We start from the raw sequence: 144,179 nt of genomic DNA, 5'->3' as shown, positions 1-144,179 counted from the left end.
AATTTTGGCTTCCTTGGAGACATGTTATTTGCACTGAACCTTGAATTAATGAAAAAGATCATATACAAAAATAATGATCAATTATCTATTTGTCTTTTTTTTTAATTGATCAAAGTCATTCTTTGTTGCAACTCAGAGCACCATGGAGTTTTGACAGATTCACAACAAAAATTTGGATTCATGAGGCTTTCATAAAGTCTGCTGGACATGACCTACTGAAACAATCTTTTTTAACTACTCAAATGTGCAAAAAAAAAGGATATTTGCTTATTTAAACAGTTTCAGTTTAAATAAGATGGATCCAAACCAAATATCTAAGATCTAAAACCAAATAGGAACTAAGTAGTACAGCTTAATTCATGGAAGTATTTACCCTGAAAGATCCATGCTTTCCCTTAAATTTGTAGAGAATTCTAATTTCACCTCTTGAGCATAATGCAGATCACTCTTTGTGGGACCAGAATCACCAAACACAGACACTATTTCTAGCAGAAATTTGGTAACACTGGTTCCTTAGTTCTAGCTGCAATTATTTAATGTTTTTGAATAGAATATCCTTGGTTCAGTCTCTGGGAATGTCAATGCATATCATGGCAGTCAGTGTCATGGAAAATTAAGTTAGGGCCAAAGAGAATAGGCCTCTAGTAGCTGTTTAATTAACTCAGAGAAGACAAGTTAAGAAGGGCCCAAGTGTTAACAGCTAACCTCTCAAAGCATGTCTGCTTATTCATTTTTGTTTTGACAGTGATTTATGGCTGTGATTCTTGCATAGCAAGAAACAGCAATGCTGCCTCAGGCCACGTGTTATAAGACATAAAAAAACCAAGCCTGTCCAGTAGTTGCATTCCACTATGTTCCATCAGAGATGTGAATTCTATAGCAAAAATACCCCACAGATTAAGACAAACATACTTAGCTACATCACTCTCCTTTCAGGCAGCTTCTCTTGTTTCTACTCTGACACTCTTCTCTGCTCCTTTAAAATAGGAAGACGCTCAGCACTGAGAACAGACAAGGGTCAAACCCAGCAGAAGTGATATCTCTTTCATTCTTGAATTCCTCACACACTTGCAAGTGAGAAACTCACTCTCCATGCCATGGGAAAAAGGTGATGCCCAGCTTGAATCAAACCGAGGAGGCCAGCTCCTCAGTCTAGAAGACTCTGGAGGGGATATGAGAATTTAAGTGAGTTGCGAAGGCTCTGAAAGTCCTCAAGCAGAGCAGGTTTCCCATTGTGGTATGTGCCCTTCTCATGGCAAACAGGTCTCTGCTGGAAAAAGCCCACAGTGTTAAAGCAATCTGTGGCAGATAAACTGTTCACATCTGCCTTTCCTCCTCTGTGACCTCAAGATGGTAGAGTGGGGAAAACCCAGGAATTTTCAAGGCAACTATAAGCATTTTGGTCAGCAGTTGTAAACTTTTTTTCTTTACCATGATTTTTAAATGGATAGAATTTATGTTGAGTACTGGGATGTGCAAAGTTCAGGCCTCTTCACACTGTACAAATAGAGATTCCAAACAAACATACTTTAAGGTTTTTCATTTAAAACAAGCAGGAATGTGTTAGACTGATCTCATGCAGTCCCTTTTTCATATGGGACACGGAGCCTTAGCTCAGCAATTACAGTGTGGAGGCACAAGGGATACTGGAAAGAGTTATGAGATTTGTGATGTTTAATTTTGTTCCATCTCTACTGTGGAGGAACTTACAATTAACTTATTTGGTTTTCTCAGTTAGTTAAGCTGCCAAAAAAAAGCAGTGACATCAAAGTCGTTCAGCACCTTGCTTAAATATGACCTAATGGCTGAGGAATGATACCAGAATGTTCAGCAGACTACTGGCAACAGAGGGTACATTCTTATTTAAATGGATTTCTATTACCTTATCTAAGTTTACTCAAGAGCCTTATTCTTCTCTCCCTATATACAAATACATTTATACAGACAGATAATTTCTACAATGTTTATCCATACACAGGCAGGTTAGAAATCTCTAGAATTACTGGGAAGCATGCTTGTTTGCGTTATACACATGTTGCAAAAATTAATACCACACATGGGATGTGTTAGGCATTTTCAAAGTGCTCCATAAGATCTCTTCAAAAAAACATCCTGTCAAAAAATTATAATAATAAGAAAACTGTCACTGCTCCCTATGGATCAAGAACACACCTGAGGCCATGAGACAGGATAACCTGAAAAGATCCCATCAGTGTGTAATAATTGGGCTGAATGTGCAAGAACTATACATCTTTATCCAATAGTATGATGTGGTCCTGATTTGACTTCCTTACAAATTTCTCTCATTATGAAATATAATAATGACTGGACTATTGTACACTCCCCTGCCCTTTGCAGAAGGGTCACTGCGTTACACTGTCATAAATCAAGGGCACAGTTTAAGGGGTAAATCAGAGGAAAACACAGCAGGTGCAGAAAACAGCAAAAAAGCGATCTAGGACTAAAGAAAGCTGTCCTTGTCCAGAGAAAGGAGGCAATTATCTTCAGCATTCAGCAGACAGACAAAGCACTGTTACAGTGTTGGTAAAGCTCATTTCCAGTTCCCTGGAGATCAACATTCATTGCTCAGTAGAGACATGCCTATTGAAACTGGTTTGTGCGTAAAAGCAATACTTTTACCACTGGAAACAGTAGAAAGAGTTAGGTAGCTAAAATACACCCAACATAATAAAAAACACATGTCTTCTATTACAAGTCCGAGCTGTAAGATCAGGGGACATCACCTACAGTCAGCATTGCCAAGTTCATGTAGCTGCATCTATTGTCTTTAAATTGAATAGTGATCCAGCTATTTCTATTAAGCCTAGCTTCTTAAAATTATAATTTGGTAAATATTACTTTTTATTATAATAATTCACCTTGGAACTGTTTGCGTGTCCACAACATGGAGTTGAAACAACTACAATGAAGGCAAATACCAAGAGATGCTGTTCTGTATTTTATTCTTATTGCTGGACTCCCTCCAGCAAAGGAGGGAGATTCAATGAGTGCCTTCCAGGTGTCCAAGCTCCACAATCTCAGCCACTTTCAAGTACAAAGTTGTTAGTTTGTTTTCCTCTAGTTCATTGTCCTCATATTCCAATAATTTATGAGAAGAGTAATCCATAGTTATCTTCAGAAACCAGAAAGTTGGAGGAAAGCTGTGGCTCCATTTCTTTTAATGAGCATTCATTTCAAACCAATAATTCCTCACTCTCCAGTTTAGCTGTCTTAGAAGGAAAAGAAACTTCACCCATCCCTTTAGCTCCTCTTTAACCTAACTTTACTTCCACTTAGTCTCTGTCCTAAGCACAGTCACCCCTGGCAGCTGTTACCCTCTGAAGAGGGTGAGGAGGTGCTTCATACAAAACCTCAGCCATCAGAAGCACATCTAGCAATGGAAGTGTGGCTGCTAGAGGAGAAAGCAGGGAACTTTACCATGTCTTGTCCTTTGTCACACACAGATGGTTTCTTGTATCATTTTTCCAAGAATATCACCCAACCAAGGAGAATAAGAGTCTAAATATCCCAAACAGTAAAATCAGCCCCTAAAAGAGAAAAGCTGGCATTCGAGAGCATATGTTATAACCTGAACTTCAGAGCTAAATCTAGCATCCAGAAATTCAGTAGCTCTCCAGTTTTTCTTATTAATTCAAGCTTTCTAATAAGTAAATATTTAAATCAAAGAGCGGTCCTTGGGATGCTTTTCAGACTGGGGAACTGTTGAGATAAATGAAGTAAATAAAACTAATTCTCTCTTTTTTGTCAGATATTGGAATAGTCTAGGTTTGCACCAGGGACTAATTCCACAGTAGTTAACATACAACCATGCCAAAAGTGTTCTCAAACTCTGCCAAGAAATTTCAGAAATTACTGACATTCAATTATTTCTATCTTATTTAGCAATGGATCAGTTTTAACCTTGCTTTGTTGTATAAATGTTCTTTTCCTGGTTTAAGGGTTATAAAAATATTTTGATTTTACCTTTGGATGACAACACAGCTAGTAGAAGATTACCAAACTGAAGCAGTAAAATATATCTGAGTTAGCTCCAAAAAATGCAATGGGGGGGAAAGTGATTTTAAAAAAGCATATATTTACATTTAAACATCTAAGCTACTTTGAGCATGTTTTTGAGATTTAATCTATAAACATGAGGTACAGTCACTTTTTCTTTTTTTTTAATTGAAAGATACATTAGAATTGAAATTTTTTACCCTGAGCAAATTTATATTTGTTTAATCAAATTCAACAGCTGACAAAAGGGTTAGTATCAAATTCCATGTAGACTTTCCATGGCCAACCATTTCTACCATCACAGACCATTTAAGTCTTAATATATTTATCCTCACATAGTTATCCCTTTGAGGCAGGACAGTGATTACATCTGAGTTTCCCAATGTCTCACAACAAGTCTAGGAACAGAACTCTGGCATTGCTTGCTCTGTCATAGTAACTATTTTTGCAAGACAAGTTTTTCACATTAGACAGCTATTTTGTTTTCAGCCCCACAGCACCGATTGAGCCAGACCTTGTTTACAGTTTATTCATCAGAACTGTTGAAACCGACACACCAAGGTTCACACAAAACTGAAGTAGTACAACAGTCAGAACTACATCTCAGGAATCTTGCCTTCCATACATACATTTTATCTTCAACTCAAGCATCCTGCTTGCCATGAGACGTAACAGAAATCATCCTAAGCAAGACATGCCCTACTAACATGCCTGCTCATGAATGATATCACTGAATAATGAGTTGATTTCCAGCTGAAGAACCTTTTAATATTACTATGTATAGAAAGAATTGAAAGAATTGGGGATATTTAGGGAGATGAGTGGATATCTAAGAGATATTGGCTTCAGTCCTATGTCCTGTACTGTGTAGCAAGGCATGCTGTCTGCTTGGTTTTTTAATTGTCTCTCCCAAAACAACAGGAATTGTGAAACTTGTCTGGCATTGAAGTTCTTTGGAAGCTGAAATTAAAAAATGTCATACAAATAAGACCAATGTTTTCAGTTAGGAAGCATTTCCAAGAAATAAATGCACTCTCTTTGTAGATGGGAAATACATATTTTAAATCAGACAATGCACTTATACAGTCCTGGATTTCCACACAACTCAGACAACTTTTCTAATCTCCAGATGAACAGCTTTTCTCATAGTATTATTATTTAAATTTAGTTCTAGAAATTGGTAAAGTGAGTTTCATTGAAACTATTATTTCAGGAAAGATACTGGTTTCAGAAAACAAATATTTTTCACTCCACGCCTTTTTTACTCTTTCATTACCTTTACACTCGAAACAAGTAAAGAAATCCCAACAAACCTTACCCCATTCTATAGCAAGAGCAAGAGAGCAATTTCTAACAATGACAAGGGAAAATGGCTATTCTGAGAAGGCCACTCAGGCAGATAGCAATAAGTACTTATTGCCTTAAGTAAAACAGTACTAACAATAACACTCAAAGCAGTCAAAGACACCTGGAAGGGTTTGATTCCATTCTGAAGCAGTTTTTTAACAACCACTTTTCTGAGAATATTTAAGTAGAGTGTTTAGAGCTGTACTTCAAAAGCTAAAGCCAAAAAAAAGTTTCAATGAAAGCAGCCGCTTTTCAAGAGCAAGGTATGAAATTTATCAGTAAGAGAACTTCCAAATCACACCTACACACCTTGAAATCCTTTCATGTCCACTTCAATAACTCAGACACACACACACAAGAACCAAAGCAGAGATAGCCCCAGACTGCTGCCCAGATTTCAAAGCATACATATGTTCAGAAGAGATGTGCAGGGAATGTGTCCCCAGCTTCTGCTGAACCAGAGCATGCCATGATTGTCTGTGTGCTTTCCCCTCAGAAACACCTACACAATACTAGGAACTATTGGCTTTGCTGAACTCTTAATATGTGTTTTCTTCAGCTCAGAAAGACTGTAGCATCTCAAATCAGATGTTTTGCCCTCTGGAGAAGAGAGTTAAGACTGAAGAAACAATGTGCTTGCGTGTGTGCGCTTAGGTTTTGTTTTCAAACTTGGGTATCCATTCTCTTACTCTGAATCACTAAGCACATCATCAAATAGAGAAGAAAAGCACAACAGCAAAGTAAAAATTAATTAATGACTGCCGCAGTATTTTATGTAAAAGAGACATAAATCTCAGCAGAGGTCTGGAGAACTCTAAAGTATTGTTTTCTGTTCTGCAACCTTCCTTGCCACTGAAATAACAAACCTACATAGGAAAAAGTATTTCAGGACAGTAGAGTAGATAGTGATTGGGTTGTCCCAAAGAAATGCAAAGAAATTATGAATAACTACTTACGAAAAAGGAGTAATTAAAATAAATCTCTTGCTTTTCAAAACAGATAGGTCAGTAATGAGGAAATATATCTAGATTATTCTTGACTGAGGAGCCACATAAAGCAGAACACAACTGCTGAGTTTTTAAAGAGAAAGGAATATAGCCAGAAGAGCTAATGAAAAACCATTAGTTCCTAGAATTATTAAATCCTCGGGAAAACAAAGAAGAAATTCAATGATAGTAATATATTTCAATGAACCATAAAGTCTAATATTAGACAAAAAATAGGTCAATGTTAAAAGAAAACTGAAAAAAAAAATCAGAAAAAATTTGGCTAAAAGAAATCTAGTTGCAGTCACTAGCAGCTTCTTGGGGATAAAAACTATATTGTTGGAAAAAAATCTAGAAGGAATGCTCTCATGCAAAAGGCAGATGAGTGGCCTATCCCTAGCAAAGAACATAGTAATATCAGAAAGGATAAAGATAAAAAGAAATCAAGCAGAAATTGAACAAACACACTTCTTGGGAATGAACTAAAAATATAAAAATGAACCCAGAGGAAAGAGATGAAAACAATCTTACAAGGATGCCTTTACATATGCACATGCATTGCTCTCAGCAAAATTCACAGGACAACTCTCCTGCTAATATTCCATTGTGAAGAGATAAACACAAGTCAAGTATCCCAGCTTAGATATATAACCCAGTAGAGCAAATTTCTTCAGAGCAATCGAAGTACACAGGAACCAGAGTTACGAACAGCCTCAAAACAAAGGCATGCTTATCCACAGCTGGTCTTACTCAAGACAGAAAAAGCACTACCAACAACAGTGCAATTCATCTGCTCCAAAAGTCAATAGTGCTCACATTTATCTTCCCACATACAAGCTGCCCAGCTCTTCTGTGCTACAAAGTGAGGTGCATGGGGTGGAATGCAGAAAAGAATACTGCCCAATTTCACCAAAGACGTGTCTCTAGATGGGGATTTAACTGTGGTGAACACAAATACATCTCTATGATTGCTGTGAAGCTTCTTTCTCAGAGGAGTAGGATATAGCAGGGATCCTGCACGTAGCATCCTAGTTTAAGAGCTTGGTGGCTGATGGGGAATAAGTGATAGCCCTGGCTGAGGGACAGTCTGATTGACAGACTATTTTATTGCAGAATGTGAAACTCAGCCTGGAAACAGATTACAGGACTCAGACACATTATCATTAACAAAAAAAATCCCATCTATGGCCCTAACCATGCCAAAACAACTGGAGATGATAGGAAAAAAAGTACCTAAATGGGGACATACATTATATCCACTGGAGAGCATTTCTAGGCTTAGTCTTGACTTAAACCAAGTTCTTTGTCTAAAATATGCCAAACAATAGCTCAGAGATTTTTTGTAACACATTGTTTCAGTGTGCCCTTTGTCTATTATTAAGAATTAAAGCCTACTCTTTTGTCAAGGTCAATGCTGGCATATGTATCTAGATACGTCAGCTTTTTCTAAAGCTATTAACCACAGGCATTCAGCACTACAGACATCCAAATTCTTCTCTCTCTTTTCATGTAAAAAGGGCTTTTGATATAATTGATACCAATTCTAGGAAGCAGAGAAGAAAAACAAATATTTTCATTGTGGTATTTGTGAATTCATTTGCAGTAGGTGCATCATGTTGCTGTGAAGATGTCCATAAGGACTTTGAGAGTATTTTAGATTGATTGTTTGGGAGGAATATCTTTAACAACACTGATCTGAGAGTGCCTTAAATGAGGCAGAAACTATACATCTCATATTAGGTTCTGTATGTGAAGCAACAATGTCAAGCACTGCTGTGCAGTCAATACTCACTGCAGAGTTGAAAGGCTTAATTACACAGAAGCCAATTGTATTTTGTGTTTCAACTGAAGGAAAAACATCTATCAGAGTTGTTCCAACCACACCATTACAGACTGGACTAATAGAAAGACAGTATCAACAAAATGTTCTTACAGATGCACAATGAGGAGCAGGACTAGGCTGAGGATTTCTTTCCCTGTTAACCCAGATGACCAACAAGGAGATGCCTGTGTCAACAGTGACTAACCTGCTGGCCAAATGCAGCTTATATTTACACCAGATTTCTGCCAGCAAAAGAAGATATTATAGCTTATATTTCCATAGAACTTGTATTTCAATAGGGCTTATATATCCAAGTAATACTCACAGCCCCTAAGTTGGTACCGGTCTCACGGATGCAGCTCTCACTGCAGTTAATGGAAACCTCATCTGTATAATTGTACCAGCGTAACCAATTATAGAATTTGATTTCCAATACAAGATTTCATTGGATTGTTTTGGCAGTGCTTAGTTGATAAGACTGTGTTACCTCTGGTAGCTCTGTGTGTTTGAACAGACCTATTAAGAGAAATAGGAAGGATACCACAGTAAGCTCTATAATAAACAGACTGATAAAATTTTGTTTCAATATTAAGAAGCAGCACATCCCTTCATACAGCTACTTTGTGTTCTACTAATCTAGAAGATTCATAGATTTTTATTAGGCAAATCAAATTAAATCAGAGTCAGTCTACAGATGAACAAGCAAAAATGAATTTCATTGTGTTCCCATCAAATCTCTGGATCTGAATCTCCAGATCTCTGAATAAAGCCTTTACATCATGATAAACACAAGAGAAGGCAAGGAAAGAAAAAAATTGGATGAGCCACATATCCGTGATTAAAAAATCAATCTTGTATGCAAATTTTAGATTTTTTCAGCTGTTGTCAAAGAAAGGACAATGTAATACGGTTTTGGATGATTTTTTAGATTGCCTGCCACAGGATGTTTTAGTAGTCTCCATTCTCAGCAGATGTTGAGGCTATAACATCTTCTATCAGACCTCACAGCAGATTTTTTTTCCACACTTGCAGGAATGCACATCCCACTGGAGCCAGACAGCTCCCTCATGACAATTCCAGGGCCTTGCAGCTCCCACTGCTCTCCTCACTGATTTGCAGACCAAGAAGACATTGTACTGCCTGGGTCTGAGGTGGCAGCCACATGAGCAATGGCAAGAAAGTTCCCTTCTGTAATGATACATGAGAGAGAACATCAGCTATGGGACCTAGGGAGTTAAGAAGCAATTAACTGATGAACAAAATTCATATTTGAGAAGACATTATGCTGAGAACAGAACTGATCTGGGGATCTTCACTCAACCCTCCATTCTGCACCACAAAGTTTGGAAATTTAAGGTGCCTCAGATTGCCAGCAGTGGAATCATCTGTGCATATCCCAGTGAAGCATGGGATTTAGCAGCAATGCTGTTTTGCCTTTAACAATATTGTGTAGGACAAGGCAGTATCATATCACTCAATCAAAGTACTGCACTGCAGATAAATTTTGTCCCAGCTTGGCATTCTGCTATCTGATCTTCCAAAAACATAACCTTCTAAATTCCTGCACTATGAAATTTTACAATCAAGAGATTAACAGCTTGTAACTGTATTTCCAGAAGTAATAAATTAATGAAAGCAAACTCGTGCATCTAATTTCTGGGGGTATTGGTTGCTTTTTGTTTTTTCCTTTTGTAGGGGGTGGGGTTTTTTTTGTTTACTTGCTTGCCTTTGTTTGTTTTTTTAACATTTGTGCAGGGGAAATACTTTGGTTAGACAGAAAACAGCCATTGAAATTTCTGGATTATCTGAAAGTTAGGAATTCCAACAGTAGCAAATAAACTCATTCACTTATAGTCCTTTTCCTTCAACAGCTAGTAGTAGACTGATTTACTGACAAAAGAAGCTATTTTTCCTCACAGCCTGATAAAAAATAAATCAGTTCCCTTTACAATGCAGTACACAGAATTTAATATAATGCTGCTGGGACAGAGGTCACCTGCAAATGAACCAGATGTTGTTAGATCATGAAGATGACTGAGCAATATACTTTTGCACAGTTCTCATTTAACTGTGAGCAGTCTGACAGAACATCTGGTGCTGGGAATTCAGCAGCTATTCTTCACCAATATGCTTTCTAACAGACTGATCTAGGGGTGACGATGAATGCTGATCATATTTCCTTAAATTCCAGGGAAATCACAATATGTAAGCAGAATATAAAGGAGGAGAAATAAGGCATGGATGTGAACAACATAAAATGAACATAAACAAACAGGAAAACAGAAAAACAATTGTTAGAAACATGGAAGAGGCAGGTAAAAACAAAAATAAATTTAATGAATTTTAACATCAACTGTGAACTGATATGAAAATATGCAAAGTCATTATATATCTATAATATTATATATATTTTGGCAAATAAAGTTCCACAAACAGCATTATAGAAGCATCTATATTATCACAGATTTGGGATATACATGTACTTTATTGCTGCAGTCTATTCTGACACCCTTGCAATTAGGCCAGCACCTCTTCCACCTCTGCAAAGTATGGGCAAAAAACCATGAGACAAATCTCAAGTAGAGTATGATCATGTGTTTGAACAATTAATTCCTTTCTTTTCTACTTAATCCTTAAAGGCATAATAGTTACAACATTTGTGCCTACACTTGCTTTTCACTGAAAGAGAAGCTTTACAGTTTCTTCAATCATTTGGGGCATTGCTCTGGAAAATTCTAAGGCTTTGCTACAGGGACCTCACTCACAAGGCTCTTCCTGTACAACTGAAGACTGAAGAGTTAATTTTTAATTGTAAATTCTCTCCAGGAATTCATCACTCTGGTTCAATTTTCCCTCTCAAAGGAATTTAGACTTTCAATGCTGCAAGTAATTTATATTCCTCCATCAAGACTTGCCCCCCAAATTAACCACACTTGCACTGACTAACAAGAAAATGTTTTTAAAACACAGGTAGCCGGGAACAGAAACAGTGGGCACAGACCTCAAACCTCAAAATGCTATATAACATCATGTCACTTGCTGCAGTGATTTGTCTAGTCCACGTGCCGGTAGGAAAAACAATAAAACTGACAAAAAAAACCCTCAACCCCAAAAACAAACCATGAAAATGTCTAAATCTCCTTGATAGGAGAGTGGTGGAATTCCAATATTGTAAGCTTATGGAAAGCTGTACACCATGCACCGTTAAAGCTCTTTGTTACTAAAAGTATCTTCCTTCTTCCTCCTGCCTCTGGATCCAATTGTATCTTTTTCGTATTCTAGTTCCAGGTCACTTCTTTTCTTTTTCTTTCTTTTGTTGTTGTTGTTGTTGTTGTTGTTCCCAAAAGTTTGAAGTTGGACATTTCTAGGATAAGTGTCTTGGGGAAATATGGCACATGAATTAACTTTTCCACTTTTACTAGTGAAGTACCGGCTTCAGTGATCTCTGCTGTGTGAGTCAAAGGGCATTCCACTGTCTTCTGAAGGGCTTGTAATAAAATTGTGAATGCACAGGAGATTAAGTCAGACCTGCAAGTGTTGGTAGATCTGGCCAACAGCCCACTGCAGGTTGATCTTACTAAACATCAGCTGTGACAGGAGTACAGCTCCAAACTGATCCTGAGATTGTCTGCTGTGAAAACAATTGTCCAACGAATTTGACAACTTCTTATACTTCCTCATGTTCAATTTTAGCAGTGACTGTCAGATGCCACAACCTGGTACATCTCTCAGGGTATAATCTATTTTACTGTCAAGTGTTTAAAATTACTTCATCTAATTGTCAGCAGAGTCTGGTGCTTCTTTCATTTTTCTTTAACCAAAACTACTGACATTCTTGCCAATTTCATCATGTTTGAATAGTTCAATAATGGTATGACCTGGGATAAAAATCTATTCTTCCCTGGACATAATGCTATACATGGATTATACATGGATCAGCTTTTACTTTCTGTCCTTCTCATGTTTGGCACCATGGTAAATTACGTACTTTCTGCATGCCATAGAATCACAGACTGAGTGAAGTTGGAAGGGACCTCTGGAGATCACCTGGCCCAAGAGATCCTGATACAAACTAAAATATAGGAGGTTCCCTCTGAACATCAGGAACCACATTTTTTCTGTGAGGGGGACTCAGCACTGAAACAGTTTGTGCACTGAGGTTATGGAGTCTCCTTGGAGGCATTCAAAAACTCTTTGGTCTTGGTCCTGGGTAACCAGGTCTAGGTGACCCTGCTAGTTCACTGTTTAGGTGACCTAAGCTAGTCCTCTTTCTACTGCATGCCAGGACTTGCATAATTTCTTGACCATTTCTAGACCAGTCTAAGAGCAATTTCCTCAGCTTTATTAGGCTTGGATGGCTTTCTTTAGTCATTAATATATGCCTTCACACCTTGTCATTTATTTGTGCTACAATGATGAACTAAGAAAATAAGCTGTCCTTATGCATTTTTATGTAAATTGGGATGTTCTGACATCCGGCCAAATGAAAATCTATCTAAGCTTTCTTAATATTACAGAAAAGACTTTTGTAACACTGTGTTTCAGCCCGCCCAGACCTTTTGCTTTTATTGTTCTAACAAAATTATTCAACTATATGACTTTTTTTTTAATTTCTCTTTATGGTAATAAAAATTACAAGAATATTTGGATTGTATGAAGCTCTTCCACTATTTGTTCTGTATTATTATAGATGGGTACCAGCTCACAGTATATCTTCTTGATTCTTCAGGTTACTATTCTGACTAGAAAAAAAAGCTAAATTGCCTTTTTAAAACCAGGTAGAATCAAATTATGAAGAAGCTAAGAGACAGTATATGTTTGATGCTGATGATGGTTCATAAGCATCCAAATTACACTGAACGTAAGAGAAGAAGATGGCTTCCTGGCCTACAGCAAGCATCTTTCCAGCAGTCTTCTAACTCATTCTCCATATTTCTAAATTTAGACTACTTCTATCTTCCAGCCTCAGCTCCAATCTGTCCTTTCCCCACTCAGTGTGTATCACACATACCAAATATCCTTCACAATGATTATGCTAACTGCTGAATGCCATTACACCTTCTACTCCTTTGGGCAAAGTATGTGGTGAACTTTCTTCCATAGTAATTTTACATGAAAAGTAATGGTTTAGTAACGTGTGTCTTAGTCTTATTATCTTATGCACTTCATTGTTCATACAGCAAAACACCAATGCAGAAAATTTAACAGACACAGTTCTAATTCCTTTGCCTTTTCAAATAAGCATTGTTTATTGACTGAATGATATTTCTCAAGCACTGAAATCCTTTTTACCCCATAAACTTACAAGCAAAATGCCAGGTGTTCCCAAGAGGTATCAAACGAAGCTTTCACTTTGCAGCAGAAGCCTGTGCTGTTGAACTAAATAGGTGTTGTACTTCACACAAAATATCAAATATGAGAGAAGCAATGACTGTGAGGAGCCCAGTGATAAAATTGGCATATTATCAGTCATTCCACCTAGGGTATTTGTCTGTTAGAATGACTACTTCAATCAAGCAGCCCAAAGTGCAATAATCCAGTTGATTGATGCTAACAGCCTGTTCAAAAGAAATGATAGCTACTTCACACTTCATACCTTCTAAAGCACAGAGGTCTCAGCTTCACAAGGGTGTGGTGCAGCAGAACCTGACTATGAATACATTGAATTCATAGTGCGAGTGATATATCATCTGAGAATGTCTGTCAGCTTTATCTGGAGCTTCAGATTTTGATGAAGTTCAATGATAGTTGGTTTGGCTGAGCAAGCTCAGCTTCACCTATGCCTGCATTCCAGCTTGTCATATGCATGAATCTGGGAACATTCCATTCTTGGAATAAAAACTACCATCTATCCTCTGTATCTCTTGGAAGATACCTCTTTATATATTTGGTATGTATAGCCACTGAATTTTTCACAGGGCAATCTAGAGAGGATGTGGATTAGCTGGAGAAGGTTAAGAGAACAAAGCTAGTAAAAGACTATCAACATTTCCTAGAAGAAAGAAAAATTGGAATTGTTTTCTTTAGAGAATGAGGACTAGTGAGATGTTTATTGCTCTTTTCAAATATTTAACAGGTAGCCATGTGATGATGAAGGTGATAAACATCGTCTATGCCTATCATGAGTAACAACAATATTAGTGTTTTCAATTATAGCAGTAGAGCTTTGTTACCTCTAGTAAGAACATTGTCCAGGATTGGAAAATAAAAGTTTTCTTGTAACAAGAACAATGAAGAACAGGAATGTTTTCAACCAAAGTCAGAACCTCCATCCAAGAAGATTTAAGCATTTGTTGAATAGGTACCTTTCAGTCAGAAATCATTTCATGTATACCTACTTTATGTTTTCATGTACATATTCATGCATGCTGTCCTTGATCTGTGTTCTGTTGCACTGTATTTTCTATGATCAAATCCTCCCTGTAAGTCAGGTTCTGAGAATTTTTTCAGGGAGCCCAATCTACTCCAGAAGGCACTTAGATATCTGTCTGTGACTTTTGATGTACTTCCAACTTTAAAATTTTCAGATAATGCAAAGAACCATTTCAGTTGAAAATTCACTGTTTGATGTTTAAGTTATGGATTTTTCTATGGCTCTGAAATGCAATTGCAGCCTCTTCAATATATGCCATTTATTCTCTCTCGACATTTCCATTGATTGTGTAGAAAAAGATAGCTTTAGAGTTGCAGCTAATGACTCTATTTGCTACATAGATACAAAATCTAGGAGGGATTATGTGATAAGTGGATTTTAGCACTCTTTATTAGTGTCAGGCCACAGAGTTTTGATTATGCCTGTATCTTTCCTGCCAGATTTTTTGCTGCACAAGATTCAAATATATCTCCACTGAAAGTCTTATGAGAGAGAATACTGATAGAAAATTAAATAACAGTTCATGGACTTTTCTGATATGAAAATCCCAAGCTACCAAGATTCATTTGAATCAGTTCTGGGAAAAGGGCAAGGCTGCAATAATATAATATTTTTCTAGTTCACTTGATCATTTATCTCATTAACAAAACAATTTGCTCTAGACCCTGGAATGATGATTGCAAAGTACAATCAGCCACTGTCATGGTTTAACACCAGTCAGCAACCAAGTCCCAAGCTGCTCCTTCACCTGCCTCATGTGAGATGGAGGAGAAAATCCAGAGAGACAAAGTGAAAAAACTCATGGGTTGAGATAAAGATTGTTTAACAGGTGAAGTAAAAGCACACAAAAGCAAAGCAAAACAAGAATTCATTCCCCACTTCCTATGGGCAGGCAGGTGTTCAGCCATCTCCAGGACAGCAGGGCTCCATCACAGTAACAGCAACTTGGGAAGACAAACACCATCATTCCTTCTTCTCTCCCCAGCTTTATCTGTGAGCATGACACCTTCTGGTATGGAACATCCATTGGGTTAGTTGGAGTCACCTGTCCCAGCTGGCTCCTTGGGTACATCATGTGGGGTGGGCCGAGGAGCAGAAAAGACTTTAAAGTGCTGCTCAGCAAACTAAAACTAAAACACTCCTGTGTTATCAATACTGTTTCCAGCACAACTCCAAAACACAAGCTTCATACCAACTACTATGAAGAAAATCAACCCTATTCCAGCCAAAATCAGCACAACCACCAGCTCTGTCTCTCTTTGCTAATTTAAGTTAAACTGTAATTTTGATGAAGGGCAGAAGAATGCTCCATTTCAGAAGAGAAAGTTTTCTGCAGTACCTTACATAACTTTTTTAAATCTTTCAGTCTATATACCTTTCAAAATCTTTTCTTATGCTTAGCCTCTTTTTTTTACCACTGGAAGCCATGTACAATTCTCTGCTCTTCATGGTATGGTGGAAGCACGGAGAAATTTTAACCTACTTAACCTCAATTCTTTTCCCACCTCTTCAGAATATTTGAGAAACTTAGAAGATGTAAGAAAAGGGCATTAGCACAATTTTTAACACTAAACAGTGAACTTGGAATAGACATCTAAGAGTCCCACATTATAAAAAAAACACACCACACCCAGCTCCAACTACATAACATTATATGCAAGTAATTTAAGAGTTATTGTATATTCTTCTGCTAAAAGAATGCCTAGATTAGCCAAGGATTGATTTTCCAGGGCAAGCAGCTCTACAGGACACATTTCCTGAATGATCAATATATTATTGTTTATTCAGTAAGTGATGAACCTTGGCTGCTTCATGGAGCATTATCTTCCCTGCTTCCTAATACAGAGAAGGGCCATAGGCACTGGATATTTGTGACCCAAATGCAATCCACAGTGGCAATGCCATCATCATATTCTCCCTGGTGGCTGGAATATTCCTGTATGTCACTGTCACAAAGGGATTGAAAAGATACTTCAGGATATGCTCTTTACTAAGAGTGCTCTCTTCTTCCCTTCTCCTTGCACATTTCCCTGACTTCTGACATTGCAATCATGAAGTAGAACTGAAGGAAAAGCTCATGTCTCTACCTAGTAATTTTCTTTCTACTCAGAAGCCACATAAAGTCAGGTTGGCTGCCCTTAAAAGCCCACAAAGAAGGAGATGATGCTTAGTGTGAGGAGTCTATTCCTGTTTTTCATGCAGGAGTGAGCTAATTAGGCTAAGAACAACTATTTTAGGTCAACTCAAAGGTCCTTTTAGTCCAGAATTTTATCTCCAACAGCTATAAACACTAGAGTGTAATAATAAGACAAACACACTGTAGTACTAAAGTACTTCTTTAGACTACACTCACTGGCTGTAAAGAATTTTGGCTTAGGAAATCACTGAGCCAGAGCTGCTTAATGGTTTGGAGTTTTTTTTTTGGTAATATACAACCTACGACTCAGTTGCAGGAGTGTAGATTCTGTGCAGAAAACCAAAAGCCTACTGAACTTATTGAAACAGCGTCAGAGCTAATTCAAGATGCAATGTCGCAGTTTATGTTGTAATGATTATCACTTGAAATGCTTCAAAGGTGTTCAATTAAGGTTCAGATTTTGTATCCCATTGCACCTGTCTCCACTACTATCACTTTGCTGCTGTGGCTCTTAATAAACTTCAGTATGCTCTGAATTAGGCTCGGGAAAACTTTCAAGTTGTAACTTTTGGGAATTGCTGACCGGAGTAAATCAAAGATTAATTAAGAGTATTTTAGAGTAGGATTTCCTTCCTTCCACTACTTAAAAAAGCATGCATTCTTCTCTTTTCCAAAATGCTTGTCTAAAATTGGTGACTTTGCTTTAGGTATGTTTTCATTTTCAATTGGACAAAAACTATTTTGTAAAAAAAATAAAAATTGGAAAATCATTATTTCTAAAAACAAACTCTTGCAAAAATTATGTATTCTTTTTCTATCTCTTGAAAGAAAAACATTTTAAAATATTTTCTTCTTTCTGTCCAGCTTTCTTTCATATATTGCTTTCTAATTCAAACAATACACAAAGATAAAAAGCCAACATTGTTTTCCATATGTAAGATGACAAGAATTTTTAATGAAATAATTATACACAAATATAACAGGTGTTAAAAGTAAGAAAAAACATATTATACTTTTTAAAATTACTGCTCATCTGCTTCTAAAAAATCATTCTTTAATTAACACTGACCTGACTCCTTCATTTTGCAGATGCATATTGGCCATTTCCTTCTTTATTTTGATTTGCCTGATTAGTCTCTGCCTCATGTAAAAATTGACCACATTAGATGGCTGTGTTCTCCCATGAATAAGAAGCTAGGAATATATGCAATGGATTAGGTGATGCAGCACACTAATACTTTCTGTACCTTCAATATAAAGATTTTGGAGCATCTCTACACCATCCTCTGAAGATATTAAAATGATATCACAGAGTTTTGCTTGTTAGCTAGTGGATAGACAGCTGAAGCAACTAAGGAGACAATAACATGGAATAATCAATTTAGTACAATTGGCCTGTTGTTAAAGTATTTGGCGTATTTCCTTGATGCAAAAAATTTTAGATGCAGTGGAGATAACATAGATATTCATTCATTTTCAGATATTCATTTAGGATGTCTGAAGACCTCTGAATGGAGACATAGTTCAGAGAAGCCACTGCATAAATTACCAGTTTACTTAGGCTGCCAAAAGACAAGTTAAAAAAAAAAGTACTAAAGTTACCCACTTTGTAAAATATCCAAGTGAATGAAGCACCTGAGTAAATTTTGAAATGCTCTGGGCTGAGAGCTGGTAACCAAGCCAAGTTATGAGGCAGTTTCAGCAGTTTTTCTGTGTCTTCTGTTTCTTACTCTCCTAGCATGGCTCCCCTTGGATGACTTCAGTTAACAAGCTGTGATTTTAGACTTTCAGGAAAAAAAGATAAAATATCAAAAAATAAGGAAATTTTAATTTTAGTTTCTAAAAAGGACTGAGATACTATGTTTACCTAGAGCTATAAGGAGCAGCTTTAGAATACAAATCTTCTTCATTTTCCAGTCCTGGAATACCCAAGAACTTATTTAACCTTAAGGTGGTATGTCAAGAGGAAAAAAATGTACATTTTTAGGGCACTAGAGAGGAAATAAAAGTCACATGTCTTTGCAAAGCTTCAGCTGTTTTGATTAGAGGAAGGTTTCTTTCTAAGGAAGCTATTAACTACAGGAGTTTAAAATTCTATTTTAAGATACAGAAATAAAGTAGTTGCACCTCAGTGAGCTTTGACACATGGTTTCTGGCTGCTTTTAAAGGGGTGCAGAGGGGTTAATTGGCTTTCTGCAAAAATGCAGAAGGATATGCTGACAAATCCAAGTTTTATTTTGAAAACCAGATAAGGAAATACACAGTTTGCACACACACAGTTTGTGGAAGCACTGTCAGCTAAACCAACAAGCATTTTAAGTTGTGCACTCACAAGATGCCTAAAACCCTGTGAAAACACCATACAAACCTTAGAGGACAAAAAGACAGTCTAATGACAGTGGTGTGCTCATTTTATGGGTACACTGAAGGGAAAACTGGGATCCTCCTCCAAAGAAAGCTTGGAAGAGTATGAAAGGTTTCTAAGAGATTCTAAGAGAAATGTAAATAGAAAAACATCTACTTCATGCATTTTTTGTAAGTTTGCCATTTTGCAGCAGATACCTGGGATGAGAACCTGCAAGCCTCAGTGACTGTGGAGCTGTTTGAAGGCTTTGGAGTACAAGAGGTAGGAAATTTGTCAGCGCTGTTTTCAGTTACAGATCATGTCAGTCCTAGACCAATCATGGGATGAGGTCCAGTACAGTGAATGTGTAGCAAGTCTGGTGACTTTCTGTTCATGCAAGATTTCTGCACCAGACTCCAAAAGCACCACGATCCTCCCTGACACTGTTGGCCCCACCACCAGTTTGTCATTGCAGAGGTAGATTCCCGCAGATATATATGCACTAAGGATATGATATCTGCTACTTTTGCCACATTCAGAGGAAAAAAAGGGCAATGTCAATGCTGGCTTATCTCTCCCACAAGAACAGAGACCGAGACAGCATCCTTGGCATTCCAGCAACAGAAAGAGCACACAGTGTATCACTCTGACGCTCAAGTCCAATAAGCATATCTTTCTTGGGTTTATCTAAGTTCATCACCAGTTCTGCTCTCTGCACTTCTATAAGCTCGTCACTTCGTACTGGCACTGTTTTCCTATCCACTCTGTCTGATGCCATCCATCAAACGGACAACAGAGACAAGTCTTTCCTTTACACTCATTTTAAACACAGCAAGGGACTGCCAGGCCTCAGGATTCTGCTTCAAATTATACAGTTTACTTCAAATAAGCTGGCAGTAAAGTTCTGAACATGCCCTTCAGCGACAGACACTGCTGCAGAAAGGACTGCGCCCATTTCAAACTGTGAGTGAAAACAGATTTCAGATGCTTGGTCTCTCATGAACAAAATCATCACCATTTATAGTCCCCTAGCACAGCTGAGTCAATGTGCATAGTTGTGCTAGAGATGCACGAGGCCAGATTATGGCACTTGATCAGGGTTAGAGAAATGTAACCCAACCATCTAATACTAAGGCAGGCTTAAAAAAGTTGTAACCAGAAAATAATACATTTAATTAGACCACTCAGAATGAAAACCTACAGAGTGAAGACACTCTGGTAGAAATTACCTAAGATTAAAACACTGAGTCAACACTTCATTTCTATTTAATTTTTATGGAAATTTTACTGAATAGTGAACCTACTTCAAGAGAGACATAAAAAGAAAGGGATATAACAGAAGAAAGCAGAACTATAGACAACAGGTAAATCCAAAGTCTGGTCCTCTTAGGGAATCTCATGGATATTTTTCATCCTTCTTTTGGCAAGAAAACATTTCTCTCATTATGCAGGGCAACATTGACACTCTACTGTCCCTAATTTCTTACCAGTTAGTGTGCCTGACTGCTCAGAGAAGAAAACATGTTAATTAAAAAACTAAGTCAGGGCAATAACAATTTCCTTCTGCTTCTGCTACCCTTTGTAAAAAGAGGGATATACCACATTTTGCAAATTTCACAAAGAACTGGTATCACTACTGCTATTAATTTCAGACAGCTACTATAATGACAAGTACAAATGTCCTGTGAGAAAAGGATGTTGGCAGCCCAAAATATTATATTTGAAAATCTTTTTGAAATTGACCTGGCTTTCAGTTAGTGACAGCTTTAATCACAATGGAAGTTTTGTGACAGAGTCTTCAAACTTTAACTGCTCATGAGACACACACATTAATCCTGGAGAATAAAGGCTATTAGTCCTGCTTTACAAAAAAGCTTTCAAATCTGACCAAACTCTTATCTAGCTTAGAAAAAAGCATTCTAGTGAACCCTAACAATAGGAAGGATTACTCAGACCATGATTTACAGGAAAATGTGAATTTCCTAACATAGAGTTCTAATCCCACAAAAAATTTCCAGTTTCTCTGTAAAGAGCAGTGATTTCACTCCTATTATGCAATTCTACATTTGAAGCAATATTGCTGTTACAAATTAATTGCTTATTTCTTCCTTAGAGGTTTCACCTTTTGGCCCTCATCCTAAAACAGAATTGCAATTTGCAAGTTACATAAAATACTGTGGGATATTTAAATTCTAAATGAAATTAAGAATTTAAAAATTCTTAAAAAATCTTAAAAATTGTCCAAGAAAATGTATGCATGTCACATACATAACAAAATTTAAAACCTGAATAAACCATCTTGAAATTTCTTCATATCATCTAAGGGATTTTGCAGCTACCTTAAAATAAGTCCTAAACAAAGAGAAGTAGCTTTACTTTCAATACAGTTTGAGATTTGTCAATGACTTTAATAAAAGCAGGACTCAAATCTATAAACCGTATTCAAACACAATGAGAGAAGGCAGACATCTAACCATGCAGCTGACTCATCTCAAATAAATGGTATATGATTTAGAAAGTAATCATCATCTGTCTTCACACCCTTTCTTGAAAATAATGCAGTTTGAAGGAGTTTTATCCAAATATCACTACTCTAGAAATCATAATGAAAAATATTCTGAAAGCATGACATCAGAATACATGTCTGAAAGTCCACAGAAATTTTCTCTGGAAGATATACTGAGCAGCAGGTTTAAGGACAGGTTTAACATTTAATAACTGTCTATTAAACATAAAGGAATACAGACAAGAATGCTAGCAAAAATCCCAAAAATTTAAAAAAAATGCAACAATACTACAATATTACTACACATTAACAAAGCAGTGTGCAAAGAAAGAATAAATTCAGCAATAGTATTGCTGCCCTAATGGTTCGGTGGGTAGGATACAAAACTGGAAATTCCTGCATGGAGAGAAAATGGAGTTTTGTTGACTCACAAAGGAGTTCACACTATCAGGACAAGGAAGGCACATGAATATACAGAGAATTAAAACTCAAATGTTGTCAAGATTTTTCCTGAATAATTTGAAAAATGAATAAGAATTTTCAAAACTTTCATAGGATTTATGACACAAATTTTGGCCAGGAAGGAAGTAATTTCTCATCTCCTGATACAGTTTTATGGCAGTGACTTTTACAGGAGCACAGAGCAATCAAAAGCAATTGTCACAACCTAGGCAGATGTGCTGACCTAAAATAGAAAGGGATGTCATTTATAAATTAAAATGCTGTCTGAGTAGCTGTCAGCAATCTGCAGAGACAACTAAGTTACACTGATGTGTGTTGCTGAATGATGGCTAGAAAGAGAATAAATAGGATATAGATAGGGGGAGCTTTGTTGCCTGAGGCAGGGATGGAGATGGGATATGGTGGCCCATGGTGCACTACAAGGAAAAGACGCAATGCCACAGCATAGTAGATTATATCCTGTTTTGAGAACTCTTTGCCTTCCACTTAATTCTCTTTTATTTTGTACACAGAGGAATCTCTGGATCATAGTACCCTAGGGTATGTTCAAGAACCCGATGGTGTGAGAAGACAGACATACACAACAGCACGACATCCCTAAAGCACTGATCTGTAACTTCATAGCCCCATTCACACCCTTCAGATCACTGGTCTGTTTAGGGTTTCTGACCATCATGAGTATTTAAGTCCATGCCAGGTACTCAACAGGGACATACAGAATGGCACAGAATCCATTGGTCTGAAACACTGCAGTGCTTTCTTTGAGATATCACACAGAGAGAATACTGCAATCTTTTAACAAAAATACCTTCCAAATTATTCTGGGGAGAAATTCAAGGCAGTGAATCTGACTACCTAACCTCATGTTGATCTAGGCTGTTCAACAGCCTCTCGATTCTTTCAGCTATGCCCATCTCATTTTCTGCCTCCTCCCTTTGTTCCAAGTAGTCTGTTTTTTTCTAGCTTGATCACTTTCTCTCTTTGCTTTACTGTCTCCTACATAATAGTAGGAGTACAAATGAAGGAAAAAGAAGACCTGTTTCGCTGTAATATTTTTCATTTAAGGACTGCTTTATATGTTTATGTGAATGAAATTGAAATCTGAATAAAATTGAGTGTGTTCTGTTTATTTTATAGAAAATAAAAATAACAGAAGGGATCATTTTCCAGTTGACATAGCAAGTCAGAGCCAGAGATCTCAGGCTCTCAGGTGTGAACCTTCACACACCTCAGAAAGAACAATTTTTCAAAAGTAGACTCCAATGCCTGTCTACAAAATCAAATGAACAACAGCAAGGTAAGGTGATTTGATTTCCCTCAAATTAAAATATTGCAATAACTGGGCATTTTAAAAAGTCTTAATATAGATTTCTATTGCAGTTGTTAAATAACACTTCCCCAGCATGCATTCCAGTGTGGCATATGAGAAACAGGCAAAGACAAAGGCGTATATTGTAACAGATACAGTGGATGGGGCTGTAAAGACACAGGTATTTTCATCCTATCTCAGGAGCAGTACCAACATTGCTCACTGCAATATAAACACATAACTTCTGTAATAATAATAAAATTTCAAGATGTTTCTATTCTAAAAAAAACAAATATGCAAGATGGAATTTCCTCATGTGTAACATCTGTTAGAAATAATCACCCAGCTCTTCTGTAGCCATGCAGCATGAACTTGTCAAAAAGGTCCAAGAGCTGAGTCTCCTGTACAACCAGTTCCTGAGGCAGCAGGATCAAGACAAGGGCCAACAGTCAGACTGAGCTTCACAAACATTTTTGCTGTTAAAAGTGACTGGCTGGCAAAGCACCATAGCGTAATTCTTTACTGATGACTCAATTTACAAATGGAGGAAGTATCCCAACATCCCAGTAAAATACAGATAAAGAAGTTTGTAAGGGTACTTTATCTAACAAAACAAAACAAAACAAAAAATCTTCCTCCCCCAGCCAAAGCAGTTGGTAACTTCAAGGATTTTTATAATATAAGTATTCCACAGTATTCCATAATTTCAAATACATTTTAAAAAATAACATTACTCTGGTTTTGTAGCAAGAGGACTTACTGGCAAGTAATTTAAAGTTTCTGCAGTGCCCTACAGTCTGTGTTGTTCTTAAGTAATAGGAATATAATGTGTTTGGTTTTTTTCTGTGTATCTGTGTTCTAAAAGTGAAGAAATCTGTAATATAGCAGCTATTAGAGATCTATAAATTATACAGTATATATTCTAGGATGGCAGATTTTGCCATTACTCTAGTCCAATACTAAGTTAAATAAAACCAATTTTTAATTAAGAATAATTATATTGTTTCACAGCAACAAGTATCAGTTTTATACTTTTAGCTGAATGAAATTGATTTTGTGTTTGTTGATTTCTTTTTTCTTTTTTAAAGGAAGTCTCAAAAGTTCTAAGAGAAATGTACAGTAGCTTAGCTATGTAAGACCCATTACCTGACCTCCAAGACTGGAAGCAAAAAGGCACCAGCAGGTTGGGGTGTCCCTGCTGGTCTCACAACACCCTGAAGATGGATGTGTCATCTTTTGCTTTAGTGAAGAACTGGCAGTTAATATCCAAAGCAAAAGCTCTAAAAGGCATGTTCTTTCACATTACTTAAACTGAAGGCAAATTATGACCTTGCCTTAGGGTATGAGTAACATTCTTTTTTCCTAAGATGAAAATAAAAATAGTATTGCCAGCTTTACTTTCCAGAAGAGGATGATCAGTAGCTGCTGAAAATCTTCCTGGTCTACACGTGTGAAATAAAGTAGGTCAGGAAGCAGTCAATGGGCAAAGCCTTTCAGAAAAGCTACCAGCAAATTAAATGTGTGGGAAGAAAAGAAGGGGGCTTGTGATTTCTCATCCGTTCAGCCTTTCAAATGTGTAGGCTGCTGTTTAAGGTAGAACTGAGACAAACAGCAAGTTAGAGATCAACTTCATAGCTATGTTGCTTTTGAAGACCAGTCCTCAGATCAAAACCAAGGATAAGAAAACTGGAGTAGCTGCTCACAGAGCCAAGACACACCCTGCCCCAGCCTTCTGTCTTTCAGTCACCATGAGAGAGAGAGAGGGTACAAGGGACCCATGCCAGTGGCCCTCACTTTGTGCTCCCTCCCAGGTGCATCAGGGTGTGGCATCACAGCTTCCTTCCTGCTCATGGACTGAATGTGTTGGCTGCAGCTGGCTGGCCTGAGCTGCATCCCACCACCGTGCTGCTCCTCTCTATCAACAGAGCAAGAGAAGAGCCTGTGGCATTGCACTTCACCCACAGATTACAGTCCAACAGGATCCTGTTAAAAAGCACACTGGCCTACTATGAGACATTTTGATCTCAATATTCTAATACACTTTTCTGTTTGAGCTTGTAAATGCCTTGATTTCCATCAGCCTGGAGTTGCGCTAGAGCCTGCTGAGCCAGGAGCTTGCTGGGGACCAGGATGTGATGCCGGAGAGTGATTAGGTTTTTCTGTGAAAAAGTAGTTCTGCAGAAGGGAGGAAACCTTCCCTTTATTCATCCACATAACTTGGGGACTGAAGAAACAAAAATTATTTTACTTGGCTTCTTACTTCCTCAGCCTACACAAGCACAAGATTCCCCAGTTCTTATCACATCCCAACCATGCAAAAAGTTTCAATTTTTCTTTTCCATAGATAAAAGACATACACCTCCTATCCTGCACCATTCTAGATTAAAAGGCAGTTTTGGGGAACTAACATTATTGTCATCCACTCAGCTATGCAATTTTTCCTTTTGGATTTAAGCTTTGTTTGAGGGTTGGCTTCTTTTTTTTTCTTTTAAGGATAAAAGGCATTCAAAGATAAATAAAAATACAAAATTCCTCTCAGAAAACAACTGTCAAGACTGGCCAAAGTCCAATTAGATAGAGAGCCATTTACTGCCCTTCATTGAATCCAGAGAAACTATACTAATATGGAGAGATTTTCTCTGGAAAGACACACATGTCATTTAGCCACCAGGCTTCATTTTGTTTAGTGCTCATCTCTGTTCTGTATGATCCCTCCCTGGCTGCTCACTTAAATTATCCAGTGGAGCAGCTTATCCAGTGGAGCAGGAAGAGTATTAAAATTCTGGGGTTTTCTATGTCCCCCAAGCCCTGCCAGCTCAGAAAACCTCTCTGCACACAGGCAAAATAAAAGCCAAATACAAAGCACACATCTGTCAGCTCTCAGGAAAAATCATTTTCCCCTGTTTCTATTCTTGTGTCCTCCTTGGATAGTAATTTCTAAGTAACCACTACGTAAAATTAAAAACAGTTCTAAGAGCTACAGAAAACAATAGGCTTAAGTGATATTGCTTATAGAGTGAAGGCTATAGCGCTAGGGACCCAGAGTACCTGGGATCTCTCTGTCTAGATCAACTCTGTGAGCTTGGACATGTCCCTACTCATTCTGGTGATAGCTATTCCACACTATTTAGCCAGCAATCCTTCTAACAAAGTCCCATCCCATGACAAGTTTGTACAGGGTCCAGTCCAGCAGAATTACATCTCTGCAAAATGCTGGCAATCATCTCTGAAAAAATTAGGCATCTGCTTTCAAAGCACCGAAGTCAGACTTCAACTTTTTTGCCCCTGATGATGTGGGAGTGGGAAAACTAAGGTATTTTTTAACAGTGGTATAAAGGAGTGGAAGACTGGGCTGAAACAAGGAGAAGAGATCCTAGCAGGTTCCTCACTGCCATATCTCCCACACAGTAGTCATGGCAGGGAATGAAAGAAGGCATAAAAAGCAGGAAAGAATGCATGAGTATCAAAAAGTCTGATCAGAGCCTCTCACATTGAATGCATGAGATTTATCAAGTGTCAGTGCAGTCAGTGGGCTGCATGTCACCAGATGCTGTCAAACTGGAGCTATTGTTTTCATGAGCTTAGGCCAGTGTAAATAGATTGAATGTGTATCATTGTCTCTCTCCATAAGCTGAGGACCTGACCTGACCTGACCAGACCAGAAAAAGAACCGTAAGGAGAATGTAACCCTCAAAGAATTAATTTATTCCATTGATTTAAATGCATTACGTAGGCACACCTTTGCACACATATAAGGCCAGATTCCTCACTTTCCCAAATGGTAAATGCTGTAGCTGCAATTATATAAAGCAAGCATAACTGGAAATCTGAAGAAGGCAACAGCTCAATTTAGGGTTGTATTTATTTTTGCTGACTTCCTTGAAAGCAAAGCAGTTCTTGTCAGACTATGGTCTCGGATCAGTGATGCTACATGAACAAGAGGCAAGTATGCGCCAATCAGTGGGCAGTCTGTGGCTGCCATCTGGTGGGGAAATGTAAAAATTACATAAGGAAAATATTTCCATCTCTCGATCATGCTTTTTAAAACTGCATTTTAAAAGAACATGTGTGTATTATCAGTTTCTTTTATTTAGGAATTAGTAACATTAGGGGTTAGTAACATTCAGAGGTTAGTACGAGATATTCCAAGAATCATTACTTACATATGCAAGTTGTCAGGAGTTTAATTCTCCTATTTTACCTTTTGCTTCCAGAAATCATCAATTATTGGATTCTCCCTCCCTATCCCTCATGTAACTTATGCTCTGAAGTCTAGCTCTAAAAAGACTTGCTATAAAAAGCTCTAAAAAGTAGTTGCATATAGAAGAGTAAGAGATTCTCATATGGTCCTCATCCTTTGTCTAGCAGAACACCAGCTCTGCAGGCACATCCCTAGATAGTATAGAATCTAAACAGTATTGTCAGACAATAACAGATGGTGTTGATTGGTTGTGATGTCCAGGAGGCTCATATTGAGGAGGCCAAGAGCACCAGAAGAGGGGAAGATATGCACATTGTGAGGAAGTCTTATGACTGAGGCTTAATATAGGATGCAATTCTATAAAACTCAGTATGCAATTCTATAAAACTTATGTAGGATAGATTGCTCGCTTTCACTTCCCCCATCAAAACCCTTTCAATTTAGGGCTGTTCCATTTATGTTTTCAAAATAGCATTCATTCTCCCCAGCTTCCCTATTTCTATGCTGTCTTTTCAATAACTCTGGCTTGCTCCAACAGAAGAATAAGTTGCTATTGGAAACATTTCTTTTTAACCCCCTTCTGTAGGACTGTCTGAAGGATTCACCCTGGGATTCAGAATGTAGAACACAATTTCTCCAAGGAATCAGTGAAATATTGTAAGTCTGACTGTCTTTATTTAAACTCTTCAGGTGAGGGAGAAATGGTTACACATTTTGATAAAATACTCATGTAAAACCTTCAGTCAAATATGTATGGTTACAGTGCCATTTTTCACAGGCATTCCTACATATGCATAGCACCAGTCCCACCTGAGGATGCAGGGGTCCCCCTATAACACAAATTAATAATACAGCACATTTCATGTGTTTCATATGTTCCACATAGGAAAACTAATGCAATTTTATTCCAATGATCACATTTATGGAATGGAATGCTAAATGTAGCGAACCTTCACAGCTCCTTCTCAGCATCCAGAAATATCCAGTAAGTTCTCATCAACTTGCATCTTTTTAGTAGTTTTTTAGCAACAAAACCTAAGGTCTCCATCAATTTCACTGACCATAATCAGCTTCTGATGGGACATACTGAACTGATCACCATATGTACCTACTGCCATACATCTTTTCACTTCAGTCTTCCATGGAGGTGCCAGAAATGTTCTTGGTTTGCATTTCTCACATCTGTGAAGAGATCTTTTTTCGTGATAATGATATTCAGCAACTAAAACAGACTAAGACATGAATAGGACCTGATCTCTAGTGCCTGCCATTCACACCGAAAGAAACAAAAAGATAGACATGGCAGGTCTCCTCAGAGTCACTGTTTTCATTTAGCTCATACTTGCAGGTTTAGAGGTAGATCTAATTTTAACTGAACCACAAAGGTGTAGGAATTATTAAGTTATCTCTTAACAAGACAAGAAGAAAAGGTATTTACAACTGAAGTAAGTAATCTTGTAGTGAATGAGGGATGGAGTGAACCCCATAGAACCAATTTCATTCACCCTGAAAACTGCCAGAATCTCATTTCAGTCAATTTAGTTAAATGCTTGTTTCAAGCTCTACTGGATGCATTTTCAACATAAAAAGGCTGAGCAGAAGAGGGTTTTCCTTACACTGCTGTGTAGGACAGCCGACGTGACTGAATTCTTAAAGTGAATTTCTTTCTTCAAACAATATCAAATTCACTGACTGAACATGGAAAAACAGATGTTAGCACTTCCTTTTCACATAGAGTTTCAGAGAACTGATGACTTCTCTTTAGAGGTCAGGGCAGGAGAATGCATTTTTCCCCTTACACTGCAGGACTTTCACAAGAGGATTTTTAAAAAGTTGTTTATTTCTTGCCTTGTCTTTCTTCAGCTTCTGTCTTTAATCTGAACTCTGTCCTTTGCTCACATTTTTTTCTACAGCTGCATATCCTTTTATTGCTCTCCTAATTGCTTTTTTTATCAGGAGGTTGAGTGCACTTCAATTTGTCCTTTGCATGGTGATCACAAAAAGTTCAGGAGTCTGACTTTCCTGAGTTTCATTCCAATTTCACGCTGGCGCAGTATCTTTTTAAAAATACTAGCGAGTAAAACTGCTGTGGTTCAGGCCAACACTACAGATTTGTATGCAGTACTGAAAATCTTTCAAGTATCTAGGTGTCTGTTTGGGGGACAGTTCTCAGGCCACTGGGATATTCCTCAAGGAAAGACATTGCTTGAAATATACAGACAAATGGAGGGAAAGAAAGTCCTCCCCAATTTTTACTGACAGTGGAAATTATGATATAGTAAGTGGAACTTTCTCTAGTAGAATTTAGTTTTTCTACATGCACACAGTGAATCACTATCTTTGTCAAAACAATTTGCCTTTGCAATAGCAGCAGTTGCCCATACAAAGAATTAGTTATCTCATCATCTGAAAGAAGAATGTAGACATTAGGAATACTACAGTCTGGATTTGGAATAATTTAGTCTTGTGGCCAGGACACAGGGCTGAGAAATCAGAGAACTTTGTATCTACTACAATGACCTCAGATATGTCAGAAAGACTCTGCACTTCAGGCTCCGTAAGGATTAAAAGAAGTATCGTGCATAAAGTTTTTCAAACAATCCAGGAAAAATGGTACTAAGGCCAAGAATTCTAATTTCTCTGTATAATAAAAGGAATAAAAATAAATAAAGGAGCATGAAACCTTAAACCACAGAATTATCCCAAATAGGACAAAAATTGAAATAGACCCTGTAAATTTCTTGAGCAAGTACTTATTTCTTACATCTGGCCACAAAAATCCCACTGAGAATTATTAGCCTCTCATTTCTGAGAAAATAAAATTCACAACAGGAAACTGTTAAAAAAATAAGCTTCATATTTTGCATTACGATGTAATCACACAACAAACACAAATGTCCATAACAGCCGTGCCTATTTTTAACTTGTTTTTAAAAGTTGAAATCACTATGTCTTGTTCACCAACAGAACTGAAATGGTTTCCTGCTTCTGTCTACATATACTAAATCTCTTCCAGCTGCAATAGAAAATCTTAAAGAATAAGCAGCTAGAAGCAGAAAGCAGACATAAAGCCAAAATGCATACAACAGTGATAATCACAGCAACAAAACTATTCTGTAAAATTCCAAGGATACATGCTGGCTAACCATGGCTCACCATCAGTAAGTAGGGTTATTTAACAGGCACTACAATTTAAGTACAATTTAAGTTTGTACAAATAAGCAGAAACGGAAAAAAACAAACAAACAAACAAAAAAAAGAACCCTCTTTTCTTTTGCTCCTGTAGCATGAAAAAGCTGGAGTATTTGTAGGCTTCAGAGCATTCTAGTGCAGCTTTTAGGAAAGCAAAAATGGTCAGGATGCTCATCTTAAGGCAGATGCAACATGGCTAAACTGCAGTTTATTGATTTCTCAGAGAGGCATATATTTTGATTTTGGCTATGCTCTAACATCTGAGAGAATTTCCATACATACATTATTCTGCTTCATCCTCCTTGTTTTCCACATTGGCACCCCAGTCTTCAGCACAAGAACAGCAAGAAAATGTACTTGCCATACTTCCAATATGGGAAAGATCCTGGGAAGGCAAAAGCTGAACACACTCAGAAGAATTTCTGTATATTTCTGTAAAAACTTGTTCTGAAGCTGTAAAAGGATTCAAGGCAATTCAGCCATGGTGGAATCAACTCTGCAGTAACAACAGGCCATTTCTGTTCTCATGATGTCATTAACACAGGGCACCTTGAGCTGATTTAACATTCTGATGCCAGAAAAAGGGCAGATACTCCTTGGTTCACATTCTGTCTGACTTGTCCACATACCAAATCAACACCCAAATCCAGCAGTAAAGGGAAGTTGATAAAATAAATACTCTTCTGTGCCATAGTGATGAAACCTAAAGAATTCATTTAAAAGCAGTCTAGTGAGTACAACAATTGGAAGAGAACTGAGTTGTGAAGCCAAGAGCAGTAGTAACAGCAAAAGCTCTTCATTCAATATGAAAACTTTTAAATCAGCACGGCACCTTCCCTTAGCTTTATATCCCCGCATCTTGCAGCACTGGGGTTCCTGTTACAACTGGTTACAATTGTGAATTTCCTCCCCTCTTTCCGTGTGTGGCACAGATCCTTATGGGCCTTTACCCTAGCTCACACTACATTCATCATCCTCCTTTCACAGTCTACTACCCCAAAATATTGTACTATTTGAAAAACCAAACTCCCTTCTGCAAATAGATGGATATTTACTTCTATGACCTCTGTAGAAGTTAGTGTTCCAGCATTTCATTAGGAAGCCCCAGAAGACGGAGCACAATTATTTCAGACACAGTAACAAGTATCACCATTCAAGACGGAAGGGAGTCAACAAAAGAGGGCACCTGGATAGTTAGTTACTATGGCAAATTAATTACCCTTTCCCTTAGGTTGAAAAACTGATTCCCTTGGAGACCTTTAAGAGCTGGGAGAGGCGGAAAGAGGATACAAAAGGAACCCAGGAGAGGAAAGGAGGACAAAACTAGTGAGCCATGACAGTAGAAAAGCAGCCCTGCCCTGCTGCTTTTTTTGACAGTCACCAGAGTCACAGCAGTAGGAATCTTATCACAACAAATACTCCACCGATCTCCAAGCTCATAGCATAGGGTCAGGGTACAAACCCAACACAGCAGGTAATAAACTTGACTACCAAGAATTCAAATCAAGGAGGTAAGAGAAATAAGGACAGACTTTTTTAGTAGGGTCTTTTTTGATAGGACAAAAGGTAATTATTTAAAACTAAACAAGGGTAGATTCAGACTAGATATAAGGAAGAATTTCTTTATAATGAAGATGGTAAAATACTGCAACAGGTTGCTTAGGAAGGTTGTGGATGTCCCATGCCTGAATAAAGACAGGTTGGAAAGTGCTCTGAGCAACCTGGTTTAGTTGAAGATGTCACTGCCCATGGCAGGGGGGGGTTGGATGAGGTGCACTTCAAAGGTCTCCTCCAGATCAGACTATTCTGTGAACCTATGATTCTAGGATCACTTCGTGCTTTAAGTAGGCACAGAAGCAGCATTCTGACTTCTTTATACAAGGACCTGTAGGGAGAAAAATACTACACAAGCTTACGTTGTCTTTCTAGTACGTAGCCATATGTGGCACCTTGCAGAATGGGATGTTTCAGAAGCACTGTAGTCACTTGTAAAAATCAAGAGCAGCACGGTTTCTAGGCACTTCCAAAGTTTTATCTGTTTACTTTCTAATGCAAATACAATGAGAAGAGTATATAGTATGGGAAACGAAAACATGAGTTATAAACCTACTTATTATTTGTATGCCCTATGTGAATAAAAAGTGTGAAAATAATATTTTGAATTGTTTGAAAATACGAAGCTAGAATAAAGTGTAAGAAAAGGTTTCTAGGTGAAAAGTCTTCTAGGTTTCATTTCATGCTCTTCTATTGACACTTTACAACAATATATGCAATTTATTTCACTCATGAAGCATATAACAATAACTTCTATCCAAACCACTTGAAATTTAATTAGTGATTGTTCCTATAGGGACTTGAAACTCATTAATTCTGGGTTTTTTTTTTTTTTTTTTTTTTTTTTGAGGAAATTATTTAATCCTATACAACCCCTGGGAAAGAGGCAAGTGTTTTACTATCTGTTCCTCAAATTTTTAACAGAGAAACAAACAGAGGAACACAGAATTTAACATTTACAAAACAGACCACATATTAATTTACAAGCAAGTCTCTATTAGAAATACAGAGTCATAGGAAAACATTAGAAGGGAACCCAGAAGGTTTAATTCAGCAATTCAGAGCAACTCCTGCTCAAAACAGAGCTATGATCCAAGTTAGATCAGGTGGTACAGGACTTTGTTCAGGTGTTTGGAGAAGTTCCAAGAGTTTTTTATGCCACATTTGTGGGCAGCCTGTTTGAGAGCTCCCATGCTGAGGGCCCTGTAATCATGAAACTTCTTCTAGCTGTTTAAAAAAGGTTTGACCCATTTCTCAGCTTTATAGAGCAGTCAGTAGCAAGTGACCCCATGATGTCTCCTTGCTGGCCTCCTCTTGAGCCCTGACGTAATTCCACAGCAGAATTCCATGCATTTAAGCATCTTCTTTTCATCCACTCTCTCACAGTTAAAACTATAACAAAGACTGGCAGCTACAAGCAAACACACCTTTATTTGCCAAGTTATAAAGGCTGGCCTCAGACACCACGGTAGTGTTACCTCCACACCAAACTGGCTCGTCCTCCAGTGGTTTGTAAATGACACTGCCACTTCCACCTTTTTTGTTGTCTGCTCTAAACAAAAGAATTTGGAACCTCCTAACTCAATCATCTGTCAAAATATCTTTGTGACTCAGAGTAATGAAAGGCTACTGCAAAAACCGTCACAGGGACAACTTGTCCCTACCCTTTCCAAAGTCCCAAATCTGAGTGAACTCAAAGCATACACTTAGTAGGTATATGAAGAACCCTCCCCACAAATGTTTCCAAGTGTTATGTGCAGTAAATTAGTGTGACAACGTTTTCACATGCTGAAGGGCTAGCAAAGAATAGTTATTTGGTAGGAATATAAAAGGAAAGTAACACAGAAGTTGAACTTATTGTACCTGTGTTTGAACAACACCTCTCATTCAAGTAGGTTCCTTAACACCTTCGAGTAAAGATTCTACCACTGGTTGCAACTGTTCCTAAAGAAAACTGTGTCATGATAAAGAAGTGGATAAATCTAACCCAAACATTGCCTAAAATTTCGCATCACAAAACCCAGTTTGTTTCTTCAGGCAGATGTATTCAAACACAAAAAATTTTCATACATTCCTTGAACCTCAGAGATAAGAAAAATTGTTTCTAGTACTTTCATTAGTAGAAGATTTTTCACAGAAACAGGAGAAACATTAAATTTTCCTAATTTTGGTTTAGTGAAATAGCTTTGCCTACGAAGTGACCTATATGATCCTGTATAGAACAAGCATAACATTTATCACAATTGCCATTTCCTCTTGAACAATTTTTTCTATGACCTTTGGCTGCTGCTATTGTATATTCAAAGTCCATAATGTGCTGCCCAAGCTGCAGGCACACTGAAAAAACTATATATAAAACATGTCAAAGCAGTAATTCAGAACTTCTAAGTGGTGTGGGCAGGTCAGTTAATTTTGGAGTACTAAACACCACCAAACTTTCAACAATATTCTCATGTTGAATTTCCTCACTGCATCTTTCTGTCTTCTTTCATTTGAAAAAGCGTGGCCATAAACCACTGGGATTGATTAAATCCCTCTATAATATTAATCAAGAGTTAAGGTATGTTTTTGTTCAGTGCCTAGTCCCATGGTGCTTCATTAACCTAATTTCCAAGTGCTTCAAAAACCAATTAACTGATCCAGGGGCTCTCCCAAAGCTGCCTTATGCCCAAAGATGCCTTGGCCAAATTAATCTTTCTAAGAATACCAGAAGACATGTTCATTCTTCAGCCTACTTAACACTGCCTTGGTTTCATCATCCACCAGTGAATAGTGGAGGAGTAACAAATACAGGCACAGTGCTCAGGTACCAGATGGGGAAGGGAAGTAAACTGAAGGGCAGAAGTAAAACCTTCTATCAGGTGCATTTCCAAATTTATGTTCTCTATATATTATAGAGGAAAGCTGGGGATTCCAGAATGGTTTATACAACTGTCAATAAGCTGATGGCAACTTGTCATGCATCTGAGTTTGACTTGACCATGTGATGGAGTCACATTGCTCAGAGTATCATAAGCAGGGCTTCTGCACAGCAGGGTCAGACTGCATACAGTAATATAAAGTAGGAGACAGGACCAATATCACAAATATAGGCTTTTTTTTTTCTTCCAGCTGGTGATTTGCAGGTTTTTTTTGTCTCTTAGAAAATGTCAAAGTTGTATTATTGGTGTATTGCTTTTTGAAGGCAACACTCCTGCTTTCCACAGTAGCCCTCTAGTGTTCTTGTATCAAGATTTCCTGGCAGGATAGGTTCTGCAGATGAGGCAAGAGAAAGTCCAATGTCTGGAATTCACCCTAGGTTCAGGTTTTATCTGCATCAGCAAGTAGCATGGCTCAATAGGTGCAGTCCTGTAGAGTGCACAGTCCTTGTGCTGCTGCTGAGTACAGACTGCTTGTACTGTATGTGGACATGGGTGCAACACAACTTCAGACTTGTATGTATGTGGACATGGGTGCAACACAACTTCAGACTTCTTGTGTTAAACATCAGCTGTGTCCCTAGCAGGCACATGAGTAAGGGTGCTGAGGATGTAAATTCATGCAGAGCTGGTGAGGTCACCTCTGCAGGCAAAGTTCCACTCTGTTCACAGCCCTAAAGGTACACTCATCCCAAATGTAATGACTGAACTGAATGAAGAGGTTTTTCCAAAATCATACAGTGCTAATTTTAAGAGGTAGAAGAAAAGACACCAACAAAATCAAAAGTAGACAAAGTCTCAGCCTTGTCCTCAGAATGGCAGCAGGGTTCACCCACTCTCTTCGAGGCTGTGCCTCCCTAGAATGACAGGAAACGCAGGGCATGGAGATACATAGTAATCAACCCATCTTCACAGGGGCAGGTATCTCTCTGAAGAGGCTTTATAGACTGTCAGAGTGTGTTAGGTATTGGAGTAAAATGTTTCTTAAAATGTATCTTTTAAAACATTTGCTTTTACATTTCTTCCCCCTCAGCTTTGCCCTGCTGGTGTTGCCAGCTCTGGTGCGTGGATTGTGGAGGATGGCATGGCACGGCATAGAGTGAGAAATCCATGGCAAACTGATTGTGGAAGCCATCGCTCTGCGTTCTCACTGCCCTTTGTAGTAAATTAAAAGAACTGTGTGCCCAGGTGGCTAAAAAAGCCAATGGCATCCTGGCCTGTATCAGTAATAGTGTGGCCAGCAGGAAAGGGAAGTGATCATCTCTGTGTACTCAAACCTTGAAGATCAAACCTTGAATCCTGTATCCACTTCTGTGCCACTCAACTGAAGAAGGACATTCCAGTATCCAGAGCAGGGCAATGAAGTTGGTGAAGTCTCTGGAGTGCATGTCCTATGAGGAACAGCTGAGGGAGCTGGGGGTCAGCCTGGAGAAAAGGAGGCTCAGGGGTGACCTTATCACTCTCTACAATTCCCTGAAAGGAGGCTGCAGCCAGGTGGGGATCAGCCTCTTCTCCCGGGCTATCAAGAACAGAACAAGAGGACATAACCTCAAGCTGTGCCAGGGGAAGTTCAGTCAGGACATTAAAAAAAGGTTCTTTACAGTAAGGGTGATTAGACATTGGAATGGGCCCAAGGAGGCGGTGCAGTCACCATCCTTGGAGGTGTTAAAGGAAGGACTGGATGTGACACTTGGTGCCTGGTCCTGTTGATGTGCTGATGTTAGATCGTAGGTTGGACTCGATGACCTCAGAGGTCTTTTCCAACCCATTTGATTCTGTGGCTCTGTGAAACACGGGGCAGCCGGATATGGCAGGGCTCTGGCAGAGGGGAGGTGGGCAGCCCGGAGCGGCTGCCAGAGCTCAGGCACAGCTCACCCAGCGGCCGCCACAGCACAGCCACAGCTCACCCCGCGGCCGCCCGCCGGGAGGGCCCTACCCCGGGCGGGGCGGGATGGGGCGGGGCGGGAGAGCGGGGCCCTCCCGGCCTGGCTCAGGCCGGGGTACTGCGGGCGGCGAGGCGGCCGGGCCGGCAGCCATGTGCACGTCGCTCGGTGCCCGCTCGGAGTCGGCCGGCCCCAGGGCAGCCAGGGGCCGCCTCTGGGCTGTCGTCCTGGGAGCGGCGGCGGGCTTCTTCCTCCTCGGGTTCCTCATCGGTAGAGTGCAGACTAACCCTCCTTCGCATCGGGGACTCGTCCAGCCGGGGGACGGGGCTCGGAGCCGGGGTGGGGGCAGGAGCGGGCGGGGGTTTGTGCCAAGGAGGGCCGAGGTGAGTCCGTGCTCAGCCGGCCGATGCCACCCTCCGCGGATCCCGCCCTTCACAGCGGGAAGGGCAGTCGCTGAGCCTCTCTGGGATGTCCCGCTCCTCCGCAGGAGAACGGGTTTTGTGTCTTTGGCTTGATTTTCTATTTACTTTTTGTTCAAGTAAATAGGAGTAAAATAGTGCTGTGGGCAAGAAAAAGGGGCGCAGGGTTTCTGAGGAGGGGACAAAAGACGTACCCCTCGACCCTGCTGCTTTGAAACAGCACCAGCTGCAGCCAGAGAGGCAGGAAGGTAAACATGGGGCTGGAGGGGCACGGACAGGAAGGGAGAAATAGTCTCTCAGTGTCTCACCTGCTCCTCGTCCCAAGCGGGCAGGACTGAGGGTTGCTGCTGCAAGAGATTGCCCATCCCTATCTTCCTTTTGGTTTCACATATGAATCATGATGAGTTTACAGAAGGAAAGAAAACAGAGGAGCCACTTGTATTTTGCAATGCCATTTGGTATGTACTTGGGATTGCTGCCATTGGGAAGCCCCGACTGAATTCCTCTCTCATGTGGAGCCTTTCACTGTGCCAGTAACCAGTGCCTCACTGGTGCCAGCTTGTTACCCTCTTGAACCCACTGGTTCTGTCATTCACAGTACCCATGTAGCTGCTGCTGCACATGCACTGAATGTGTCCAGTCTGACTTTAAAACAGATGTCAGGAACACTTCTCTTTCTAGCCAGCTGTTCCTCTCATCACTTACTCTGGCAGTGCTTGCTCAGAAAGGGAAGGATTCCAGAAAGAAGCCAGACATTCCAGAGAGTGAGAAAGGAATTACAAGACATCTGTTCCTTACATAGTGTACCTGTGTTTTTGTGCATTTTTTGTTAAAGCTGCTGCCTTATTATTGAGGTAACTATATGACTGATGTTCTGGTGCTCAAGGATGATAGATATGTCTCCTTAGCATCTACAGGAAAATAACTGATGAATAAATGTAAGATAGTATTTTATATCAGTTGACGTCTACCTAGACAAATAAGTTCTCTTACCATTTGTGGGACTAACACTGCCATCACTTTGCAGCCTGCGTCAGGTTGTAGCTGCTTGTATGTGCTGAAATGAAAACAGTTCTGAAATATAAAACAGTGAAAATCTTGTGGTGACACCAAAGAGAAGCGGTGTGTGTCATGGGAATATTGCTCTGATGTTTTTACTTTGGTATTTTCATGTGTTGTACAGGCTGGTTTGCAAAACCTACAGATATGAAGACATCTCTGAGTACTCATGAGGACATGAGGACAGCATTTATGGCTGAAATGAAAGCGGAAAACATCAAGCAGTTTCTTTAGTAAGCAGTGTGTAGACTAATCAGTTCAGACAAGGAAAAAAAAATCAAGTGGGAGCCAGACCAGTGATCACAGAATCATAGAATTGGTTGGAAGGGACATTAAAGCTCCTCTGGTTCTAAACACCTTTCATTAGACCAGGTTGCTCAGAGCTCTGTCCAGCCTGGCCTTGAGCACTTCCAGGGATGAGCCATCCACAGCTTCTCTGGGCAACCTGTGTCAGTGCCTCATCACCCTCACAGTAAAGAATTACTTCCTAATATCCAATCTAAAGCTGACCTCCTTCAGTTTAAAGCCATTATCCTTTCTTATGTCACTACATGCCCTTGAAAAAGGTCCTTCTCCAGCCTTCTTGTAAACCCCCTTCAGATACTGGAAAATGCTATAGGGTCTTGGAGCCTTCTCCAGGCTGAATGACCCCAAATCTCTCAGCCTTTCTTCTCAGGAGAGATGCTCCAGCCCTCTGATCATTTTCATGGCCTCCTCTGAGACTTGTTTCAACAAGTCCTTGTCCTTCTTCTTCTTGTGTTGCGTCTCAGAGCTGAGCACAGCACTGCAGCTGGGGTCTCATGAAGCAGAGTAGAGGGGCAGAAACACCTCTCTGACTTGTTTGCCATGCTAAAACAATTCAAAATAATGGAACACTACAGTATCAGTGTTTTAAAGTTATTAAAATTTAATCTATGTAATAAATATTTCTGTTTTAGTAACTTAAAAGCTTTAACTGCAAGTAGTTGTACCTGATTTGTTTTAGAGATCTTGTAAATGGATTATTTTTCTCTTTAGAGAGTGTAGTATTTGTTAAAATCTTTTATTTATTCCAGTCAGTAATAGGCCACAAGTCATAGTTTATTGATAGGAATTTACTTTCAGTGTAAAGAAAGAGCATCAGCTATTGTAGGAATAATCAACAAATTTGGATTTGCCTCATAGTCCCAGTCTGATTACATAGCATGGAGTTGTGCAAAACTAAATTATAAAAGACTGTTTTCAGTTTATAGGACTGTAGCAATCCTGCTGCTTCCAATTTAGGTGTATTTGCCATGAGCAAATAATTGCAGATAAATTAGCTCAAAAGTATGGTCTCTACTATGTAGCAGTCATGTACTGGACTATAACATACACATTCAAAACCAAAGATTTAGGAGTTTTTAGAGTCTTAACCTGTGTTTTGGCTTTTGTAAAGTCAACTGTTGTTAAACAGCTCTGTGAAAGGGCCTTCCTGCCCTTTAAACTCCGTCTCTATGTAAGCAGAAGGCATTGTACCTCATTTATTGTCATGTGGCCAGTCCTGCAGTGAAATACAGCAGATGCTTTGTCACTTCTCAGAACTACCAGTACAGGCAGTCAGATGAGAAGAGAAAATGAAGAAAACCACAATGTTCAGTTAAATGGGAGTGTAGTACAGGAAAATGTTATTGAATAAATCAACTCCTAATGAAAATGTGATACTTAAACACTTGTAACTCCTTTAGAAAACAAAAATTCTCACTCACAATAGCATGTAAGGGTGCTCTTGGTTCAGTATATGTCATCCAGAAGATGATACTGTCACTATAACAGTGACTTTTAGTACAGTATTAAGATTTTGGCATGATCAGAGGAACATGGTTTTATCCAGCAACATTTGGCTGCTAAGGATTTTGTCTAGTTTGGAGAAAAGGAGGTTGAGGGGCAGCCTCATTTCTTTCTACAGCTTCCTAAGGAGGGGACATGGCAAAAGAGGTGAGCATATTTTCTCCCTAGGATCCAGTGATAGGATGCATAGGAATAGTTCAAAGCTGCACCAGAGAAAGTTCAGACTGGACATGAGGAAGAATTTCTTTACCAAGAGGATGTTCAGACTTGAGACAGACATTCTAGAGAGGTGGTCAGTGACCCAAGCTTGTCAGTGTTCAGGAGACATTTGGACAATGCCCTTAATAACATGCTTTAACTTGGTCAGCCCTGAATTGGTCAGGCAGTGGGGCTAGATGATTGTTGTAGATCTCTTATAAGCAAACCTATTTCTATTTATTTCTGTTTCTATTCTATATGTATAGTTCTTTCAAAGTAGATTTCTTTGATGGATTTGGTCTTATTTGAACTCCAGAATTTAAGTTTTTCCTAATCTCTTCACCCCTTCATAATGAATTTCCTTCATTAACACCAGCTGCTGCCACACATGTTTCTTTGGCATGTTAATGGCATGGTCATATGATAGAATGAGGACATCATGATGACAGCCTCATTCAACTGAGGGTTTTTTCAGCTGGCTTCACAACTGGGCTTTCACAATGGTCTGGACTGGACAATTTTATTTTTTTTTTCCCAGACAATGGGCTGTTCATTATTTATGCTCTTTTCACTGTTTGTTATTCATGCTGGCATGACTTTTAAGTCACAAACTGTTGAGTTTTTCTGTTCCTTGTTTATACAGTACTCAAAACTCACTCTTTTTTACTTGCCAACAAGACACAGTAGGAGTGAACTTTCAGATAAACCAGTATTCGTGCCAAAATTAATTAAAATTGTGTGATTCAAGGAGAACATCTAGTTAATTACAAGTAAGGACCAGAGAAATTATGCACGTTTCTAAATTGAATACACAAAAATAATTGTACTCAGTTCTTTTATCTCTTCACAGTGATAAGGTCTTACTGTGCATAGGAAGGAATGGGCCTACTGTAGCTTAGAAGACAAGGAGTAAAGAAAGGACAAGACCCCAAAGCTGGTGTCATCACACCATTCTTGCTAAACCATACTGCAAGCAAGATCTAAATACCTGTGCTAAATCAGGACAGCCTGAAACCCTTCATCTCAGTTTATGTGTACAACGTAACAATACATAGATGCAGAAAAGTCTTGGTCCTAATTTAGCCTGAGTATATCTGATCATCTCTATGAGGTTCATTTCCAGCTAGGCTAAGAGGAGTTCTGATTATGACCTTCAGTGCCTGACCCTGCTTATTTCTCCCTTTTCTCTAGCAATTTTACACGGCTTCCTCACCTAGCAGGAACAAAGGAAAATATGCATCTGGCACAGCAAATCCAAGCTGAGTGGAAGAAATTTGGTTTGGATTCGGTTCAGTTGGTTCATTATGATGTCTTGCTCTCTTACCCTGATGACACTAAGCCCAACTACATCTCAATAATTGATGAGCATGGCAATGAGGTACATGAACAACCAGTTTTTCCAACTAGGGAACAAAATAATTTTCATACACCTGGGAAGACTGTGAGGGAGAACTGTCCTCTGTTCACTTAATGGTATTGGGCCTGGTACAAAGCTCATGGAAATCAGGGATTCCAGTTTGCTTTTATATTTTGCATCTTCGTTTCATAATAAGTGAATTTCATGTGTTAGGAATACTAATATTTCCCCTGATTCATACAGCATCCTGACATATGGATTAAAAAAAATTAGGTAAGAGAATTAATTGATGTTAGTCAATTGTTTGAAAATTACTGTATTATTTAAAAAGAGGAAAGAAACCCTGGTCAGCACCATTCTTTGCATTGATTCATTATACAGTACCAATGATTCAGCTAAATTCAGTTTCTAGAAAATTAGAATTTAGGTCTCAAGATGTGCTATCACAAAGGGAATGTGTTCATTACATACTGGCTGAAGTGTGCATAGAAGCTTCAGGGATTAATAGAATGTGAGCATTTTTACTACTGTGATCTAACCTGGTTTTATCTGCTGTACCCAGACCACTTTAGGGAACCCTGTATTCATTTATGCAGGATTCTCTGTGAAGAGTGAAGATGGGATTTGTAAGTTCACACCTTGAGAATGCCTACCGAAAAGGATGCCCAGTGCCTGCTAAAATTTTGGCCACTTCTTAGGTAGAATTCTAGAATTCTTCTTAGGTAGAAATCTAAAGGATTCTTAGGTAGAATCCTTTAGATTGCAAATGCTTATGGAATGTTCTTGTAAATAGAAAGTATTTCTTTTCCACATTGCCTTGTTTACGTTATTCCTTTTCCTATTAGGTTTTCAACACATCATTGTCTGAGCCTCCTCCTCCAGGATATGAGGCTGTTAGAGATGTGGTGCCACCCTACAGTGCCTTTTCAGCCCAAGGAGTGCCCGAGGTAAGATAGTAGAACGCTACATAGTAAAAGAAATAAAGGTAGGAAAAGAAGCAGAGACAGAAATAGAAATCATAGAAATGGAAAAGATGGAATACCACAGTGTACTGTACCATAGCAGAGAATATCAGAGAGCAATACAGAATAATTTGAAATTCCTTAGGCTTTAGTTCAAAACCCACCTTATCACTAGTAGGAAAGGTGACCTAGCTCCAGTGTTCTTGGGATTATTGTGATGAAGCAGTGTTCAAATTGAGCAGTCATATATATGTTTAATATTTTCCTCTAGTTTGAGTCAGAGCTGGATTTTTTTTTCTTTTCCTTAAAAACTGTGGTAATAAATCTTTAATATCAGCTGCTGCTGTAAACCCCCCCAGACAGTTCTGTAACTATGCGCCATTGCTTCCCATGTTGGTGAACAAATAGACTTATATTTACCCAGCCAAATGGACAATCTCACTTTTCAAAATGCTGCTTGTCCAAGGCTCACACTGACAGGTATAGCTGCACAGTGTTGAGTATGCTTGAAAAGCTTTTGCTGACATTTCTAGCTGGGGATAAAGGTGTTGCTGTGATCTGAATTTAACACTAATCCTTCTTGTCTTGTTATACAGATGGTATCAGCTGATGGGCTTTCTTTGAAAAAGCTGGCCTGTGTAGCAGGAGTTTTCTGTTCTATGATCATTAGGTTTTCAATTAATAGTTTGTAAGATTAGAATTTCTTGGTGTTGTTCTCAATATCTTTCCTTTCTATATATAGAATAGTTTAGGTTGACAGAACCCTGGTCCAGGCTCTGCTTTAAAGTTCCATCTAGCAAGATGCTAATGCTTCTACTCACACAGCTCAGTATCATATCAATCATGTACTTTGTGATGTTTGTTATAAAGCTGTTCAAATCCAGAAAACAAAAGGAATACTGTGTGTATTTGCCTCAGACACTCAAAGAAAGCTGGAGAACCAGGCAGATAATCTGTACCTTAGGACATAAGAGCTTTGAGTGTTCCAAGAATTGCAGTGGGAATTTTGGAACATAGTGTAAGATAAAATTAATGGGTTTTGACCTTTTATCATAGTATATCACCCAAGAAAGATAGAATAACATCACTGCTTTGTTTGGTTTGATGAGATGTGAGAAATGATGAAAAGTTTAAAAAGCTTCTTCTTCCTTCTTTAGGAAATTGTTGTGTTTTAATTAAATTTAAAAACTTTGTTTCCAATGAAAACAATACCTAAAGACAAGATTGTCATTTCAAAATCTCATGCTTATTTTCACCTTATTACATAACAGTTTGACAAGACCTCCAGATACTTATCTAGTGCTTTTAGCAGTAGCATTCTCCAGTGAGCTGTTGTCTGCATCGGTACTGCAAAAAGCACAGGAAGGGAGCATGTATAAATCTCCTCAGTGGGAATACTCAGTGGGGCCAAAGCTCTTCTGAGTTCTTGCTGGCCAAGAATTTTATGTTAAAAGCCATTATTATCTTATTAGTTCACACACTCCTTTCAACATGCTCTTTGACATTATTGTTTCAAATCCTGCCTCTTTCTCTCAGGGTGAGTTGGTGTATGTGAATTATGGCCGCACCGAGGACTTCTTCACGTTAGAACGTGACATGGGAATTAACTGTACAGGAAAGATTGTTATTGCCAGATACGGGAAGATCTTCAGAGGAAATAAGGTAATCCCTGTGTATAAAAGCATTGCTGCCCTTCTCAGTGTTACTCCCACTTCAACTGCCCTTCAGTGTTCTGCCCTTCAGTGTTCTCAGGAGACTGAAACATTTCCCTAAGGTGTTCTGGAGATTTTAGAGTAATGGAGTTTCCATAGACCTGTGCTCAAAGATGATTCTTTAGTATTTCTAGGATAAAAGTAAATCAGTTGGAAAATGTTCCATATTTTAATAAATTGTTCCAAAATATCACTAATAGAGTGTCATGCACTCTTATTCTGAACTAGATTGTTCTTCCCTGTTGGTTCAGTTGTTATTTACCATGTGTATATTCTGTTTCTTTTTAATGGTTTCTGTACACCAGAGAGAGTCTATAGCTATAAGAAAGTTATTTTAAATTCCGTATTTGGTTATTCAATGTCTCTGTCATATAAATTTATTTCTAAACTACAGTTTTCACAGATTTCCATGACCTAACAGGAAAGGAAATAATCCTGTACATACTTCAGGCATACTCTTTAAGTTATTTTCTCAAAAGAGATGTAAGAAGACAGTCTATTTTAAGAGTGTTCGGCTCTCGTTCAACAACTATTTTGACCCTAATTTGAGCAGGACTATAATTTGCATTTGTCAGTAACCTAAGGGTGTCAAGCACTGAATTCACTGGATGCCAGTTTTTATTATATGCTGTTGATTAATCTTGTGTGAAGCTTTTAAGTAGATAACTCATTGGTTTACATACATATAATTTTCACCGGTGAGAAGTGGTATATAACTCATATTCTGGGTCAAATTATATTTTCACTAAATTGTTTACCACTCTTCAAGATACTATCTGAATGGAAAAGACTTAAAAATTGAAGCAAGTATTACTGTGTATGAATCTTTCCTTAAAATGAAACACAAGTATCTTAGAGTTACTAATATCTACAGAGGCAGTTTTCCTGTGGTTTGGAAATTATATGCCCTCCCCTCATTACACAAAGGGATGTCCTCAGTCTTACAGTATTATTTCTAATGACTGCTTATATACTGAAGAATTTGGTAGCCTATATAAAATCTGGAGAACTGTACTGAAACTTTTTAAACTTCCTAATGGTGTGCAAAAATAGTGTAGAGGATGAAGGGAAGTACTGTATTTCCTTAAAAAAAAAAAAAAAATGGAAAAAAAAGCTATGATATTTCTCAGTTAAAATGCCCAAATTTAAAACTGTTGAGGATTAGTTGTCACTCTGTCACTATCCATCACTGTCATATCTAGTAGCAAACCAGATTGGGATGTCAGAATGATGTACATTATGCAATAATAAAGTCACACAAGAACACTTTTAAAACAGCATGCAGGTCAGTCCTTCTGCCGTAATGAGCCTAAAATGTGGGCTCCCTGGAGTTAGTGTTGTTCACAGCCAAATGCAGTTTCAAACTCTCCAATTATAATTTTCCTGTATAGACCAGATCCTGAGATCCATTCAGAGATCATTTAGGTAAATAAGGTAAGTACAGGACTGTCTGAAAGATACTGTTGCATTAATGTGATACAGTTTTTTCTGTTCATGCTGTGTACATTTCAATAGTCAGCTGATTGTATTGATCTGGATGACAGAATGCAAACTCAGGTTATGTAGCAGTACTGTGGAGGATGTTTTCCATGTTGCTGGGGTTATCTGCTAACTAAAAGTCAAAGCAAGAGCAAACCTTTTATTCTCATATGAAATCTGATATCTGTATATATAAGTTTCAGAAAATGATGAGACAGTTATGGGCCCTTGACTTATCCCAAGCACTGTAAAAGATCCTGAGGAAAAATCGCTGTAATTTGTACTTTGTTTTGCCCCTTGAACTCTGGAGTCAACCTATAAAGGACTGGATAGGGACTGGAGATGTGCTTTACAGGTGAAGAATGCTGAATTGGCAGGTGCCAAGGGAATTATTCTGTACTCTGACCCTGCTGACTACTGTGCACCTGGAGTAGATCCTTATCCAAATGGCTGGGACCTTCCAGGTGGAGGAGCCCAGCGTGGGAATGTATTAAACCTGAATGGAGCAGGGGATCCTCTGACTCCAGGTTATCCTGCAAAAGGTGAGTGACTCTAGAGAAGGCATTCTCTGAGGGTCTGGTACCAAGAAAGGACAGAGGATGTTTTCTCCCTTATAACAAACAGCACACTTCCTTTCTTAGTCTTTGTTGCTAAAAGGCAGCTTTGGGTTTCACTGCAGTAGGCCACTTATGTAAATGGCACATGAGGGAAAGTGAGAGGATATTAGGGGAGCCCTAGAGTACTGATCTGTATTAATCACCTTCACCTTAGGCTTCTTCAGCTGCTTGAGTTGTGCCCAAGCTGTTTCATTTAGCAGCTAAACCAGATCATTTTCATGGAAACTCATTAAGAACTATTTATGCCCGGACTTGGGCCAGCGCATCTGAGAGAGGCAATCATCTCAAGAAAGGTAGTCCCTAAATGGTGGGCTGTGTTGCCTCTAGGCAGCAGAACTTGGAGCTGGAAGGGGATACATGTTCAAAACAGCAGCACGGCAGAGCGGACCATGAAGAAAATTTCTGGTTCCTCATTCTAGAGTCAGTGATCACACAGATGAATCCCTGTCTCCCTCAATCACAAAGGGTTCCCACGAATATTGCATTAAGGAGGAAACTATTCTGTATATGCTTTTGTTCATGAAGATTAAGATTTGCAAACAAAAATTATTTGTATTTGAGCTTTGTCAGAACAAAACCTAGATTTTGTTCTGTACACAAAAACCGCAATCAGAATATTCAGTAGTCCAGTGTGTAAGATTTTATCTGCATCTCTTTATCAGCTGGCAATTTTTTTAGTTCCCAGCTGAATGTTCCGAGCATCACACTGTGGGCTTCTTCTTTGCTGTGTTCTTTATCTGTAGCTTAATCTGGACTTCTTTCCCATGAAGAGAAATATTTCTATGTAAAAGTATTTCAACTCAAAAAAAAAAAGTTCAAAAAAAATGAACAAATAATTTAAAAATTTCCAGCCATCTTCATATGAATGCCTGCAGACACTATGGGGGAACCTTGATTAGTGTCTCTGAAAGTATGTTGGTAAAGCGCAAATGAAATTACTGGGAAGATGTCAGCTCAGCTTCTGGGAAAGTGAAATTATTATTCCTGACTCCAGCGTTAAGGCTGTGCTAAGATTTGTACAGCTTCCTTCTGAGACTTGTAAATATGAAAGTACCTGCCTTTTGCTTTCAGAATACACGTACCGATTAGACAAAAGCAGTGGTGTCGGTCTCCCAAAAATTCCAGTTCATCCTATTGGCTATCATGATGCAGAGGCATTACTGCGGTAAGTGCATGGGAGACATGAGCTATTTTTAGCAGATTGTTTTTTGGAAGTCATGGGAGTATTTGAAAAGAGAGTAAAAAGGCTTTTGCACTCTGCTTCTCCTGTAGCTGTTGAAATAATATGTTTGTTTCTTATTAGGACCTCTATAGGAGGTAAGTGTGGGTTCTGTTATTACATATGAGGTATTTGCAGAGTTATCTGGAAATGGTCATTTAATATGGAATAATATGTCTCCAAGTCTTCTTTTATTTTAAACTTTTATAGTTATCACTGTTATCAGGATAACTGCTCATAACAATATAGGTATAGATTAAAAAACCTATTTTATCCACTGCCAACTAGTAGTGATAGAGCAGACTACTATGTATAAATTTGATGTAGCCAGACATTTCTGTTCAATAAGTATTAAATAGTACTAGAACTTGGTTTTAATAATTATGAATGAAACCTAAATCCTTTAAAAATACTGGGTCCTTGTTTTCACTTTTGTCTCGAGAAGTCATAGCATCTTGTTATTCCTGCTATCATATTTTTATATAAACAATTTACTCAGGGCCCGAACACATGTTGAAGTTGTTCAGTGGACTGAAGTATATATTTACAGTTAAAAACATGCTTTCATTTACAATAAATATATTCTGCTTCCCAAGAACCAGAACATACAGCATACTTTCTTTGTGTCTCAGAGGTTCATGTCAAATATAAAAGTCCTTCAAGGGAATAAGTCTGGTTGATCGCGATCCACTGAATTACTGCATTTCCAGTTGTGTTAACAGGAAAAGCATGGCACTTCTGACAATGGAACAAGAAAGGGTGGCTTGGACTGATCGTATTTCTCTACTTTAGCCATCTTTGACACACATCAACTGCCTATGCTACAAGATTAAACAGTGTGCAGGGACAGGCACCATTAAACTCCTGCCTTTGCTGTTAAGTTAAGAAATGGCCCAAGATGCTCTCTGCTAATTCAAATGCAAATGCAGTTCAAGGCAGTAGAATGTTCCAGGGACCATTTACAAGAGGCAGTTTATATGCAAAGCCTTTCGGCCAACATTTTCTTCCAGGGTAGCTGTAGGCCATTCCAAGCTGATCTCTGTGTTGAGGATTATTGTTCTATGTTAATTTACTAGTATTAGTGTAGCTGTAGCTAAAACTCCAGATTATTCTCCTGCCAAAGCTTGTAGTATAAATTGTCTAAAACAATGACCAACACTGGCTTACATGCATATGGGACCTAGCATAGTGTAGTTTCTGGGTCCTCATTTGTTTGGTGCTGCTGTAAGAGCTCTGTAACTGATAATGATTTTTTTTTCCATAACAGTAATATGGGAGGACATGCACCACCTCATAGTAGCTGGAAAGGAAATTTGAATGTATCTTACAACGTTGGTCCTGGATTTACAGAAGATTACTCTTCAAGGTCAGTTTTGCTTCCTAAGAAGAATGTTCTTGGGATCAGGGAAAAAAACAGGTAGAGGAATAGAGTTTGACCAAAGATAGAGTAGCTAGGTTTATTTACATCATTCCTTTGATTCTGGCTATTTCCTTGGCTGAAATGTGCTCAGTGCAAAGCATTAGTACATTATGTCTCGACTGGATGGATATGACCACCTTGCTTTAGTTTTTAGCTAGTCTTGAACCACTTTCATTTGAAAAGCATCTAGCCTTTGATAAACTATTTGTTGAGAGGGGTTTTTTGAGTTTTTTGGTTTTTTTGTTTTTTTTTTTTTTTTTTAGTACTTTTGTTTCCTTTAAAGTTCATGTGAGTCCAGCTTTTGGTCTTACCTTTTAACTTATATAAAGCAGTATTAAACTGTTTCTTATAAGCACTTTTTTCACTCAGCTTTTCCAGAAAAAGAGGAGCTTAAACTCTGATGTCAGTTTTATTGCTTCAGATTGTTTTTAGCTGAATTAGTAATTACAGTTTAGGACTTAAGTCTATGTGTTTTAATGTTGTCTTGAGTACAATGTACTGACTTCATATTTACTGTTTAACTTCATATAAAGATCATACTGTACTTTATATGAACCCTTGGGGCTGAGTTAGTTGCACCTTCAGCTGTAGTACAGAAAAACAACTCTTGATGTCGTAGAAAAAAATCTCTTGATGCAACTCAGGTTGTATTAATTTCTACTGCCTGAGATGCTGCAGTAGTATGGAGCGTGCTGGAATGTTCTTGTTTTGGCTAAGTTAGAGTTAATTTTCTTCACAGTGGCTGGTGTGAGGCTGTTTTTCATTTCTCATGAACACATCGTTGATAATACAGAAACGTTTTTGTTATTGCTGAGCAGGGCTCACACAGAGCCAAGGTCTTTTCTGCTTTTTGTGCTGCCACACTGGTGAGAGAGTGGGGGGTACATGGGAGGCTGGGAGGAGGAACAGCCAGGACAGGTGACCCCAGCTGACCAAAGGGATATTCCAGACCATATGGCATCATGCTCAGTACATAAAGAGGGGGATGAAGGAGGAAAGGGGAGACATCTGGAGTGATGGTGTTTGTTTTCCTAAGTCACCATTACTTGTGATGGGGCTCTGCTCTTTTGGAGATGGTTGAACAGTTTTTCTCTGCTTGTTTCCATGGATTTTGCTTTGTGTACAAAATTTTCTTTATCTCACCCCATGAGTTTTCTACCTTTTACCCTATAGATTCTCTTTCTGCTAGTGGGGAGTGGCTGTGTGGGGCATGGTTGCTGGCTGGGATTAAACTGTGACATGGAATCAGTTCTGATTTGTACCAAACTGCAGAACATTAGAACTATTTACCTTCTTAACATAAGATGCTTTCCATTTTTCTTTCAATATTTCAAATTAAAAAACGAGCTGCTAGCAATAGGTCTTTGGAGTTCTGGAGTTATACTTTGGAGTCTTATCTGTATAAATCTTATTGACATCAGAAATATTACATAGTTGTCAAGGGCTGAATGCTGTTCTTATTTGTGCAAGTATGAATCCAGAAAAAAATACACTGTAATATTTTCAGATTTACCTTGGTGTAATAGGAGAGAAATTTGATCAAAATGCTTTCTTTTTTATTTATATTGTACACTTTTGAAAGGTGTCAGGATGTTTGATTATCTAATCTGGTGGATTTTCTCTTTTGTGTTTTCTTCCTAATACACAAGAAAGGTGAAAATGCATATTCATAGCAACAATGAAGTAAGAAGGATTTACAATGTGATTGGTACCATCAGAGGCACAGTGGAACCAGGTAAAATCATTTCCCTTCCGCATAATCTGAGAGAGCAGTGACCTCTACATGTACTTCATGGTTACAAGGGGCAGATGAGGAATATAGTTTTCTCTGAAATACTGTATTGCATGATCTTTGAAATGGTGTTTGCACTGGCTTTCATATGGTTCAGGGTATGTCAGCACTTTCACTGTAAATGCTGATTTTCAAGGGAGAGTCATAACCGAGATGGAAATATTTGTCTTCAGGCAAGTAACTTTGCAATTGAAAGAATATTTTGAAGTGGATATTCTCCCCTAAGAAACATGGGAATGGATTTTGTGTTCCATTGGAAGACAGTATATCCACCATTATTGACTTTTTGTATATCTTACAGTCTCTTGTAACCAGTGTGGTTTTATAATCTAAAAAAACTAGATATATAGACATACCTAGAATGATGATAACATCATTTATCTTCTGACTGCAGCACTTTCCTTTTGCCTAAAACACAACTGTTAACCATATTATGGTAGCACAGAGACCTAGTCTGAATTTTATCTCAGTAATCATATCTCTGTCATGATTTGGACAACCCTTTTTGTGATTGATTATATATATCCAGAGAAATACTACGTTCAGCACATGAATTCACAATGTTGTGAATTTCTGTGCTGTACAGATAAAACTAGTGGATGAGCTTCACCATGAAGCACACTATGAAGTACGGAAAAATGCTTCAGTCTTTAGGGGAAACCTGTAATATATTCAACAATAGAACTAACAACATGGAGTTTGAAGTTTTAAGTCTTGTGGGATCCAGTTACTATGTTTGACAAATTATTCAACACTGACTGAAAATACAGAAAAATGTCTTCAGAAATTTAAAACACTTTTTTCCTTTCTATCATGTGTAATATAAACTGTTAATCTCTATTACTTGATACATACTTGGAAAATTAGAAATTACTTCAAGTTAATGTCTCTATGTCAGGAAAAGAAATATTCCTAAGTAAACCACCAAAATTAATTTCTCTAGACAGATATGTCATCCTGGGAGGCCACCGTGACTCATGGGTATTTGGTGGCATTGATCCTCAGAGTGGGGCAGCTGTGGTTCATGAGATTGTGAGGAGCTTTGGAAAACTGAAAAATGAAGGTAATGTAATAAAGGAATAAAACAAATCGAAGTAGCTACTCTCAGCAGTGCCCATTGATTTCTGTGAGATTTAAATGTATGCTTGAAATTAAAAACGTGTATCTCTGATGCAAGAGATGTTGATTCAAGATGTTTATTCAAGACTGATATCTTGAATAAACACGCTGTTGTGCACCTTGGTGTATGTGAAGTACTTCTGCTCAAGAGAAAGTACACCTAGAGGGAAACAACAAAATGGGGGATGGTGAAATAAACACAACATTTAGGTACAATTGACTACTCTGTATTTGAGGTAGGTCAGACTGGATATGTCAGTGGTGTTATAATACTGACACAGTGGTGAACTCATAAAGACTTCTTCAGGGCCACACTGAGAGCCTTCTCAGCACTTGACTGTGGCCTGGAGGCATATTCAAGAATAAGTGAAGGATGTCAGTGTAATGCTGAGAATGAGCTGGGCAAGTGTAGTAGGAGGTAATGGTTAAAAATACCTTATGCCTACTTGCATTAGAATAGGAACAAATGTCAGCTGCACCAGGTTTCTGTTGCTGTCAGAGCAAATGCTGTCTCCCTGTCTGACATCCCATAGAGAGAAGCTGTGACATAAATACCGTGCTAGAGAAGTGTTCTTTGCCTGCTATTACACATAAAACCTATTGACATTTAGTTTTATTTCCATTTTTTCCCAGTAACTGAATATCAGGGGAAGCTGTCTCTGGAATGCAAATGGGAAAAAAAATTAAGTTAAAAAAAAAGGGCGTAAAAGATGAAAAGGTTCCAGTAGCTTCACAGAAAACTTTGGGCTGAGGTACAACATCAGGGCAATAAATCCTGTTTCTGTTTGGCATGCTTTTAAATTGAATGGAGGACTTCAAGTGAAAGATTTTTCTTTTGAGGGTGATCTGTCAAAGTTATGGGGAATTGCTTAAGTTTTGAAATCTGGCATTTGAAAGACAGGTCAAAGACATTCTGTAATAGATATGAAAATATGTCACTTTTCTGTCAGAGTAGACACTGATATACAATGTATACTAGACTGAACAGAGCAAGAAGATTAGAAAAGCTTTCTTTCAAGAATTTGCACACAGCACATTTTTTTCCTTAATCAGAGTTTTAGAGTCTAGAAAATTTTCTTAAAAGGTGACAGACAAAATACATTATTTGGCCCAATATTGAATAGAGTGGAGATTGCTACAACAGCAAATCATTATTAGATGAGGTTACTGAAGTTTGTGTTAAAATTCCTTATGGATATCTCTTTCCCCACAGATCATGGTAAAAGATCAGCCCCCCAGAAATGCCATATGTTTTCACATTAGTCATGTAACAAGCAGCCTTTTATATTTGTAATAAATTTTCATTGTCTTTCATTTCAGGATGGAGACCAAGGAGAACAGTGATATTTGCGAGCTGGGATGCAGAGGAATTTGGCTTGTTAGGATCAACAGAGTGGGCTGAGGTAAACCAAGAGTGATCAAAAAGAGATTTGCATGGTGGCTGCTCTTTGAGAAATCTGCACTAGAAAGAAACACTTCTTTCCTCCCCCCCGCTCTTTTCCTTACACACACAATCTCTCTCTCCCTGGAGTTTACTTTTGAACTACCAAGAATCTCTAGCTCCTTGCACTTTATGATATCCTTCTATGAAACAGCTGTTTCTTTTGTGAATGGGAAGATAGTTCTGAGGGACAAAAAGTTTATCAGCATTTTGTTCCTTTTTTTTTCTTTCTCAAAGGAAAATGCCAAAATATTGCAAGCACGGGGAGTGGCTTATATCAATGCAGATTCTTCTGTTGAAGGTACATGGATATAACTTGTGTTTTGCAGGAATAGTGGTGGTGGTATGACTGGGAGGGATTTTGTCTTGATGATCCATGAGACCTTCAGTGTGATAATTTTTGTTGCATTAATTCAGAAATAATATGGGGAGAAACTGTGGCTTAGAATCATGAAGTATCCTTCAGATATTCGTGTTTTTTCAGGGAAAAAGTCCTTTACAATAGTGACCCACTGTTTAGGAGGTCATAAGAGAGACAAGAAGTGTTGTGCCCTGCGTTCTGTGGCAACTCTTTAGAGTCAGCTTCTTCTCTTATAAATGTGCACATGAATCATGGGGACATAAGAGAAGCTTTTAAGACTTACTTCAAGAGCTGGGCTCTAATTCAACCTAACCGATAAAGTGCACCGGGAAGATCATAGGAAAACTCTTCTCAGCTTGCTCCTCATAAAGAGTGTAGCTGCCTTGTCTCTTTCCTAATAAATAACAGCATGAAGTTTCAGCCGAGGGAACTTCCTTCTTCAAATAGTTTTTCATGTTTTTTCAGGAAACTACACACTGCGAGTGGATTGCACACCACTGATGTACAGCCTGGTTTACAGTCTGACTAAAAAGGTAATACCACTTGAAATTTTTAGCTGGTATGTTCAGTGCTCACTTACTTGATAGGGCTCTGTCTGTAAAAATATGGTGTCAGATCTTTATTTTCTGATTGCAGTACCCCTTCTAGGTCAGTAGCTAAGGAACTGGAGTTTTTTCCCAGGATAGATAAGGGGATTCCAAGCATATACCATTAAATTAGTAACTATTAGGGATTAGGGGATTTTTCCACTCCTCCTGTGAAAGCATGCCTTCTAAGAACAAAAGCATAAAAGCATGCTGTGAACCAGAGGACAGACACAAGCATATACTTGGCTTCACAGATCAACTGCTAGAATGCCCATGGTAGCAGGAGAGTGATCCCTTTAGGCAGGGGAAGAAATTAGGGTGGCTACCATGTTGTTTTTTTATGATGTGACAGGTTTGGTCAATGTGCTCAGCTTCTGTGTACCCTGTTAGTTATTCTTTGTCTCTGACCATGATGCTGTCACACATTTGTGTGGCACACAGAACTGAGAGATAGGGACCTTTCTCAGGAAATAGCCACACCATCTTAAATGTAAGATGTTCCTTGCTTTGGGAGGTGGTCTTAGAGCCTGGCATTTTATTTCTGCTTTTTTTCTGTTAACTGTATTAATCAGTGAACGTCTAATTAGTTTTTGTATATATTTTAGATGCTGATGTGAGGTACATTCAACTACTGTATATATTCTGTGAATTTACTTTATCTGCCTTTATCTGCTTTACATATTCAGTCATTTGATAATTTATTATCTCTTGGAAGCTGGCATTAGACTGGTGCAAAAGTAAAGGAAAAGTAGTAAATCAGTATAATAATTTTCTGGCAATTAAAAGACAGCAAATAAAATGTAGCTCTGTTAAAAGTGGGTACTCAGATAAAGAGACTTCTGTCCCAAACTTCAGAAGGGTTGATCACCTGCAGTTCCCATGGTAACTTGTGGTAAGTGAAGGTGTTCAGAACTGTCAGGAAATCAGGTCAGCAAACTCTCAGTTTGGACAACAGGAGCCATCATTAAAATCTTGACCTAAATACCAGTAAAAATGCTTGTGTAACTATTTCTCAAGTTAAGAAGCAAAGGCAGATGAATGCATGTAACCATGGCTTGTGGGTAGCTGATGTCTGAGGAGAATGCTGATGAAGAAGCATGTCCCGTGTGATCCCATCCACAGTTAATCTGTGGTAAAAAGTTTTCATGCTCATAGTTCTGTTCTATGGGCAATTTTCTTCACAAACAAAACTTCAAATAAATTAGTTTTAATTTGATTCCTATTGTGGAGTAATTCTTAGATAGAAGATAGATAGATTAATAATAGAATATATATTAATAATCTTTAACAGATTTAAAATAATAAAACCTCATCTTTCCACCAATATAAAGGAAAGATGAAGAAACATCCACAGTGTTTAAGCTGCTCAGTTACCTGCAAATTAGTCAGTAGTAGGAATGAACTTTAGAATGATTGTAATTTGTATACCTCTCTAGCAGCTATGATGACATAAACACCAGGTACTGTTCACTTTTCCCTTCTAAGGTTTCTTCTGCATCCATAAGCATATTTTTGTGAACTGAAAGAAGGCAGAAACAGTTTTAAATTAAACTAAGAAGAAATTGAAATTTTCTGCCAAAGTAAAGCAAAATATTTTGGTTTTATGAAGGATTTATCTTTTGAATATTTAAATTAAATGGCTGAAAATCTTGTAAAGAAATGTCATAATTTAAATATTGGCTTGAAATGTTTTGCTTTCTTTGTTTTTTCTTCCATCTAAATTTACCTATTTTTTAGCAAATAAACTAATATTCTGGAAAATGCTATGCATTTGAAGTGTTAAAATGGAAATGCAAAAAGGTTGAGGGACTTAAGATGACTCACTCATAACCCTAAGCCATAGGCTTGGTGTGATGACAGGTTGTTGACTTGTTGTTTGGTAACATTTAAACATTTAACCTTTAAAATTGTACCCTTTGTCTTTTTTCTAGATACCAAGTCCTGATGAGGGCTTTGAAGGAAAATCTCTTTATGAGAGCTGGTATAAAAAAAATCCATCAAGTGAATATAAAGAGGTCCCCAGGTCAGTGACGAAAGAGAATGAGTTACATAGCAAACATTACATCCCAAACCCAAACTTCTAGAGTGTGGGTTTTAAAGAAATACTCCTGAAAAGCTGAGTCCTGAAGAGAAATGGTGTGATTCTTAGCTGGTATAAATTCCAGAGTTGTAATGATTGCAGCTGATACACTACTGTACAACAGGTTTGTGAACCTGTCTTTGTTGATAAGCAATATATTAAACGTGTTCTTTTAGCTTATAGAGGTTTAGACAATAAGGGTAGTATGCACAAGCCAGTGGCAGTTACACAAGATGTTAACTCAACAGCTTTCCCTTGGATTTTTTTCCAGTCTTCTGGAAGCCTCTGAATTTGGGTGACTAGGGAGCAGCACACCAGGCAGGATTTTACAACATTGTCCTACCAGGGGGTTTCTACAGGATCTCAAAAACTGATTTTATTCCATGAGGCCATGCTTCCTGTACTACTGTGATTTCTTCTCTGAGTTGACAGCTTGGGGTAGTTGAAGTTCATTGGAAGGAGGAAGGTCCCTGGTTCTTGTCAGTGATAAAAAGACAGTGAGGTACATTCTCCTCTTGAGAACTGGATATCTCTCACCCTAAAAAGGGTGACTTTGATCCTCAGAGAATGCAATTGATGAGGTGCAGGTAATTCAGGGGTCAGAGGCAGTTCATGGTGTGTTGACAAAGAGCACACTGGGGAAAGACTATGTGGTGTGTAGTGACTGCTGAATAAATAAATAACTGCCATAGTATACTTGGAAGCAAACTAAAATTATGCCTTAAGTATTGTCACTAAAGACACTTTCCTCTTTCTTGTTTATAGAATAAATAAACTGGGTTCTGGCAATGACTTTGAAGCATTTTTTCAACGTCTTGGCATTGCTTCAGGCAGAGCACGTTACAGTAAAAATTGGGTAAGGCTGTGTCTTTGTAGTTTGGTTTTCCTTGTAACTGCCTGAATAACGTCATGTATAAAGGAGCCATTTAGACTTCCAGCTTTTTAGAATAGGACAGTTCAATCTGTCAGAGTGGTGTCTAATTCCTATAGCTCTGTCTGCTCCCTCAAAACAAATATGTAATAAGTAAGAATGATCAACTTGTTATTTAGACAAAAGGACTTTTACTCAGAGTCCATTTGGATGTGCTCAAAATTACCTGTGGCTGATAAGGACTTCTGAGTAGCTTATGGTGACTTTCAAATTATTTTTAACACTTTACGAAGCTTTGAATTGAAAATGGTTTGTGTTTTATTGAAAATATGGGTTGGGCTCTGGAGTATACTGTGAGAGAACATTAATTGAGAAATGTTCAAGGAGAAAACTATTCAATGTGGTCATTTCCTCTGAAAAGGAAGGAATATCCAAGGACACAAACAAATTATTATTGAATCCAAGCAAGAGAAGAAGTCCAAACTCACCTGGATTTAGCCAACTGAAAGTTATGTGTCTGTGCATAGGTACCTTCTTTGGGCTGTGTACATGGTCAGTGGAGAGACATTTCTCCAAATGACCATTCATCTCAGCATAGGTTGATGTCTAAGAGAGCCGCTACTGACCAGTTCTTCTCCTTAGACTGTCTATAGTGGCTGCATAGGATTAGTATGACCAGAACACTTCAACTTTACTAAGCCACACTGAAATAGACATAGCTGAATAATGCTTTTGTTTTGGCTTGGTTTCCTTCATTTCAGAATGTGGAAAAATACAGCAGCTATCCAGTTTACCACAGTGTCTATGAAACCTATGAAATTGTGGAACAGTTTTATGATCCCACTTTCAAGAATCATCTGACAGTAGCTCAGGTACGGGGAGGGCTGGTGTTCGAATTGGCCAACTCTGTTGTGCTTCCCTTTGACTGTAGAGATTATGCATCAGCTGTGAGCAACTATGCTCACATCATCTATAATTTGTCAAGGAATCATGAAGAGGAGCTGGCAACATACAGTGTATCTTTTGGTACGTACAGTCTTTCTTCACATTGCTCCTCTGTTAATGCTAACTGTGCCTTATATTAATGGATGTCTTAGTCATGATCTGGTATCTACCTTGTGCTGTATGAACAGTAAATAAAACAAGAGCAATACCCTCCATGAATTTTAAATGGGAATATTTTGTCACTAACGTGCTTGTGTGGGGACTATGCCACTGCCAAATAGAGCTAACACAGTTGCATTGCTTTGACCTATGTATGATTCGCCAGTATTGATAACAATGTAGCATTGTCATGTTTCCTTAAAAAAAAAATCACGCTGTTTTGCAGCTTATTGTGTTGGATAATGCTGTACCTGAGAAACTTTTTTTAATTAGCAACATTATAGAATATTCAGTTTAGGATTTGGCTTTTAATGGCCAATATCAGATACATGTGTATGTGTGTACACACACACATGCACCCCCACACACACAAACATTCTCACTCTTTCTCAAAACTCTGTGTGGAGGGATATAACAGTAAAATGCATGTTGCCGGGATTTATAAAATCTCAGACCTACCTGAACAGTCTGATTCTGGTTCCATGATCCAGTTTTTGATATTTCTGTACATTCTTCAAGCAGCAAATACTAAACAATATTCACAACAATACTTACTGCTATTGTGTCTAAGAGAGGTTTGCACACAGAATTACATACTTTTTAATGTAGGAATATGGGGTCATCTTCCTTCAGTGAGACTTTTAATAATGCAGGATCATGATCACAGTGGAAGATAAAGCTTTAATTGAAGAATTTGATTTGGTAAATGACATCTGCAGAATTTGAAGTTAAATAATTTGCTCCTGCTCCCTCCAGATGCTCTGTTTTCAGCAGTGAAGAATTTTACAGAAGTTGCTGCTAGCTTTCATGAGAGACTGCAACAAATAAATCTCAATAAGTAAGTTCAACACTTTTTTTCTTCCTGTCAAGTACTCCATGTAGTCCTCTGAGCTCAGGAGGACTTAATCTTCATTTGCTGCCACTTAATGGAAAAAAAGAAATAAACAAGATGTATTTGTGGCGTGCTTTATGATGAACTTCCAAGAAATTCTTTGCACCACCTATGCCAAAAGGCCTAGGTTGCACTTGACTTAATTCTTAATTTATTCTTTGTAGGCCATGCCCAGAATGACAAGCCAAACTTCCTTTTGTATATACATATATGTATGTTCCATTTCTTGGGAAGAATCTAATTTAGCCATATGCTCACCCTTATGGAACACTAACTGAGAATAAAAGCCATCTTTTTAATGGCAGCAACTTTCAGATAAAGAAGCTAACAGTAATCTCTTATGCAGAAGATGACATTTGTGACATATGACATGTATGTGACATTTTCAAAATGGCTTTATTGATGGATGGCCTAAATCTATGCTTTATCTCAACCAACCAGTTTCAGTTTCTGTTTACACCACTGTAAACTTGAAAAAAAATTCCTTAATGGTAGTAGAATTACTCCAGTTTTACCGTGATAGAAAATTTATCATTTTTTATTGGTGAATGCCTTTGAAGGTCTACAAGTTACTTTGGATGTAAACCACCAAGCCCACATATATTCTGTATAACCTCATCACAGTTCTTTTATTTATTAAGCATCAATAGTATGTGCAGGGCTATTAAAAGCACCCAGACACAGATGGTCTCTGCTCCAGGGAATTTAAAATCTACCATCGGAAATACACAATTCTCAGAAGGCTTAAAAGAGGATTTTAACATCAGAGGGTTCCTTTTTCTGATATGTTGTGATTTTATATAAAAACAAATGCAATTTTATTGAAGTAATTTGTGGCTAGCTGGCTTTCTGGAAAAGAAGGTCCTTAGAAAACGGTTGTACAAAAGCAGAAAATGGTCTAAGCATCCTCATGAAAAGGAAATAAAGGAATGAGAGGAAACATGGGAGAAAACACCTGAAGCACTGTATTTTGATGCTGTCAGTTGGACTTTAAAAACAGCTTTAAGAGACTTTCCAGTTATGAACCAGACTCTGTCATGGCACAGATCAGCATAATTCTGTTATGCAGGTTAGCTGATAGCATGGGCTATCTTTTGCGGCCTACACTTAAACTTCAACATCCCAGCTACTGTCCCTTATAAATCCAGATGTGTATGCTGGGATAAGAGTAGGTCAAATACACTGCTAACATATTCAACATATTCCCTTTTGGTTTTTTTCCTTTAGTTTGCTTGCTGTCAGATCACTAAATGATCAGCTCATGTTTCTAGAAAGGGCTTTCATCGACCCTCTTGGATTACCTGGCAGGCCGTTCTATAGGTGAGAAAGGCTTACTTTTCACTTTCCTCATGAAGTACGGTATGAAAATTCCTTTAAGATTTACAAGTCTCTAAATGGAGTTATAATGATTTTATTCAACACAACAAAAGTACATGAGACAGAAGGAATAAGATAAAAAGAGGAAACAACATTGGGGAAAACTTCAGTGTGATACACTATACAGAATGAGGAAGATTCTTGTTGGAAGCCTATTCAGATAATTTCTCTTGGTTTGATTTGGCTTCTAAACAGATGTAAAAGTTTAGCCCTGGAGTAATTTTAAATAATTTTAATTGTAGGAAATTCAGGAAGCTGTTCTTATTATTTGAAAGTGAAATAGTTGAAGAACCTGCAATTTGATCAATTTTAAGATCACAGCCATGCAAGCAAATGTAGTGTGGAGGGCAGTACTGAAACAGCAGGGAGGGAATTCAGTGGTCCTCTCATCCAGGTAAAGAAGTAAGTCTTATTTAAGAGGCAGTGAATCAAGTCTAGTTTTATGATGTTGCTTATGTTATTTTCTTACTTCATGGACTTTAGATACTATTGCTGCAATTATCTTATTTTTTTACATCTTCAGTGTCAAGTGTTTACAGCTGGTTTCTAAAACATAAAATGTATGTTTTATTTTCCTAATGCATAATATTGTTATTTTTCCCCTCAACTTCCCTACAGACATGTTATCTTTGCTCCAAGCAGCCACAACAAATATGCAGGAGAATCCTTCCCAGGAATCTATGATGCCATGTTTGATATTGAAAGCAAAACTGATCAACGTGAAGCCTGGGAAGAAGTGAAGAGGCAAATTTCCATTGCAGCTTTCACTGTGCAGGCAGCAGCAGACACACTGAAGGAAGTAGCATAAATATGAACAATATAGTCGTCAGTGAAGACTAAATGTGACAGTTTGCAGAATCCTTAAAAATGGAGCATTTGAAAACACTAGGACAATCACGACAAAAAACAAAAAATCAAAAAAATCTGGGTCTTTGCAAATAATATAACCAAGTTGAATGCATTTAGTAATGTTAACAAGGTAATGTACTCCATTCTGAGAGGTCAGGATTTAGATGTCTTCTGAACTGAGACTGACAATGTTTCAGGTTTTCTCCCAGCTTTGTATTGTAAGAATTGCTAATCACTGGATTTATTTTCTGAGTTTTGAATTTTTCTAGCTTGATTATTATAGTGATCTCCATAGTTCTTCAGGAAAACAGAATTCATTTCATGTTTCTATCAGTTACTCATTTTGTTGTTGCCTTTTTGTTACTTACCCTGGATTGTATAATTATATCTCAAGACAGACCTCTCAGCCCTCCTTTTCCACAAAGATTGAGATGGACATGGAGATGGGAAAACTGTCACATACCATGTGCAGGATCTATAATAATCATAAGAAGTTTTGGGCAGCCAGCCCAGAATACTCATCCATGACATTCTTTTCCTCACATGCTGAACCTTGCAGCTGTTTGCAAATAAATTTAAACAAGAAGATTTTAGTTACTTGAATAAAAACAAGGCAATACATCTTGTCAGACATATAGTCGTCTCACAAAATGTCTTTCAAGATGAAGACCCTATTATTATTCTTTTAACCAAAATCTACCCTTGCTATGCCTTGTCTCTATAGAGGTGTTTTTAATATGAAGACAGACTCAAAGAAAACTCATCATGTCCTTAGTTTGAAAGGATACCAAATTATTACCATTTTTGTAGAGTCTGTATATCTGATGATCATGTGCTGCTTACTCTTATGAGGGACCACGGGATGACCAAGATCAGACAGAGAAGACTCAGAAAATCAGATCCCTTCATCTGAAATTTTGCCACTCAACTTTCAGTAACCTCTTAAACAGCTAATATTTTGTGTGATTTCATGTGTCATGTTAGCTGAGACCTCTACCATGTCTTAAACTACTGTCCTGTGATCTGATGGTTTTCAGTACTATGGCATATTGATTTCTTTTCCATGAGGCTTCATTTAATTGTAAATATTTCTGCACTTCACATTAAAACCTTTTAGACAAATTACTGTAATTAAGTCATTATTTTGCTTAACTGTTGGTCTTTCTGATAAAATAATCTAGTTTATCAAATAATGGGAAATGCTTTTATACCCATAGTTATTGCCCAGTTATTTTCACATTTTTTACGAAACTGATTGGAATAAAATGATGGAGATGTCTTCCCACAAATCAGTGCTGATGGGAGACATTGTTGACTCTGTTTTTTCACTTCTGGCTGCTCCACTGCTCCACTTTTACCAGTGGAGAATTCATTATGACTGTCTATAATCCACCTCTGAAAAAAAATAGCCAGGTTAGTTTAGTTATCTTACCCTAGACGATTTTGTCTGCAGCAGTCAGGACAATGGTAAGCCAAATCCACCATGCAGAGAGGAGCAGGAATAAACAGCTCCTGTTGACCAGGTGGATCCAGTAACAGTATTTTTCTATTGCTGAGGAGGATGAACTGAACTCCAAAATTGTGGAGATCTTTCCCTATGTGACCTGTATGCTGCTTCAGCAATTTTTTCTTTCAGTCCAGAAGACATAATTTTTTAATCTCTGGCCATAGCATTATTTCATTTAAGTTTAATTAGGGCCCTTTTTAGAAGTAGTTAGCAAATAATATACAACGTCCTGGCCCTGGATCACACAAAATACAGAAGTAGTTACACTCTTTAACTACAGCAACATCCATTAAAAAAAAATCTGTTGCCTGTTCCCTAATCACTGCAGGGAACAGGATACAGGAAAAGAAATTTTCTCTCTCCTAACGTCTAGAATCTGGAGACATAGGCTGCTGTGAACCTCATGAAGTTCAACAGGGCTGAGTGCCAGGTGCTGCCCCTGGGTCAGGGAAATTCCAAGCACAAGTCCAGGCTGGGCAGAGAATAGATGGAGACTAGCTCTAAGGAGATAGACTTGGAGGTGTTGATGGATGAGAAGCTCATCGTGACCTGGCAAAATGCACTTGTGGTCCAGAAAGCCAGTTGCATCCTGGGCTTCACCAAGAGAAGTGTGGCCATCAGGTTGAGGGAGGGGATTCTACCTCTCTGGTCTGCCCCACCTGCAGTGCTGTGTCCAGCTCTGAGGCCCCAGTGTAAGGAAGGCCTGTGTAAGGAATCTAGAGAAGGACCATTAAATCACAGGCCTGCTGCACCTCTGCTGTGGAGACAGACTGAGAGAGCTGGGGCTGTTCAGCCTAAAGAAAAGAAAGCTCCATGGAGACTTCACAGCACCTTCCAGTACCTAAAGCACTTAAAGAAGGCTGGAGCGGGAGTATTTTTAAGGACATGTGTGACAAGACACGGCGGAATGGTCTTAAGGTGAAGTGTACAGTCCCTGTGTTCAGTGCACAGTCCTTTACTCTCTCGGCCTCTCTGGGTACATTCTTCTGTGGAAGAAAGGGTCAAAGTTTGCAAGCTGCACTTGTCAGCTGCCAGCAATGTAAGCTTTTATTTGGAATCTGATAATGGTCCCCTGAAGCTCCAGATAAGAAAGACTCAGACCCAAAGAATCAACATCTACTACCGTTGTAATCTGATAGAAAGACTGCAGAGGCCGTGAGAGAGTTCAGGGGACTGTGCAACTGGCAGAGTCAGAAGGAAACTACTGATGTGAAGTTTCAGTTGAGCATTCCCCTGTTGCCATTCTTCCTGCCAGAGCTGTCTTTCCCACAGATCAGGGTCCCTTGATCTCTCAAGTCACAAGTTCAACCTTTAGCCAGGCAGTAGGTCAAACAAAACAACAGCAGTGTATCTTTGTTGCTGCAGATATTAACCTTTAGGGCCCAGTTACTGAGCAGCTACAACCTACAGTTTACAAGCCCTGGCATTCATTCTGTGTTTCATGTACCATAACTGGCTTTACTAATTGGCTGAATATGCATTCAATACACAAATGCATGCTAGTTTTGCATTTGGCATGTGTATCCTTGCCAAATATTTTTTGAGCTTTTTTGTTTACCAGGGATTTATGTGTTTTAAGTGAGTAGTGTCTATGTAGCTACCTGCAAGTGGTCCTAGCTTCAGTTGAACCTCACTCTTGTTTTCACTATCAGAATGAGCAATTCTCACTACTCCTGAACTCAGCATGAGGCAAATGCAGTAACGAATAATTTTCATGATAATTCTAAAAGTGACAGTAATTAAAAGAGGTACTCTGTGTTCAGGAGTTTATGGTTTGGACCCTTTTCCTCACCTGCACTAAGAAAAGGAGTCCTTTTACCTTGTAATCTTTTCACAATTTGTTTTGCATAATTTATCTGACTACTTTGGGTTGGTCTTATCTCCTTTTAGCCTCAAACTTTTGATTAAACTTAGACTGAAGTGGGTGTTTTCAAAATTGAATAAAATGCTAAGCTATTATCAGCAATGCACTTGTAGAGGTATCTCACACTGGTAATATCTTAGTTCTAGCTGGAAAAGCCCCATGCAAAATAACAGGGTGATGAATGTGGCCTTGATATTGCAAGGAAAGGACTCAAAGGAAGATGAGTGTTTCGGGCTGCTGATCATCTCAAGAGCTCTAAGGTCTCTCCTTGGGTACGAAATGAGATGGTCAGTAACAGGTAAGAGTCAGATGAGGTTTGGGTTGTAGCAGCTTCTTCCACTTTCTCACATATGTGACTTTGCGCTCTTGACAATGCTTTATTTTGGATCTCACATGTCAGGATCATTTTTCTCTGACTCCAGTTATTCTGAGGAGCATTTGTAAGACTTTGTACTACACCTTTGGCAAAACCTCATTCTCGCTTCTGTTTCACCTGGGTGAACGGTAGTTACTCAGCCTTCACAAGCTGATTTTCTTCCAAGGAGTTTGTAAGTAATAACTCAGGGATCCTTTTGCAACCTGTCAGCAAGCCAATGCAAAATGTTTGTATATAAAACAGGTATGATCCCAGGGGGACAACAAAAATTTTTGTGTAGTAATGTCACTCTTTTCACCAGCCTCCACAGCACACCCAGCTGATTTATGGAATACCATACAACAGTTTGGGTTGGAAGGGTCCTCCAAATACCATCTAGTCCTCTCCCCCCTGCAGTTAGCAGGGATATTTTCAACTGGACAGGTGTCCCAGAGCCCTGTCCAACATGGCCATGAATGTTTCCAGGGATGGGACATCCACCACCTCCCTGGGAAACTTGTGCTAGTTACTCACCACCCTCATTGCAAAAAAAATTCTTCATTATATCTAGCCTGAATCTACCCTCCTTAGTTTGAAACCATGACTTGACGTATCGCAAGGCCCTACTAAAAAGTCTGTCCCCGTCTGTATTGTGTTTTCATTGTGGGGGGCTACAGTGGTGGCTTCTGTGAGGAGCCCTGGGAGCTCCCCCTGTGTCTGACAGAGCCAATGTAAACCAGCTCTGAGATGGCTGTGGGCAAGGCTGAGCCCATCAGTGGCAGCATCTCAGGGATAACAGATTTTAGAGGGGGAGAAAAGTTACTGTGCAGAAGCAATTAGAGCCAGACTAGAGAGGAGTGAAAGATGTGTGAGAGGAGCAGCCCTGCAGAAACCAAGGTTAGTGCAGAAGGAGGGGAAGGAGGTGCTCCAAGCATCAGAGCAGAGATTCCCCTGGAGCCCATGGTGCAGGCCATGGTGAGCACCCTGGCTGCACAGAGCAGTATTCAGAAGTCTCACCTGGCCTGTAGCTGTTACCCCAGAGCAGGACACAAATGCTGCCCTGTGTAGGTTTGCTTTGTCTAGAAGTTTAGGACACTGTGAGCTCCCAGATGACACTGGCTGTTTTTCTGTTAGGAAGTGAACAATCTCAGTGCAGAATAATTCAAGTGCCTAAAGTTAGGTGCTTATCACATTTTAGATACCCTAGAATGTCTGGCCTGATCCCGGGATAGCCCTTGTGTTACATGGGGAAACCCTATGGCACAAAGGAGTTGGGAGTAAAGAAGGTTAAGCTGGAAAAAATGGTTGCAGTGTGGGAGAAGATGTCTTAGTTTTTGGCTGTGTTTCTCACTATCAAAGTCTGTTTTAATTTGTAATAAATGACTTTTCCCTGAGTGGATCTGTTTTGCTAATGATGGTAATGAGCAAGTGATTTGTGTTCATTTCAACCTCGGCTTTTTCATCCTATTTCCTGCCTCAGTCTTGTTGAGGAGGACCTGTGATTGAAAACAGATTTACACTGTACATTACACTTGCATTTAATTGTAAACATAATATACTCCACCTGTGGCTAATCCATGGCATGTAAGAACATGTCACAACTAATAATTAATAGCAATAGGGCTGTATTTTAAGTGGTAGAAGCCATTTGGCTGCTGCTTGTTGTTCAACCTCAGCACTGTTAATGCCCTTGTCACTTTAAAAAGACGGTCACATAGAAATAAATGCATTTCATACATTCTCACTGTTGCTATTCTTGCCTTCTTCCTCCACTGATGTTATTATCATGTGAGGTCTAATTTTGATAGCAATCTCCAAAAGCCCTTGTCACTTTACTGTCTATTATGTGCCAGTCCTACACCTGTGGTGCTATATAAATGCTAATAATACATCAATATGCTCATTCTTTGTGAGTTCTGTAGGTGGAGTTCCATCTGGTTTGTATATGTCAATTCAGATGCTGGTGTGAAATGTCATTGCTGTTCAGAATTTGTGGTGGTTTATGAGCAGTTGGGAAATGACAGGAAAAAAATCACAGGACTGGACTTGCTTATCATTTGAACAAAGACATGTGCTTAAGAGGCTGTGACTGGTGTGGAATACCCAAGTGGTGTAATTTTTCTCTGAAAAGCCCTAGTTTAAGTAATTAGGACATTAACCAGTATTTCCTGATTTTTCTGAATATTTTCAGCTCATCATAATGTATTTAAGAAAGTTTTGGTTCTCAAAGTACTGACATTTCTTTCACAAACAGTATTTACTTTGGGCTTTGGGAATGAGTGGTAGGAATTTGGAGCATGCCCAGGATCCCAAAAAAGCTTTCCTGCCTTCAGCCATATAACTGGTCTCAAATGGGCAGGTCCTCAGCTCCAGAAAGATCAGTCTTGGCTTCCATATAGCCGTGAAGGAACTCAGCAGCAGGGAGTAATGTGCGAGGTTAGAGTAAGTTTATACAAAATGTGATGATTCTGTGAACATATCTTTTGACTATTCCCTGGGCTGCAGTTGTTTCCTTCCCCATGAGCTACTGATGGATTTGACTAAATTAGATGAGGAAAACTTGATCTTAAGAACCTTGTAATCTTAAGTGCAAGTAGCTAAAGAATATAGGAAATAAATTTGCAATTTTTCCTAGTTGCAAACTGAATTATGTCTGGCCAATCTAAATTATATTCTCAGCTGCTCTAAGTATACATTCCTTGCTAAGGATTAATGTTACCATGGGTTAAAAAAGGAAGCAATTCAGCATTTTGTTGGTAAAGACGAAATAAGTTTTCCTTTCATTTCATCTCTTGGCCACTTCCACGGGAACAGGTTGTGAACAAGCCTAAATCAGGAACTTTCAAAACCAGAAAGTCCTGATAATTAGTAGAAATTAGGATCTTAAATACTACATGTACATTGCTTGGTGCACAGCCTGGATACATATTTGTTACTGTGATACACACCCAGCTCACAGGGGCTGTCTGGTGGGGTGAGACTAAGAATTGGAAGAGTTTAATTGCATTTGGAAAACCATTTCATCGCCATCACCCAGGGATTAAGGCAGTTTAGGCAGCATCAGAACAGAGAAGCAAAGAAGGCAGGGACAGCCCTGGAGCTGCGGGTGGAAGGAGGAGGAGGAGAAGGAGGAGGAGGAGGAAGGCAGCTGCTTGCCAGCCCCCAGAGCCTGCCAAGCGCCGGCCAGTGCTGACAGTATGGCCGGGAGCAGGAGCAAGGCCTCCCTCCGTGTGTGGCTCGTGTGCCCCGGGCTGCTCGGCTGTTTCCTGCTGGGCTTTCTTACAGGTGAGTGCAGAGACCCAGGGGCTGAGCCCCCAGCGCCCCTCCCCTGCACACACTTGTGTGCAACCCCTGGTGGGATTAACTCACCAGCAGGGAGATTATGCTGCTCTTCAGAGGCGTGATAAAGTATTTGTCCCACTGCTTTTCTAAGCTTTTCTGTCCAGCAGCTTCAGTCTTCAGGGAGTGAGGAACAGAACAGCTCTGTGCTTCAGCTCAGAACAAGCCCTGGTGAGCTGACAGCTTCCCAAAAGAGGCAGCCAGGCATTCAAAGAGAAAAAAATTAGTACAAGAGTTTGAGACTTCAGTGATTGCAAAATCTCCCAGATTTGTTTTTTTTTTTAATTTTTATTTCCTGTTTTTTACTGAAGATATTTTTAAATGCTCAGAATGTAGAGGAGGAGTTTGACTGACAGCCGAGTTACTGAAGTTTTCATTATGCACAATGAACTTTACTAGAGATTCTTTTCTGAAGTCACTTGCAGCATTTGATTTCAAATTAAAATTGCATGTCCTTTTTAAAGACTTGTATTGTAACACAAACCTAACACTAAAGCATGAAAGAAAAATCCATGAGGGCTAATAAATATATAAAATATTATTTTAATATATAAAATATTATTTTAATTTTGGAGATCCCTGAGCTGCTAATTTCTGGCACTTGTGCAATGCTTTTACATGACCCTGAACATAATTTTTTGGCCCAGCTCCAAAACAGGATACTGGGCAAGATAGACTTTTAGTCTGATTGAGCATCGCTGTTCAGTTCAGAGTGTTGCTACAATTGTATTTAAGTGTAACAGGTCATATATACTGTGCATGTGACAGCACATGTATTTATCTTTCTTATGAAAATTTTCCCACTTTGGGGTTGTCTAGTTATAATAATAAAAGGATTTCTTTGTTGTTGTTGTTGTTTTTTCTTAAGACAAACTCATAGAGTTTATTTACCTCTCCTACTACTATTTATGGGTACTGAAGAAACATTTTAAAACTGGCTTGGGTGACAGTTAACTTTATTCTTTTAATTATTAAATAGAATAACCCAAGTCTGTAACTATTACAATGCTAGCAGGGTGGCTGTTGAGTCCTAGACCTTCACTTTACATATGCTTACACATCTATTTCAATATATATGCATAAACTAAATAAAGTAATTTCATCATGAGCATCAGGAGTTCGAACCTCACACTACAAACAGTTAATTGAGAATTTAAACTATAGTTTAAAGTTAATGAGAGATGAGTCTACCTTAAAAAGGGGATTTGCCAGGGATTTGGGGTTTGCTCTTTTCATTATGTCACTTTTAAGCATTTCAGTCAATGAAATATATTTGCTTGAGCCCTCAGACACTGGCAGAGGGTGCTCTAAGCCCTCTTCATCCTTGTTGTTTTAACCCATTAGTACCACAGGCTGCACCTCTGCTCAAACATGTGAGGAAATTCTTGCTGAGTAGGAAACTTTTCAAATGTGTTTCAGGATGGTTTACAAAACTGACTGAGAAAAACCCCAACTCTTCAGATGTGCATCAAAATGTGAGGCAGAAACTTGTGGCTGAAATGAAAGCAGAGAACATCAGGAAATTTCTTCGGTAAGCCTTCTGCATCATTTTTTGAACAATTTTATCAGTCAAAAAAGCCAGAAAGTGATAACATCAGCTCCAAGGAAGGGCCTCTGAAATCAGAGCTTTTAAGATGCTTTAGAATGGTTTAGAGTTGTACAAAATGTCTGAGGGAAGAAGGGAAAGGCTTACAATTCTTCTGTTCCCCCCTCCCCATTTTTGAAGTTCCATTTTTGAGGTGGTTGTGCAGTCAAGTGTGCTTCCCTCAGCTGCGCTACTGCCAGTGCTTACCAGTCTTCATGATTTCCCATCTCCATGATTTAATGAAGTGTGCCTTTTTTTTTCTTCACAAGTATCTGAAGCTTTAACCTCAGATAACTGTTTTCTTTCAGACTGAGATGATTTTACTCTATTTGGGATACAATGATTGACATGAATTACATCTGATTGATCGTCTGTTTAGCGTCTCTTTAAAATTTCAGTTTGAGCAAACTAGTCTAAGTAGAAAATTAATCTGTTAAAAACTAATGCTACAAATTTGCATGGCACTGAGTTGCATGTGTACTTACAATTTATAATTCCTTTAGTGTGGCCATACTGGACAATGTGCTGTTAATTGGGAGCTCTGACATCCCATTATACTCTGTCTTCTGTTTCTGAGATAAAGGGCTCTGTCCATGGTCAGTGTGCGTGTATGGTTGGTTAAGGCTTGCATGATGTTAGTAAATACACTTTTTTGCATTGTAGTGCATCCATGCAGTTCTTTAAAAACATCTAAAATACTGGGGATATAAAAATACCTTTTTTTTAATTCATTCCATGAAAATTAAAAAAACCCACATTATTCAGTATATTTATATTTTCTATAGAGGAACAAATGTATTCACCTGAAAAGTAAATAAATACTCACTCTGGCTAGTAAAATGTTTGTATTCAGCATGTAAGTCAGCAGCTGCATCAAGAACATCAAAGAATTACTGGCAAATTTGATTTCTATACATTTATTCTAAACCCAAAAGGTTTCTTACCTAACATCAATAAGCTTTTCAAGTCTACAGGCCTAATCTTATTTTGTATTAGTTGCTTTCAGTAGATTGGAGAGTTCCTGAAAATTATTTTTGAGTGAGAATCTAGTCAACATAGCATGGCATAGCTCTGTACTTATGCCAAAGTCTCTTGGATATAGGATATTAATGGTTTCTCATTTGTCTGCTGGCTTTGATGATGGGCCAAATGTTTCATGCTCATTGGGGGTTTTTTTGCCTAAATTCAAATTAAAATCAGGAAATGCAGAGAGATTGTATTAACACACTATCCAAAAAGTTTACCAAAAGCATTAAAAAAGAGAACTTGAAAATTTTGATCCATAATCTTTGGTTTTCAGACTACTACATCTGCTTTTATCACATGGGATAAAAAATAGGAGTCTCAGTAAGTGCAGACGATTTGGTCTTAGCATTGTATCATAGCTCCGGAAAGGGTTAAACGGTTTAGAAGGGAAAATTGGAAAAAAAAATCACATGTGTTTTTCCTGATGGCATATGTAGCATTTAGAATACTTAAAGGATTAAAAGGTACTTAAAATAGTAGTGAGAATTAAAGTGCAAGAGGCAAACAAGCAACAGGGTTTGGCAAAGGTTGCTTCCAGACTTTGGTGAACACCCTCACAGTTTAAAGAGCGGGACTGACAACAGCAAAGAGCAAAAGGTTGTGGTCTACTTAGAGAATCTGGATGCATTCCAATCCTGGGGCCAGGTGGGACTCCTGTGAAAGACGTTTATGTTATGATTGCAGTGTTGCTGTAGGTGAGAAGTTCTGATGATTGCAGGAGGCCCCAAGTGGCTGAAAAAGGCTGATAGTGTGCCCATCTTAATAAGGACAACCAGGAGGGACCCTGGGCTGGTCGGCTTCAGGTCTGGAAGGGTGACAAAACATCCTTCTGAAATCTGTTTTCAAACACACGAAGGACAGAAATATAATTTGGAAGAGTCAGCATTTATTTACTATTTGTTTGTATGGTCAGCATGTTGCCTTCTGTAAGGAAATGACTGGCTACATGCATGAGGGGAGACGTTATAGTGGCTGTAACAACCTTGACTTTAACAAGACTTTGGACATCATTCTCCTTTGGAAGCTGAGGGAGTGCACACTGCAGAACAAGGGTTGAAAACAGTCTGAAGTGACAGGCTGAAGTGATATTAATCATGGTATTTGCTACTACTAATTAATGGTAATTGCTGGTATCTGACATCTGTGGGGCAGCCATTGATAAGTAGCCTGTTGGGAATTGGAAGCTGATGCAGAGTACCTGGCTGACTGGTGAGCTTTCACCATCCCTTACTTGTTCACTGGGCCAATCAGATTGTACATAGATTGCTGTAGGGCAGCCCAGAGGGACTGGATTCTGTTTGTGACTGTTTATCAACATTATGTGTTATATCTGATATGGAAGTAAATGTTGTTAAGAAGGTTTTGTTGTTCGGGCTTTTGATTATGAAAAAAGAGCAAACTTGTGCAGATAATTTAATGTAATGATTTTCAAATTAAACTTATTAGGAATTAGGACACACTGTGACAGCAGTACAAATCCATGATCAGATACCAGCATTATCTGGAAGGCTCCTTTCTGTATACTTAGCTTTCCTATATTTATTCCTGCTTTTTGCATACTGCTAATATTCTTTTGCTGAATCTTTGACATTGATTTTCATTGCTTGTGTATTCCTGTTATGCAAAGAGGAACATTCAGTTGACTTATCTTAAGGCCTCGGGAAAGATCCTCTGCTCTGAGTATATGTCCTGATGCAGATTCTGATAAGCAATCATGCTTTACAGCTCACACTTTAAGACCTTACTGTCCATGCAATGTGTATGGAAGATTAGCTTTATAAACACTGATCCTATTTCACTATTATGTATCTCTGCATTTGCTGCTTACCAGTGGTTTTCTGTTTTGTTCTAGTGCATTTACCAAGTTGCCTCACCTCGCAGGAACTGAACAGAATCTTCTTCTTGCCAAAAAAATTCAAGGCCAGTGGAAGGAATTTGGATTGGATTCAGCAGAACTTGTTAATTATGATGTGCTTCTTTCATACCCAAATGAAGAGCAGCCAAACTACATTTCACTAATTGATGATCAAGGGAATGAGGTGATCTTTTCAATGACAAAATTTTGTTAATGTAAAACCTGAAAAACCTCCAGTGATTTCCTGTTAAAAAAGTGTCATCCTCTGTATTCTCACATACTCAGCTCAGCATGTGCTTTATATTGTTAAAAAATAATCCAGTGCAAAGGGAATTCATATTTAGAAATGGTTTTCCAGGCTATGCAGAAAACACAGCAAAGTGGCTGAAATCTCAGTGCCTCGTTCGGAAGAGTGAGGATGTGTGGAGAGGCTGCAGTTAACACCTGTAGACCATAAGGTGTTAGAAGGGTTCAGCTTAAGGGTACATCTAGGCTAATATCCTGTTTCCATAAACAGCTTTAAGTGGATGCACAAGGATGTTTAAGAACAAAGAAATGTATTTCAAGCCTGCAGTTCTTCCAGCGTCTAGCTGTTTTCAGCTCAGGGCTTCTCTGGTTGTGATGAAATTAGTCTCTTGAAAAATCCTTATTAGACCTTTTCCAAGTATTTATTCACTCAGTGACCCTCATGACATCTCTCTTCCAAGTACCTATCCAAACCCTGCTTGAACATCTGTACAATATTTTCTTCCACTACATGCTGAGGTAAGGAATTGTGGAGATACTATCAATTTTATGTAGTATTGCCTTGTTTCCCTTGCTCTGAACCTGATCACACTGGCTTCCTATGGTGTCTCCTAAGTTAGTGTTGGAAGTACTAATGAACTAGTCAGCCTAGAGACATCTCTCTTTCGAAAACCTGGGGAAATAAAGAAGTAGACGTAAATTCTGACAAGGATCCTGGGCAAGGAGAGGAGGTGGGACTGCTAGAGAAGCATCATACCACATGAATAAGGATGAAGAGCCAGGGTAGAAAGTAAGGAATGTGTGCTCACGGATGACACGAGCTTAGAGGTGAAAGAATGAAGAGGTTCTTCCAGAAACCCTGTAACAGTGTCTCAGCTACAGTCTCACAAGGTGACAAAAGGTGGACGTGCACCTTAAAGCAGCGTGAGTGTTACAATGCATAGTGATGAAAGGCAGCATGTTTAACTGGAGCATCAGTAGATAAGAGATAAAGAGAATAATAATGCAGATGAGAGAAACCACAAAAAGACACCTGGGATGGCATGGATAAACCAGATGTTTTCCTGTCAACACCTCTTGGCATTTTAAGGTACTTCTTTCCTTAGGTTCAGGCAGTGACTGATGAGTATCTTCTGACATGTGATCTGTCTCTTTGTATTCATATCTGCATTCTATTACAAAATTTCAGCTCTAGATCCCTACCTGTGTTTTTGTTTGAACTTATGTGTACTAGTTAGAAATGTATTTGTTGCTATTAATTCATGGAAGCTATAATTTAAACTGCTGACAAAGCTAACTAACTTGGCAAAAGCCAAGGCTTTTGATACTTTCATCCATAGGACTGTAGTATTTTGAAACAGTAATTATTTCACAAGGAGTCTGATGCTCAGAAACTGAATAACTGTCTTCTGACTTTAGTTTAAACTATAATTAATGTTTTTTTAGAGTGTGAATTTGTGCCTAGAATGTTTGACCAAAAACTACTGTTATTTTATTTTGTAGATTTTCAATACATCATTGTTTGAACCACCTCCACAGGGGTATGAAAATGTTACTGATATACTACCACCATATAATGCTTTTTCAGCACAAGGAGTGCCAGAGGTAAGAAAAGAAATTATGTAATGGTACTATTATCTATTTTTTGAAACACTTCCTGGGACAGATTGCTCCAACTTCTCAAAAATTTGTTGCAGTAGTTTTAATTACCATTTGTCTTAATTAAAGAACACTTGGGCACAGATAGACATCATATTATACAAAGGTTGAACTTTCTCAAATTGTTCAAACTCTGAATCACATAATAAGTGAAAGATTTTTATCTTGATAGAAAATTTTGGATACATCTCAGATTGTTCCATATTATTCAGTCATATGTAGAGGACTTGCTTAAGGCACAGGTAGAAGTAGCATTTAGTAGAATAACACTAGAATATTTATATCAAGTTGGAAGACATTTTAGATTATATGAATGCCTTCAAAGGCCACAAAAGGTCCTCAGTTAATCTGCTAATTCATTATGGAACAGGTCAGGGACAACATTGCATTGCATAAATGAATGAAATTTTATAATAGTGAGTGTTTGTGTATGTACGTCATGCCGCTGCTTTGTCACAGTCAGAGAAGTTTGTCAGTTTACCAAAGTACTCTGGTTTTATTTTCCAGCCTGTTTTTAGGCCTGTTAAGTGCAGGATAATAGCCAATCGGAATTTTGAGCCAAAGTTTCCTATAGAATATTGTGGATGTCTTTTGTTATTGTTTTTGTGGGCACTGGATCTCAGTTGTAGAAATGAAAAAATAGTTAAAAATCCTCTGTCATACATAGTGAATGGAACTTTATTTCTGATAATGAGTATTTTGTTTGTTGACTGACCAGTTGCCACAACACTACTTTTCTTTTCTGCCCAGGCAGATCTGGTGTATGTGAATTATGGCCGTACAGAAGATTTTTTTAAGCTGGAGCGTGAAATGGGAATTAACTGTACAGGAAAGATTGTCATTGCCAGATATGGGAAGATCTTCAGAGGAAACAAAGTAAGGGTTGAGTTTTAATTTTTCTTCTGTGTGTCAGACACTGTTGATGGTAGATCTTGAGGGAATTAATAAGGGCTATTCATTGGAACATACAAGCAGAAGGAAGCCTGCAATGTATCCATTGTGTCTGCAGTCTAAGAAAAACTTCCAAAACAATAAAACCAGATGAATGTGTTAAAGTCCTGAGACAGAGATGACTGTAAACTCCCTAGGCAGTTCATGCAAGAGAACAGTTCAGGGAACTGAGTAGTTTGTAGAGCCAAGTCTATTGATACATGCCATAGAACTGCAGTACTTTGAAATAGTAGCACTTTGACAAGGAGTCTGATGCACAGAAACTGAGTAACTATCTCTTCTGATTTTAGACAAGAATTCTGGCAAAACTGGTGATAGTGGGGCAGTGGGGATAGTAGTCAGGTTTTGTGCCTCGTTTTTATGTTCTGTTCTTCATTTCATAGCCTTGAGCTATGACTAAAGGTTTGACACAAATAATGAATATACTGCGTTTCACTATGCTTTGTTCTTCTGCTAAATCTGGGGTAATTTTCAACTCTTTCACATATTTGTCTTCTAAAAACATGCCTGCATGGAAGCAAATCTCAACATTCAGATTTATTGCTGCATTAAAAAAAAAAAAGCTGCATCTTAAAACCAAATAATTTCACAGGTTAAAAATGCCGTATTAGCAGGAGCCCAAGGGATCATACTTTACTCAGACCCCGCTGACTACTGTGCACCTGGAGTAGATCCTTATCCAAATGGCTGGAACCTTCCAGGTGGAGGAGTCCAGCGTGGGAACGTTTTAAATCTGAATGGAGCTGGGGACCCTCTGACGCCAGGTTATCCTGCAAAAGGTGAGTGCAAGTTCTGTAGCCATCAAGTACTTTATAAACTGCTGCTGAAAGCGTGGCACTAGCAGTTAATTAATTTTCAGTACAGATGCACAGAAAAAAGCTGCTTGGAATTCTTATTGACAATAGTTAATTTTCTATTGCACACTAAGTTCTGTCTGTGTCATTCTAACTGCTTTCAATTTGGCAGTGGAATAAAGTTTCTAGGAAACGTTTTATATGGTCTCACCCTTGTGACACTTAAAAAAGCAGGATGTAAGTTTACAGACTGTGAAGCAGCAGAAAATGACTGAGAATTTATAGCCATTTTAAAATATCTGTATTTCTCAAGAAGACTGCTTTAAACAAGGTTATACTTTGCCATCAAACAGGACTAATAGCTTTACTTGGAGGTATATTTCCTTGCTAATCATAAGTTCCAGGAAAAAACAGTTTAAAATCCTTTTTAAGGGGAATAAAATTCCTGTAGCAAAAATAAGAGCAGTCTGGCGTCTTTCAAAAGTTGGCACCATGTGCTTCTCTTGTCCTTGTTGGCATCCTAAACTCAGTCTGAACTAAGATACCTGCCAGTGCTGGGTGCTGGTGGGATGGCTGTACAGGGATGCTTCTGGAAATCTCATGGGCTTGTGTGGCCACTGCTGGGGACATAGGACAACCTAAACCAGGAGAGGTTGTGTGTGCCAGGCCCAGCAGACTCAGAGAGACACTGGCGGTCTTCGACCCAGGTAAATGCATCTGTGGATGTTCTCTGCAGCTTGTCAACCAGCTGCACAGGTGCCATCTTCACCTCACATGCCAGCTTGGAGGAAATGTTATAACATGGTTGGACAGCAAATCTCGCCATCAAGCATGGGGACATCTTTTGCACTGCTGTGCAGATGGTTCTGTCATTACAGTTTGGTTTTCTAGAAGCAGTGTGTGAGAAATGATGTAAGAATTAAAAAGAATTATGTATGCTCGTGGCTGCTGTGCTCAAAAGTGTTTCCAGTTTATTTAAAGTTGCTAAGAATGCCATAAACTTTATATTTTGTTCCGTTTTCTCAGAGTACACTTTCAGGCACAAGGTTAATGAAGGTGTAGGGATTCCCAAAATCCCGGTTCATCCCATTGGATATCATGATGCAGAAGTATTACTGCGGTGAGTATACATCAGTCCTCCTCTCCAGAAGTCAGGGTTGACAAATGTGCAGACAAATTTTTCATATTAAGATGGCAAAGTCTATGTTGTTACTTGCATTTGCTACTCTTTTGTAGTAATGAAAGTAATTCAGAAGTAATAATGTAGTAATTTAGTAGTAATGTAGTTATTCCATAAAATGTGGAAAATTTAAAGCATTCTGTTTTTGCAATAATGCTTTTAAGAATTTTGTAAAACCGCCTAGGTTTTGCTGCAATAATTATTAAGAGAATTTAAGGTTTCAGCCTAATGGTCAACTGCATTAGTCTTGGTTTTCACTTCACAGTGCAATGGGAGGACCTGCAGCTCCAGACAGCAGCTGGAAGGGAAGTCTCAATGTGTCTTATAATATAGGGCCAGGATTCACAGGCAACTCTTCTGCAAGGTCTGTTTTAATACTTTTCTGTTCATACAATTTTGCAAAAGAAAAAAAATCCTTCTGAGGAAAAGACTCTGAAGCAATACATCTAGAGATACTCTGGAGATATTTACTTCCTTCTGCTAGGGATACATTTGGAGATAATTATTAGAATTTGAAAATAAATTCCATTAGAAAAAGATAATAAATTAGCAGATCAAGCCACATGACACTGACATTTGACAATAAATTGCAATAAAGGTAAAGCTCATTTTTCTCTGACTTTTCCACATAAATATAGTTTCTGTTTACAGAAGGTATTATTCAGTGAGGACTGTTAGTGGACCCCAATGAACAGTGTGTAAAAATGGTGTATCATTATCACTACTCTATCTCATGGATAACAAGAGTATGTCTGAATATATATATAATTTAATAAAGACTTCATTTATCATTATTCTTTTCTGCTCTGCTTTAACACTAGCTAGCTGCAAATTAATAAAGTAGGAATAACCAAATAAGAAAGCATATTTGACATAATTATAGTGCTGTTTGGAGTATCTTGAAGAGCAACAGTGAGAAAACAATATGATTCAACCACAGAACTTGTATTTTTGAGTAGACTTTTTAACATCTTCTTACTTGATAGAGTAACATTTTTGTTGTAAATATGGATTATTTCTACACATACTTCTTTCTCAGAGCAGTTCCATATCAAAATGAACCTTTTGATTCTAGGCAGAAAGTCACTTGCACATGGGAAGTGTGCACATATATGCACGTTCAAGGCACTGGTGTCTGTTACTTTCTGGGCAAAGATCCAGTGGCTGTCCTGAAGTAGGTTTTGATTTTGACAGCTATGCAGATTTGCTGCTGAAAAGATAACTTCAAATGTGGATCTCCTGAGGTTTTGCCAGACACACAACCCCCACATTGTTTGGTGCTTTGTTTCTTCCACAGCTAAAGGGGGCTGAACATGTGTTAGTTTTATCTCTCCGAATACCTGGATTCCTTTGGGTGTTATAAAATTTCACAAGTGGATTTTACTGGTGGGGGACAGGGAAGAAAAAACTGTGCTTCTAGTAGAAGGTTTTCTGCCTCTAATGGAGGATTCTCTGCCCATGCCAGGGAGGTTGGAACTAGATGACCTTTAAGGTCCCTGCCAACCCAAACCATTCTGTGATTCTGTGGCTGACAAATCTTAATCACTTAGATCTGCTGTCCTAAACATGGATTTCAGTTTATTCCTGGATGAATATTCCTAATCATCTTTTCTTCAAGTTCTGTATTATTGCATGGGCCTGTGCTAGGAAACCAAAGTGTATTCTTTATAAACATCTGCATATCCACAATTATAATTTTGGTCAAAATGTAGATTTTTTTTTTTTAATTACTGTACATGTTTTCCAGTTTATTCGTCTAGTACACAATTATCTGATTGGTTGCCATTAAAATTGTTCCATAAATTCTGTAAATCTTTGCAAATGTATAGACTAGCCCAGTTCATAGGCTTTTTTTCTAAGGCATCAGCAGCAGGCTTAACTGAAATAAAAAATGAGTCTCTGAGACAGCATGACAATGCTGAGCCCACATTGGATCAGTGCTGAAAACTCAAAGCAGGACAGAAGCACAAACTCTCTGGTTTATGTTTTATTAGCATTGGCTTTTTATTGTCTTATTAATAAGAAATTGTTACTCCACACTCCATTTCATTTCAGAAAAGTCAGAATGCACGTTCATACAAGCAATAAAATCACACGAATTTACAATGTCATTGGCATCCTCAGAGGAGCTCTGGAACCAGGTGAGCATCAGGTGCTTGATGATTTTAATTCCTTCTTTCTTTTGTATTTGTTTTGCACTTGTTTTGTATTTCTATTGCACTTATGTTGTAAGAAACTTAAAGTGTTTTAGATAACCATACAATAGAGTCTTGAGAAATTCTTAGTAGTTTTTCTGTCCTTCCCATGACACTATTTGTCATTGGCATTCCCAAGAATAGCATTCCCTATAAAATACAGTGATAGACATTGGAGAATTTTTTTTATAATGCCTGTCACTTTACAGTAGGCTTCCCCTTACATCATTCATACATTTTGCCTTTGCAAAAATTAACATAATTCAAATTACAGAAACCTGGTGATGATTTGGAACATTAACATTATACTATTGATACTATTGATACTATAATATATATTGATACATTATACTATTGTAGCAGGTCATACAGAGCAAAGTCTTTTAGATGGAAAAATATTTATTAAATATTTATTGTCTTTAGTTGCAGACCTCTAGTAGAATAAGTGAATGATTGCAGATTCCCTTAAGAAATAAACTTGTAGCACTGGTATTGGACTTCATATTTGATTTCATACAAGTAAAGATGCAGTCAAAGGAAAACACAGGTAATCCTAGTGTATTTTTAATTATTAATTGATACTGTATGTTTGTTTCCAGACAGATATATTATTTTAGGTGGTCATAGAGACTCTTGGGTGTTTGGTGGTATTGATCCAACCACCGGTGCTGCAGTTCTGCAAGAAATTGTACGGAGTTTCAGTAAAATGAAGATGGAAGGTAACTTACTTACTACAGATGTAAAATGATAGATATGGAAAACAGCAGCTTTGAGGATCAGTGCTTCCATAAGTTGTTCTATTGATTTAACTTTTCACCTCTAGAGAAAGTTTTATTTCTCATTATGAGGGTTGTAGATTTATTGAAGAGATGCATGTGTGGCATTGCATGGTAGTTGGCTGAATTTATTCCCTCGTGAGTGTAATGGTACCCTCTTAGCTGTGCAGATTGAAAATATTGCATAAAGAGGAAATGCCTCTGCAGTAATATGTTCCTCTAAGGATTTTAGAGAGGATTTTTTTACTGTTATATCAGTTAAGTGCTGTTTTTAAAGCAGTTGCAATTAACTGTGGTCAATAGACTTCTAAAGTATAAGTTGAATTTTCAAGTATAATGATGTAATTGCAGGTTGGAGACCTAGGCGAACTATTGTTTTTGCTAGCTGGGATGCAGAAGAATTTGGATTATTGGGTTCCACAGAGTGGGCTGAGGTAAATAAAAAAACTGTGTAAAGCAAAGCAAAACTTGAAAGTGTTGCAGGTGACTGCAGTACCCAGCATCTATTCCTAAACTGCAATCAAAAACTCTGTGGTAAAATTGGAGTACAACAGACTCCTTCAGGTGTTGTGAGACACTCATGTATTTATATAAATTACCTACCTACCTAGCTTCTTACAACATAAGTGCACTGACTCTTCTAAGATTTAAAAATCTGCTTTGATTCAAAGCTAATATCCCACAGTGGTCTCTATGTGGAAATCTATTTTGTCACTTAACAGAATGATAGCATTTAGACCAATCTTTTAGACCCAGATTGGTCTAACTTTCTATTTGAGAAATTCCTTAGTTTCTATAAGTTCAAGTCCAGGTCCTGAATCTCTGATCTGTAAGCCTTTGTATAAAAATCAATCCTACTGAGCAAATGAAAGAATAGATAATTTATGAGTGAATAGAATCAAAATTCCTGTGAATTCCAGCATTGTAGAGTCTCTGGGGCAGGACAGTCAATTAATTCTGTAGGAGGATCCCTGACTATATACCTGCCTGAAAGAAGAATGTTGGCAAATTCCGAAGTGAGGTTCTGGGTATTTCTATTGTCCTTTTCCTATTGGGCATGCTACTTTCATCTTCCTTTTCCTGCCTGAGGGAGGAATGTTGGGAAATTCAGAAGTGAGGTTCTGAATACTTATATCTTCCTTTTCCTATTGGGCATATTCAGTTCTTAGTGGATTTGTTTAACCCCAATAAGAAATATAGGTCTTACAAGAGTTTTCATTGCTCTGTCTGCAAAATCCAAATTAGAAATAGAGCAGGAAGAAAATTGCCTGATAAAACACATTTGTGCTGAACTATGTCAATTTATTAGTACTGAATAGTTTAGCAAAAATGTGTTGTCTTATTCTTCTATTAGAATTTTATTTACAAGTTAATATTTAGCTGTGTGGATAGAGCTTTCAGAATCTATAAAATAAAAAAATTAATTTTTTATTTTAGTTTATTGGCATGCATTTCAGCAAATCACAAAATTACATAGCAAAATGGTACATGTCAGAGGAGATAACAAACCCAGAAAAATGCTTCCAAACACCAAGGGGATTCCATCACTCTTCTGTTAACAAAGCTGAGATTTCTATTCCTTCAGATTTGCACTATTTTTTTCACCCATAAACTGTTTGGCTTCCAGCTTTAACAATGTCTTCATCTTACTGCTGGTTTATGAAACATGAAGAAAAAGTAATTTAAATTATTTTAAATCATTTACTGAGAAATTATAAATAGTTGGCATTAAATTTTCATCTCACCTGAACTCCTGAACTCCACTGGTGGCAAAAATATGCTGTATGTAAAACTTTATTTGTGATTTCTTTGTCTGTGTATCTCTGCATACATATAGGTGCTGTCAAAAAAAACCCCACACAATTGTTTTCATTATGAGGAATATGAATCAGTGATACTTAAGAAATCAATTTCTCTTGAACAAGTCATTAGTAAATTAGGGAGTTTTCTTATGTTCTATTTATTAAATAATGCTACTGCTGTTCTGTAATGGGTTTTGTGTAATCATTTGGTATCTAGTAATCTATCATTCATTGTTTCGTGAAATGGCAGCTGTATAAGGTTAGAAAACTGTAAGCACAGTTCATATTTGAACATGTCTTTTAATATTATTTTTTCCTTGCTTCATTTTGGTGGTGTGCATGACTACTCTTTTAGACCTAAATTAGATTCAGTGTCTCTAGAGACATTCCTCACAGCTTACATTCCTCTTCTCTGCAGCTGCCAGATCTGTCATGTATTAAATCTTGAGGAAAATTAACCCATGATATTCACCATCTTCTGTGTAACAGAAAGAATTCAGCTATGGCAACATTCTTTTGCTACACAAACGATCTCCATAGCTCATAAACAAAGAATTTCATTTATGCTGCAAATATGATTTTGCATATATGCAAGTCCCCATCTAGGCAAATACAGTCTTGCTCCCTCCCATCATATTCTTTTCAGGATCTACTCTCCTGTTTGTTTGGTTTTTTTTTTACATGATGTAGTTATTAATTGCCAATTAAATTTTTAGTTCACATGACTTACGAGTTATTAGTTGGGTTATAAATTGAATGAATCAAGTAACAATTGCTAACATAATTAAAATATCTGTCACAAAGCCAAAATCTCGTAAAATACTACTTACTAATTAGAATATCAATTTCAAACATAATTACCAGTTTGAAAAAAAAAATAAACAACATGTCTGCATATATTTAGCATGAAAGCAATGCTTAGTGAACTCAAAATAGTCAGTCAACTGCATTTAAGAAGAAAATTTCAGTGCTTTGACTTTCCCTTTTAAAAAGGAAGATTGTAGATATGTCAGGAGTTTATCAGTGTTAAAATTGAGTTCAGTGCAGGGAGCACATATGGAAAACTAGGGATTAAAAGCATGGAGGAATTCTGGCTGACCTCACAGCCACATGTTGCATGTTCAGAAGGTCCAGAAGTGCAGAGCTAAAATGCATGTAATAACCTAATTTTACTGTGCTGCAGTTTTATTCAGTAATTTTCCTGCTCCATTTTTCTCTTGTGTGATGCAGAAGGCAGCGCCTATACTTTGTGGATGTTTTCCACAACAAATTAAGTCCCAGAAAGGAGTAATGAATTTCATATGCCCAGAATATTTACCCGTCCTCAAACAATATAATTAGTAAGGTACACCGTAGTAATTATCCTGACTGAGATCTTAATCGTAATACTCTAAAAAAACAGTGCACTTGACATGCTCTTGACTGAATGCCACTAATTGGAAGTAAGAGTTATACATTTACAACCCTAGGAAAATGCCAAAGTCCTTCAGGAACGGGCAGTCGCTTACATCAATGCAGATTCTTCTATAGAAGGTGGGTCTTTTATTTTAAACTTTACATGACTTTACAGATATAATTTTTATTAGTTCTCTGTGAATTATTTACTGCATGAGATAGTATTGTGGTGTACAGAGTAAGTGTAGCAAATATGGAATTAAGAGGAGAGAGAGAACAATTTAAGTTTTCGCGTTGCTTTCTTTTGCAAGTAGTGCCATCCATGAGCTGCAGTCCACATGTCTGAGTCCAGACATGTCTTCTCCTCTGGAGGAGTTTATTATTCTGTGCTAATGAACTGAGCATTCTGTATGTTGAACTGTCTCTTAGCTGCATTAACTTTAATTTACAATTGTAGTTTTAATATATGACAGTCTGCTCCTTGTTCTGGTCACAGCTCCAGCTCCTTTCCCTGTAGAATTATAATATTTTGAGACAATAAATTATTATGATGGTAAGACCTCAGGCTTACACTTTGTGGGGGTGGGAGATGCTTTGGTGCTTTGAGCCAGTCTACTCACCTTTGTTGATTGCCAGGAGCAGGGGGTTATATATTTATTAAAGCAGGACTTTTTAAAAAAATAGACACTGAAAAGTGTTTCACAAAAAAACCTTATCCGCCATTATCCAATTTACTGTGTCCTTCAGATTATGAGAAAAAAGTGCCATTTAGGATTGCTTCTTAGAAACTGGCCTTTTTTTTTTTTTTTTTTGATAGGGCCCAACACTATGATCTGTATTACAAAATCCTTCTGAAATTGTGCTGCACTTTATTACAGAAAGACCTTTTTTTCTGTTTTCTGTGCTGAAATAATAGTCAGAAGAGTCCTGTGAAGCTGCTCTGCATCATAACCTCTGTTACTGAGGGCATTACTTTTCCCATGTCAAATCCAACTTATTTCGGCTTCCTGTGTGTGAATAAAATTGATATCTACAGGCATATTTAGGAACTCTTTTTATTCCTGTCAGCTAAAAATTTTGTCTATCACAAGAGGATTGGAAAGAAAGAAAAGCCAAACCCAGTTTCTAAATGCTCAGTTGGAGCTGGGAAATAAGGAGGCTTAGAGCTGTTCCTTCATTTATGCTGCCTACATGCTGTGTAAAAAGTAGAGCAGAATTTCACACCTAGAAAATCTCACAAATGAAATAATAGTTTACAACTGCTTCATATTCTCACCATGGATTGTAATGCATATTTTTCAGTTGGTTTGCAGCCAACGTGCTGCTGCCATAACAATTTTCTTCCAAATCTTGATTATTCAAACATGTCTCTTGCTTTATGCATTAAAGGAAATATGAAAGCAAAACAACTGGAAAAGAAGTGTGTAATAAGGAAAAGGACACCATATTCAGTGCACTGGCTTAAGTATTTGGACATCTCTCACCTGAGCAGTAAAATCCCCTGTGGACTCATAGCATTCATCTACTCCGAAAATTATTTTGTTTATCATCATATGTTCTCCACAATACTTCTTATACCACTTTTTGGACAGTGAATTATTTCTATTTATTGTCCAATAGCAATGAAAAGAAGCAAAGCAAGTCATTGTTTTAAGCACTTTTGTGGCTTGAATTTCCAGTTTTCACATACGGACTCTCCTTGGAAACATCATTAACATTATCTGGTATTTTTTCCATCATCACTGTCTGCCTTCTGTTCAACAAAATCTTTGGGAAGCGTATGAGTGACAAGGGCTTGTAGCTAATGAGGGATAATTAGGCATACTTTAGAACTATGGGAATGCTTAATTACATTACTGAGGATGTACTATAACCAATACTTTATTGCCTTGTAGTTGCAGTAGCTTACAAAGTGAGACAATGCAGTCTATTGCTGTATATATCTGAGGCAAGATCGAAGTATTTGCCTTAGTCAAAAAGTTTATCTAAGAAAAGACTGCAGGGTTTAATCCATTAAGAAGATAATGCCACTAGTACATGAAGGGAAAATTTCCATGTTTTTGTTTTATTTTCAGGTAACTACACATTAAGAGTTGACTGTACCCCTCTTCTCTACAAACTGGTGTATAATCTGACAAAAGAGGTACAGAATCCATCTACTTTTCTGCCTTTCTAAGAATAAGCAAGACTCCAAGTTTATTTGATAAAATTGGACTATTGAATAATACCAGACTTTTTTGTTGCTTTGCTAGAAGATTCCACCAAAATCAATAGCAAAACATCCCATCAGCAGTACACAGTCCATGCTTACAGTTCCTCAGTATTCTTAAAAGGATGGAAATGTGTCACTGACCTAAGGGGAATCTTATTTGCAATATACAGTAAAAATAATTATAATAAAAGCAAAATGCTTGAGCAAGATCAATTCTCTAAAGTTATAAACATTGAAGGGAAATATTTTTGACATTGGCTGGCTACCATTTTCTCTCTGTCTGTTCCCCTGAATCTCCTCCATATCTCACTCAGCCCCTGAAATATGTGATAAAAAAACCTTCTTAATCCTTCAATATTTAACAGGTCTGATGTGTGGATTTGCTTTGTTTCAAGTGGTCTAACTGTGACTCCTTTACTTTCACCTCTCGGGATACGTTATCATAATGCTGAAAGGTTGTGATCCATTAAAGCATGGAACTTTATTTTCCATATGAGTTAACCAGACTAGGCTCCTGTCCTGAGCCATTGCCACTACCCTCAGCTAACAAAAGACAGAACAACAGCAACACAGGCTCCCTGTAAAGGCATTGGGTAGAAATTGGTGCCTTTAGGATGAAATTTGTTTGACCAAACGTGCTTGCCTACCTTTGTATGTACTGAATTCAACTACCCCCCCCCCCCCCACTAATCATAAGGGAACTCAGATCACTTGGTCCAGTGTAAAAATCTGCCCTGTAATGGCACTTGGTAGGATGACTCCAGCTACCAATCTCCCATCCTGCTAGATGCATTCATCCCAGGTTATTTTCAAACACAGCACACTCCTACCACCTGAAATGCCATGGTTTAGATCTGGGAAAGTTTATCTGTGCTATTCCCATGATTTTCTTTTCTTTTCTACATTTTATTTCCCTGTCAATTCTATCTTAATCTTTCATCCTTGCAGAGGGAAGAAGCTGTGCTGTTCAAGTATTACCTCTGACACTTGGCACACTGAAGAGCATTCTCTTTTGTCTAAAGAAATTTTTGTGTCCTTAGTGCTGCAGGGCCCTTGATAAAATAATTTACTTTCTGTCTGCAGGAAGCCACTAACTCAGGAAGACATTTCACTGTAAAAGATAAACAAAGTTACAAAAAAGTGCTCAATGTTAAAATTAGTATCTAGCTCTGATCTTAAGTCAACGATTCAGCTATTGCTGGTTTGAGTAGAAAACTTCCATTAAAGTACCATGCAAAGTACTTGAGACTGACTTGTAAAAATAAATGTCATGTTCACAGTTATTTTAGCTTTTAACAGTAGAAGCATGATGTAAACAATAGAAAACCTGGCAGCCTGATTATGCCTGTCCAAAGGAAAGTTATTTCTGTTCATATTAACATGTCCAACATCCAGTTATCCAACATCCAAATATTTCTTTGCTCTTCTTGTTTTTTAGTGGGTCAGTTCTCACCAGAAGGAAGTCTAGTGTACACATGAAGTGCTTTCTTTCAGGGAATTCTGCATTTAATTGTGGTCCAGCTACAGATGGGACATTGAGCTGTTGACTGTCTTCTTGGCCCTGCTTTACTGCCAGGGTTTAGACATTTGGTCACCACCAAATTGTGTCTGCAATAGTTCAGCTCCAATCCTCCTGTGATTATCACTGCTTCTTTTGTGTTTATACTTAGAGAGCTCTTCATCTTCTCTTGAGTTAGCAGGAAGCTTATGCTCATCCTAGATTGGATCTAAGTCAGGGCAAATATATTTTACTATGCTCTCAGTGTTGTATGAAAAAGCTGACCAATGTTTTTACATGACCAGAGCTGTTAGAATAACATCTTTGCCAGAGCATAGAGTGCTTTTCCTCCCACATGTCAGAGTTCAGCTTGCTCTTATCAATGTGCAGTTTTTACTGTAGCCCTAGGACTTGACCAGAGTACCCAGAAAATGACAGCAGCCAAGCAGTTATTTCACAAAGTTGTTATTTTCATGCTAGCTGCTGACAGAATCTCAGAGGTCAGAACGCTTTGCAATTTCAATTTGGAGTCTGAATGTTTTTCAAGGTCGAATTTAAGTCTCAACAACAGAGAGGGACCATGTAAGTGTCCATTTATACTTTGTATTTTGGAAAAAAAAAATCCAATCCTCTGCACGTAATAGCCAATCTTATACTTAAAGGACCATGTCTATTAAAGGTTGTTTAAGTGTAGGTGGAGACCAGGGTTGGAGACTTATTTCTACTCTGCCATAGATTTTCTAAGAGCTTTCGTCTACTTATTTTATACTCTTTCATATTTCTGCTGGCAGCATGATGACAAAACTAATACCTTTTCCATCCTGGTTACAGAGCTTTTGGGGTTTTTTTTTTGAGGTGAGAGTGAGACCTACATTTGTACATACAGTGTCTTGCACAATGATTCTCCAGGCTTGGTTGAGTTCCCTTGGAACTGCTATAATTATTTTGTACCTTTCCTGCGGAACAAGCAGTCGAATTTTAGGTTTAGCCTTGTTGAGAGAATATTGCTGCTGTGCAGGGCAAACCTCAGGACAAACAGGCTTGTGATTGTCATCTCCCCATGCCTGCTGAAAGGAAAGCAAGTTCCAGTATACTGAGGAGTTCCACAGTATTATATATGCTGTTGTGTGTGTACATGCACATTCCCCCTGTAGTAGATGAGCTCCAGGTAGCATCCTTTTAACCTGTTCTTTCCTACTGTCTGTGGTTGGTTCCAAGTGCCTGTGAGACGCTTTCCTTGTTTGGGAATGCATAAATGCGAGTAAAAAATGTCAATATTCACTTCCCTGCATGCAGCATCACTGCTGGTTAAGAATGAAGCAGGGAGCTGCAGAGATCTCCTTTGATAATGAATTGAGTTAGAGGTATTTCCAATGAGATTATCATATTTCCCTCTCCAGATTTTAAGCCCTGATGAGGGTTATGAAAATAAATCTCTTTATGAGAGCTGGCTGGAGAAAGATCCCTCATCTGAAAATAATAACTATCCCAGGTAAGTTGTTAATATATTTTGGGGTTTATTACCCCAATATTTTAATCATATCATGGCACGGCTACTCACTCACTTTTGAGATGTGCTATTTATGGTAGCAATAAAAAAACCTTTTAGTGCAAGGTGACCCTCTAGCAATAATATTTTTAATAGTAAAATAAAATAGTATTATTTTTATTTAATGGTGGTGACATTATTCCTGTGATGAAATGAAACCTCGCTCTTTCTAAAGACCTTTATATTAGTAGAAAAGCAATTTGAACAGCATTCAAAAAAAGCTGGGTGGGGAAAGGTTCAAAACATAGTTTAGTCACCTACTAGATACGATAAAATCAAAATTGTTAGGATAAGCAAACATTTGAAAGAAGCTGCCTAGAGCAGTAATTATAAAGCAGTAATTAAAAATATTGAGATAATTATTTCTTGTTTATTCAATGAATGTGAATGTATTACATTAGAAATCTATATATGAGTGTAGTAGCACTTCATATTTCAAGGTATTGCAACTCCAAAACACTCTTTCCACCTGTGACTCGGAAAGGCTCAATCTTATTCCCAGTGTGGCATTACTGACATAAGGTAGATAGAACTGCCCCCTTTTGTGATTTGACAAAAATCTTCTGCATGTTTCTTGCTCTGCTAAGATGAGTTTCTGGATTCATTAGACCCACTGAGATTTCTTCCTTTTGAAAAAGCAGCCACATTTGATCTTTCTATCTTTCTTAGTTGATGCACATCATTCCTTATGTACACTAACTTCAGCTGGAAACAGAAGAAACTTTTTTTTTTTTTAGCTGATAAACACTAATTATTCATCCGGCCAGACATATAAACCTGAAGCTTAACTTCAAATGTAAATATTTGAAAATACTACGGATACTGCGTCTGCCTTCTGCCGCCTCCTTGCCCCTGCCACGCCGCAGCTCCCCATCAGATGGCAGCGGTGGCCCGCGGGTGCCGAATGCCGCCCGTGCCTTCCGCAGCGGGAATTATTTATCGGTCTTGGATTCTGCTGCGGAATGTGCCAACTACACAAACACATCTGTCTTTACACATACTGCTGCCCAATTCGTATTAGTTTGGAAATAGATGATTGATGTTTTAAGACGGCAGAGACATGGCTGATACAATTTTATGGCTCCTGTGCATAAATTGTTTGTATTTTTAATGTCAGCTCTGCCATAATTAGGATTGCTACAGTTAAAAGATCTTCCTAGCAATATTGGATACTGAATCAGAGTGTTGGAATAAAATCAGTTAAGTAATTAAGCTTGCCATTCATCTAGCCTTTGATTTTGCTGCTGTCCCTGATGTGCCCTTCAGAAGAACTGACCTCAATTTCTCTGAAAAATCTGCATTTTGCATAAATTACTACCATACTGTTCAGTAAGTGCCCTTACTAATATGCTGTCTTTTCTGCATGCAGAATAAATAAACTGGGGTCAGGCAGTGATTTTGAAGCTTACTTCCAGCGGCTGGGAATTGCATCAGGCAGAGCTCGTTACACCAAGAACAGGGTAAGTCTGACAGACTGTGTGAAGAAGTTTGATAGTGCTGTGCAGTCATCCTGTTAAAAGCATTTATTCATAATTAATAAAAAAGCTTCAAAGCATCTTTGACTGGTTTGTATACAGTGGTGTTTCTTAATTTAGCAAGAAGCCTAAATGTTTGGAGAATAAAACATGTTACAGTGATGTGTATATTCTATAGGATGTCAAGTTCACAGAGAGGTATTTATAGAGTCTGATTGAAGGTGGACAGTTTGTTCCACCATGCTATTAATAGTCCCCTTAATATACAAATCTTCCATAGCTGTGTTCAGAAACAGCTACACAAGGTAAAAAGGGGCTATGACTGACGACTTTTGCTATCCAAACTCCAAACTGTTTTCACTGTTGGAGAAGGCAACCTCTGTGCAATGGAACTGAAGGCAGGCCTGTGTGGGTAGAGAGAAGGAAGCCTGCTCACTTAATCCTGTGCAACAGTCCATGGATTCAGACTGGTTTAATTTTTTAATACAAACACACACAAATGAAGGACATTAAATTGTGTTTTGTAGCAGATAGTTTTTTTGATTTGGAAACCAAACAAAGCATCAGAGTCATAAAGGGATCAATATATCTTTTAACTCCAGTCAGAATACAGGGCATTGACAAATTTGCTTGCTCTTTTCCAGAAAGCAGACAAATTCAGCAATTATCCTGTTTATCACACTGTGTATGAGACATTTGAGCTAGTGGAAAAATTTTATGACCCCACCTTCAACAAACAGCTAACAATTGCCCAGTTACGAGGAAAACTGGTTTATGAACTGGCAGATTCCCAGGTCATTCCATTCGACTCTAGAGACTATGGAGAAGCCTTAAAAGGATACAGCAACAGAATTTATAAATTAGCCAAGAAGCATGAGGAACAGCTGAAACTTTACAAAGTATCATTTGGTGAGTAACAGCCGCTGGACTGTGCATTATGTGCATTAATTAGAATCGTGCAGGGACATGTTACATCTGTAATAGCTCTGCAAATTAATTCCTTTCTTTCCTGTTTGAAATTTGCCCTCATGGTAAAGAGCCTCATTTTTTTTTTTTTTTCTAAACACAACACAGGTTTAGCTCATTATTGTCCTGATAAGAGGGTGTGGTGGGTTCAGTGCTGGGTTATAAGGGTTATAAGAATTTTCATGAATATTATTAATTGCAGGCCTTATTACAGTGCTGACAGGCAGTCAAGGACCTCAAATGTAGGACGAAGAGGTATCTCAGCCTGGTCCTCATTTCTTTGCTTAGAAAAAGAAGACAAGTCAAGTGCTTATGGCAACTGTTTGAAATTGAGGGACATGGATGTCCATTCCTCTTCATCCAAAACTTCAGCTGACCCCTGGGAGCTCCACCATCTCCCTCAGTGCCTGGCTGCCATTTTTAAGCCACAGGAGCACCTTTCCAGCTCTCCTGCATGAATACATCTATTTGCTGAGCACCTGAGCACATTGTTCTGGAGCCCATAAAACAAGTCTAAAGCAGCCCAGTGCTCAGGATCCCAGGCTGGGATAGCTTCCACAGTCATTTTCAGTCTCCTCTTTTTTTCTTCTATTTTCCTTCTTGCCTTGATCACTTCTTGTGTTTCTGCACCAAGGAGATTTTTCAGTCAGTCCTAATTCACTTGCTATCTGATGAACCCATGATTTAGAGGTACAAATCACCTTTTGGAGATGCAGTCCTCGTTTGGGGCATGGGAAACATTGTAAGAAACTCAAATTGAACCCACATTTGGGGGAAATTAAAAATTATGCTTGAAATGTCATTTAATGGTTTAGGTGAAAAATTGTTGACTATTTTGAAAAGACACCCTTTTTTGTAAAAAGGCCTCTTGAGACAGAGGAAGCATCTTGTTTGATGGATCATCTGGTCTGAGATTCTGTAAAACAACAAGAGTTACTTCATTGTGTTCTAATGTTCACTGCAGCATGTCTTGTAAGATCAAATTGGGTTTTTTTGCAGTAGTAGAACTTCTATCAAAATATCTGCAAAATCATTTATTTTCATTGTTTGAATTTTATCTATTTTCAGATTAAAAATTGCACAAACTACCTCCTGACCAATGCATCTATTCTCATTCCTAGAATTTAGAAGCAATCTTCTACTTTTAGCTTTTTTTTCACCCAAATAACACTGAGACCTCCTTAATAACTTTATAAATTTGTTATTTTGACTGTTTTTTACAAGGCATGTTTTTCAGTCTCATCATTATTTTCATGGCTCTTCTCTGATGCCTGATGAATTTTAAATTATTTCTTGAATGAAGCTAAATTTTCTAATTTTTAATTTATTGTATTGCACCAGAGTACATTAAATAACATAGGTAGGTTTTACAATACTGTGAAAATTAAAGTTTATTTCACTCAGCATTTTCATAGAATTGCTTATTGTCAACACTGAATGTCAGAAAATTGTTGATTAAGCCTAACTAAATCATATAATTGTCCTTTAAAATAAAAGATTAAGGTTCTTATTTGCATTTGGATTCACATTTTAGCTGTTCATCTGCAACAATGAAAGCTGGAATGTTTTTTTCATAAAATTTGTGCATGTAGTCATATGCTATCAGGAAATAATGTTTTCAAGTGGGGAAAAAAGAAATGTGATGTTTTCTAAAATAACCAACATTGACAACACTGAAGAGCTAGTGAACATGAACACAAAGTTTCTTGCATTATTTTTCAGATAGTATTTTTTTTTTTTCTCTTAAATCCCCTCCAACCGCTTCTGAAATATAATCTGTTGTTGTGATATGGCCATGATGTCAGCAGGGCAGGACTCTGCCCCTGGCAAACTTAGAGCTCTTGCCACAGGGTTGTGGACAAGTGTGAATTCTCACCCTCACAAGGTGACGTGTCCCTCTGAGCTGCAGTCTGTAAACAGCTTGCATACATAAAATCTGTGCCTCCAATTGCACCAACTAAACAACAGCAATAAGACAAAAATGAAGCAAGTGTAGGCTTGTGATGAATAAATAAGTTTGCTAGAAATAGGAGAGCAAATGAGTCTGAGGAACAGCTTTCAATAGCAGTGCTGGGAACAGAAAGCCTGTCACGTGAAATTGGATGATAAAGCTATAAACAGTGAAGGGATAATAGTTGCCAACAGAGGACTGGATTTAGGGGATGATCTAATCCTATGTCCCATCTTCCTGCACAATTGAAGAGAGGATACTATGGTTTAGCCAAAGTTTTCTGAAACTTGTGGGCAAAATTTACAAGTTTTAAACTGTCTTTCTTTCTAATTGAGTTGAGTGTTGATGGGGCCAGAATTTGGCATCACAACACCCACCTGTGATTTATTCTACAAAAATAACTTGCATAAATCTATACTTTTCCCAGGTCTGTATTAAATAGAGCCTTCCACATCACAGCTGCTAATGCCATTAAAAGGAAGGCCTGCTGCTTCTCTAAGTTATTCCACATGTCTTGGATGTACTGGGCAGGAAAAAGCAGCAGCCGTTCCTGCCCACCTGCCTGCACACAGTCAGACATTCCCCTGGGGTCTGAGTGGCCGTGCTGGGGGACAGCACGGGGGAAGCTGGCACAAGGACCTCCTGTGCTGCAATTCCAGCATGCAGCAAGCACAGGACTTGGCTGCTGTTACCTGCTGTGTCTGTCCCTGTGTGCCACGACAGCTGTGCCTTCTGTGCCTCACCTCACACTGCTCAGAGCATGTATCACACTCTCCTGTTGTGCTGTGAATGGCACATCTTTCTCCTCAGCAACATCTTGCTGTTCTTCCACAGCCCTCTGGAACAGCTGGGGTTTCTGATGGAAGTCAGGCTTTTCACACCTGAACACAGCAGTGCATTTGTTTAACAGGAAACTGCAGAGCTCTCAGTTTGCAAGGACAGCCAGTTTTTTGCTTGCAAGGCAGAGGGAAGATGTATGGTTGTGAAAGTTTTCCAAGCACTCTGCTTTACTGCTGGTCTCATTGCAAAAGGTATTTGCTAGTAGTGCAGCTCTTTAAAGTCTGCACTAGGGAAACTAATCAATTATGTAAAGATGACAAAATTAATGCTATTATATCAGCAAGACAAATGTAGTTCTTCTCCCACTGGGCAACTGAAAGGTATATTTGGCTTAGTGAATACTTCGAAGTTGTTCATGTAGTCCTTCCATTCCTAGATCCTCTTTTTTCTGCTGTGGTGAACTTCTCAAAGGCTGCTGCTGAATTTCACAGGAGACTTGAACAAGTTGACAAGAAAGAGTAAGTCAGAAAAATTTATATATATGTATTTATATCTATATATATATATAGATATATATGTATATATATGTGTATATATATGTATATGTATATATATGTATATATTTATGTCCTGGTTTGCCTTAGATAGCCATAGTGGCAGTTCTTTATTTCTTCTGCTACACAAGGATTCTCTCTGATGAGTGTAGAACAGAGCTCTGAACCCTGAGACAGGCAGTATCTTTTAAGATGAATTAGCAGATATAGGAATGTTTCCTGTGATTGATAGTATGAGCTGTAGAGCTTATTACTAGTATCAGGTTGTCATTAAAATTACTGTAATATGTGGAAAGGCAGGTAGCAATGAAAGTTAGAGTTGGACTGAGATCTGTTTAGACTACACTTGAGTGTTGTAGGTGATGCCAGAATTTTTACTTTCAGCACACTTCAAAGACAGAGGATGATGATTCAGAATATCTGAGATATCCATATGATGCTTGACAGCCTAAGGCCCCTTGAAGGCCTCCTGTGCCCTCTGAGTGCAGTGACTGCAGGCAAACAACAGTTCTATTTAGGCAGCTGAATCCCATCCTTACTATGTTACTGTATATATTGGAGCAGGACTATGGACATTTGGCTTATGGGTGGACACTAAACTTTAGCTATCTTCATCTGTGTAAATCTTGGTCTTCTCCATTCTCTGAAGTGCCATCTTTCCAGTGCCATTTAATACTAAGCAAGTATCTGACACTCTCAGAAAGTTTCCCATTTTATTTTTGCGTAGTGTGAGATGTTGTTTTCTAACACACAAATATCAATTCATTAATATAACATGGATTCAGAATCTCTATTTGCAAAACCTCACCTTTTTCTGTAAACTGTAGACCACACTTGTCTTTTTTTCTTTTTCTGTCAGAAAAAAAAAAGAGAAGAAAAGTGTTTTAAATGAAATTGGGAGGTCATGTTTCCCTGCTGTGTGACATTTCTCTGTCTCTCTCTCCTGCAGTTCAGTTGCAGTGCGCATCATGAACGATCAGCTGATGTTGGTAGAAAGAGCTTTCACTGATCCTCTGGGCTTGCCAGGAAGGAAGTTTTACAGGTGAGGCTCAAAGTTTCTTGACCTGCTGTCTAAGGCACCCTATTTTTGCAGCTGACGAGTCAGTTGAATTGCTGTGTGGGTCTCACAGCAATTACAGTTCAACGCATTGCTTTAAGTACAATTCAGCAAGTAGTGGACTTTTTTTATAATCCTTAAGGAGAACTCCTTGGCTACATCAGTCTTGTGGAGCCAAATTCCTCTCTTTTGGATCTTTTTATCAGCTGTGGTTAAACCACAACAGCATTATACTCTGACTTCTACTTGTAGATGTGCAGTACTACTACGGTTACAACTTGCTCTTGTGATCATCTGCAAAGTGAGGATTGAATGAAGAATGAATGAACTGTATTGAAAAAAAAAGTGAAAAGAGGGTAGAGTAAATGAGAACAGATGTGTAATGAGGGTCAGTTGAAGAGGGAAGCCAAGAAAGGAGAGCTTGGAGAGTTTGGAGAGGGAGGGACCTTTCAGCACAGGATAAAGGCCTGTGAGCTGTGCTGCAGAGCCCCATCTGTCCCAGTTTTGGCTGCTTCTATAGGTGCTCCAAAAGGTTAAACCATTAACTACTATATCCTTTCTAGAAACACAGTGGTTTTATTAGGAATACCTGTCAAGATGCCAGCTTTCATTGTCAGGCGTGTAAGTACCTCACTTTGCTTTCAGTATCCCCCTTTTCCCAACAACTGGATATGTCTGACTCACTGATGGATGGCTTTCATGCCATGCCAGAAGTCTTTCAGGCAGGTAGAACTGGAATCACACTTCCATCCTCCTAGGATAAACTGTCATTCACACTTTGAGAACAATGAAGTAATTTCTTTCTAGAAATTTTCTGTTGGGTGTTGGATATCATTTGGAGCTCTATGTTTTAGTTTTTTTTATACTTAGTTCTTACTTGCTTGCATTTATTAATGTAATTTTAATGTTTCTTTTCATTTGGGAGGACTTTTTCACATAATGTAAATGTGCTTTGATACTTCATAGTTAAGAAAAATTCAATTGCAGATCTACAGTTATTCATTATTTAGGAAAAAAAAAACTATACCAAAAATAAGATTGATATTTTGTGCAGTTCTGATGCATTATGATCACTTCTCTTCTCAATAATTCATGCTTTTCTCAAGAATTTGCTCACAGATTTTTTTTCTCCCTCCTTTTAAATTCCTTTCCCAGGTAAGTAATCTGCTGACCATCATGCAGCTACTTAGCTGTTTTTGAGGTTTCTACTCCATTTCTCACAACACACCTATAGCTAGTTTTATTCCCTGTTCTTGACTGGCAAATTACTTAGGTTTGTTGAGCTCCCATTTTCAAAAAGCGTAACATGGTTTTGTTCCTAATTAGACAAATGCGTCATCTCTTCCCAAGGAGAAGGTCACCTGACCTAAATCTGTGCCCTTTCCAACAGATTTTAAACTTGGGATTGTTCCTGTCCTTTTAAAGACCAATTTTCCTGTGTGTTTAGCGAGTTCTGATCTTCCTGGGATTCATAGCTGTTTATATAGTACACATACAATGAACACACACCCTATTAATAGTTTCTTTTATTCAGGATAATTGCCTTATTCTTCTTTTCCCACAGACATGTTATCTTTGCTCCAAGCAGCCACAACAAATATGCAGGAGAATCCTTCCCAGGAATCTATGATGCCATGTTTGATATTGAAAGCAAAGCTGATCAACGTGAAGCCTGGAAAGAAGTGAAGAGGCAGATTTCCATTGCAGCCTTCACTGTGCAGGCAGCAGCAGACACACTGAAGGAAGTAGCATAGGATGAGGGCTTTGAAAACTCCCACAGCAGTGTGGCACACAGAGCTGTCAGGCTGCTGCAGTGTCCCAGTGTCCCTGACTGCCTGCCCTGCCTGAGTCTCCAGCCTCCCAAACCACATGGTAGGTGAGCAGAGCTCTGTGTGTCAGAGAACTCCTGAGCTAGGAATTGCTGCATCTCTGCTACCGACAGAACTGTAGCTTCATGAACAACCTTGGGTGGAAGCAAATTTGGGTGTGGGGAGAAGTGGGAAGGGCAGGAAGCAGGAACAATCAGTTTCTGATTAGAATTTTCTGAGAGGTCTACCAGTTTTGAGGATCCAATGTTTTGGATGTACAGTTATGAAAACAATTATTTGTCAAGCTACCAGCAAATTTATTTTGTCTACAGCAGTGATCAACAGCACACATTTTGATGGAAAAAATATAATACTCAGCCTGTGTTTCTTGTTCTGATAATTACTTTTATAATTAAAAGGGATCTCTGCATTTCAGAATCTATTCTGCAGGACTGGTGAATGCTCTTTACACTGATTTGCTTTCTTTTCCTTGAAAAAATAAATAAGTGACTCTCCTACTGGTTGCCAAAGCAGTACTGGCCATTCTTGATAATCAAGGAAAACAGCTGCTTATGTGCAGAAATCCCAAAAGCATGCTTTCAGTGGAGTGCACATCCATCCCTCTGAAAGTCTCTGTGCATCTCCCTCCTTTGGAAAAGTGCAAATCTCTCTCCCTGCTCTTTCTGGCACTTTCTCTAGTTCTGAACCCATGGCAGCTTTTGTTCCTATTTTTCTCCCAGGCAATCTCTTTCATATTTTTTTTCATCTGAAGGAGATGGAGGACACTTACTATTAGCATGGAGCTTGAGATAATTCTGTCTTCAAGTAAGACCTGAACAACATTTCCCAGCAGGAGCTGATTTTACATTCAAAGAGGAACTGAAGTGCTTGAGAAGGCCAGTTGTTCAAAACTGTTTAGTTTGTATAAAAAGAAAAAAAATTAAAATTTCTTGCTTCATTTGCCCTTTAGGTATAATTCTCATCTACATGCTTTAAAACTAATAAAATTGCTAGAATTTTACTGAATCACATTCCAGCTTGTGGAAACTGACATTAGCCAATTTCATCTGTTATGTAAAATATACTACAGTTTTTCTCACTACCATAAATTTCACCATGTTGTAGGAATAAAATCTTCTTTGTTTTATGGGGAATAGAACAGATGTGGCCTTAAAAAGGAGAGAATTAGAAAAGCAGGACAGAGTTGTTGTTCTCATCTCAGGTGCCTTGAATTCAAACAAGGGAACCAGAAATAACTTGTGGGAAGTTGTTTTGGGGGATATATGCCACCAAGAAGAGAGGCTTTTACTGGCATTGCCTCCATGAAAGATGAAGGATTGTGTGCTTGTGGATGTTGTTCTCATAATTTAATGCTCAACTGCTTTTCACAGATCAAACCTTAGGCATGTGAGGAGGAAATTACACTTCCACAGTCCATGCTTTACCTCTTCTGTTCGGAAATGGAGTGGAAAACTGACCTTGCCAGCACACACATAAGAGACAGGAGTAGCCGATGCTGGGGCACAGAACAGGTGATTCTTTCCCCCTGCTCTGGCAAGGCTCCACCTGGAGTGCTGCTTCCAGCCCTGAGGCCCCAACATAACAGCCATGTGGGCCTGTTGGAGCAAGTCCAGAGGAGGCTATGAAGATGATCAAAGGGCTGGAGTATCTCTCTTGTGAGCACAAGACTGAGATGGCTACGGTTGTTCAGCCTAGGAAAGGGCAGGCTGTGGAAAGACATTATTTACATCCTTCGAGTAGCTGAAGAAGGCTGGAGATGGACTATTTACAGGGGTGGGTAGTGATAGGACAAGGGGAGATGGCTTCAAACTGGAAAAAGGTAGGTTTAGAGTAGAAGAAATTCTTTACTGTGAGAGTGATGAGGCACTGGGCTAGGTTGCCCAAAGAAGTTGATGCCCCATCCCTAGAGGTGCTCAAGGCCAGGCTGGATGGAGCTCTGAACAACCTGGTCAGTGGAAGGCACCCCTGGCCATGGCAGGGATGTTGGAACTAGAGGATCTTTAGGGTCCCTTCCAACCTAAACCATTCTATGATCCTATGAACAGCAAATACATTTTTGTTGTTCTCTTTACTTTTACCTAACTGGGGACACTCACAGTTTTCATCTCCTCATCTGTAGCTGAACTTACTGCTGAAGAATATCTTGTAATGATGTGACTGGAACTTAACTGCACTGTTTTGTTTTTTTTTTTTCCCTTTCTCTGAATCATGTGCCTTTCCTGCTCCACCATAACTTTACATTAACTGCAATGGGCAGTACTGAATGTGCCCCCAAGGAAGGGTTAAGATATCTAGATGGTGGAAAAAAGCCATTAGTGCCTCTTCCTTATGAGCAGCAGCCAACTTTGGATCTGCCAGTGGTTGCTGCTGTAGATCATTAGAGTATAAGGCAAACATGGAGTTTCCACATTGTAAGGAAATATTTGATGAAACTTTCGTACTCCTTCATTTACAGAAATGTATAAACCAGTGAACAAATGTTTCACCAGTAAACATAACTCTTTCAGCGGTAGCTAGCCTTTGAGGTTCTGTACTATTACCTTGCTGCTGCAGAAGAACATACAATTTCTCCTTGCTTCCCTGTGCAGTTTGAAGCTGTAAGAATAAATTACAGCTCACAGCCGGCTGAATGCACAGCTGGCATTGATTGCTTTGTTCCTCTTGTCAACTTAATTGATAACTGTATGAATGTGAGATTCATCATGACCAGCTACATCCTGAGAAGTACACAAAATATATTAAATCTATTTCCATTCCTGTCTATAAAGTTCTACTGAAGGAGAGTGATATCCAAACCCTTATAAATAAGGAAACCAAAGCACTTATAAATGGCTTACACTAACTAAATTCCACAAAATCCCTTATTCTTGGTATTTTAAGGATCAGTTACTCAGATCTCAAATTGCCTTTCCTTCCTCGATGAGTAGAATCTTAAGTTCTATATATAAGCAAACAAAATTCTGTTGCTGTCCCCCAGTGCAAAGTGTAGCTCTGCCTTGCCATAATTTTCAAATGTGGCAAGGGAATTTTTCATATTCCCTTTACAAATGGGTAACATTGTCCTCGCCCAATTCCAGTTGCCCAGTTCCTCCACTCAGCCTGGTTGAAACAATCAATGAATCCTACAAATGGGAGAAACTGACCTTTCATCCTAGTAGACTGGAGCTGCAAAACAATCTGGCAAAATTAAACTTGGATGGATCCAAGTATCACTTCGATATCTGGGTTGTCAATTGCCTCTTTAGAAAATCAGTTCCAAATGGACAGTGCCTGGAAGTTTATTTCAGCTTGGAAACAAACTTTTTAGCAAGACCTGTTGCATTAATACATGAGGTAATAGTTATAAACTGGAGAAGGGTCAATTTAGATTAGATACAAGTAGGATTTTTACAATGCAGGTGAGGAAACACCAGAACAAGTTGCCCAGATTGATGGCAGACACCCCATCCCTGGAAACATTCAGGATCAGAGCTCTGAATAACCTGATCTAGCTGAAGATGGCAATGGGATTGGACTGGATAGCCTTTAAAGATCCCTTTCAACCCAAACCTTTGATCCTATGATTGAGATTCTCTTATGGTTGAAATACCTTTGCCTTGACTTTGGAAAGAAATCTGTAACCCTAGGTGCTGGAATCTCCAGGTGACACTCCGTCAGACTCATCTGGGGACCCCTCTCTGCAGCTGGTAGAAATTGGACATGCATGACCTGATTTTTCCTCTCTAAATTCCCCTAGTTTTATTCATAGGATTTCAGTGTACAGTTAACAGTGCTATTGAAAAAGCTGACTGATGGTGAACATCAGGAACTTCCCTATGGCAGAGCAGAGAAGATAACACTAATTAAATGAAATACAGAAATCTTGCTTCTGCTGTTCAGAGCAGAACCAAAGTGTTCTGTTCCTCAAAGAACAACACCTGCTCATATAAAGTGTCCTTAGAGAAACCAGCAGGAGCTGAATTTAGCAAGCAGTCTTTGTTAAGGTAAAAGATTGTTCCCATTACACCACTGAGACTTGTGCCAGTTAGAATCTATAAGGTCAAGGATGCTTCTGTCAGCATCAACAGTGCTTCTCCTGGTGGATGCTGCACCCTTAAACATCTTCTTCAGCTCGGGGAGCTCAAGGAATCTAGGAGGAGGAGTAAGAGTGCTTTGTTAGGCACCTCATGCAGTAGCGGCTGGACCTGGTTCAATTAAACTCCAAACACGTTCCAACCTTTCATTAAGGGAAAGAATGGGAGAGGCAATAATAGAAAAGCATTTCACAGCAGGGTATCGGATAAGAATAGACTTGCTAAGTTTACATGGCACCTTCCCCAAAAAAAGAAGAAATTATAGTACAAACCTTTCAATGGAAAAGCAGTTATAACATTTATGAGCTGTTTCTCTTCCTGGGATCTCTGTTATCCAGCAGTGCCCCTTCTCCAATCATCCCATATCAGTAGTCCTCTACACCACATCCCATGCCTCAGTTTTCAAGGCCCCTGCATGTATCCCTCTGCAACAGGGCACTAGTCACCAGTATTTTGCTCTACACAGTAAACCTGCTTTAGTTTTAGCAGTTATGTAAAAAAATATGTCTATAACAAGCAACTACAGAATGAGAAACAAGGTAAACCAAGTAAGACAAGAGCCACCTGGACATGGGAAAAGTTTTAACAGCCAAACAAGTCAGAACAAAGCTGCAGACAGGTTAAAAGAAGATCAGACAAAGCAAGCCTGGCAGGTTCTGAGACCCTGCAGAGCTGGAATGAAGCTTCTGCCATGCTACCAGCCACAGGAATCCTGTGTTCATTGGACTGTCAGCAGAGATCCACATCTGGGGACTACATGGGGGAGGTCTCAAGTTTTTTAAAGAAAAATCATTAAGGACAGCTATTTATCCATAGTCATATGCACACTTAAGTGTCCAGTCCTGGTAAATCTGAGAAATTGATGAAATTACCCAGCTTTTCTTTCTGTATTTTCAAACCACCTCTGCTCACCCAATTCAGCCAGACAGGATTTTGGTTTTGCAAACACCATTCTTGTCATCGGCAGTCTGATAAAAAACAACCTGCCTGAGGACCAGATATTTGTACAGGATTCAGAGTGTGACTGCAGGAGTTGGCACTTGCCTCAGGCAGCATTACACTGTTTTGTACTAAAACACAATTATTAGAATATGGAGAACCTCTGGCAAAATCTGTCAGCTCTCTAACAGCTACTGCTCAGTCTGCACAAAACTATACTTGCAACTTCAGTGAAGAACACCTGCAGTGCATGGAGGAAAAGGGGGAACGTACAATGCCACAGGTTGCAATACACTCCTGAATAGTTATTATGCTTATTGAAGTACCCCTATGGGGCAGTTTAAGGTAAAACATATGTGCATTATATAACAAAATTGTGAAAAGCAAAAACTCATTAAAATTACACATGGTTTAGCTTAAGAATTATGTGCTCAGCATTTGGGTATTACCACTAAACCACACTGAACTTTTGGCCACTTTTCACTATACAAGTTCCAACCGTACCCCAGTCTTCAGGCAATGTCAGCCAATGCAACTGTTTAATTATAAATGCATATGTTGAGCTTGTTGTTGAGCAAAACAAGCACTGACAATGCCACTGTGCTCACACAGCAAGGAGGTGAACCCTTACAAAGGTATGTGAGAAAAGTATAAAACACTGTTAAGTTCAGCTGTTGGGAGTTGTTCATTTGCATCATCCTTAGCACATCTCTGAATTATTTTTCAACAACAAACATGTGACAATCTTTTTCTTAAAAGCTTATTTTCAACTACATTTCAATATCTTCCATTAATCTTACCAACCTTCTCTTCTTTACAGCTGTTAATTGCTCTTGGAAAGGACAAGCACCCCACTTAAGTTATCCAGTAAAGTAAAACACTGGTAACAGAAGAGCCAACAAGCTTCCAGTTCACAAGGCTGCAGTTAAAGAACCTAAACCACCTCTTTATTGTAGGTTTTGAACATGAGTTGACACTCCAAATGTTAACTGCTTTCACTATGAGCAGAATGTTTAAAATTTGGGTTGTTTATGTACATAACGATATAACCTGATTACAAGGCATTCCCTTAAAAAAACCTCTAAATTAAGTCCTTGGGGTATAGAAGCACACTGCATCAACTCCGCCTTGTTATACACAAGCCTGATTTGCAATTAAGGAGGAACAAATTAGGTTAAGCACATTAGGCTAGAAGTATATTAGGTTAGTTTTTTCCCAAGCATGGAATTCAGCAATAATATTGCAGTATCAGTATTTATCATAGGTTTAAATCATATTTCAGAGAACAAGGTTTCTGGACTAAAAATATTTCATAGATCATTGTAATGTAAAAGATCCGCCTCTAGGTAGCTTTAAATGAATTTTGTTGCAGCTTTAAAATTTAACACGGAACTAATTCTTCAAATACTTGTTTCTAGCAGGTAACAAAAATATTTTATCCAAAAGGATGCTTCATTTTTTCCTTAACACTCATTTTACTGTGGATTAGTTTGTAATGTCTGTGACAATACCTTGGTTACCCTCTGGTCAGAACATCTACACAAACTTTGGGAAAAACCCAAGTATTTATTACCATAGAAGGTATCAGGCTTCAAGAGGTGAACCCTTTTCTACACTGAGTGAATGCCAGAGGTTTTAGAAAGTTATCTTCTTCTTCTAAGAAAGCAGAAAAAAAAAAATTAAAGCAACAGTACCCGCAGCAACTTTAGAAACAGCCATTGTATCTGGAATTATTCTACTTCTGTTAAGTTTGTGACAGCTCAAAAGTCTTGGACTGAACCATTTCTGTGAATGAGACAGGCCTCCATCTCAGTAACCACACTCAGATTTCTGCAAAACTCATATCCTGACTGGGCTGTAGCTTTAGAAAGCAACAAGCAAAGAAAGGAACAACAGGTGGGAAAAACCCCTTGGCAATGCAGTTTCCCTCCTATATAAGACTTACATATGGAAAATGTCGACTTATATTTTACTTCAACAACCATGTTGCAAACTAACAGGGAAGTTCACACCCATAACAAAAGGAGTCAAACACAAACCCCAAATGCAACCAGCATGTAATAAGAATTTTATTGGATACATTTAGAAAAAAGCTAGAGCATGAAGACACGAGATTAATTTCTGCATGTAAGTTTTGTGAATGTGCAGAATCAAACAGCCATGCGAAAAGTCATCTCCTCTTCAACTATAATTCAAGACTCTTGTAATGCCAAAATTATTACCACCCTTAAACAGTGTTCCAGACACATAACTCATTACTTTAAAAAGGATCTCCTTCCTGAACAGAAGTAAAAAAAATTTAGTAGCAAATTGGGAAAGACCAATCATTAACAGATACAGTATTTAATCAATACTCATGCCATGTTTAAAGAATGCAAGCCAAAAATGCATCATTATGTAGAATAGGTATATTTTTTCCCAAGGCAAAATTCCTAGTAAAACTAATTCCTAAACTACTGAAATGGTGACTTGATAATGTACACAATCCAGAATACCATCCAATGGAAGATTTTTTTTTGTCAAGTTGTATCAGCACCTAAGAGTCAAAGTAGCTAAACAGCCCTGTGCTTAGCAGTGTATTAACATTTCACATAAATTCCAATTCCTCCAAGAAATGTTCTTACAGATACACGATCACAGAATGGTTAAGATTGGAAAAACCTCTAAAATCACCAACCACAAGGTAGCACCACCACCATGTTCACCATTAACCCATGTCCTTAAGGGCCACACCCATGTTTTTTTTAAATGCCTCCAGGCACGGTGACTGCACTGCTTCCCTGGGCAGCTTGCTCTAATGCCTGACAACCCCTTCCATAAAAACTGTTTATCCTAACAATCAAAACCTCCCCTGGTGGAACTTGAGGCCGTTTCCTCTCATCCTTCTATCACTCTTTACCTGAGATGTAATGTTAGGTGTGAAATCAGTTAGATAGGAAAATGGGCTTATACATGAGGGCAAAGATTAAGATTTCTGTCATAAAGTTGTATACCCATGCAATTTTTTGTATTATAAAGGGGTCATGAAGATGAAGTTTTATATGCACCTGGACAGTCAGCTCTGACTCATGTGACATGCTTGTCTACATGTGTAACACATAAACAACCCATACTGAAGCACACTACAGCTCTTAAACACTTATTTATAAAATATAGTTAGACTGTATCAACTTATTTTGATAAATACAGCACAAGACCTGAGAGCATGAAAAAAGGATGAATTCAACACTGAGTACTCCTGCTCATACTGGTTTGCAATAGTGTCATATTATTAGACAGGTGAATGCCTGTGATCAAACATCACTTTGCTTACTTGACAAATCTTGCTTTTGGGAAAGTATCCATCATGATTGGTTTAGCACACAGCAGTTGGCATTACCTTCTCTCCATGCTAATAAAAGTTATAGCCAAGCCAATATTCCATCAAAGTGTCATTGCATGAAACACCAGGAACAACCCTTGGTGTGTTGAAGCCTGTTGTGAGCAACTGCTCAAAACACACAAATTCAGTGAGTGATACAGCTCTTGCAGCTTCAGGATCGATGCAGCCATATGGTTATAAAAAACTGCTAAGAATTGCTGCAGTTAAACAGACAGTTTATGGCAGTCAAGGCCATCCGAAGGTTTATACTTTTATTTTGAAAAGCACCCCAGGCCACAGAAGCTATGCTGCTATTGTACAATCTATACCTTCCTGCCTGACCAAAGCTGGTGGGGTTTCCATGGGTTCTTTAATTTGTTTGCTTGCTTTTTTAAACAGGTAAGCTTTAAAAGTGGTTGTATTGCCACTGATGGGGGGAGTTGTTATAGAACACCTGAAGTATCATTAGCTTTGTGCTGAAAGTATGAACAACAGGAGAAGAGCAGGAGGAATAAAAAAAAATCAAAAGCAAAACTGGGGACTGTGTTCACAGGCGCTTTCTCCCACTTATGGCCAAGGTGACTAAGCTACCAGCAGAAGATAGTTTTAAAGAGTGTAACAAGCAGTTACAGGATCCCAAAGCCTGCAGCATTCATATGAGACAGCCCATTCATCCACATTTCTCTCCATTTGTTAGTTAACTAAGGCAGAATACGAATTACTTAAAAAGAGAAATTGTTTTCCCAAAGAATTCCATTTTCCATGTAGCTCTTTAAAATAGGTTTTACATTACATAAACGTAATGCACATGAGGATGCAAATTAAGAGAAAATATGTTTTCCATATTTTTAACATATTTAGGATATTTATATACCATATGGATAGACACATTTGAACTTGCTTGTTAAACAAGAACTTTATCCTGGCATTTAAGCACTACTAATTTTGCTGTCCAAGTTCAGAGTTCTGCACCCACCAACACAGATGGCATGCTAGTAGCTACAGCCATCTAGAATTTTTTATCCACTGATGTTCTCAGTGTCACACTAATATGTACTCCACTTGTTGGTTCAGAACATATCAAGGAACATCTGTTCAATTTTCAGAGGACCACCTGGCAGGCACGTATTTTATAAGCTTGTACCCTATCACTTTGCAGTACCTGACATTTTCAGATTTAAAAAAAAAGAGGAAAAAAAGGCATTATTAGACGTTAACAGAATCTATACAGCAGAACTTAGAGCTGAAATCTTTTAAAAGGGCCCAAAGGAGCATACAACCATGCTCAAACTAAGTAACTGAAGACAAAGGATCTTGAAATTAAGGTAGAGAAGCACCAAAACAATTTTATATATGTGTACATATATATATTTGTATCACCAGTGCTACCTTCTTGGTGTTCAGGGACGGTTTCTTTGGTAATGTATTTCCTACTACTTTAAGCATGAAGTAGGACTTCAAGTACTGTTAGAGACAGAAATCTGAGTCAAATAATACCTACTGGAAAACAGCAAGATTCTCAGAAATCTGTATTTCACTTCAGAATGCCTTTACTACACCCTGTGTTTCTCCTGACGCTATTCCAGGTCTGCCAAGGCTGGTAGATGAGCAACCATGCATTTTAACAATCCACAAACCCTCTTGTTTATGTATTTAGGATTAGGCACAATAAATAATGATGTGCATTTTTATTACTTTAATAGGAAAACATTTTTATTTCAGCTGCAACCCAAATTTAAGACACTATTCCAACCAGAAATAGAAAGTAATGTTACTGCCTGGATAAAAAAAAAAAATGCATTTTTACAGCTATCCTGTTTTCAGCCACACACCTTTACTGATGAACTGAAAACAAAACTAAGGTCTTGATTTCTAATCACAGTCTGCTCAAAAGATACAGTATTCTTTTAAAGTATTTTGAGTCAAAGGTACAATTACAATATGAGACAGAGACTTTTAAAGCATGTTGTTTCTCCTAAGATTTGCCCTGTATATAACTGCAGTTCATAGATGACCATCTTCAGAGTCAAGAGATATACAGATCTATATAGAAATTGTTTTACCAAGACATCTACAGTGTGTCCGTGCTTCTCCTACTACACATATCCATCTACTTTGAGAAGAGTCTTGAGATTTTCAATGTTGTAAAACAGGATGGACTATACATTCTAAAGGCTGCCAAATATATACAGCACTTTGGTAATTTTACAATAGTTTGCTGTTTGCATACTCTTCACAGCTGAAATGCTAAGTTATACAGCCATTTCACTGTCCATTTGCTTTTATATTTAACTATTGAAATAGCAAATGTAAAAAAAAAATCCCTTCTTGCCACCTTTTTTAAAAATTTAACCTGATCTGCTTTGATACATGAAAGACAGCAGGAGTCAAGCAAGTACTGAAATCCTTGGAATAACACCATTCACTTCATTCCTACATAAGCCAACAGGTATTGAAAGAAATCGTCGTTTCAGAACACAAAAGTCTGCAAGTGTACAACTTCCTACTTCTGTTTATGTAACCTTTTTACTCTAGATGTAGAATTACATGCTAATCAGTTCAATCTCAGATTTTTGTATCTGCATTACTGTACGCTTCATAAGTGTTGAATTTAACACAGGCTACCAAATGCATCCAGTCTAAACAGAACAGCTGAAAAACAAAGACAGTCACTGTGAACAGACAGCACATCTACTGGGATAGTCAGTGTACGGAAGGGAAGGTTGCAAGCAAAGGGCAATAGCTGTTTTACTCTAAATTCCCATGGAGACATCGCATCTAGCATAAACATACCCATGGGAGCAAGAGCAGAAATAACTGTTACCCTTTCAAGTTTACACCCCCATTTGCTGTGCGTCAAATTTCTTTCTAGAAGGGAACATATGAACTGGCATTAAAAAAAAGAAATCTATATAAAAGTTAAATATTTCATTACAGTAGCAAGTCACCACTTCATCATGGGAAATAACTCGTCTCTTGGAATCGTTATTGATCCGAACTCTCCTGTTTTGGTTGTGTGTTGGAGACTGGTAACTCCAGACTTGCCCATAGCAGGGGTTCTGCTTTTCTCATAGTGAGCTCAATCTTTGTAGCAGTCATGTTCACGTAACTCCTCTTTACATCGATCACCTAGAACAGTAAAGGTATTTCATGCTTTAATTTAACAGGCACTGGGGATTTAAGTTAGGGAGTACCTCATCACTAAATTTCAGTAGATGTTTAGGTAGATGAAGATCCCTCTAGTATCTTGAAAAATCAAGACTGTTTCCCATTCCCAAGCTATAGAATGCTTATGGCATAAATGTATGCCAGTGCGTATCTAACACACATTGGCTAACACACATAACCAAGGGTTTTCTGCAATACCACTACTATGGTCTTGGGATCAGAAAGGACCTTGGAAGGCCACCTTCTGTACAAAGCAGTGCCCATTATGATGTCACACTGGATCTCCAGGGTAATTTTATTCAGATTTAAATGTAATTACTCAATGTCATGCAACAGAAATTCTTTCAAAAAACAGAGTAATGAGGAAAACCAAACCACTTTGAAAGAGAAGAAGCTAATGGCTTATGCTTCCGTTTCCTTCTGGGTTTTTTTTGCTTGATTTTTTGTTTATTTCTTTTTAATAGAAAAAATATTTTTATACTTACTCCCCATAACTTCACACTACGATGAAACTCCTTTTCTCCTTCAAATACAATATGGATATTTACCTTAACAGGAAAAAAAACAAATAAAAAAAAAAAGTTTATCATGTTAATAAAACATCTGACACCCCAAGCATGTTTAAACAGAATATACCACTTTAGGACTTGGATCCTACAATGACCACAGTGATAAAACTGTCCCTCAGAAATAGAGATGAGTATCCATTTTAACAGATTATGATACAGTTGCAATCAACAGTGATCACTGGTATCTTATCATTTTAGATTAAGAAATCAGAGAGGCATTTTAACACCTGTTTAATATTAGTAGCTGTGAAACAGCATACAATGAAGAATGGTATCAAATTACATTAAGTCAAATACAAGTAAATGATGACTCTAAAATTATTTATACATATGGTGATGCAAACCCATCATGCTTGAGTTTTAATTATGGAAGTCAAATCGAAGATTTTTTTTGCATACTTTATTGCAGCTTTAAAAAAACCCCACACATTAAAGTGCAGATGTCCAAACAGAAGGGAGAAAAATCTATACATACTTGAACAAACACAAATGCCAAGAAAAAGCAGTTACTCAAAAAAGAGTCTTATGCTATCTCTGCCTTGTAAATAAAACTTAAGCAGATTTTCCTAGATTCAAGTTGCTGAACTTAAGGTAGAGGCTCACCATTGTGCTATTAGCTTCTACATAGCTCAGATCAGGGACAGAGTTTTTAGCATATACAGAAACAGTCACTTCTCCTCCAGTCTGGTGCCAATCATGCCTGCATGGAACTACTTTAGTACCCTATATAAGGAAAAAAGTACAGGAAGAAAAAAAGACTTAGAATTACATTTGAGTATTTTTTACAAGATTAACAGCATAAATGCCCAGGACTTTTTTAAATAGCCAATTAGCATAGCTAATAAAGGACTATTTTTCATCTTCACAGGAGACTCAAGACTCCACTTGCAATTCTTTTTACTAAGAATTTCAGTATCTCCCTCTCAAACAAACTACAACAAGAAAATGTTACTTGGTGGATCAACTTCCTTTCCAAGACTACAGTTAGACAGCAGGTTATAAAAAGGAACTGAATACAGAGAAAGAATGCCATGACTCCAAGAATGCTTCATGGTCCTGCAAAAAAAGGATTACTCTCTGTTCTCTGGTGCTGAAAAAGTAAGTAAACTGTGAAAAAAACTCTCAAAATAAAAATAAAAATAAAAAGCTAAGGTAAAAAAACCCCTTGCTGGATAGAAGCCCATTATCTCTATACACATACAACTAATATACTCATGGTTTCTTTAAATGTGGATAAATTTCTTTAGTCTTTTTCTACACTCTCCTGCTTTAGACTCACCACTTCAGCTTTTTTTTAATCCCTACTTTCTGCACTTGCAAATAATTCTTGAACAAAAATATAAATATTCCAGCAGCAATTATAAGATTTAAAAGAAGTAAAGGATTTATGAAGTAATTGCTCTGGAATGAAGTAACGAAACTACACTTCTTATAACCTATTTTTAATTTCTTTTGTTAAACATTCCTGATGTTTGCAGTGTCAAACCCTTTTTGCCTCAGCAAGAGACAACACATAACAAGAACTTTTGGTCACATGTGACCAAATACAATACTCTTAAAGAATCAAGTACTCCTGTACCACAGACTACTTCACACTCCTGCTATGTACATTATGTATCCTCCACATTATGTCAAAGGTGGTGATCTGTAATAGCTCAGCTACAATAATAACTCAAGCTACAAACTATATTTCAGTATTCAAAATTCAGAATAGCCAGTTACAGAATGCAATCTTAATGCTACTTACTGCATCCTTTTTAGTCCATACGTGTGCTCCTCTTGTGCAGCCCTCTTGAGCTAAAAATGTATTGAAGTCAGAAGTTTTTCTTTTACAACAGCTCCAATACTTCATCCTTGAAAGTTTGCAAAGTAATTAACAAACAATATTTAGGACACTATTTACAGTGAACATTTAAGATCTTTCCTTTATGCAGTATTACTGTTACTTCCATATACTCTTTACAAGCATTGTCATTTTTGACAGAAGAGGGAATAGAGAATAAATCAAGACAACATTTACAAAGAAAGCAAGAATACACAATAAACTAGTTAAAAAACCTGAAGCTAACTGAATACAAACCCTCCACAGAACACAGGTACAAAAATGGAAGTTAGCTGAATACTAACCCTTCATGGAAAATAGGTACACCAGAATGGTATATACATACTTCCTCTGTGCTGTGCGGTCCTTCGTATGTCTGGTGGGACAAAGCATTTAAAGAGTATTACTGCTACAGGATTTGGAGCAAGGAATAAAATAAAACACAACAAAAACCAGAAATAATGACCAAAGTATGACAAAGCTTTTGGGTAAATACTCTAGATTTAATGGCTTGTTCTAGCTTTTCAAAGTAAGTGGTCAACCTTCCTTCACAGAAGGTTCTCTGGTACTGCTAAGAAGCTGTACTTTATATTAATTCAATGGCACACATCAGTGGTGACACCATCCGTGCTCAAAAAGGTTACTGCAGATCCTCACAGAGATTTTTGTCTTTAAAATACTCTGAGCATTCAGAGAAAACAAGAACTTAACTTGAAAATAAATAAAATTTGACATTCATAAAACACATGGATTCTCTACAGAAAGTAAAATAAACAATGTACAACTTAGCCACCGAATATCAGATCAGTTCTTCCCAACACAAAGACTGCCAAAGTTCTCCCACCAGAGCTTCAGTAGATAATGCAAACTCTGCCAGGTAAAATAGCTATTTAAATTTTACTGTCCCATTTTGCACAAAACAAGCCTGTCAGTGTAACTTTCACTTAAAATGACTACATAATATAATGACTAATTTTGGTACTAGAAGTGTTAAAACACTGACTTTTTAATTCTTCTTGCAGGAAGCATTAACTGTTAAGATCTGTAGATACTTCTTATCTATACACATTATCAAGAGCAACTCAAGTGTTATCAGTAAGCCACCTCTCACCAACACTATATTTATTATGTTAAGTTGAAACACCTCAGTACCATGCATTTGACAAGCTTACTAATTAGAAGTTCATGACAAGTTTAGGAAAAAAGATCTTCGACTTTCTGTGAACAACTCACATTTGTTCATACTAAAGCATGTTATCAAATATGCATTTGTTAAACCCAATGGACTTTGTGCCTTTTCCAAATTAACTTGTAGCACACAAAAAACCAAAACTGCTCACTTAATAGCTAAGCAGCTGCATTTAGAGTACAACTGAACCACTTACTTTTGAACAGCCTGCATTTTTACATGCTGTCCCAATCTTGATTTCATCACTATCTTCCTCTGTAAACAGATTATTAGAGAAAATAGCAAATGAATTGAATAATTGACTGAACACTTTGCTTTTATTATGGACTATGAATCGAGGAGGAGATTGGAAAAATCTTCCTCTTCAAGCTTCTATTTTCTGCCTGACAGTAAAATCTGCCAGAGAGGTACAGAGAAACATTCCAAAAGCCGTATTACCTATGTATCAAATTCTAGGCTCTATATCTTTACACATTTTAAGTGGGGTAAATAAAAAAAGATGAAGAGGATCATTACAATCACAGGGAAAACAAACAATCATTTACCTAGTTCAGTTTTGTAAAACTAAGACTTTAAAAGGTTTCAACTGCTGTCTATAAATACACACAAGGAAATAATTTGGATACCATGGAGAAAGAAGAGCTAAATTAGCTTGGCACAAGAACAAAAGAGCATAAAATAGCCACAAGCGTCGGTTGAAATTTAAAGTTACTTAAGGAGCAGTGTAGTTCTGGAACCAAATCCCAAACAAAATGTGGGAAGAAGAAAGAGGAAAAATAGACAAGGGAGAACCGACTAGTCTTCCAAGGAATTTCACCAGTTTATGAAGGCTTTATATGATACTGTCTCTGCAATAATAGGGAGTAAAGTTCATTTCTTGGTAACTCTGTCAGTCACATATTCAGAAATGGATGTTCCCATTACATCCATTCTAACCACAAGGTCTTAGAAAAGACACAGTTCAAATAATGCTAATGACAATGAACTTCTCCTCTCCATGTTACCCACATTTGAACTTCAATCATCATTTCCTGGACTGGAAGGTATTTCAGATTATTAAGAAAAAGAACATAATTACAGGAAACCATCTCTTCAGAAATGACAAGATCAGCCTTTCATTTATTTTTGTGACACTTAGCATCACATACCTACTTAATCTCCCTGTCTCCTTACCTTTTCTCCCTTCGTTTTCTGATGACAGTTTCAGTTTATCGAGAGCTTGTTTCAAGGAAGCTGACACTTTCAGCTGCAAATTTGTCATTGGCTCATCTGGGCTAAAAAAACCCATGTATTAGTGTCAACTTACTTCATGAGAAAGAATTTATAGAAGACAAAGTAGTAACTTTTAATCTTCCTACAAGGCTCTTCCTTTCAAACCTCCCTTCAACAAACAAACTACAGTTGTAAATACCAATCTGTACTGTTTATGAAAAAACTGACTAGAAATTTAGAAGGCAGTCTTGGCTTTCAACTGAAAATCCTAAATATTCTACAAAAAAAAAAATCAGAGATACTAAGGAATCTAAGCACAAGCATCCCAAAATTATTTTTATTACTATTTAAAACACTTAACACAGTTTCTAGTGGCATTTTAAGCTACGAGGTTATAGACTTCAATTTTTGCTTCTTGTGTTGAAAGATCAAGTACTTCTTTGTCATAACCAGAATTCTTTTCTCGTATTTTGAAGCTCAAGGTAACAACATCACCTCTACCAAAACCAAGGTCATCTAAAGTTAATTTCAGAATTTCTAGACTTCATGAAATGTACAACACTGAATAACCAAGCAAGCTTTAACTTGGCCAACTGACTACAAATTTGGAAAACCTTAAGTTCCATATACCATACCTTGGTCTCTTAATTGTTTCCAATGGTTTTGGTGCCTGAATTATGTGTTCTTGAAATCTGGGTTTCAGTTCAGCTAGCTCCTTTCGCTCAGAGGTAGTTTTGACTTCTGGTTTAACAGGCTCAGGAGGTTTCTCGCTGTTATGGAAACCCTTTGTACAGCCCTATTGTGGAAAGCATATGTTTTTATTTATATATAAATGCAGTGTAGTGCACATGCATTACAAATTAACAAAAACTGCAACAAGTCTTCTTGACTCATTTCTTCAGCTCCATCTTTTCCTGTAGCCCACTCTTAGCACTGGCTGCAAAGGAAACTCTACCACTAAAGTGGAAAATATTCTCATTTTCAATGTAAGTTAAAAGAAAAACACATACTTTCTGAAGTCAAGCAAAGAGGCCATAGATGCTGACCATCCTTCTTTATTAGCAAACAGTTCTATCCAAACATATTTTGATAATTTTAACAAAGCTTGAAAATGAGCTTTGACTTCAGCATTATATGAAAAAAAAAATAGAGCATATAAGAATTAAGACAGTTTCAACAGAATTAGGCTAATTTAAAACATGTAAGCACATGCACCATTTAATATTAATCACTGTCACTTGACAAGTATAGAAATTGTAAATAATCATGAGTACATACCACAATGCTTAAGAAGTCAGAAAAGTCTGTTGTTCTCCTCTTACAACATGACCAACCCTACAAACATTTTGGAAGAGAAACAACATAGGCATGACTACCGAACTTGACAACAGCTTTAAAAAAGCAAAAGATTTATTATATTTCTTTAAAAGATGTGGCATATCAAAATTAGCAATTGTTTTCTTCCCTACTGTGGACAATAGTATCATCTGCATTTTTAAAAGTCAGAGAAGTCCTCTAGTTTGCTGGTGCTGCCTTAATCAAAAAGTTCAGTAAATGTGAGGCAATGACAAGGTAGGTGCCAACTCTGTGCAACTGAAAACAGAAATGTTACTTCATCTCATTAAGTAACATGTAAGCAAAACAAACAAAGACTACACCTGAGACCAGGCTCACCTGTGGCTCAATGCTCAAGGCCCTCTTCCAAAAATTAGAGGGACTTTTTTTTTCCTTTTCTTGAGCACCACTCAGATCTTTCAATTTGTTATTTGCCACCAACAGAACTGGATATGTGCATTGCACAGCTATCCAACTACATCAATCAAGAGCACTTTTTATTATATAAACCAGAAATTCAACTTTAGAGCAAATTGCCTTGCCACTGTGAATAATATCTTAGAACTCAAAGAAGCCTATTGGAGGCAACAGATTGACTAATGCACCAGTGCTTTGAAAGCTTAAGTGGTGCAACACAATGGGTTTTAGGTAGGTGGCTCTAAAATACCCTCAAAATATAAACTATTTCCACAATTGAGGAGACAAAAGGTTCATCCTGCCCACCTAGATTTTCTAGAACTCATAGCACAAAAAAACTGCTCATTTGCAATTATGATAAATTTTTAATTAAGAGGCAAGAGGCAGGATAAGGAGGAAAGTGGTACTTGTTTGTAAACAGTGAGTATGTAAGAGAAAGAGGGAGTAAACAAGTTTTTGAACTAACTGAATAATTTCTCTCTTCGTAATTATGTAGAAGATTTTTGTACTGTGCTCTGAGTACAGCTGTAATTTTGTACAAAAAAATTTACCATTGTCTAAGTAATTATACAGTATTTGATCTAAGAGTACTTGCTCCAATTTGCCAGTGAAACACGATGGCTGATTTCAGAGTCAGGTACTGCACTATAAGCAACAGCTCGCAGCAAACACACTGCCCAGCACAAATGCAGAAGCTTTCACAAGGCCAAAAGACACTACATTGTTGAGATGAGATGCACTTCCAGTAGAAGTAGTTCCTAAGTACCATGAAAAAAACCCACTCACTCCCTCAAAGCTCAGCTAAACAGCAGTTTAGTGTTCTAAAAAAGCCACTTAGGCTACATCAGTATTAATAAAGTGCCAGGCTCCATTTTTAGACACCAGATTTTTGACTACACACAATTAAATTATTAGAATGATTTCCAGCACTGTTTCAGCAGTTGCGTCTGAAATGATTCCCTGTAAGCACTTTGTATGCATCCAGTAGATCTTTGAAGAGGGAAAACAGTTTAGCACAAAACCAAGGATGGGCTGTGCAGTCAGCCTAAGCACTGGAGACCCATCACAGGTATATTTAATTCTTTACTGAAGATAGAGCCCAAGAATCCTGGAGAGCTGCATAAGAGGCATGGGTGACCAGTCCCAATTTAACCAGCATCCTCATTTGGCTGATTAAATGAATGTGACTGTATTTTACAGCAGACAAATGTCACATACACATTAGTGCCCTGACCACATTAGACCACAAGCAGCTGCTCTGAATTCCAAGCAGGTTAATTAATTTAAAGAGTATGAAACCTCTCAATGGCTCCACAGTCCTATTTAGAGGACCTAATTAAACTGCTGAGAGACCTAAAGTCAGTTAATCAACCGGAAACAGTCATCTAGACTTGCATGGCATTTAGACCATATGAGTGGAGTTTTACATTTCTTTTTCAGGAATGAGTAACTGTGCTTTTCTAATTTCATGGGGTTGTTCACAATAGGCTGAATATCAGTTTCTCAACACTGAAAGATCTGGAATTAAAAAGATGAAAAACCGAAGAGATAATACTTAAAAGGACAGTTGCATACTTACTTTGAGAGCATCATGAAAAACTGGCACACCTGGATGGTATGTGCATGAACCTAGAAGACAATGATTATTATTAATAGTGAGGCACACAAAGAATATTTATTCATATGATTACAAACCCAGCAAAAATGCCACATTCACAATTAAGGTATGCCATGAGCTGACACACTTCCCCAAGTGCACATCATTACTCAGAAAAATCCAGATTCCTCCAAAAAAGCTATCTCAAGGCATATATTAAACATAAATAATGAGGTCTTCTTTCTTCTTAAGGATTATACTACACAAACTAGAAAGCAGGCATCTAAGACAAACTACTACTTCCATGTGGAGCAAGGAAACTCTCTATGGATCATCCCTGGCCTCCATCAGTAATCAGGCCTTACTGGTAATTTTGCAGAATTAAGAAGGTGACCATACGGCTACCTGACAGGTACTGATATCTGGCTTCAAATATATCTTTTTGAACCTGATCAGAGCTTTCTGTCAAGAAGCATTCTGTTAAAAAAAGTCTCTTGATGCAAATCATGAGTTAATGATTTGAACCGTAATTACCTTGTTTTTTTTCAATGTTTGTAGTATCCTAAGCCACCTAAGGATTTGAACGCAAGGGTTAGTCTTCCACATGCACGCAATTTTGATGTATCAATACTATTTAATACTAATAGATCCTGTACAAGCACTACACTGTTTTTGTGTTTATAATGTTTGTATGTATATAATGTACAATCTCCCTTAATGAAAGTGTTTGTATTCACAAATGTTTATCAACATTACAGAGCTGTTCTCTTTTACTTGTATTCCTTTAACATGCAATAAAACTGCTCTGATTATATAACTTCTCAATGACATTTACTGCATGGACAGTATTTTACCGACTTGACTAAGCACGATCTTTTAGCCTTTAAAGCAAAATTAGAAACACTTAAAAGTGACACAAACAGTAACAATGCACATAATAGGAAGCAAAAGAAAAAAGTGATAAAGAACTTGATTAGCAAGCGGCCTACAGATATTTAATAGGCAAAAAACCCAACCCAAATGGTTTTATCTTTTTTATAAACATGTAGATTTTTAAAGAAACCTAATTTTGTATAATTTCCTTTGATTTTATATTCAGTGCCTATGATTAAAGCACTAATACAGTCTGAGGGACATCAGTTCCCACCTTAACTCAAAATGCACATATTTTGGGACATTAGTCCTCCAGCAAGACTTACAAATATATCCATAAACCTCTATCAATTCCTTCAGTTTCAGGATGAAAAGCTAATCCTGGTAAACCTCACAGGAAAATTAAAAAGGAAAAAAGTGGTTAGTTTGCATAGAGACCAGGACTTCACTCTTAAATCAAATAAAAATAAAAGCAGAGGTTATTCTTCTCCAAAAGTACGAAAGTCATTATAAGTACCATGAGAGTAAAAATAAACTCTGTTTTGTAGCAAAGATTATTTCTGAGTAAGAAGACTTAAATGAATATTTCTAATTATTCACTAGAGAGATGCTGTTAGTAACAGCTACTGTTTTAGACACCAGAACCATCACAAAATCAGCTAACTCAGGGGTGGCTACGCTCCAGCTCAAGGCAGACATAGACAAGTGTCTGGTGGTCCATCTGGCCAAATGCAATCCTTTTTCCTCTCTCCTGGAGCCTGCCCTGCATTAGGTACCAGGTGGAACAAATGACAGCTCACTTGGCTGCTGCCTCCTGAGGGCCCTGCATGCTCCAAGAGAGAAGATGCCAGGACAACGAGCTCTGCAGTGCCTCAGCAGAGCCAGCGGGATCTGACCACTGAGCAGTCTGACCACTGTGCCTGCTAGAGGACAGTAGAACACCAGCCCGTCTGTGCTCACACCGAGTCCAACAGAAAATTAGGATGTAAGCAGATAAAAGCATATCCTAGTTCTGATTCGTATGACATCAGATTGCTGCAGCTTTTGGTTGCTATTCTACATTTTTCACTGAAAAAGCCCCCAAACAAACAAAACAAGCTACCTCTCCGCTGCTGTTAATACCTTTCCTTTACCAGGAAGACCAAAGTATTTCAAAGCCATTTTCTCTAACCCTCAGATAACTTTTTGGAGACACAAGTACCATAATTTTTTCAGGTTTTTGTTTGTTTGGAGCTTCTTTGACGTCAATTTCATAGCCAAACTGATCCTACCATGCACAAACTATTATCACCTTACTGCTACATCCTTAAAGCGCTTTATTAGTCCTTTCATTGAAAGTCAAAGTAGAAATTTGTAGGGGTCACCCATATGCAAAACCTGGTTCTCTGTAGTGATCTGTGAATAACTGCATTTACTTTCAGAAATGCTTAGTCTAGGACACAGTGATTCCACTACATGTTCCAGCCACTTACTAAAACAAATTGCATGCCATGAAATTGTTTTCCCCAACCCAAGCACCACAGAGTTAGCATATGGCCATGCCAACCTGACCTAGTTTACTACAGCTTGATCACAAACTCTGAAGAAGTGTTACTTTTATAAGGAGCACAAGTCACAAAATCCTAATAGAATTTCTTTTCTTTTTTTTTTTTTTTAAACAATAAGTACTCTTATCTGCTTTGCCTTTTAGGGCAAAGGAGTGTAGAGGATAGTGGTGGAAGAGATCACTAAATGTAAGCATTGCACAACTACGCCCGCTTCTGCTGTTACTAACATTAGCAAATCCTACTCAGTATGTTGCCCCTCTCTATGCAAAACCACGTAGCTCAGAAAATAAATATTCTTTATTGCCACGGTTCTAAACCACGAAAAATGTGCAAGCTAGAACATGTCAGCCCACTTCTACCCCTGGGGCTCACTAAAAATTAAATTAACACAAAGAGAGCACTCTAGAAATTCAACCAACACAGTTACTTTATAAACCAGGTGAGGGCAAGCCTTCTGAAAACTCAACTCACCCTTCTGCTCCTCTGCAGAATTACGAAACCCCAAACGACAGAGGGGTTTAAATACGTTTAAATACACTTCACCAGCATTCTCAGCAAACACAGAAGCACTGCAAGCGCTCAAGGCACTTGGAAGAACAGGCACACGCATGCAATTCAGGCACACTTAATCACCTGCTACAAATCCACACACTTGAACTAAAAAAAACCCAAAAACTAAACCAACCAGCCAACCAAACTAAAAATCAAAAACCTGCTGGTAACTGCGATGAATGCAACACCCACAGAGGCCCTCAGCAGAGAAGCCTACGTTGGCCTAGAGAGCCTTTGGCACACATGACAGCGCCGTGCAGCGCCGGGCCTGGCCCGGCCCCACACGCGTGTCCCCGGGGCAGCCGCACCCGGGGCCGGGTGAGAGCCCCGCAGCGCCGCAGGGCCCGGCCCCGGCCGGGACGGGCTCACACCGCCCCGCAGAGCCCCAGAGCCGCCCTCGCTCCCCGCGCTGGCAGCCAGGGAGGCACCGCGCCCCGGCCCCTCCGCCGCCCTCACCCTCCGTGTTGTTCTCGGGGTCGAAGCGCTGCCCGCAGCCCCGGTTGTAGCAGAGCAGCGACATGGCCGCGGCACCTCCTGCCCCGCCGCCCGGGAGAGCCGAGCCCGCTGGAAAACGGCGGAAGGAAGAGGGAAGGAAGGAAGTAAGCCGGGCAGCAGCACCGGGGGCGGGGCAGCTCCGGCGGCGGAAAGAGCCGGCCGGAGCCTTCCGGAATCTTCACGAAGCTTCGGGGACCGGCGAGAGCGGGCGGGCGGCCGCGCAGGCGCTGCTGCGGGGCCGCGGAACCGCCGGGCGGCTGGGCCCGGTAGTGAGTGGGGCCGCGGCTGTTGGGGAATGCTCGGCCTCCGGAGAATTTCTGCCGCTTTTATTTTGTTTTAAGTTTTTTTCCCCCCCTTTCCTTGCATGTGAGTTTGATTTGGAGTAAATGCTTGTGTGTACTCATTAAAAGGCTGTCTCATCTGCCCTGAAGCGCAGATGCCAGCGTCAGAATCCTGTTATGAAAAACACTAATTTATGTTCTGTTAGTTCCCTCAAAGTTTGCCCGGCTGCTCCTGACAGCTGGCCAACTTACATATGCTAAATAGCGTGCATTATAGAGGTTGTATTTAAAATTACAGAATCGTTTGCAGTGGAAGGGACCTTCAAGATATCTAATTCCAACCCCACCATGATAGGGAAGGACGCTTCACTAGACCACGGTGCTCCAAGCCCCATCCAACCTGGCCTGGAACGCCAGGGATCAGGCATGCAGTGTCCCAATGCCTCACCACCCTCAAATAATGTTTTCCTAATGCTGAGTCTAAAACTTTCTTTCAGTTTGAAGGCATTCCTTCTCTTGTCACTACCTGCTGTTCTAAATACATAACTACAGACATCTACAGTACTGCGTACGATTACAAATTGTTTCCTCCTAGTTAAACACCTACAACACAGCTTTTAAAATAGAATTGCTCTGGTGTTTGTACAGACTATGAGAAATCCTGCTTGTGTGCACAGAATGAACAAAAAAAGCGCTTAAAAAGGAGTTTCAGGATGCAAAAGGATCATCAGGACACTGCATCTGATGTAGCCCTGATCTTCTGCAAACTTGTGAATTGATGTCTGATGTCTGCTGGCATCTTATGTGTGTGTCACATAAAGATACACATCTGTCTAAGCCATCGAATACCGAGTGCTTCTCTTTGCAGTTCCTATTGAGGCCTCTTGTAATTTAAAGAAGAAAAAAACCCATTCTCTTGCTATTTACCAGAAGCATTTCAATGTATAAATGCAGGTGATAATAAGAGTTTGGAAAGAAGGGGGATACATAAGAATGCTTCTCTTTCTATGAAAAATCATTTAATTATTTCTTTTTTGTTAGATGCCTTATAAAATAAGTAGAAGATGGACAGAAATGTTGCATATAGGTGTATGTGCATCAGTACATCATTACATCATTACCTTATCAGTTCTTCATAAGGTGAAGAATTGTTCCTAAAACATAAAATTCATGTTTCCTTGTCAGTGAAAATGCCACATGAAAATAAAATGTGATTTATATCCATAAATAAGTTTCATGGTATTTCTGTGACCATGGTTGCATTTCAGCCATAGCGTGCAAACATACATCCATTTTAGGAGGAGCCAACATTTTGCAAAAATGCAAAAAAAGTTATGCTTCTGCAGAGGCAGCTTCAATTTCTGTTCAAAGAATATTTTTAAAAAATTCAAGAGGAGTTATTTTAGCAGTGTGGTATTTACTGGATTAAACAGTAGCATTCCTATGACATTAGTAGTGGAGTTTGGTTCTAACACTCAGAGGAGACTTGTGAAAAGAAAAATACAATCCATGTGTTCCCAAAAAGTATCGTGTATATTCCCCACCTAATTGCTATCTCACTGATATGGAGACCTGCCTTTATATCTTCCAGACAGAAATAAAAAAAGAATGCATTTGCTTCATAATTCAAAATTCTACAGTGTATGGCATTAAAGAAAATTCACCTGAAAACTCAGTTTGTTGTTAATTTTAACACACACAGTCAGATCTCTGAAAGTCACCGAGCTGTATCCATCGTCTTTGTATGTGACACTAAATAGAATGAGATGTTTTGTTTCACAGAACACTATAGAAGCAAATAATGGTTTGTAATCAGCTCTTGAAATCATGTGTATTTGGCACAAAATACTACTAATTGGCAGTACGTAATCCTTCTCTCACAGAAGTCTGCACAGGTTCAAAAAGGCATTTTTTGTGCTTGATAGGAAGGCATGAGAGGCTTTCAACACAGTTTTGGAAAGGTAGAAAGGTAGAAAGTAATTTGTTCAAATAAGATTTAGATAATCATCTTGTGGGCATGACAGAGTTTAATTTATTCCTATATATTTTGTGTAGAAACTTTTCATTTGAGATTCAGAGTGATAAGGAATGGATGATCTAATGGTCTAATGGATGCTCACTGGATTTTGGTTCCGTAGAACTTAAAATATGAAAAGTACGTAGATAATTTTTATGTGTTTTGCCCTTTATTTTCAGTTTCAAAGTCTTCCAAATGTTGGATTCCAGAGTGTTAGACAAGCTTTTATGGTGCCTTTAGCGATTGGATCTTGTATTAAGTGTTACAAGACATCATATCTGAGAAATAGTGAAAGATTTGTGAGTGCATGCTTTTTATTTTAAATACATCTGCTCTATTTTTCTCGCATCAGAAATGTTACAGGTAAAAATTTTTGGAAGCAGTGTTCTACCTTCAACAAACATAACACAGGAGAATATACACTCTAGATTTTAGGTATATATGATAGCAGAGGGATTAATATCCCCCCAACCCCCTTTTCTTCCCCCCCCCTTTTTTTTTTTCACTGAGCTAGATTCTGTGCAAATATTTCCCTGAAAAAAGCCACCTTGAATTTCTACCAGTTAAAATTCATTCCATCTCATCCATGATTAATGGGACTTAGGTGTATTTCCAAGCATTGGAAATGGTATAGCTTCCTTGTAGAACTGGAATCTGTAAAAAAACAGAATGTTTCAGCTCACTTCTCAAAATGCAGAATCTTTGTAAATTGGATTTCCTTTCCAGTTTGTTGAGTGAGGAGTCTTTCATCCTGGAGTCTTCAAATCAGGAAATGTCCTGATTTTGTGCAGAACTGCAGAGTATGGGATTGCAAAAAAGCCCCAAACTAAACCAGTTTTCAGTAAATCTGAAGGAGGGAGAGAAGATTTTCAATACTCAAGCTTCAGGTGAGAGCTCTGTTGCGTCACACCAGAATATTTTTGTTTCTAATCAGAGGAAGAGGGCATTTTGGGCTCCTTTAATTTCCTTGGAACAGAGGGTGAGTCCTTGAAATTTAAATGGATTCTAAGGACTCATTTAAAATCAAGGCAGGTAGCTCTGTTTCACATCTGAAAATATCAAAATATGAAAAAATTAAACAAATCCTTTCTTTAGGAAGCTTAGCAGACGTTTAAAATACAAATGTAAATCCTTGCAAAGCTAAAAGCCAAAAGCCTGCAGAGTTTGCAAGAAACTGTCCTGTTCATCTGAATGTGTTCAGATTTGATGGGCAGAACATCTTAAAATGTCACATTTCATGGCGAGGCAGAACAACTTACTTTTTGGGAGAGAACGCTTTTCTCTCCCTCCTGTGATTTTTTAAATGCCAGGTTTTCCCAGGAGGTAAGAGAGATTAAACAGCATCCGCTTCTAATAATCTGCCAGAGTGCTTGCTGCTAAAGCACGACCTGAATTTAAGTAGATGCTTCATTAAGGCTCAGCACCTCCTTTGATATCAGACTTTAGCGCAGGCTTGCTGTGCAATTGTTGGAATTCATTTAAGGCAGAATTTTCAAAGGTAATTTTCTAAGTAACCTAGGTGCCTGCAGTATCTAGAAAACACTATAATGTTTTAGGCAGTTTTCAGAAGTCTGCTTTCAGGTGCTGCTAAGGAGACTGAAAATTTCATTCCTGAGTTCAGTAGGATAATATGTTGATGCTTCCCCATTTAAATTTTCCTATGCCTTTGACCTCGCTGCAAAAAGTAAAATCTGTTTGATGCAATATGTACAGCCATTCTCCAGAGTGCTGCTTTGTCATAACTTGTATCAATGCATGTATTATAATGACCTTTTTCATACTTCCTGCAGCTGAAACAAGATTGAAATGCTACACAATCTGTGAATTATTAAACATAAATGCTATGTTGAAATTTAAAGAGTTCAACTCCCTAGAAGACAGAAAATAGTAAGATAATTCGTGTAGCTACATACAGCACAGTAATGCTGTGACCCAAAGCAGTTCAAACGCAAAGTTGATGGATTACAGGAATACTGGTGGGAGAAGAACTGAAACTAAATATGCCATCCAGGGGGACTTTAGCAGACTTGAGAGGTGGGCCTGCATAAACCTTATGAAGTTCTACTTATGCAAAGTCCTTCATGTGGATCAATGCAATCCCAAGCACAGGTCCAGGCTGGGCAGAGAATGGCATAAGAGCAGCCCTGAGGACTGGGGTGTATTGGTGGCTAAGAAGCTCAACACAACCTGGCACTCACAGCTCAGAAAGCCAGCCATGTCCTGGTCTGCATCAGAAGCAGTGTGGCCAGCCAGGCGAGGAAGGGGATTCTGTCCCTCTGTTCTACTCTGATGAGATCTCACCTGCTGTGTTCAGCTCTGGGGCTCCCAGCACAACAAAGATGTTGGCCCATTGGAGCAAGTCCAGAGGAGAGCCATGATGATGCCAGAGGGCTAGAACACCTCTCTTTTGAAGAAAGGCTGAAAGAGCTGGGGTTGTTCAGCCTGGAGAAGAGAAGGCTGCAGACCTTAGAGCATCCTTCCAGTACACAAGCAGGGCTGCAAGAGAGATGGAGAGGGACTTTCTACAGAGACACATAGTGATGGGACAAGGGATAGAGGGGAAAGAGGTCAGGTTTAGATTAGATATTAGGGAGTTCTTTTCTGTGAGGGTGGTGAGGCACTGAAACAGGTTACTCAGAGAATGGAAGTATGAGAGGCCAGGTTGGATGGGGCTTTCTGCAGCTTTATCTAGCGGGTAACATCACTTCCCATGGCAGGGGACTTGGAACTGGGTCATGTTTAGGGTCCCTTATCCAACTTAATGGTTCTATGAGTCTCTTGATCAGATATTTAAAAGTTACAGTATAGTAACATGTTCACTTTAACTTGATGGATATTTTCATGGAGTGTTTGAGCCTACATCTCCAGCTTTTAGTCCTTTTTTCTTCTTTTTCCTTGAAATCTGGTTGAAGTCCTGAGAACCAGTTTCAGTAACAGAAGGGTAACACTTACATTAGAAGTGATTGGGCCTTAGTTCTGGTAAATAATGATGATCTTTACTTTGCTCTTCCACACTTTCCTCATGATTACTCTCACTTGGTCAGTATTACCAAACTCATTCAAGGTGCTCTCTTGGACGGTTCCGCACATCTGATGTTGTTTTCAAAAGAAGGGTATTTAAATGCCTAAATACACAGTGTAAATTTTTGTCATAAGGATTCTGAAACTTGAATCTGACAGCTTCAGGCTCTTCTGGAGCTAATGTCTGGCTACTTACTGAAGAGCAAAAGAAAAGAAGTGCTGATTTTGTTTGGGAGCTACAGAAGTTTTAAGAATAAATTGTGGCAATGGTAGAAAAGGTCATAACAGCTAAGGAGGCTATGATCTGGTTATGCTCTTTTTTTTCATTCAATTTACTGCAAACAAGTATCTTCAAGTAAAAACAGCTATCCACCATACTGATTACATTTGTTTCTGATGCTGTGAAGTTAGTGGGACTAATTGAACATGCAGTGGGAGAAGTGTGCAAAAGAATTTACAAGACCATTTTGTGTGAAGTATTTTTCATAGTGGTGTTAACAATGGATTTCTCTGTTCATTGATAATGAAATAAATTGGATTTAATCACAACACTTTTTTGAGAGGGATAAGATGTGGAAAAAGCCCACTTAGTTTTATGCCAAAAAGTTTAATTTTGGTTATGAAAAATACAAAACAGAAGGGATTGCAAAATGACAATTTGAGTTTTTGTGTGTAACTTCTATTTATGTATTAAAGAAGATGGGGCAGTAACATGTGAAGAGTGCAGACTGAAAAACAGCAAGCGCATCATGAACTCAGTGTGTGCTGGTTAAATAAGTGCTAAGAATTTCTGTCAGCCAGAAGGTGGTAGCAGAATTCTCCTGTAACAGCTCTGGATTGTGTTCCAGAAGGCATTCTCAATACAAAGTGATTTTGAAATGCAGTTCAGAAAACATATTTTTTTTAGTAGCAGGAACAAATAGCACTGACATTTTTTTTCATTTGGCAGCATCTTTGAGTAGAAAAGTGTCTGCACTTATGCCTGAGATGTCACGCATTGGGAATGCATGTAGGATCTGTTACTTGAGTTTTGTCTCTGTTTTTTTTGCAATTGTAATTATGGTTTTTACAGACTTTTTAATGCCAAAGGGAGCCATTTATGGGCTGGAATGACAAGAGATTTATTTTCCTCATAGTATCACAAGACTGGAAGATGTCAGTACCATGAGAAGCCCAGATAACACATTATTTCCATCCAGAGGAACTCTGTCATTCTTTCACAGATGTAAACACAAATGCAAAAAGTGATATGCATTGGCTGGGACTCATGTAACATCCCAGTCATACTCTTATCAAGTGTAACAACTTGAAGATGCAAAGAGATAGGTTTTTATTACTCTGTTTTATTGTTTTGTGATGGACTTTTGTCCATTACAATGGCTCTGTGCACATAGACATTCCTATTTCAACAGAGGCACTCTTCATCACTGCAAGAAATTTGTGAGAAACTCAGGCTCTGGAGCACAGCCTGTCCCTCATTTTTTCTTAACCATTGTGTCACAGCTGTGATGATACACAGTACTCCTCTGCAGACTTCTTTAAGAAATTGTTCTGTACCTAAGAGATAGTTTCTATGGTAACTATGATTTTTGTGGTTTCTTGGGGTTTTTGCTTTTTTTAATTTTTTTTAAACTTACTGGATAGTTTTAATTTTTTTTTAAACTTACTGGATAGTTTGGAAAAGGCTTTAGTGTGACATTGGGAAGAGTCAGTGCAATAAAATAACTCAGAAAAATAAAACATTCTGTGCTTGATTTAGCTACCAGTAACTCGAAACAGCAGTTCAAAAGAGCATCAATCTCTTACTTATAAGCTGCCTGGCTTATAAGCAAGCAGGCTGGAGCTGCTGGAGCTGTGCAGGAAAAAAAAAGAAAGGAGGAAGCCCAGAGCAAGCTCTGCCACTCTTACAATTTTGCACCTGATGCTCTTTTTAAAATTGGCTTTTTACAGTGACTGCAGCAGTCTCCTCGTACTGAAGTTCTGATTTAGAAAAACATTCACCTAGAAGATTACAACAGACTATTTTATCATATGTGCTTCTCTCCTCTTTCACTGTTCTTACAGTATAAATATGAAGTTGTTTGGGGCACTATGTGCAGAATTTCTAGTGGAGCCACAACAATGACAGTGATGAAATGAGCTGGTTCAGAACACAGCAAAAGATAGCAGGAAATACAAATTATAAGTAGATATGGATATCAAAAGATATATAAATATTAGAATACAGATATAGAAAACATTGTAAAAACCAGGGGTTATCTGCTGTGTGAAGAACACGCCAAGATACTGAGATAATCACAAAATTCAAACATCCATTTTGCGCATATGCAGGGAAAACATATTCATAGGAAAGGTCTCTTTTAGGCAAACATGTAGTAAAGATGCCAGAGGTAAGATTGTAGAATACATTGCAACAGCTGGGCATTTGAAAAACCCAAGTTTTGCCAACAGCCCTGTTTTCTCTTTAGGCAGAAGCTAGGAGAGGGTTAATTCAAAATGAACTTATCCAATGAAAATTCAAATGTTTATGTAATAAATTTCCTAAAATTATATTTAGAGATCATTGCTGTAATGCTTACCATTTCTTTGTCTGTATTTAACTGTTTCGTCTCAAAAAAAAAGGAGACAAAATGTTTATTTTGTGGAACCAAAATAATGGCATGAAATCAAAGGGAGCTGATGAAGAAGAAGATGCTTTTGGTGGAGAGCTTTGATAATTTTTCAGTGCTGTTTAAGAAATGCATTATCCTTCTGTTTTGTTGAAAAATTGGGGAAAAAGGACCACATTATTCAGAAATTATTTGCAGATATGGAGTTCAGTTCAGTACAGTTCTGAAGTGCACAGTGACTGCAATTTCAAATGTGCAAGGTAAAAAAAGTGTAATTTCTAGATAGGCACAAGTGAACCTTTTAGAAATAATATATGATTTTTTAATCTCAAAGTCTGAGAAGCCTTAATGAAACCCGAAGATGTTCCCATTTACTTTAAATTGGTATTTGGCATCTCCTTTGAGATTATTGAATGTTATTTTATCTTCATATAATGCTGAATGACTATCTGCTGAAAAATTGAGGTTCTTTTGAGGTGCCTTAGGTTGGACACTAAATTAATTGGGTTATCTGAACTCTATTAGTCATCTGAAACAACTTGGTCTCCATTTCCTGCTCTTAGTGACTTATTAATGTGGCTGTGACAGGAGAGGAAAAGAGCAAAGGAGAAAATGTCAGTGCAGTTATTTGTGGGTAATGCTTCCATCTGGAGAGCAATTGCCTCCACAGTTCTTGCAAAGAGCCTGAATTCTAAAAAACTTCTGGAGAGTCACTTTCCTGGAACTGAAATTAAAACCCTATAGCAGTAAAAAATTGAAAAGATCACATTCTGTAGGGTGTCCTATGTTGACCCCTTTGAAGTTTTCCATTGAGACCAAGTGAGGAATGAGGATATCCAACTGCCACTTGTCCTTCACAGAGCTCGTATTTCCCTTTATCCTATTGCAATGATGTAAGAGAAGCCTGCAACCTGTCTATTAAGCTGTAAATAAATGGACCTGTCAGTCAGTGAGAAATTTTAAAAATAGGAAAACTGTGCATTTGATCATATATAACCACTAGGAGAAACTTAAGCGCTGAAGCTGCTGAAACTGATTATGTTCTCAGGAATGAGTAATTAGAAGTAGGACCAGCAAAACCAGGGTATGTATTTGTAATTTCAGCTGCTGGGCTGGTCTCAGAACTCTCTAAAGTAGCATGTAAATAGTCACATGACCAGCTATTTTAGCCTAAATCCATGATAAAGCTAAATTATTTCAAAAGATATGTGAGCAGGCACTTAGTTACTAGAGGTCTTAACAAAAAAATCCATATTTGTTGTGCAAGGGAAGCTGGAGGTCCTTATATCCAGACTTCTGTGGTTGTAGACTAGATCCCAGTGGATGCAAGTGCTTTGCATGTTGAACTTGTGCTGGCAGTAAAAGAAAACAGAGGCTTTAGAACAGCTATTCTGAGAGGATGCTCAGCTGCAGAACAAGTGATGTGATGGCCAGGTCTGCCTTAGATCAGAACCTCCATAGGAACAGTGCCTTGCAGTAATATCTAACAGCAGATAACCATGTGGGCAAATGGTAATGTGTAAACCACACAGTATGGTTTGAGCATAACAGCACCTGCCAGAGGATTGGGTTTTGGTCTAGAAAGGTTGACAAATGCAATGTAAAAAGTGTGACATTATGTGATACTAGACTGACCATAGATTTTTCTTATTTTGATCTTACTTGGTGAAATTGTCTGTTTTGATTTTTTTTTGTTGCGGTTTTTTTCCCCCCTAGATTGTTGCTCAGATCTCTACTGTTGATGGCAGTTTCCTTTCTGTGTCATTTTGCCTTTGTTACAGGGTGCCATAATCCTTGCTTAACATCTCCATAGAAAACTGTATTAGCAAGCAAAATATTTACCTGCACACTAGAGCCTGTTTCAGAGCTTAAGGTGATGAGATGGGTATTTTCCTTATGATCTTCTAGGTATTTGCATTGCTGTTCCCACACTGGAAAAAACAATCTCATCAGTAAGAACTGTGAGATTTCCCTGTTTTCACAGTTACGTGAATGCCACCCTTACTCAAGTAATAATCACTCACTAACCTTGCATTTGTTGCTCTTTCAGATTTCACAGCCAGAGCTGACACTGCTGACAGCTTGATAAACTGATTGCCACTTATGATGGCTTTGCCTCTTCCAGGAACATTCTTTCCTGTGTATACTCACTTTGAAGAACCACCTTGATTTTTATCTGAAACCTCTGCACAAATTAGACAGCCTTTCCTCCTGAAAAATTATCCAGGGTAAAAAAAGTGAAGTTGTGGCTCAAGGAAACAATGCCTATAATAAAAGAACGGGTTCATGTGGAAGAGGAGTTCTGTGGCACTAATAATGCAGGTACCCCTTGATGTGGATCCTAGTTTCACATGGATCTTGGCAGTAAGGATAATACAGTTGAAGATAAAGTTTGCAGGTTATATCTCACAATTCATTTCATGATCTTCTTCGGTAATTTTTCTGTTTGCTTTTTAGGTAATTTGGTGACAAATTTACCGATAGGTGGTGCTGCCGCTCTAAATCCTCTCTGTTCAGTCTTGAGAAAGGAATGCTGGCACTTGTGTTTCAACATTCCAGTGATTTCTCAGGCTCTGAAGAAAAATACTATGAAATATTACTCAGGTATAATCTTTTCTATGTATTCCTGGGAAGATAATTACAATAATGAATCAGACTCTTTTATTGTAACCATGTTATTGTGCTTGTATAATTAGACTCATCCCACTTGTGCAAGATCTTGGGCCACCTGACTCTGCTTACCATAGTGCCAAGTAATATGCAATGAACATTTTCTTAATACACACTGAAGTAATTATTTTCATACATAATGCTTGGGAACAGAGAGGGAGTTATTAAGAATGACTTGTCTGAGTCATGTGGGAAGTCTTTATCATGACAAGGAATAAAATCCAGGTAACTTGTGTCATACCTAATTTACTTGCTGTTGGTCAGCTGCTCCTTCCTTAAGAAATAATTCGAGAAAGGATGTCTGTCTTGTCTGGCACTGACAGAAAAGTCACTGTAACATCAGAACAAGCAGGAATGTGGTTATGCTACTTCTCTTTTCTAGAAGCAATGAGGCGTAGCTATTTTATTACATTTGTTGTCATTAGTCAGGGCTACTGCTTGTTTGTCTGAGGCTACCAATAAACACAGTGTGATTCATGTAGAACTGCTTGAAGGATGTCTTGACTCCAAAAGCACAGTTTAGCCTTTTTTTGTCAGTTGTTTGCTTAATGCAGAAAAATGTGTATGAAGGCTATGAAAAATGAATCTGTGCTTTAACACCCAGCTTGTAAAATCCACTTGATTTATCCTGCAGAAGACATTGCAATATAAAGGAATAATGAATACAATGCCTGCTTTCATTTTCTCTTATTTTTTGGTTATGCTGTCATCTTCAATATTATTGCAATGGTTTCAGGCCTATATGGAGTCATCATGACTAATAAAATGTCTTTAAAATCAAAGATGATCTGTGACGCTAAGCTTTGAAAGGGCATTTTTAAAATCTAATTGTAACATATGTGGAATTTTCTTTCCCTTGTATGATTACTCTGATTTAATCATGAACTGTAAGGGAGAAATGCAGTGGAACAGAGCACTAAAGCATTTGAAGAAGCATTTTTGCCTCTCCAGAAGTAGGTCATCCTCCATAAGTTCTGTGTTACTGTTGTAGGCTGATTATTGCCTCTGTCCTTTCCTCAGTAAAACAGTGGTTTCCCTCTTGTGGCCTTTGAATCTCTGGAAGTCTTTGGGCCACTTCCTTTGGGTCCTTGGTCTTAGAGAAGGTGTGAGAAAAACACCAGTGATTTCTTAAATGTGATCCACAGGGACTGCCATTTCCAATGAGAAAAATAAATATATCAGGGACAAAGTAGGAAAAAGACAAAGTAGGAGACTTTGAAGTCATCAATAAATATGATGGTCCCTGCAGAAACTGGGTGCATGAGGGTGGGGAATGCAAAAGTGAAAATGCAGAAACAAAAGAGATTTGTGCTGGGAATAACGCCTGGGTTTTTCTACACCCAGGTGAAGAGGACTAAGAAGGCAATTGCCTGGAAACTCTGAGTAATTGGATTAATCTGCATTACCATTTAAATTTGGATCAAGAGTGGACTTTTGAATTGAACTCCCACCACCCACATTTTCTCTGCTTTCGTTCAGAGTGGTCTCAGAGCACCTGAACTAGAAACATCCCACATGAAATCAGGATGGAAGAGGGATTCCAGGAGCACACCTGGTCCATTTTAGTTGTTGGCAATGAGCATGCAGGAGACAGGAATAGGCTAGATGTAGTCTAGTCCAGTAATCTGAAAGAAACCTCCTGAAATTGCATAGTGCCGGCATCATATGATAAGGATCACATGAAAGCCCTTGATGACAGGGCTTTTGTTCTGCTGATGCTGGTCACTGCTGAGTGCTAAGGACAGTGCAGATTGGTGGGTGGTGTGCAGTGGGGCTCCACCAGTGACCACGGTGAGGCTGTGGGCCAGGCTTCACATGGAGATGCTTCACAGTCTTCATGCTTTCAAAGCAGCCTTCTCTGGTGGGCCAAGGTGGTTAATGTGGGTGGAGGGTGGGCGCCCCACTGAGAGAGGGGACAGCTGTCTGGGCCACAGGGCCTACCTGGCTGACCAGCAAGGGAGCAAAGGTTTTAAGAAACTTGAAGAATGTGGCAGTCTTCCTGTTGGAGTCCTAGTTATGCAGTGCTGTTCCCCTAAAATGTTCATATTGTCTTGATGAAGTAGGTTTTTTTTTTTTTTTTTTAATTTGCATGTCCTGTTAAACACAAATTGGTTTAGCTCTGCTACACAGTGTGAATAACTTTCTACATTCCTTGTTATTGCTTCCTTCAGGGTATTTAAACTGTGTTATCATCTCCCTTCAGGGTCTTTTTATCTGACAGTATATATTAGACTCCTGTTTTCTCTAATTTTTACGTCTCAGTCTCAAATCTTGTCTTCATTTATTTGCCTGTTTCTGTCCTTAAAAATGTGGGATAAGCTAGCATACTAAATAGAAAATTTCTTATAATTGTAGTTAGATCATTACTGCATTATACAAAGCTTCTCAGGATTTGACTTAGACTTTTAAAGATATCTACTGTTCCAGCTTCTATATACCAGCTTTGATAAATTAGGGATGTTAAACTATATCTAACGGAAAGGATTTTAGGGGGTTGTTTTCACTTTGTTGTTGTTGGGGTTTTTTTTGTTGTGGTTTTGTTTGTTTGTTTGCTTTATTGTTTTGTTGTTGTTGATTTTGGTTTTTGGGTTTAGTTTTGCTTAGCAAATGAGATCTACAGTAAATGTGTTTGTTCAAAAGGCAACTTGAAATTCTATGAAATATTTTTTAACATGATATTTGTTCTCCTTTGCCTGCATAGGAGAGTCTGCAGTCCTGCCCCAGGAATGGATGCCTTTGCACTTGGGCATTATCTTACTAGTATCACCAGGACTTTCTATAGGCAGTAAGGTACACCAATATAAATCCAGTTTAGGGATTAAAACATAGGTATGACAACACACAAACCAAAAGAAAAGCCTTAGCTAAGGAAGTGATGCATGGTTGGAGGATAAGGGGCAATGGGAATATGTGAATACAGCAGATTCACAACCTGCACAGAGGCACTGTGTAGCTTCTGTGTGTGGAGGTTTCCAAGAGCAGACTGGAAAAAGCTGGGCACAATGGGGGGTGATCTCAGATGTGGCCCTTCTTTGGGCAGAAGATTGGACTAGAGACCTCCCAATGTTCCTTCCAACCTGAATTTCCCTATGATCCTATGAAAAAGAATGATGATGTATAAGAAAATATTAACAACCCACAGGAGTAAATCAGTGTTTACTGATCTTCCTTCCATAGTTCTTACTATATTCAATTTGAACAACCTCAAGAAAGAACATATTTTCATTTCTTAAACAGTTGGGATCAGTCAATTGCTCCCAAAATACACACTGTAGAATATTTTCTGGTCATATCTTCAAGGTGACAGAATCAAGTTTACAAACATGTGTGGATGTTTATGTTTGACAATAGAGTCTGATTTTGGAGCCACAGTATACTTTATAAGCAGTTTGCTGAAGCAAATAGCCTTTTATGTGGCCATTTTAATTAATCATGATTTGTCACTGTGAAAGGGTCAGGACCTTAAAATTTTACAGTATATAGACTCCCTATTAAAGAATCTTCCAATCTGATTTAAAGTCTTATAACTTTTTATAATCTATATATATAGATAATATCTTATATAATCTACAACCTTTTATAGCATCTTTCTGTAAAAGTTCAGAATGCCTACTCACAGAACCTTGTGTTCTGAACTACCAAAATGGGGGTTTTATTTTTATTTTTGTAGATATATTCTTCAGAAGGTTTTACATCTAGTATAAATTTAGTCCAAGTCCAAGTTTGCTTGGTATATGAAGTCAGAGGAGATCATGACACTAGACAGCACAGGGCAGGTTTGTGACATAATTCTAAATGTGCTTTAAATTAGGGAGAGGTCAAGTATTTACCCACATTGGGTATTACACCATGGCTGAATGAGATGAAGGATATTAGTGTATTTAGTATGAAGCCACTGAAAAAAAAAACATGTTAAATAAACACAAAAAAGGCAGATTTATCAGAGAAAAAAAATGTAGGTATAAACATGTTTGTTTTGCACAAGTGCTTCCACAGAGATCTGACTGAAGAAAATACCTTATGACTTGTTCTTTGACCTCGAGAATTCACTCAGCATTTCCCAATGCAATCAGATGTGTTGATTCCTGTAGCCATGGGTAGCTGCCCATTTTCCTCCCTTCCTCCCTCTCTTGCCTGCTTCTGCCTCTCAATTTTCTTTTACTTCACTCCTGCTTTTTTTCTCTCCGTTCCCCTTCCTTTCCCCGTGTCTCACACATCTGGAGCCTAACAGCCTATAGACATTTTCCTAAACATCCAGTATGTTACTACTATAAAAATACAGAAGGAAAGGAATGAACCATAAAATCATTGGCAGATCAAGGAAAAACCTGGTCTGTATCACATGGGAGCACAGGACTCAGAATAATGTGGGGGTTTGTATTTCTAAGGAAGAATTGTAATGATATGTAAATTAAAGGCAGAAGAATGGAGGCCCAGACTGCTGCATGAATAATACTTCTGTAGTTCTGAACAATGAGGATAAGAGTTTTTCAGATGGCTCATACAGGCACCTTTATACTGGTTACATAGAAAACCACGTTCCCGTTTTGTCCAGACATTTAAAGTGTCCATTTGGGGATTTCTCTTCAGGAGGTGTTCCTGATGACCTAACTCCTTGGTGGAAGGAAAAACAGAAAACTAAACACAGACAACATTGTTGAGTCCACCTGAATGAGTGTAGGAGATGTAGCTACTCACTTTTCAAGACAAGTCAACTGTGAACATCAAGTCTAATGTTCTTCAAATTATGAAAAGAATTATTAATTGTCTTATGGCTAAAGAATATTTATTGGTGTCTTCAGTGGCAGGGCTTTTTGTTTTCTTTTTTTATGTATAGTGTGAAAATAATTGAGGAGTGAAAAATTCTTTTTAGGACTGTAAAATTAATCAAAATTGAGCATGTTATAAAATATGGCTTGGATGTTCATCTGATGCAAATAAGCTCTTGTTTGAAATCAATAGAGCTGTGGCACTTTATGCCAGAAAAGGGCTTGGCTCTTTTTCTTTTGAATGAATAATATACCCAAGCAATAATTTTTCTTTCTTATAGTTAAGTGCCAGATATCAACCTGTTCATTCACAAAGCTGTGGAACATAATCAGTTGTAAACTACCCTGTCTCCCATAATTCAGTGCTTTCAAGGATAGGGTTTGTCACTGTCCATTTTTCTCTTTAGTGTCAGCCAGGTGAAATAAGGTAATTGTGAGTTTAGTCATGCTGCTAGTCTGAAATTAAAAGTTGAACAGGACTGTAATTTCTTTTTAACTGTGCCTCCAAAAATCTGGTGTAATACTCATGAAGTCTTCAGTGTTACAGTAGTGTCAAATATTTCCTGCCCTTGGATGTTTACTGACAGGAAAGAAAACAGTGGGTCTAGGCTGATGAGGAGCTGTTTTTTGACAGAGATGCAGAGGTACTTTGTCAGAAACAATGCTGCAGCCTTGTAGCAACAGCACAGGAGATCTCAGCAGGAGATTTTAGAGAGGCAAGAGTGATTAAATTTTGAAACAGAGCTGATTTCATTCATAAATTCACACATTTCCACAAGCACACACAACACCAAATCGTGTATGTTCAAATATTCTGTCTTCCCTTGCAGCACCATGTGCAGGCAGGCAGACCGAGATTCCCAGTGATGTCACAGGGACAGAGTTGTATGGCACTCCAGCAGGTAAGAGACAAAAGGACAAACAGAAATGGGCTCAAGGTGTGCTAGGGGAGGTTTAGATTTAACATTAGGAAAAATTCCTTCACTGAAAGGGGGTCAAGCATTGCAACAGGCTGCCCAGGGAAGCGCTTGAGTCACAGTCTCTAAAAGTGTTCAAAAAAAGATGTAGATGTGGTGCTTATAGACATGGTTTATTGGTGGACTTGGCAGTGCTGGGTTAATGGTTAGATTCATTGGTCTTAGAGGTCTTTTCCAACCTTAATGATGTTATAATTCTATGACACAGAGGATGAGAGAAATAGGCCAGGTTCTCTACAAGTCATTTGGATTCGGCTTAGGTTGATGATTTTGGATATGGCTTTTTTGTTCCACATATAAACTGGAGATTAGTCTGTGGCCCCTCACAATTTTTACACTGTCTGTCCTTTCCCAGTTTGGGTATCCTGAGAAGAAACATGGAGATGTGCTGGGATCTTGATGACCTCCTGATCTAAGTGCCATCATTCTTCTAACCCTCCTCCTGCCACGTGATCCTTCATGGTGCTTCCACACCTGCGCATTTTTGTCTATTCCAGTTCAAACACCTCTGCTCCAATTCTCTACGCAAGATAGATGCTGTTCTCCTAATGTTTAATGTAGAAATTCATGATGAAATGTGATGCTGAAAAATATGTTAATAGGGGCATTACAGAACTGATAGTGAACTCTTGTCATATTAAATCGCAATACATCATCACTGGTGTATTACTTCCCACTAGAAGAAATGTTGCACTAGCAGGAGTATTATGGGCTTGAAAACAAAGGAACATTAAGCTTGTTTTTCATTTAATCCACAGCTGAGTATACCTCATAATACAGGTAATTGCTGTTAAGAGTTGTTAACATAATCTGCATATTTTATCCTTGGAATGGAATTAATCTCCTCTAACTATCTGCAGTGCTGACATTTACTTCTGAGATACCCTAAGTTCTGGGTTACTGGTGAAGAGAAATGTACACTTCTAACTAAGATGCAGTTTTTTTGGCCTATTTTAGATACCTACTTTAGCATAACAAAAATAACAGCTACATATGTTTATTTTCCTCTCTCTTCCCAATTTTGAAGGAAGCCTATAGAGACTAGTTCAGATATAGAAATCTGCGTTTAGTTAGTAAATACCACCCCAGATGTCTACTTTCTGTAATAATGGCCCCTTAACTATTATTGTGACCACATGTGGACAAAATAAAATTTGCCTGCTGTCCCCCAAAGAATCAAATCAGTGATGGAAATACTTCTGGAATATAAAGAATTTGAATTAAAACATCTTTTCCATGTGTATAGAATGGAGGGATTGACTTCTTTTGTGATGTAATTGAATGTGTTTTCATTTATTGAGTGGGGACAAAATCCGTTTTTATACGAGGGGAGAATCTGATCCTAAATCACAGTTTTTCACCTGGCACACGTTAAAAGTCAATCAAATGTCTCCTACACATGACAGCATTTTGTATTCCATTTTCTTCTTACTGATAATTGAGTTGATAACCTATTTAACTCCTCTGGTAGGTAAAGATCAGCACCCAACACAACCATCCAAGGCAACTGCCTTCAAGCTGCTGTATCTTTAATATTTTGGTTTTCAGTGGTTTTGACCTACTGCTGCTCTTGCTAGTTTAAAGGCTCAGATTTCAACTTTTCCACATGGTCAATGACTCTCTGTTATCGCTTCCGGTAAGTTGCAATGTCTGTGCAACTCCTGTTCTACCATTATAATCAAGGGTTACAAATGTGGCTACTAATTTTCAGCACTCCCTCTGGAATACTTGAATCCAGACAGAGAGGCATGGGTCTTCCTGATGACATGGCTGACAGCTCCATACTGATGTTTGAATACCCCAGTGGATCCAAAATAGTGCTATATGCTTAGGTTTAGGCATTTGAACCCTGCTCCATCTGGTTTTGAAATTCTTGGACTAAAATGCTGGACAGGGGGTTTTTTGAGCTGCATTTCAGTAAGGTAAAGGAAAAAGTAAATAATTTGTCCTGAATGGGATTCCCTTTGAATGACTCAAGGCTCGTTCGTCTACTGAAAGCCACCTTTCCTGCCCTCTCAAAGACCCAAACCCCAAGCTCTTTTCAACATGTGTAATTGCTATTAAATCTGATCCAGATGTTAAGAAATAACAAACTGCTATTAAAAGCTAGTGGAAACATTTCCATAATGGAAGATGGTCACAAATGTGAAGGGTCCAACACTGCATGGCAAATGCTGAAGCATTTTTCAGTTTCTGACTGCAGCCCACATTAGCAAACCAAGCTTGATTCTTTCTTTTTTTGATTTCTTATATTTTTAATGTTAACTTTGTACAAAAGACCTTAGCAAGTCATGCACTTGTGATGTTCAAAGAGCTTTCCTACAGGAAAGACTTGAGTTCTTTGAAAAAGCATGTAGGATCAGGAACATTGGTTAATATTTGCAGGCTTACAACTGTAGATAGTAGTAAAATAATAACAATCTAAGCTCAATAATAATCAGTTGCACAGCAACATGAAAATCAGAGTATTTCACAGAACTACAATGAGCCTTTCCTCTGTTCTAACAGGTCCTGTCAAAGCAGATAAAGCAGAGACAGGTTCAGAGACAAGTGCTCCTTCAAAATGAGTTGACAGCAAAAGGAGTGATTGTACTGTGGAAATGGATTTTGCTATTGGAAATGGAGAGAAAACATGTAAGAAGAGTTGTAAGATTATCCTTAAGACAAAGCCGCTGGAAACAGGCTCAGTCACAGAACTCTGCTGCAAAATCCACCCCTATGAAGTGACAATGGACAACAGAACAGATGTTCAAGTGCAATGCCCTTAGTTGGTGACAGTGTGAACAGTGTATTTGAAAGGGAAGCCCAGCAAGGACTACTCAGTTACTGGGGAAAGCTGTTTGTAGGACGAGCTACTAATGCCACTGCAAGGTTTGATGATGGCTTACAGACTTTCTGTAAAAGGATCATATTATGCAATGGCTCTGCTCCTCTTATGACCCAGCATTCCAAATGAGTAACACATCTCTGTATGTAGATGAAAAAACATGGTTTAACTTTCTTGTCAGGAAGGCCTACTGGCACTTTTCACTCATCTCTCTTTTAAAAAATTTGCTGTATCTGCTGAGTGGAAGCCTTGACAAAAAATGAGAAAAAGAATGGGGAAGAAGGAGGTCCCTGAATTAACATTCTCAATAATGCTTCCCATCATGTTGACTCTATTCTTGTAATTTGAACTAAAATTGATGGACTTTTTTTTTGTGCTGATTTAGGCCTCTGTTTAGCATGATTACAAAGTTGAAGACTATGGCTTTAACTGCACTGCAGAGTGCTGATTGCAGGCTCTGTTACATTATGTCAATACTCTCATGTCATTACTGCTGTGCTTTCTCATATTGCTTATTGTAATGATCCCCCTCCTGTAGTCTATGCTGAAACTTTGCACACAGATGACCAGGCCTTGCTCTCCTTATGTACACAGTGCATTTGAGCCAATGGGTCAATAGCAGCTGACTGAAAGATCAAGCCCTGAATTGTGAAATAACCTTTGCCAAATCTGTAGTCTATGAAATCAACATTATTATTCTTAAAATACCTTCCATCTGTAACCAACCATCTATAACCATTGGGATAGTGCAATACTTAATGAAATAATTTTATATGTGATGGATACTGTCCATCACAGAATGAAGAAGGAAGAACTTATTCAGTATTTTTAAGCAGAACATGTTATTGATACCAAAGACAAACCTTCCTTGACTTCAAGACATATTTTATAGAAGTTGTATGATAATCTCCCTTCCAAAAACCTATTGTTCTTGATTAGATTACAGTGAATATTGATAGAGAATGGAACACATATCCACATGGTAGTTCTTTCTTAGGACCTTTCTGGATCTCTGCCTTCATTATATTTTTAGTTTTGCATGGTGAAATATGTAGAAAGAAAATTCTTAGTTGCTGTTGTGCTGCAGATTTTATGTCAGAAATGCTGGGAAAATATGCAGGAGTGGAGGAGGAAAAATTCTTCTTTCCACAAATAGCCGATATAAGCTGCATACATGATACCACCATGACTTAAATGACTGAAGGTCCTTTCCTCTTCTACCAGCATCGTTAAAGTGAGTGTTTTAAAGTATGAATAGGCATTTAAAAGATGGCAGTGGAGTTCTTACTCTGCAGTGTTTCACAAAACTCTGAATGTGTGGTAGGTGTGGAAACAGGTAACAGTCAGGACTAAAACCATGAAAGATTTGTGTTGTTTGGTCTCTGTCTCTCTTCTCCCATGTTTTTGTGCTTCCCCCTGGTCCTTTTCTCTGATATAACGTCTCCTCTTCCAGCCTATCAGGAAATGTCTTTATGCCTTGAAATCCTTAAATTAATTTTCTTTTTCCAGTTCCTTTCCCTGAGTTTTTCTGTAAAAATGGTAATCTCTTGTGTCTTCCCAAGATACCTAAAATTCCTCTGCTAAAATGAGCTATTATAAACAAGACCTTTGCTTTTTGGTTTTTTATAATTTGTTTTGCAGATCTAGGATATGGCTTGTAAGGCCTCCATGAACAATAGCAGAATACAAAGACAATCCCTGATACCAATTGACTGTATTCAAAACTGACCTGACTGGTTGTTTGGGGGAGAAAAAGAGGGAAATCTGGTTTCGTCTAAATAGGTAATTTAATTTGCTGTAGGCATGTGGTAGACAGCATCTAATATGTTTAAGCAAGTGCTACAGATAGAAACTGAGTACCTCTAGATTTTTAGAAATCTGGGGCTTGAGTTGTATTTGACCAGGGAATTTTCATTCACGGAATTTCTTGGTCACACCAATAGATGGCAATCTGTCTTCACGTCCCTTCACATCTTCAAAAGTGAGCTAAAAGGTGAGGAGGAAAGAGAGAAAACAGTTTTCCTCAAATGCATTTTTTCCCTTTTATGTGTCAGAGTTTCAAAGCTAAATGTTCAAATGCCCTGGAAATGAGAAATTATCTGAAAACTAGTACACTGCATGCTACCACAGCACAAATTACCCCATGCTGTCCTGTCAGATTTAATCTGCCTGAATCATTTTTGGAAGTGATGATATGGGATTTAGTTTCCATATGAACTGTAGATTGAGATTAACACTGTTCTTGATACTATTGCATATTTTAATCTAAGATTCAATTTATTGCCCGAGTTCTACATTGTGAAATCTTCAGTAGATATCAAAAAGATAGGAAAAATAAAAAAATAAGATAAAAAAATCTCAAGTCATATGGAAGATACTTGATCTTCCAATCTGATTGTAGTTTTGTGCTACAACACTGTAATTCAGAAATAACTGCAAATGAAATATCTCAGTGTCAGATTAGCAAATGTGATGGTAAAATTAAAACCGAGTCTCATTTTCTCTGCTGCAATTGTGGGAGCACTTGTGGACTTCAGAGATAGCTTTTCCAGAAAAACTGTTTTGATTAGAGAATCTGATTGTTGAATTAATTTAACTTTTTTAGTCCCTTTATTTACTCATATACTACCAGTACTGCCACAGAGCCCATGGGCATATGAGATAGTTTTTAGGAGATATTTCCTACAAACACTGATTTAATTGTTGCCAATTTGTTTAAAAACTGAAAAACATAGGGAGATGAATGCTTTTGCCCCGGCTGTGCAGTTCTCTGCACCCAGAAGTGGTCTGGGACCAGCAAGTTCAGTTCATTTGGCAAATAATACTTATTTCAGCTGCATTGTCTCGTACCAGGGTGTACCTGGATAAGGCTTTATGTGGAAAGTGGCTAAGCAGTTGCTCCCTCCAGCCTGATAGCTGGGACAAAGCTCCCTGGGTCCCAGGAGGCACTGGGATAAATAATATCCCACTTGATAAACAGAGCAGCATCACAGGGAGCCATGCAGCCCTGCCAGAGCCACAGAGGCCTGGGGCTGCAGCAGCAGAGCTCAATGCTCACTCCATGCCCTGCGCGAAAGGCTGTCCTGAGGTCAGCACCCACTGCCCTCTGCTTCACCGCAGCCCTTCCCCTGGCCTCCTGTGGCACCGCATGACCTGCCTCCCCCCTGCAGCGCTCGCACCAGGCTTTGGGAAGATGGCTGTGTGGGTCTCTCATTCTGCCTGGCACCATCCAAAAGCCCCACGCTGTTTGGGAAGAAACAGTGTGCTTCTGCAGTGCATGCTTCTCCCTGAATTCGTGGCATCCTGTAATTTATTCTGTCCTTTCTTGCGTTAGCAAAGAAAACACTGCAAGTCAGTAAACAGGCCTTAATCTAGAGTTATTGTTAACTAAAGAATGCAGGTAGTGCTGAAAATAAATTGCATCTACTAACAGTGCGCATTATGAAACCAGGAATTTCTTATGGGATCCTCCCCTCTACCAAAATTAGTGCCTTATATATAAAGAATAGCTCTCTTATTTTTGTTGGGGGTGCTCATAGCTTGATGAATAGAGCTGAGGCTCAAGAGGTTATTGTGGATGCTAAGGACAGCAATAGGGCAGCTAGAGCAGCAAGCTAAAAGAAAATGAAGTTTTACTCATTAATTACCCATTCTTCTGGTTTCCAAGTGTAAACATGCTGTGCT

General features: G+C 38.4%; 3 protein-coding genes across 3 annotated transcripts; 2 read left to right on the top strand and 1 right to left on the bottom strand.

Moving 5' to 3' along the window:
- Positions 1 to 37,203: 37,203 nt before the first annotated feature.
- On the top strand, positions 37,204 to 62,864 carry LOC115905180 (putative N-acetylated-alpha-linked acidic dipeptidase). The gene is made up of 19 exons (XM_030951306.1): positions 37,204 to 37,321; positions 38,654 to 38,762; positions 41,728 to 41,914; positions 42,739 to 42,840; positions 44,392 to 44,517; positions 46,402 to 46,588; positions 47,735 to 47,828; positions 49,150 to 49,248; positions 50,952 to 51,037; positions 52,038 to 52,157; positions 53,534 to 53,616; positions 53,892 to 53,955; positions 54,481 to 54,548; positions 56,534 to 56,625; positions 57,448 to 57,538; positions 58,315 to 58,579; positions 59,414 to 59,495; positions 60,777 to 60,869; positions 61,545 to 62,864. Exons 1-19 carry the CDS (start codon positions 37,204 to 37,206, stop codon positions 61,732 to 61,734), a joined length of 2,256 nt encoding a protein of 751 aa, XP_030807166.1. The 3' UTR covers positions 61,735 to 62,864.
- A 5,817-nt stretch (positions 62,865 to 68,681) lies between these two features.
- LOC115905171 (N-acetylated-alpha-linked acidic dipeptidase 2-like) lies at positions 68,682 to 99,047 on the top strand. Its single transcript, XM_030951294.1, has 19 exons — positions 68,682 to 68,786; positions 70,260 to 70,371; positions 73,304 to 73,490; positions 75,056 to 75,157; positions 75,962 to 76,087; positions 76,755 to 76,941; positions 77,983 to 78,076; positions 78,402 to 78,500; positions 80,192 to 80,277; positions 80,931 to 81,050; positions 81,459 to 81,541; positions 84,379 to 84,442; positions 86,380 to 86,447; positions 89,415 to 89,506; positions 90,933 to 91,023; positions 91,683 to 91,947; positions 95,172 to 95,253; positions 96,239 to 96,331; positions 97,911 to 99,047. The coding sequence occupies exons 1-19, from the start codon at positions 68,699 to 68,701 to the stop codon at positions 98,098 to 98,100; spliced, it is 2,229 nt and encodes a 742-aa protein (XP_030807154.1). The 5' UTR covers positions 68,682 to 68,698; the 3' UTR covers positions 98,101 to 99,047.
- Positions 99,048 to 105,232: 6,185 nt separating this feature from the next.
- On the bottom strand, positions 105,233 to 121,520 carry CHORDC1 (cysteine and histidine rich domain containing 1). Its single transcript, XM_030950908.1, has 11 exons — positions 121,286 to 121,520; positions 117,840 to 117,889; positions 115,787 to 115,843; positions 115,144 to 115,304; positions 114,470 to 114,570; positions 113,493 to 113,551; positions 112,413 to 112,483; positions 112,033 to 112,138; positions 110,889 to 111,008; positions 110,202 to 110,264; positions 105,233 to 109,677 (listed from the first exon to the last, which is right to left on the bottom strand). The coding sequence occupies exons 1-11, from the start codon at positions 121,347 to 121,349 to the stop codon at positions 109,534 to 109,536; spliced, it is 996 nt and encodes a 331-aa protein (XP_030806768.1). The 5' UTR covers positions 121,350 to 121,520; the 3' UTR covers positions 105,233 to 109,533.
- Positions 121,521 to 144,179: the final 22,659 nt, after the last annotated feature.

This window comes from Camarhynchus parvulus, chromosome 1 (assembly GCF_901933205.1).
Source record: "Camarhynchus parvulus chromosome 1, STF_HiC, whole genome shotgun sequence".
In the NCBI taxonomy this organism is placed as follows: Eukaryota; Metazoa; Chordata; class Aves; order Passeriformes; family Thraupidae; genus Camarhynchus; species Camarhynchus parvulus.
Note: the sequence above shows the minus strand (reverse complement) of the source record. Positions and strands in the feature narration are given on the sequence as shown.

Bases quoted from the DNA above. Each gene is read 5' to 3' on its own strand.
- LOC115905180 (XM_030951306.1), top strand. From the start codon at position 37,204: ATGTGCACGTCGCTCGGTGCCCGCTCGGAGTCGGCCGGCCCCAGGGCA. The intron at 37,322-38,653 runs GTAGAGTGCAGA...TGTGTTGTACAG, and splicing joins CCTCCTCGGGTTCCTCATCG to GCTGGTTTGCAAAACCTACA. The intron at 51,038-52,037 runs GTAAAATCATTT...TAATTTCTCTAG, and splicing joins CAGAGGCACAGTGGAACCAG to ACAGATATGTCATCCTGGGA.
- LOC115905171 (XM_030951294.1), top strand. From the start codon at position 68,699: ATGGCCGGGAGCAGGAGCAAGGCCTCCCTCCGTGTGTGGCTCGTGTGC. The intron at 76,942-77,982 runs GTGAGTGCAAGT...CCGTTTTCTCAG, and splicing joins GCCAGGTTATCCTGCAAAAG to AGTACACTTTCAGGCACAAG. The intron at 78,077-78,401 runs GTGAGTATACAT...TTCACTTCACAG, and splicing joins GATGCAGAAGTATTACTGCG to TGCAATGGGAGGACCTGCAG.
- CHORDC1 (XM_030950908.1), bottom strand. From the start codon at position 121,349: ATGTCGCTGCTCTGCTACAACCGGGGCTGCGGGCAGCGCTTCGACCCC. The intron at 115,844-117,839 runs GTAAGTATGCAA...AAATGTTTGTAG, and splicing joins TTTTTCATGATGCTCTCAAA to GGTTGGTCATGTTGTAAGAG. The intron at 110,265-110,888 runs GTGAGCCTCTAC...TTTCCTGTTAAG, and splicing joins TAGAAGCTAATAGCACAATG to GTAAATATCCATATTGTATT.